Below are 121350 nucleotides of genomic sequence, written 5' to 3'. Positions count from 1 at the left end.
AGACGAGTGAAATGGGAGGAAAGATCCTTCAAGGTATCTGAGAGTGAAGCCAGGGAGTGTGTGTGTGTGTGTGTGTGTGTGTGTGTCGGTGATACGTCACCCATTTTTGTCCTGTGCTGCGAGGGAGATAAACAGCCCAGAGGGAGAGGGTCATCACTTCCAAACACACACACACACACACACACTGCTTCATGTATGACATATTTCCATCCAACATTTGTTTTGTTGTTGTTGTTGTTGTTGTTGTTGTTGCAGAGAAAAGACTAGCGTTAATCACTTCAGACAGCACCGATTAACAATGCAAAGCCCACCTGGAGCACAGGGACACTGGAGACCCACGGGGGGGGGGGCAGCATGAAAACTGCATGACTTGCCTGCAGACTGCTTTCTCAGTAACCTCTGTCTCTTCTCCCTTTTCTTGTTCTTTAATCTCACTTCACTCTGTCAGTTTAATCTCCTCGCCCTACTGGCATTGCCTTGATGCTTCTGCAACATGACTCGACGCGATTTTTGTTTCATTTCCTTCACCCTTCTGGTTTCTTCTCCCGTCTCTCGTCTAACTCCTCTGGGCTTGAGCGAGCCCTTTCTCCAATGCTACACAAACTCACCAACACATGACCAGCTGGATGAGTGGTGGATGACTTTGGTGCCTAAGTAAGTGTTCGAGATGGAGAAAACAAGCAAAGTGCATCGCTGAGTCATTGTGAACGAATGCAAAAAATGTGTTTTACGTTTTCTTCTTCTTCTTCTTTACAGCGAAAAGCACAAACATATAGAATAGTGTGGAAGAAAAGAGTGCTCCTCCTTAAATGTGCCTGTGAAACAGGGGTGCAGCTGATTGTAGAGTTGCAGAACTGATTTTGATTATGGTCTCATGGGCGGCACGATGGTGCAGCGGGAGCGCCGTTACCTCACCGCAAGAAGGTCGCCGGTTCAATTCCTTTCTGTGTGGATTTTGTATGTTTTTTTCCAGGTTGTCCGGCTTCCTCTCACCTCCAAAAACATGCCTCTTAGGTGAATTGGTCACACCAAATGGTCCACATGTGGAGCGTGGATGGATGGATGGATGGATTACAACCGTTGATCTACTAATCTAGTCACAACAGTTACCAGTTTGCAAGCCGACAGAGAAGCGTAAACAATTGTCTTAAAGTAATAGATAAATGGTTGAAAGAACTGCAGTTCTGTAAAAACAAATCAACTTTAAAAATATATGTAAGCTTTATGATAATAGTGATAAATACCATCTGGTTTAAAATCAATGATAACTAAACGGGAACTCAGTAGAGCGTCTACCGGCGCCACAGCCCTTTAAATAAATGAAAACCGAATATAAATTCAATTAAATTCTGTTACACGAAGCGAATATATATATATATATATATCATGGATCAATGTCTTCATCCTCATCAACTCTGAATTCAGCTATTCGCTGTTTGAGCAGCGGTTCTACTACCAGGCTTCGCTCATATTTCTGAAACTCTTTCTTTGATGGGACAAACTCCCAGATGCAACGGCCTCTTTCTCGCAATGCGCCCCACCTCCCTGATGAATTTCATTCTAATCCCTGTGGCAATTCAAGAAAGTGGGGGAAAAAAAAGAAGAAATCCTGTCTCCAACCTTTCATTTGGATCCACTCCTATTTTAAATGGCTTCTTTCCTCTTGGATTTCCCAAACCCTTTTACTAAGTCTCGTGAAATGTCTACTTGTAGTTTTTGAACAAACAAGTACACAGCTTTGAAAGACATGACCTCACTGGCAGAGATGACTTTAATCACTCCCAGCAGGACCTCTGTGGCAGATTGTGTGTATGAAGGGGAGGTATAGGTCACCTGAAAGGCCCGTAATATGTCAAAACGCTGGTCTGTGCATCAAAGACGCACACACACGCTTCAACAAACCAAACCATCTGTCTGTCGCTCACAACCAACAAGCCAACAGAAGACAAACAACTTCTCTGACGTGAGAGCTGATGGACACATTCCCCCCCCGACGCGGCGGCGGCGCACTGACAGACTCATCACAGCTAAATGTCACGCATGATGTCAGACACTGTCCTCAGGACCGAGACACAATGAATAAACCCCGAAGGCTTCTCCTTCCTCCTTCGCTTCTCTTTCCCCTCATCTTTTCATTTCATCCTCTTTGTGTCTCTTCTTTTTTCACAGGGCTCTCTTGTGCTGCTGCTGCTGCTCTCTCCCTCTCACCAGGCGTGCCTTTGAATGCTGCGTAGGTCACGGACTGCAGGTTTGGCATTTGAAGGCGATTTTTGCTCATATAAAAGAGCGAGGTCTGAACAAAGGCAGCTGTAAGAGGCAGAGCCAGACGTCCCGAACGCTGCAAGAGGAGAAACAGATGAGCAGGGGAGTGAGACAGAGAGAGAGAATAAAGGATGGGTGCGTGGATGTGATTTCAGAAATGGCTTCTTCTCAGAGCGATTAGGCTTTGAAGCCGTGCACTTCACCGTCTGTCTGTCTGTCTGCCTTGCTCTCTCGTCTCTATTCTTCTTGCAGGTAGAGCGAGAGATTCCCACACGTCTATGCATCACATAAAAAGGGCTCTGCACAATGACGTTTGCCCCGCGCTTTGCTGTGGAACACGCAGCGCCACTTCCATAACATTACACGACAGCGGCGAGGCACCTGTACACAGACACGCTGTACTGCAACACACACACACACACACATACACACACACACCTTCAGCATGAATGTCTCTGGCAGCAAACACAAACAAAAGGGTTCCTTTTTGACTCCCAAACTCTGCGTGAAATTAAATAAAAAAAATAAAAAAAAAGGAAAAAGGCTCCTGGTGGCACATTCGTTATCTCAGGTGAGACGGTGCCATCCTTTCCCATCTCTCAGGTGTTTTGTCTTACAGCCGCTCTATCTCCCCAGCCACACCATTCCGCCACGCTCACAGACAGAACACTCTTAAACACCCTCCGTGACAACGCTTACCTTTGTCTTTCTTCTGCACACACGCTCGCTCCAGAACGTGCACCTGGGTCAGCCAAACAGAGGAAGCCAAGCTGCGGCAGCGGAGCGAGAGAGAGAGAGAGAGAGAGAGCAAACGGGGGAGACGAGGAGCAGATACAGAGGAGACACGAACGTATGAGAGGATGTATCAGTGTGAAAATTGGATGATGAGATGGGAGGAAGGAAGGAAGGAGGGGCTGGGGGGCTCTCAGCTGGTTTGAATATGACGCAGAGGCGGCAGCCAGAGCTACTTCTCTTCTCTCCATCCTCATCCCTTCATACCCACCGAGGAGACGGGGCACTGTATCCATGGCAACGGCAGAGCAGCGGTAGGTATCTGTTGGGAAGTCTATGAGGCACAGCATCTGTCTCTCTCACGCAGATCAGAGGACTTACATCTCGCCACATATGGACAGTAAAAAGCCTCTGATACGAGGAGACTGCGCAGGTGATATGGACGAGTCATGCTAAGCGGACTGTCGTTGCCAAATGTGTGTGGAAAGTTCATTCAAAAAGCACATCTCCATTTCACGGGAGATGTGGACTTACCAAACAGTTCGTTGTGTCATTTCAGAGAGGTGCTGATTGAAGGAAGAGCCTCCTTCGTTTCCCCCCCCCCCCCAGCTATATCTACAGACTCGACCGGAAAACAAAATGTTATCTTTACTTTCAGGGAAAATCATGCAACACAAGTTTTCGTTTTCATTCAGCGTTATATGTAACGTAAAAGTGTTCCGAGCAGCGGAGACATTTCTGAACAGCGTTCCCTGGAATCTAAATTGAGAATTACAAGATAGTAGAACGGCTCAAGGGAAAAAAATAAAAACTCAAGTCAGACTGACTCAGTTTCTCCACTGACTCCCCCGTTCATACCAGAAAACACATTCTGTATCAGTGCAAATGTCTGTGCAGAACATGCCATTTCTGTAATGTGACTTGCGTTTGCAACATTGGTGTGTGTGTGTGTGTGTGTGTGAGTGTGCATGTAGGTTCTCAATCATCCAGGTCGAGGTAAATCACGAAGAGCAAAAAAAAACAAAGAATCAGCTGGACTTGTTCAAGTTTCGCCTCTCGTCCAAGAGTCCAGATAGCTGTTCTCCTGTTGGAGCAGAAAAGAGTCCGTTCATTGACGAGCTGGACATTACTGTCCTTTGTCCAGGCCTCAGCCAGTGAAGACAGATGGTTGGACAGAGAAAAACCATCCCTGAACCCCCCCTAGCCACAACTGGGTGCGGCTCAACAAAACAGTTCACCTGAGGGTGGGGGGGACAACGACCCTTGACCTTATGTGATGCGAATGTCTCCTATTGTCCTGGTGGTTTCTGTCCTTTGTTTAGTATCTGGACCCGACCAGTTTCTCAGAACTGAAGAAGCCTTCTTGGACGAGAGGGCAAAACGTCTTCGACCAAACTCAACCAAGTCCAGTTGATGCTGCGGTTTTTGCTCGTCGTGATTGGTGTGTAGCTGGACACACACAAAAATGAGTCTCTATGCGGGATTTCACATGGATTTCTTCTGTGCAACTCTCCCAAAATGTGGACTGTTTATAAAATGTTAACACAATAGACAAACAGAGACGCACAAAAACAGTGATAATCATGAAATTCCATCACTGGTTTCGTGTAACAATGTGAGGGAGAAATATAAAAGACGGACAAACCCCATTCTAAAAGACGCATTTCCTCCATTAAATAGATAGATGTGGTAAAAGGGAAGCACGACTCCATAAATGCTTTTTCCATTACAGGAACAGCATGCCTATCACCCTGCCCCGAGGAGCCAGCCATTCTTGCTTGCGTTCACACTCATTGAAAAAAACAAGCAATTATTAGACTCAAAGTGCGGAAGCAGATCTTCGGTTGGAAAGCAGATTGGAAAATGCCAAGAGTTTAGGCCACGGGCAAATATTGACTTTAGAGTTTCCTAAACTCTTCCCGGTTCTTTAATCCCCTTCGTAGGGGCGTAATCAACGAAGAGAATGTTGGTAAAGTTTAGACAATTCAAGTTACAAGTTGGTGAGGAAAATCAGCGCTGAGGTTCGGCCATGATCCTTGTGGGTGTCCCAGGGTCCGAACAAAGGAATGTCTTCTTGTCACCCCCTTTTAACGCATCCGTCTCAGCCCGTCCCCTGAATGTGGGGCTTTGCCCGTAGCCAATCTGAAATCACTGTCGATCAATCGATGTGTTGTCTCTGATGAGACTCGATGTGATCAGTATAGTAACTAAATGTTGTGCCATCCTATTGTTCTGTCAGCATGTAATTATGTTGTGGGATTCCATCTAATATGGAAATTCCCTACAACTTCTTTGAGGTGATCCGGAGATTGTTTTTTTTACATATTAGCTCCCCTCCAGTGTTTTCAGCTCCCTGGTTGAACTGCTTTTGTTTGGGAAACGAACTAACCATGTCTTCGTTCTATGCTGCCCTTTCTGCCATTCATTGTCACCGCGTGCGTCTAAAGTCAATAAAAGTTCGCTTTGCGCCACATATAGTGATTTTATATTCCTCACTGTTAGCTTTCCTTCTATTTAGACCTCTGAAAATGTGAATGTTTTGTGTAATGGCGAAGGGTGAGATCTATTCAGCGTGTTTGTACTGGTGAGTTTGGTTAATAAAGTTTTTCCTGGTCTTCCTCGCGCAGCAGAAATAAAACATCCAACCCGAACTGAGAAAAGCGTCAACGTGGTCACGCAACCTTTGACCCCCCCCCCTGGCGTCATTTTACCGGGAATGTTGTACCACGTGTCCCCCGCGCGCCCCGCGTGCACTTTTCTTTTCGAAACTCGCCGGCCAGAGGAGGAAATGAGAAAAGATGGCGGCGCGGTGGGCGGCAGGCGACGAGACTTTAACTGCGTGTAATATGGAGTACTTCTACATGGACACGCTGGACGAGGCAAGGAACGCGTTCTCTACCGCGGCCCCCGACGCGCCCCGCCGTTAACCGGCTCCGCGGCGTGTTTCCTGAAGCGGACATGTTTGTGTGTGCCGAGCGTGGAAAAGTGACACGTGGATGCAGCCGGAGCGACACTAGCCGAACTTTGGGCGACAGTTCCCGGTCGCTGCTGCTGCCATTCCAGCCAGACGCGTCTCTGGCGTCGTTATTGATTAATGCTAATCAACTGGTTTGTCGCGCGCTGCTGTTTCTGGTTCATTGTTTTAACGGGGTGTTTATGCTAGCTTGGTTAGCTTGGGCTGGCGGACGAGGCGTTTTCTCTCCCTGTGATTAATTAAAACTGACCGGGTGAAGTGACAGTTGCGTGATCAGTTGGTCCGTCAGCTTGACGCGCGGTCCAGCCTGGTCATTCACGCAAACGCTTTCTAATGGAAGCCCACCGGTGGGTTGTACGTGCTACAGGCTACAAGCACCCGGTGTACGTTTCATTCAGGGATTCGTGCCCACGTGGTACCACGCACGAGCGCGCTGGTCAGCTAAGCGTTATCTCGGTGGTTCAGATCGGATTAAATCAACCCGACTGTCTTTTTATAGGCTCCGCGCCGGGTCGGGGAAGGTATTGTGTCGTCAGCGATGCCTTTTCTTTTATTTGGGAATAAAGTTGGACACGCCTGTGACGATGATTCACAAGCACGCTGCGGGAGTGTCCGTTCACTCACGCGCGCGTGCATGAGCGATCCACGTGTCGTCGCGGTCTCACTCGCGCGCCGACGCAGTTCGTTCAAAATCGCTACCTGCAGGTAGTAAATCGAAAATGTCAGCTGAGCCTGATCGAAGCCGCTGCTCGTTTGTTGTAGTGCAACACGTGGGCTCTGTGCCCCCTCCCTTTGAAGGGGGGGGGGGGGGGGGATTAAATATGTCTACCCACTGAAACGCGTGGGGGCTGTAGGCGTGCACTGCCTCTTTATTAACATGAAGTGTGTTTTGTAAATGAGCAACAGTCAGTGTTCCCGTTAAAAACCTTTTCATGGGAAAAAATTACAAGAATTGTTGATAAACCTAAAAGATAGATGAACATACGACCCCCCCCCCACACACACACACACACACACACACACACACATATGTGAGGGGGGGGTCATGCTGCCTTATGAGTTTCTGTTACCCAAGCCTCTTTATACAGCAGATATTAGAATTTTACTTAAAATTCTTTGTTATTTTTAGTCATGTTGTTTTGGAGAACTTCTGCAGATACAAATAAATCCTGGCTTTGCTTTGAAGAGGGGAAATGCGATGTCGGCAGAACGCTGGCGCTGTAATGGAGCTGCAGCCTAATAGTTTATAAAGGATGCTAATGCCATGGAGCAAATTTGAACATCACGTTTCAGCCTTTCCAGCCGTACTGATTTAATGTCGGGTGCAGCGATGATTTACTTATGCATGAATCAGCTGTCTTTTATTGAGGGGGGGGGAATCTGACATGTGTTTTCCATTCGCTAGCCGACCGCGCTGAGCTCTCGGGGAACTCTGGATGCCCTGCATAACACGTTGGACCCCTCCATCCTTTCTCTCTTTGAGGATTCACCAACAATAGAGGTAAAGTAAAGACGCGGGGTGGATTTGAGTATTGTAGGAACCAAAGAAAGATCCACGACGCGTTCGCTTCGTGCTTGTAGTTCACCTGAGGGCCTGCTGTGTTTTAGACTAAAGCGATGGACGAGGAGAGCGAGGCCACGCTGCTGTCTGCCTTGACGGAGATCCTCGACAACGTGGACGATGAGAACCTGTCTCCGTTTGACACGCTGCCTGACTCTGACCTGCTGTCGGCTCACAAGGGCAGGGAACACTCTCCGGTTAGTGCGCCTGCCGCCACGGATGATTCCAGAAACACGTCCCGGTGTGCCTTGTGGGTTTGGTGTGGAGAGAGTGAAGGGGGGGGGGGGACTGGTGACCGGTGACCTCTGGTGCTCTAGGCGTACGTGTTGCCCATTGTGGTAAAGCACTAAAATGTCTTAATGGAGTTACGCTTCTATTTTATTTTATTTTCTATCTCCAGCTCAGGCGGCTGCTGTGTCTGTCCCGTTCACCTCCAGACAAAGACGCTCTCTGCAGACCATCGAGGGGAAAGGTAGCTTTTCCCGCTCCTAAGTCGCGGCTACGGACGGACTGACTTGTGGATTCATCTGGTGTTTGTCTTCCCGCCTTTCGACTCAGAGCCTGCCAAGGATACAAGCCGACTGTCTCCAGCGGAGTGATGGGGAGGAAGAGGATGGATCCCTTACGCTGAGCCCAGTGGGGCAGGACTCACCCTCTCACTACAGCCCGCTTGACTGGGGAGGCCTGAGCCTCCCGCTTCCCGTCACCTTTGAGCAAGAGGACGAAGCTTCAGTTAGCCTGGGGGACTTGGTCAGGCAAATGCATCCATATTGTTTGACATTTTCTGTTGAGAGCGAGGAAGGGGAGCAGCTGTTGCCCGAAGGAGGCATCTTATTGGAAGTTGTGGACCAGGGGGAGAATGGAGAGCCCATCCTGGCAATCCCCAACGTGGGTCTCCCAGTCTGTTTGCCACATAAAGAGCATGAGGCAGACAACGAGGAGGAGGAGGAGGGTGAGGCGGCGTCTGACACTTCTGAGCATGTAGTTGTTGACGATGTGGCCGTCGGTGACGCCCCGGTGAAAGCCGCCGCGCACGTCACACCAGACCTACGTCTGGATATGAAAACTGAGACGATCACTAAAAGGCCAAAGGAGAGGAGCTCGTCCCGGAGGAAAAAGAAAAAGAGAGGCAAAAAGAAGCGCCGGCCCGTACCTGTGGAACCAAGGGTCCTTAGGAGTGGGAAAGTAATGAACGCAACAGAGGAATCTCCCAAAACGTCGCGTAAAAGCTCCTCCCATAAAGAGAAAAGCCTCCCGAAGGTGCCTGTTGTCTCAGCCCCATCCTCCTCGTCAAAACCCAATGAAGAAAGCCCACGGCAAAATGAAGAAGACACCTCAACGCTACTGCCGACAGCAAATGTGGGAGTTTCCGCAGCTGCGCCACGAGAAGAAGCTTCGTTAAATGCTAACGCTGAGGAGAGTCGCCCGAGTTACTCTCACCCAGCGGCGCGGCCCCGAGAGCCTGACGAAGAGCCGAAACGGCCACCGCCAGCCCCTGAGAAGCCGGAAGGCTCGTCGGCAGCTCCCTCTGCTGTCCCGCCCCCGGCGTCATCCGACAGCCCAGCAGCCGCTCCCGGTCCCGGGACACCCCCGGTGAGCGAGGTCCCTGCTGCCTCGGAGCCAAAGGCCAAGTCACTCAGTCTCGCTGAATACCGGCGTCTCAGACAGCAGAAGAAGCCCCCGCTGGCGAAACATCAAGAGAACCTCAACACCTCCAAGTGGCCCCGCCTCCCCGAGCTTCCCAAAGAGCTTCTCCCCATCCCCGACCTTCCTGCCCCGAGCGCCAAGGATCCTCGATGCGCCAGCTCTCGAGCAGTGAAGAATGTAGTGGACGAGGTGAAGCCCGCCTGGCAGCCGTGCGGACCGTGTGCCCCCCCCACTCCTGAGGCATTGTTGGTACCCCCGGCTTACATGGTTTCTTCGTCCAACAGAGCTTCAGCTGCACCTCTGGCTCCAAAACCACAGCCAACGCCCGAACCCGCAAGATCTCCCCCATCACCAAAGCCTTCGTCTCCTGCCTCTAATAGGGAGACGTCTAGAGATGGCAGAATTCCCCAGTCTCAGGCCGGGTCTCCTCAGGCCGTAGGAGTCGCTCAAACCGACCCTGACACCACTACATTGGCAGTGAAGTCCGCCCCTGCTCCCAGAAAGATCACCGTTGTTTTCCAGAAGGTGCCTGAGGTCCGCGCTCCTACCTCGATGAATAAACCCATCCATTCTGATTGCAAGTCTAGAATAATCGCAGCCAAAGCAGCCGGTGCGACGCAACCCGCAGCCTCCTGGTGCCTAAAGGCAGAGCCTGTTGTAACGACAGGAAAACCCCAAAAGACGAGGAGCCCCGCACAGAAGCTGGTTGAGGCCTTCACCAGTGAGATCGGTGAGCTCAAGCTCGAATAGTTGGATATTGAATGTGGTAGCGTTTGTGCGTAAAACGTGTGTCTATATATATATAAACAAATGATTTGATTTGATTTGAATCCTGCTGATCTTTTGTCTCACTTTACTGTGTGGTCTTGAATCCAAGTATTTATATCTTCAGCCTTTATGTTATATGAATGTCTAAGAGTTGGACCTTTTATATATGCGTAGTCAAATACTAGATGCGTTCTTTTTATTTGTGTGTGTGTGTAGGTATTGAAGCTGCTGACATGACCAGCTTATTGGAGCAGTTTGAGGAAACCCAAGGTAACCCTCGCCGGATTCTGCCTGAAGTCTGTCTGAAGTCTGTCTGTTTAGAGTTTGACGACGTCACACGCCGGTAACGCTCGACTGTTGTAGACGGTTATCAGCTGGAACTGGAAAACGTCTTCAATCAATCATAAGCGAGTCCAGTTGGTTCTTTTTTCTTCTTGAGTTATCGGTTAGGTTCTGGTGGGTAGAATAACCGTAGCGAGTGTCTCAGTGATTACAATAAATACACTTGTGTATCGGCGAAGGGTTTATTGTTTAATGGTCGAGCGCACCAAAGGTCATAGTTCGTAGTTCTGGAGAACTGAACTATGGTACAAGGTTTTCAGGTGAGAGATAAAAGCTGATCTTATCCTCCTCAAATTGTGCTAAATGTTTAAATACAGCAACGTTTTCTCATTCTCTGCCCCCCCCCCCCCCCCTCATCCTTTATTAGCTGGTTTCTGTGGGGCCGGTGAGGCTGCTCTGCTTTTTGCCCTTTTCTGCTCTACCGCTGGAATTTTACCGCGTCGGCAGATCCGTTTCTCTCACCTTGTCTTTGTTTGGGGGTTAGGGAGCTAGCTAACCCGTAACAAGTGGCTGAACGGCGTAGCCGCTATTGCTCATGGCGTTGGGTTTCCTGCTAAACCGTTTGAATACTCCCGTGTAATAAAACAAACTGCACACACGGTGCTGTGTTTGCACCAGAGACCCCCCCCCCCCCCCCCGTGTCTTTCATTTGTGGGGTTGCGTTTATCACTGTGCCGACGCACTAATTCTCTTGTTCCTTCTCTCATCAGCCAAAGAGGAGCGAAGTACCCTGGAGTTCTCTGGTAGAGCTGCAGCTGTAGGAAGCTCGAGGTGAGTTTACCCGACAGCCTCCAAGCTGCTCTGTGTGTGTGTGTGTGTGTGTGTGTGTGTGTGTACGCTTGACGCACGCACGCTGCTTTTGCTTGGCGGCCATGCTCTAAAGACGGCTGCGAACACCGAGACTATTTCCCAGTAATATAGCGACCCTTCTTTTGCAGTGTTGCCCTGGTCCCAGAGAAAACGTTAGTGGAACGTGTGAGAGCCAACGATCTGTCAAGCGCTACAGGTAATTCAGCGGTTTTACTTAGACTGGTCTCGAAAAATTAAAACCTAAAATTGTGTTGTGATTTCGATGCACGCTTGTCCCCAGCGCTAACTCCTCCAGGGACTCCTCCCCATCAGATGTGGAAACCCGTGGCCCTGCCGCGGAAGAGCAAGGCTTCCGAGCCCTCGAGGTCGAGCCCTGCTAAAGTTATCCAGATAGAGGCCCGGCCCCTTCCCGCTGCCAGGTCCCGCAGCAAACCCACGTCTGCATCCGTCTCCCCTGAAGTGGCGACGATGGACCATGATTATTGCCTCCCCAGCAGAGCTGCTGGAGAGCCAGGCACCCGCTGGAATGTCAAACCGCAACCCTTGATCACTATTAAAGCCATCAAGACCAGCCCAAGCACCGCTCGGACGCCCCCCGCCCCCCGGGTGTTTGTCCAGTCTGCAAATACTGTTGTGAAAGCGGAAAGCTCGGAGTTTTCACTTTCTGATGAGGTGCGGAAAAGTTCTGTTCTGGAGACTCCTGATGCTTCACCTTCCTGGCAGGGAGGTGATGCCAGCATTAAAGGAAGCCCCAAGGAAGGGGCTTCTGGAAGGACTAACCGGCAACATGCTGCCTCTCGCACTCCCAGCCCCGCCTCGAGTCCCAAAGAGAGGACTCGAGGCCAGTCTAGAAAAAGATCCCGTTGTTCTCCCAGCTCCACGTCAAGCGGTTCAGAGTCGGACTCCCATTCCTCTAGGTCTCGATCGAGGTCAGGCTCTCCATCTAAGAAAAGGTTCGGTTCCCGTTCACGGTGTCTTCAGTTCATTCACATTTCATGTCTTTAAATTTCCATTCTGACGGCGTTTCCTTCTGTTCTCCTCCACAGGTATCGTCCGCGTCATTCTCATAGCTCCAGTTCTTCATCCCGTTCTTCGTCCTGTTCCTCCTCCGGGTCCCGCTCCCCTCCCAGGAGGAGGAGGAGGAGGGGGTACGCCTATACTCCCTCTCGTTCGGGTTCTTGGAGTCGCTCCAGGTCCCGGTCCCGGTCTGGATCGCCTCAGAAAGAATCGAGGTCAAGTCGAAGCAGAAGATTGTACAGGTTAGACTTCTCGTCTGCTTTTGTTTTATGGCTACACATTTTCCAGTTGGGGGGGGCAAAAAAGGTTTAAGAGCTCTCATCTTCCACAGACCCTCATTTGGACCCAGCTACGCTCACAATGCGAAGGCGCAAGTGGAAAAGAAGATAAACAAATGCAAAGAGAGAGCCATCGTAAGGCTGGTTTTTCTGTCTACACTGAGAGCAAAATTGCGTAAATATTTTGTGACTGAAGAAGGTGACTGCGTTGTCCTCTCAGGAGGAACGCCGGGTGGTTTATGTCGGCCGGATTCGGGGAACAATGACCCAAAATGAGCTGAGAGAGCGCTTCTCTTTGTTCGGAGACATTGAGGACTGCACTCTGCACTTTAGAGACCACGGGTGAGTACAGCAGCCGCCGGTGTCCGTGTCATTGTTTCGCTTCCTCTACAATAGGATTGCACTGTCTTTGAACCCTGTTGGTCTTTTTTGTGACCTCTTTGGCCAAGCTACAGTGCTAAAGTGAGTTCAGGCTTGCTCATAACTGGGGCCTCCTGGTAAACACACCCAGGTTGCTCTTTTAAAATCAAGCTACAAACAAACTACTGCACCTGTCGTGATCTTCACCAGAGGTTGATGACATGGAAGTTGAGACTTGCTTTGGTTGTCTGTTGCAGAGACAACTACGGGTTTGTGACTTATTACAACATCGACGATGCCTTCAACGCCATCAAGAACGGAGGCAAGCTGCGCAGATCTGACGAGTTGCCGTTTGATATCTGTTTTGGCGGAAGAAGACAGTTTTGCCGGACCAGCTACGCTGACCTGGGTATGCATTTATGTTTTGTTTTTATGATGTTCTTTGAGCCCCTTCTATCTGGTCTGATTTTTAAGAATGTTTTTTTGAAGTCTGCCTAATGCCATTCTTGAAAATGATTTCACAATTCAGCATGTACCTGTTATCACTGGGCTTTTTGATCCAGTGTTGATCTTTGTCTCCATTTCTTTTCAGATTCTATTTTAGAGTACGATCCATTGCCTGCAAACGGCAAGTTTCATGCACTAGACTTTGACACTTTACTGAAGCAGGCCAAGCAGAGTCTGAAGAGGTAACGAGAAGCCTGCAGAGGAGAAGCAGCTCACACTTACCTCAGAGCCAACAGGCTCTTTACCCGCAACGCCGTCTTTACATTTGAGTTTTTTCATCGCTTTTTCTTTTCTTTTTTCTTGTGTTTTTTTTTTTTTTGTTTCAGCAAGGTAACACCTTCTATTGAAGAGAAGATTTATAATGAAATTATGAGTAAAAGGGAAAAAAAATGGAATAAGTAAAACATCTTAAAAACTATTTAATTGTAAAATTAAATTGTATGGGGAGAAACTTTTTAAAGTGGAACAGCTTCAATCAAACGAACTCTAATCATTGGGAGATGTTGTAATAATGCAGTGTAATACAAACCTAAATAAAAAAACTTGAAAATGGTTTTGTTCATTCCACTTTACAACTCTGCTTTCGCTTCTCACTGTTTCATTGGTGCTTCTTTGAAAACAAGGACCTACTGTCCCACAAGTGAACTCGTAATGCAGTCTGTCCTTCCATCTGCTTAATTTATATGCTGTAAAATTAATCTTTCGTTATGGGCGACACATCAAGCAGATGCAACTGGGTCGTTTAGATTTTTGGTATTTTGGAAGAAAAATTTGGAACTTGATGTACTTTTGAGTATGGGGTGATTGACGCTGTCTTCATAAAGTTGAGTACGCAACTACATACTGGAGTGGGGCCTTTTGTGTTTCAGAAATGTTGGCAATCTATTATTTGCTTTTACCTTTCCATGGCAGCAACTTAAAATAAACTAATATCCTTTATTTGGAGAGTTTACAAGGAATAATTTAAAATATGTATAAATTGTTTACATGAAGAAGAGCACTGCGTCATATGGTAGGGGCCGTTTGTTTCTGTTTTCCTTGAAAACATTTAAACATGTTGACGTCGCTTCAATGGGAATGTCTCGCGTGAACATGCACTCGAATAAAACCAAATAATCTGATACAGAATGCACCACCAGGATTTAGTTAATACATCCCTTTGTGAACTTATTGTCTTTGTTAGTTCTATAAGATCATTCAACACTAGCAGCCTACTATTTCCGGTCACAGGGTTCATAGGTTCAGATCACAAACGTGACGTCACCAGCGCCCTCCCCCCTGCCTTTTATTGGCGCTCGGCTGCATTCCTAATAGGTCCTGGACTTTCAAGATGTTAGGAAGCTGTCGAGATAGCACTTATATTAACCAATACGTTCATTGATAACAATAATTCCTCATCAATTTACTATTATTTTAACATTATTTCCACAAATGCAAATGAAATAATTTGGTTTCATCAATCGTCTTGACCGATTTTCAGGTTCCCCTGTTGGACTTTTGCATTGCTCGTTGTGACTTTCTTATCTCTTTTACATGCTGACATCTTTGCGGTGTTTTGTCACGCAGAACTGGTTCTGACTGGTTTAATCTGGTCCTATGAGCATGCGCAGTTGGTATAAACAGGAAGAACTACGAAAACCCACGGCATATCTGCCATAAAGAGAAGAAAACGATCGAACGAAAAGCAGGCGAATGTCATACATGTTTAAGCAACAGACGTTTCCCTGCATCGGTTTGTATATCCGCGTTAGCGTTTATAAATGAGGCCAACGCCATAGCCGTAAGCTAACGCAAGAAATACATCGACGACTTGGCGAATTCTATGATAAATTGGATTTGCAATTATCCCGATACTGTTTTGCGTTGCACCAAAAATAACATCTAGCGATGGTTCAGAAGGACAAGCCGCTGGAGAGTCCTCCGGCGGGCGGCGAGCAGAGCCTCGTCCCGGTCTCCGGAGAGGCTTGCGTCGAGGCTCTTGGCCCGGTGGAGTCCGGGATCGCAGTCGAAGCGACCGGGCATAGGAAATTCATAAGTGGAGTTGTCGAAGGTAAAGTTGAGATAATAAAGGCTCGTTTAAATCGAAAACATTCAGATATGTCGTTTCAGCAAAAGCTGGGAGAGAATATTAATAAACTGTCAATAGGCTGGTGGGCGTTCTGATGGAGAATATTATCTGTAAACTAGGTTTAGTAAAACATCTTTGATTTGATTATTGATTGTTCATTTACTTTTGGTGTGATGTACAGACTAAAAACTTATTTTGCAATTTTATTTTATGACGTCTGCACTTTGGGCCAATTTGCTAGTCAATGAAGGCTAGCAGCTACACAGGAAACAATGCACTGATCAGTTCTGCAGACTCTGCAAAGGTGGGAGAAACTGTCTGTGTTGTTTGTCACTGCAGGCTTCTATGGTCGCCCGTGGACAATGGAGCAGAGGAAGGAGTTGTTCAGGAGGTATGATGGACTTTGATTAGCAGTTAAGCTGAACGTTAATGCACGAGGAGAACTACAAATACATGAAGATGCTTTGACCTGACACTTCTATTTCACAGGCAACAGAAATGGGGACTGAATACGTATCTCTATGCACCCAAAGACGATTGCAAGCACAGGATGTTCTGGAGAGAGCTGTACTCTGTGGAAGAAGCAGGTGGGATATACAAACGAGATATTTGATGTATTTCTGTCAGTAAACGACTAACGCCTGCTTTTCAAAAGAAGAGACTCCGCAGATCAGTTGTAAACAAGGATAATGTGGAATGTAGCGTGTTCGTACATTTTATGAGTGACCCCCCCCTCATCTACCTCTAGAGCAACTGATGACTTTAATCGGTGCTGCAAAGGAGCATGGGATAGAGTTCATCTATGCCATTTCACCTGGACTCGACATTACCTTCTCCAATCAGAAAGAAGTTGCTGCACTTAAGCGGAAACTTGATCAGGTATTTTAACCGATTGCGTCGCATTTGTTTGATGTGTAGGTTTCTCACAGTCCGTTTTTCTGCTCCTGCACCTCAGGTTACTCACTTCGGCTGCAAGTCCTTTGCCTTACTTTTTGACGATATCGACCACAACATGTGTCCTGCTGACAAGGAGGTGTTCAGCTCGTTTGCACATGCGCAGGTCTCCATTACCAATGAGATTTACCAGTATTTGGGAGAACCTGAAACCTTCCTCTTCTGTCCCACAGGTAGATAAATGTTCTACTTGAATCACTTGCATGTGTGTTACACAGTTGTGTAATTTAACTATTCACACTTTTGCTTCATTTCCTTGATTTAACATTCAGAGTACTGCGGAACATTCTGCTACCCGAACGTCCCTCAGTCTCCCTATCTGCATACAGTAGGAGAGAAGCTCCTGCCTGACATTGACGTACTATGGACGGGTGAGTCTAAAGTCCATTCTGTCCTTTTAATAAATGTTAAGGCATTGCTGGAATGGACGTGGCAAGAGCTGTTGTCTAGAGCTATTGTAATATATTTACATCTCAAAATGGTTATGCTAAAAATGTCTTTGTGGCGGGGGATTAATTATTTTGCAGGGCCCAAGGTGGTGTCCAAAGATATCACCGTTGAGTCTATCGAGGAGGTGTCGAGGATCGTAAAGAGGGCGCCCGTGATCTGGGATAACATTCATGCTAATGACTATGACCAGAAGAGGCTTTTCTTGGGTCCATACAAAGGCCGCTCAACGGAGCTCATCCCAAGACTGAAAGGAGTCCTCACCAACCCCAACTGCGAGTTTGAGTCCAATTTCGTAGCCATCCACACTCTGGCCACCTGGTACAAGTCTAACATGAACGGGGTGCGCAAGGATGTGGTGATGAGTAAGTGTGATCCAAACATTTTACTAATATATCATTTTTCTTTTATGCCTGTCGTCAGTGTAAATGTTTTATCGTCGCGTTTGTTTCCCTTTTATCAGCGGACGGAGAGGACAGCACAGTGTCCATCCAGATAAAGTTAGAGAATGAAGGGAGTGATGAAGAGCTGGAGACGGACATGCTCTACAGCCCACAGCTTGCTCTGAAGCTGGCTCTCACGGAGTGGCTGGGGGAGTTTTGTGTTCCTCTTCAATACAACAGTAAGAACCGTCTGATTTGGGCTCGTCTCCATGCTAGTTGTACTTCAAACGGCGGCACGTAGAACTGCACTGAAGCTCGACTCTTGTTTCAGACCGACAGGTGCCTCAGAGCGGTGCCAAAGGCGCATCCGTAGTCGACGTGACGTCCGTGGCTGCCCCTTCTCTTTGCTCTTCCACAACAGTCACCACAGTGTTCCAGCAACCGATCATGTCTCCAGCCATGCCGCCTCTCTGTCTGGATCCGCTCTCGCACCCCATGGTGAAGAGACCCCAAGAAGAGGATGAGGTGAGGTCCGGTGTCGCTATCAGCCGACATAGGAGTGCTTGAAGGAGTACCTTTTGTGGGTTTTGGAAATTAAGTGTGGGGGGTTTTTTTAATTTGAGAGAGGAAAAAGCGTAAATTCTACAAAATAGTTTCACACTGAAACTCCACAGGTGGAGGTCGAGAAAAAATATCCGGATGAGGAGCCGATGGAAATGGTGGTTGAAAAGATGGTGGATGAGCCTGAAGCAGAAGCCGACACGGAGGAGAAGCACATTGTTCCTATATTGGCCGACAAAATGGCAGAAGACCTAAAACCCATGGACACAGACAAAGAGAGTCTCGCAGAGTCCAAGTCCCCCGAAGAATCGATCCAGGAGGACTCGGGCAGTGACATCGCTCCTATGCAGACGGATGATCAGCCCAAACAGGTGTCTGAAACATTTGGCAGTTTATTACTTCCTCTTTTTATACGCATGTTCAAATAACATCAGAAAGTAAAAACATTCTATCAGTCATGTTTCTGCTGTTTTTTTTTGTCCCCAGGATGTTTTTGTGCCTGGGCCCAATGAGAAGCCTCTGTTCATTGCAGAGCCCCTGACTCTTGAGGACCTGAGCTTGCTTGCAGAGCTCTTCTATCTGCCTTACGAACATGGAAACAAGGGGGTGCAGATGTTGAGGGAGTTCAACTGGCTACGAGCTAACAGCAGCGTCGTCAGTGTCAACTGCAAGAGAACAGAAACTGAAAAGGCGAGTTCATCCATTGGCCTAAAGCACGGGAGTCGAAAAGGAGGGCGGCACGTTAATTCCTGGCGGAAGCCAGTTCATTATTAACCCGACGTGCTCTGTCGGGGACAGATGTTGAAAACAAAATGGTGGCTGTGTGCTACCCAGGTTGTCCATTAGGTGGTGCAGTTATGCTGAGGAGGTGCTTGCTTATACTGCAGGCCATTGTGTATCAAGTTTGTCCCAACAGTCTTTCCCTTCTGTCCAATCGCCATGGTGCCTGCAGGTAGCGGAGTGGCAGTCGAGGGCGGAGACGTTTGAGGAGATGTGCTGCTCGGTCATCCAGATGTTTACGCGGCTGTCCAATTCGGCCAACCGCACCATCCTATATGATCTCTACCCTTACATCTGGGACATCAAGAGCATCGTTTCTATGGTCAAGTCTTTTGTCCAGTGGCTAGGTATGTGTGAGTGGATCCATAGCAGGGGGATACGGCGCAGCGTAGCAGCAGTAGGAGAGTCTGTTAGTCCCGAGTCATTCTGAGGCACCTTGTTACTCCATTCAGCCAATCACCTTTAAACTGAATCGAGTAAAGCACATTATAAACAGACTATTTGGCTGAATGGATGTCCTTGTAGTCCAGTGCTAAGTAGTTTAATGAAATAGTACCAAACATGGGTGTCTGACTAGCACAGATCAGGCCAGAGGAATGATGATTCTAATAATTGCTCTTGTTTCATACGTGTTGAATTGATTTTTGAATCTGACTGAATGCTGTTTGCACTGCTAGCGTCCTGCGTGTTTACGCCCATCATTAGCACCTCCATCTTGGTGATATCTGAACTGGTCCCAGCAGGGTTACTGCTGCTTGCTGTGTCTCCAGTAACATCCCTGCTGCATTCCCTCACAGACTCCCTTTTGCTTCCATCGCTTTGAAAAGGGGAGGGGGGGGTCCCCTTTTCTCCTTCTCCATGCCCACAGCGCGCGCGCACGCGAGCTTGGACAGCAAGATGCCCGACTGACTGCAGAAAGCCATTCTGGTGCATAAACCCGTTTAGACCAGCTTGTCTACGCTTTGTGTCGTTGCCTCACAAAGTCATTTGCTCTGTCTGTATCATTGTATCCGCTGGTGTACAGTGATGCAGTCTGAGTTAAAGTCTGCCTCCTGATAACACCTCCATTTTTTTATGGAGTGTTCTCTTCAAGTAGCCTGAAGCACCAGCATGGCTTGTCGGTTCCCCCCCCCCCCCCCGAGTAACCCGGTTTCATTTGCAGGTTTCTGTCCTGTCTGGCTATGTGGTAAAGCTGAGGATTCTAGCCCACAATACACAGCAGGCAGCATACCCACACTGGCAAAGCCACTCCCAAAATCCACATTACTGCTTTAAGACACCAGGAAATGATCGGAATTATTAAAGCAACATTGAGGAAATCAAGTGCTCCGCAGTTTTCTTAATAACTTCTGTGTTGGCCTGAGAAGGCCTTTAAATCAGTCCCAGTGCAGAGATTTCTCCCTTCATAGACGCTGTGCAGCCGGCACACAGTCACACCCTCCCTGGGTATTGTACTGAGAACACTTATTAATAACTATTTCTACTGTTTTCTCCCTTCACTGTGTACAGATGGAAGAATCCTCAGTACAAGTTTCTACTGCTATTGGATCGACAGCGGCCGATGTATGCGCAGTGCTGCCGTTGTCTTTTTCTCTTGTTCATGTTTCAAAGCAACCATGTTTAAAAATAAAAAAAATAAAAAGAATTCACAAAATGCATTTTTAAATCGAAAGATTTGCTCTCGAGGAAAAGAGACGCCCCTCCAGACGAAGTCACATTTTGCGCTGCGATGTAGATGGAATCCTAAATGTTAACTCCTAAATTTCTCTTTGGCAGCATCTCTAACGTGTTTTTTGTTTCTTTCAGTAGGGCCTATAGAAAATGGCTCAGACCCAGCCTGATGCACCTCCTCAAAGGAATTTACACTTGACTTGAAATTTAGTCATGGGGCATTCTATGCATCCTCCTCATAGAGTAGTTGCTTTCCTATGCACACTGTTACCATGCAAGAGCAAAGGTTGCATGTTTTGTTTTTTTGCATGTGTGGTCAAGTGCAGACTGACAATTCAGGTGCAAGTGGGTGGTGGGGGGGGTCATTTTGTCAGCTTTGCAGTTTTTCCATTTGGGTGAGCGAGTTGAGAGTTCCTCCCGCGGGTGCATCGGCATGCGGTGCTGTGTCGGTTCATCAGAAGGAGTCGTAGGCTTTGTATGTAGAAAGGGTATTATTAGGTATCCGCTCTGCACGCTGCATTCGTCTGGTCACATGACAAGGCTTCTAGTCGACCTCGGTTAGACTGCGTTAGAAGCAATGCTGCGATATGCAGGCTCCATGTGTTAGATGCCCTGCGATGTACTTCATCTGTGGCTGTCGATAGTAACAGGAGATGGGCTTTAAAGGCAGGAAATGATCTTACTACTTCGCTTCACCCTCCTGGTTTGATGACCCTTGCTCCCCAGTCATGTGACGAGGCAGATCAAATGAGAATGTGACTTCAGACGGGAGGCAAAGACGAGTGTGGGGTAACGGCAGCTGAAGCTTACCTTCGTAGTCCACAGACGGTAGTTTCGGTTCTGATCAGTCTAATCTTTCTGACGTCAGTTAATTAAACTGCACTTAAGTCCGTTCTCTCGCTAGATGTTCAGAGAGCATCTGTTCCACGGCATGAACGAACTTACTTCAGAACTGCGCGTCATGTTATGTGGACCACTTTAAGATTAATAAAATAAAAAAATAATTATTTATGTTTGATTATTGGACCTGATTTGCAAATATGTAAGCTTTAGTTGCTCAATCCCCATTTTATCATTATGTCAAGTATTGATCTATTCCAAATTGTGTCCTTTTTTTTTTTTGTTTTAATGGCTTATTATTATTTTTATATATGGATTATGCCAATTGATACATATGACACCCCCACCCATCTCCCCACTCGCTTCATCTGTGTCAGAGAGCCCCCCCCCCATCTTCTGGTAACAATGTCCACTTGGCTCTGCTCCTAACAGGGTGTCGTAGTCAGTCCTCAGCACAATTCCTTAGAGGAGACCAAGAGCCCTGGGCCTTTAGGGGAGGTCTAGCAGGAGAGTTCCAGGTATCTAATGCACTGAATCTACAGCAATCAAATGGGGGGGAAAAGAGTGTTGTCAGCAAAAAAGACAATGGAAATATGTGTGTAGTTATGAAAAGGCTTTGGTCTGTCGAAGGTGAGCTGATTGTCATGGGTAAGGCTGCAGAATATCTGGGTTCTATCCCCTTTGCATTGTTACTTTTTGGGCTATTGCGAGTCTGCAAGAGGGACAGTGGATGACTATCCTTACGAAGCTTTACAGCCATCCTTTGGCATGGCACTTTCTATTGATTCATTTTAATTTCTTTCAGCAACTGCCCAAGGAGATGCTGCTTGTCCCTAGCGCACGCGAGCATTGCTAGGCTTTATTTTCATGACGTATCATTTCTTTTCAGGAAAGCACAGCGCACAAATTACCAATCGGCACTTGCAAGCGTATATGTCTAAGCATTGCCGCGCCCGCGAGAAAGCAAGCATGTTTGCAATGGGAAAACTCCATGATCAAACACAACTGTCCAGCCAAAAAGACTAAGACTTAGGATGCCGACTGATGTTGAACGACTCGGTTAAACCACATTTAATTTGCCGTGTTGTTTTTTTTCCTGGAGTTCTCTCTTGTCTTACTTCGCCAGCATCATTATTTTTCTCAACAGGAGGGCCCTGCGCAGCGAAATATGGCAATGTCTAACAAAAAAGGGAAAGGAGCATCTCCTTCAGCCAGTCCAACCTTAGTCAGACCAAAATGCCAAACTTGTTTTATTATAACTGAAGCGCAAATGTGGTTGTTGTGCTGTTCCTTTAGCGATGATGAAAACCAATGTGATGTTTGCTGTCGCTGGCCACTCGGATCAATAAGGAATATCAGTTTATTACCTACAATAGTCTTATTAACAATTATTTGTGTAAAAAAAAAAAAAAAAAAAAGGTATAATTCCAAAGCACTTTGTGCTCTCAGATGTTTTCTTGTGTTTTGACAGTGGCTCAGTGGCAGCAAATGTACAGTGAGTTACAGCCAGAGCAGCGTCTCCTGGTTTCAGTGAAAAACTAACCAACTTCCTTTGATGCCAACAGAGATTGTTGCCAATAGATGGGGCAAACGATCTTTTCTACCAGCCACCACCTTCATTGCCAACCTCCAAACTCTATTCCATAAGGCCTTACTTTCCCAAAGATGAGGTGAGAGCTTCATTGTCTCTATACCAGTTTTATCCCTGCATAGAAACAATGACTAAGCATTATTAATACTACACGGTGAAAGCCAGTTTGCAGTCCTAGTTGAGCAGTGAATGCTCATATGCCTCAGTGCTTTGCTGAGACGCTCTGTACTTCAACAAATACAAGTACTGAATATCAATGGCTCTTCAGATTATGTACAGTGGAACCTCGGTTCAGGAATTCAATCCGTTCTTTGATCAACCGAAACAATGTTTCCCATTTAAATGATTGTAAATCCGGTTAATCAGTTCTCTCAGCCCCAGAAACACTTGCTTCAAAGCTTTTTTTTATGGGTTTATGTGTGGCAAAAATGTAGAAAGGAATTAAAAATGATAGAAAAACACAGTACCGGTACATTAATACTCAAATGAAACGTAGTAATTGTACAATTTACCGTGGTTGTTGAAAGTGTGTGGTGGAGGAGAGGAGGAGGAAGACTACCCGCTTTCTCAGCCACTAGGCCAGTAGCAATTCTAACTTGATTGGGAGCCATGATGAGGGTAAATGTAACGACAACAAAAGTACAAAGAAGAGGGCACCGCGATGAACGCTGCGTAACAAGCCTAGCTGACGAGTTCGATGACGCCAAGCCGAGTTGGACTCTGTTCTTGCATCGTGTTTGTGAAACGAGGTGTTTACCAACCAAGGTTCCACTGTAATTCAGACATCCCTTAAGGACATTGTCGTTCTCGTGTGGCCTTTCTGGCATTAGCGTAGACTTTATCCTGTTTTTCGAGGTTATCGTAATTGGTTGCTTTACTTTCGGTGCTGTAACTCGTCCACTGCAATAAGAACGGTTTTCTATTTGTAGGCTGCGGTTTATAAAATCTGTAAAGAAATGTACTGTGAAGGGCTGGAGGACGTTCCTTCCTCTGACGAGGATCCCGACCTCATTGGAGACAGGTAACGCAAGAAGACGCATTTATTTTTGCTTCCAGTCGCCCCAAACTAAAGGGGGTGAAAATTCATCTGTCCGTCGGTCTTTTCTTTCCACTCGCAGGTTGGTAGGAGGCCTCCTGTCTCTGAGCTCGGAGTATGGCTTTGTGCTAGAGGATGATGAAGGAATCTGTGGGTATGCTCTTGCTACTGTGGATGTTAAGCCTTTCCTGAACAAATGCAACTTGAGCTGGATTCCATTTATGCAGGAGAAGTACAACAAGCCCGACTGTGAGAAGGACCTCACAGAGGCAGAGGTGGGAAGCGAGTCCGTCTCTCTTCATATCGGTCTGTACACTTGTGAATTTAACGTCACGCCGCTTTCCTCCTTTTAGAAGATGATGCTGAGTTTCCATGAAGAAGAGGAGGGTCTTCCAGACTCTTTCCTCTCCAATTTCCCCTCTCTCATTAAAGTCGACATTCATGCCAAGGTGACTGACCCTAGCGTGGCCAAAAGCATGATGGGATGTCTCCTGTCTTCTCTCAAAGCCAATGGTAGGTGGGAGCCTTGCTTGGTTTCATCGGCATTGTGAAATGCAGCTTCTTATGCTAATTAAAAAGGGAACAATTTGTCTTATTCATGTTGGTAAGAGGGTGTTGGGTGAATTTCACCTGAAAAGAAGCGGTAAATCGGCACGTGGTTGTAGTTCTTAAGTTGAAAACAAACAAACGTTCATTCATTTTATCTTTATTTAATATGAAAATGAGACCAACCCAGTTCTGGGTTGAATTTTGAAGAGAATTGAATTTGTCCCGATCAAAATGCATTGAGCATGGGTTAAATGGTGTTACCATGAAATGTTCTATCCTTGCGTAGCTCCGTTTATCATGTCAGGGGTAACAAGTGGATCTTGTCATGTAGGCCAAGCTTCAAAACTGAGCTGTTTCAAGGCCCCGAGGAGAACTTGAAACAGCCCATCAGCATTGAAGTGGCTGTTTTCCATACCGATCGCCGTGAAGGTCACTGGGCGGGATTTTGGTGTTGACCTCAGCTGCATGTTTTTGTCTTTCACTTCAAGGGTCGCTTGGTGCTTTCTGTAAGGTTCGACAGATCGATAAGAGGATGCTGGACTTCTATGGTAAGCTGGGATGTTTCGAAGTGGCCAAAATGGAGGGCTTTCCCAAAGATGTCATCATTATGGGACGCAGCTTATGAAGAAATGCCCTGCTTACAACAACAGGCAAAGAAGGAAGTGTGGCTTGAATGTGTCTGCTACCTTTCTGAGGGAACACTTCCATCATGATTTCTCCTGCATTACTGTGTGGGCTCGCCCTGAAAACCATTTTTTGTTGGATTAGTGTACAGAAGCACAGCAGTAGCGCGCAGACTCCAGTGCTGCCCTTAGACTTCACGGCTCGGTTGCTCTGCAGTCTGATTTGAGCCAACATGGAAGAATGGCGCTCTCCTGGGGTCTCGCTGCTCCTATACCTCTACGAGGCCGGAAGGAATTACTCCAAAAGCCTTTTTCTAATTTAATCCAGTAGCCATTACACGGATATTGACTGCTTGCCCCAAACGCACAACGTCCGCGTCTTAAATGGAGTCAGACCCGTGAAATGAAAGCGGTGTGTATCTCTGGGAGCGCCGCTACCTGCTTTCTTTGCTTTAACGTTGATGAATAACACAGCTGTTAGCATAAATAGGACAGCGTTCAGGATGTGAGGTGCTATTTCCAGTTGCTCCTCTGTAGGTTTGAAGAAAAATATGCCTTTTTAAATGACGTGTGTCTCTGTAGAAAGTCATTTGAAGCTTTGAGGCTGTACTCGTGGAAATGGTGTTAATGAAACCCAGTAAAGGAAAAGTATTTTAGATTACTGAAGCAGGTGGGTTTCAGGATTGTAGGTGAAATTGCATCAGATATTTAAAAAATGATAGAAAAGCTTTGTTTGCGAGTTTAAAATTGTTGGCCATTTTCTTTTCAACAGCTTCTTGTACCCCCTTTTTCCCCTTTCATGAATCGATGTTTTGCTAATTTTCCTTTTAAGATGTATTGCTTCAATTATTGTCCTCCTTCAGATTCTACAGCTAGGTTAGGCTCATTCGTGTTCAAATTCCAGAAATACAGCCAAACAGTTGCAGTCCACATGTAATTCAAGGTCCCAGCCCCGAGCACGGGGGGGAGAATCTGTCTGCCAGCCAGAGAACATTAAGTACCGGTAAGTCTTTTTATGTAATGCAAAATCTGAGATTTGTCTTGTTTACTTTAAAAGACAATTATTAAAATAAATCATCTTAAAGGTGTAGAAGAATCAACCCTCCTGTCCTAAAGCTGCTTAGATTGTTCCTAACTCCTTACTAATTCCTAAACAGATGTGTAATCTGGGATACTTTCAAGAGGCTGTGCTGGAAACATTTTTTGCTTAACATTGGTAACAGAGAAACTGAGTTTACATCTCTCAGCTTGCATCCTTCCCTTCAGCGTTGCTTCCTATCGAATAAATGGTTTCCCAGTTGAGCCTTTGTGAGTGTTGTTAGTGTGGCAGAAGTTGTTAAATCCTTTCAATAGTTACTCACGCATTATTGAACTGAAGATGTGAGGGGTCTTGGTGAAGAACTTCCAAGGCCTTTTCCCATCTCTCCATTGAATATTTTATATTCTGACACAATTCCTCCTTGTTTTGTACTTCTTCTGTTCACTTAAGAAGCACTTGGGCTGTACATTGTGTTTGTTGGTTGTGTGAGGAGCATCAGTTGCTCTCCAGCCAGATGTTTTGATATTGTGTACATTCATAATGCACCTGAGGTGTCTTGGAATCATTAGTGGGACCTCATGTCATGATAAATAGATGAAGAAGCATGCCGTTCACCTGTATGATTGCAAAAACTGTAGTGGAAGAATGGCATGTTACTGTTATCATTTTCTATCTCTTTGTGGATACTGGCTAGTTCTCCTTATTTCTTTCAAGGAAATATAATCCTGGCCGTTGTCCAATGTTCTGTCCAATACAGTCAACTTCAGTGGCTCCATTTCAGCTACCTGTGACAGAAATTAGGCTCCGCCTGCAAGCGAGTGCTCTAGTGGGCTTTTAGATGATCTGAGTCCAGGGCCAGAACGGTGACAATTTACCATGTAAAGTTTGTATGTAAGATACACATTATGATGAATTAATAAACCATTATACATTCATTTTGTTTCTTCGTGTTTCTCTGATGAATTAAAAATGTTTGTTTTAAAAATTGTTCAATGTATGGAGGCGCTTTATTCCTTAAATCTGCAAACATGCCACATGTCGCACCACAATTACATGGACACTGCTTCTTTACACCCGACATGAAAAAATATTTCAAAATGAAATTTTACAAGGCTCAAAAATATAATTTCTCTTTACATTTCAACTTTATGCTTCAAAGCAAAATTTTAATGAACTCGATCATCTGAAAAAGAACGGTAACCCATAGGCGTCAAACCTAGCTAATTCTGATAATGATAATATGAGGTGACATTCATGTGTTTGTTTGAGATTGACACTCAGTCATTAGTTTCAAGTTCATGTCACAAAAGCAAATCCAAGCAGAGTGAGTGTCAAATGATTTACTCATTTTATTTCTGGCTTTTAATACTACACGATTTATAAATATTGTTTATTTACCTCTATGTGGTATACTGTTATATGATGCTCTGTCTCATTTCATATCATTAATTTAAATTAGTCCGTGCCTGAATTTAAGTTCAGCCTGAGAAAGACACTGTTTTCACATGTAATGTTAGTGATAATTTGTTAAATAAAGTTTGCTTAAAAAACGACTCCCAACTAAATAACTTGTTCCCAAAATTGTAATAAAAATGTATAATGAATTAAGACAGCACAATTTATATTATTGTTACTTTTCGGATTGTCTAGTTTTAATTAATTCGTCATTAGGTTTGTTAAATTGTACTTGAATACGTCTTTAATTGTCTGGCGAGAAAAAAAAAACTGAAATAGCGGCGCGTAGTGATGACGTACCCCCGCGCAAATTAGCTGCGACGCTGTTGTTATTTTCTTTTTTGTGTCGCGGACGGTTCATTTGTAAAGCTAAAGAGTTCTTTTGTCAGAATGTCTGTCCAGGAAGATGAAACGTCAGACGCGGGACTATCTGGTCAAACGAAGCTGGAGAGCTTCCTCTTCTGTAAGGATCATTTAAACCGTTTATCGGCCCCGCTCCGGCACACGTGGGTCGCAGCTTTAGCGTTCGACCATTGAAGAACATGTGCAAATATTTCTAAAAAAAAAATCCTCTGCCTTTATTCCAGCTAACATAGGACCCTTACATTTATTTATTTCTGTTTTTTACTCTCCAGCTTGTGAGCTTTCATCCAAAGTACCGTTCTACACTTTCCAAGCAGATGAAGAGGAGGACCTGGAGCATTTCCTCGAACTCAGAACGGTGTGTACTCCACAAATACAACAGATGTTACACAAAGTCGTGTAGTGTTTGCACGAATTCAACAAATGATGCTATCCAGCCTCAACGAGAAGCGTTTCTAATGCCCTGCAGAGACCCTTTGTTGATACGCAGAGGATTCTGGTTTTAGTCTTCAGTTCTGGATTACTCTGGATTTCTGCATGCTGCAAACTCGGCCCTCAAAGCCCGCTGCAGGTGTTCAAAAGTTCTGTGGATTATTGAGATGGTTCTTTTCCTACTGGAATGGAACCCTAATTTTAATTGTAATTGTTTTTACGACATCGGTTTATAGCCGTGCGCTCTGAGGGACTGCAGTTGGTAAAAGTTGAATGCGATAAAATAATTTTGTTTATTTCACATTTTGTGCAATTATCAAACACAATAGGGGATTGAATAACTTTTTTTCCCCCAACTGTAAATGGAAAGTACGTAAATCTCTGCTTCTGTAGGTTTGCCTGGGAGAGGGTGCGAAGGAGGAGAGTAACGTGGTGGAGGTAACGGCGATGAACCATCAGGGGAAGACCGTTTCAGTGCCCGTCGCCAACCTCCACATCAGCTGCCTGCCCATGGTAGCGTGTTTCTGTCTCACCGCTCGCTGCTCACTGTAAGGCTGCTGTCTCAGACATTACTCTCTTCTCTTCAGGTGAGTCTGGGGGAGTTTGAGTTAAAAGCCCCCGTGTCCATCAGGCTGAAGGTCGGGACAGGCCCAGTTACTGTCAGCGGGTTACACCTCATAGGTAACGCTTCCAGTTCTCCACTTTACAAAACCTCTGTGCGATTATGGAAATGCTCTCTGAAGCACTTTAACTTAACTAAATAACCGTCTTTGCAGCAGATGCACAGAATTAATCACATTTTTAAATCTTACATTCTCTCAGACGTATCGTGTCTTTTTTCTGTTTGTGAAATCTTGCTCTGTTTTTGCTCAATTCTGGGGACCAGCTATAATTTGTCTTCTAACTATTTCCAAAAAATATTTTGACAGATGGTTGGGGTGGGGGGTTCTCTTCTGACTGCCTCAATTTGGGTTTTCCATTTCTGACGTTTTCTCAGATAAATTCTTAAATGAGGAAATGATTAACTGATGCATAATAATAGTATAAACTGAGACCCAGTCAGAGAAAAATGGGGCTTCTGAAATTCCATTCAGTCTCTCGATTTTGACGGAATTGAAAAGTTAAACGTACTGATGAGCAAAAAACAAAATATGATACGAGACCTTTGGCACTTTTGACCAAAGTTTTAAAAGTAAAGCATGGTGATCAGGATTGGAGGCCTCGGCGTGCTCTGAGTGTGTGCAGCTGAATATCATTAGCTCAGAGGGCAGATTTAAAAGCTTTAACCTTTATAGCCTTCCTAACTCAACAGACAGCAAAACTGGGATTCAATCTGAGGCGGCAATTGAACCATTTCCTTTGGTCTTGTGCAGCCTCACAGGTGGAAGAGTCGGACTTGTCTGAGGAGGAGGAGGACGAAGAGGATGAGGAGGAGGAGATTGTCCCGATTAAACCGGCAAAGAAGAAACGGAAGGAGTAGGCGGGGGGGTGGGGGTTATGAAGGCCTCCTCATTTGCTGATTTGTATTCAGAACTGCCTCAGCTTTTTGTACCAGATGAACACGTTTGATAAACATATTTTCCCCTCCACATGGTCGACTGAATACTTTGTGTGGCGGCAGGAGGAATGAAACCGACAGACGCTTTCTGTTTGTCCCTTGTGTCAGCAGTGTGTTCATCCATGGGGGGGGGCGGGGGGGGGCTGTCTTTGCTACTAAATGCTACCCAGTGTTTTAGAGATGCTGTTACAGCTGTTGCATTTATTTTCATTTAATTCAGGAATCATTTGAAGAGTTTCTTGTCAAAGTAGAAATGGTGTCTGTGTGAGAAGAAAGAATTGGCTTTATGTTTAATGGCTGAAAGGTGACAGAAGATGGATTGAAGGCGAATGTGGTCGGTTCAAGTTACAGTCTGTCAGCTACGAATAAACACGAGTCTCGTCTGCAGTGTTCTGGAACCGTCCTAACAGATTACAGAACTGGTTCTCCTGCAGGCTCAAGGTGACGAGAGTTCGTATCCCTTCCTTCTCTGAGTGACGACGGGAGCCATTGGTAAAGCCTGGTGGGACGGGGGGGGTCTGAAATATTTAATTTAATGTGGACTAAACATAAAATACGTGGAAGTTTCACAGTTTTAATTTAATTATGGGACTTTTCCATAATATTCTTTTTTTTGGGATGCACCTGTACATGGTGGGTTCTCTCCATCCATTCTGAATCCCGAGACCTACCGGTATAAGGAATTATTGTGGCGGAGACACAGAGTTAAGGAGGGAGACGGGAGAATTGATCTTGGTGGAGGCGCTACTGCAACTACAGAAGTTAAATGTGCTCATGTCTTTAGTTTTACTTGGCATGATTGATTACTTAAGCCCAACCTTGTTGTTGGGTTAGTAACTATCAGTTTTATGTGGCCAGCGGGAGACAGGAAGTGAAATTAATAATTTCCCTTCAAAATGTTTGATATAAAGCTGTGAAAAGGAATGAATAAATCAAATCGCCTGTGTTCTTAGTGAATGTTCGTAGGTTACATCTCGACAAAGCGCCGGCTCACCGGCTGATCTGACTGCAAGCTGTGTTATTATCCATAATATATACCAAAGAACACCACCCCCCTCCCCCCCCCAGAATGTCATGGTCCCTTCATGTCTGGAGTTTTTTTTGTGATTTTCATATCCATAGAGACTAACAGTAATTCTGTCATTCTAGGAACAGAAAACCAGACCAGCATCACGTGAAACGTTTATTTTAACATGATAGTTTTCATCTTATAGTAGGACACTGTTTTCATGTTAATTGGTAACAATAATAACCTGTCTTGTTGTCAGGGGAACGCGTTCACCTTTAGTGACACTTATTGTTTCAACATGAAAAATGTCATATTTAATTTATATCTTTTTTTTTTTTTGCACAAAATATGAAACAAGACAACATAATGTGTAAACTCTAACTTTATAATCATTTCGTTTTCACATTATGATTTGATACTGATCTCGTTTTCCTTTTCAGGCAGGGCAGCAAATATTCAACATGAACTTTAGACATGACTGAAAATCCCCTTCGTGGCTGAGAGGCGAACGCAGCAGAGCTGTAAGAGTATCAAGGTTTCATTAAATACAAATACTCTGAGATCAATGCTGGAAAATGTGTGTGTGAACGTAACGGAGACACAAACGGCAGTTGCACAACAGCTGATGGTTCTCCATGCAATGAAAACACACACACGAGGGCACACACTACAGGTTTATATCCTGCTGCAGGCTGGGGTGTGTTGCACATATAAGCTCCACCTGTCACAACAGAGTGCAACTGTCTACTACATCACCCTTTGCTCTACATGCAACCCCACGGAGCCACACACACACACACACACACACTGCCTGATTGTGCTCCGGCACCTGAGCACACATTCACTCATACAACAGGATTTGACTCGCACCATGTCTACACACAAAGAACTACAAACCAAACACACACACACACACACAAAGCTACGCACCTTTATTCCAGCTTCGTGTTTGCTGCCAGGTGATAAAGGGTCGCTGTTCGGCTGCATAAATATTCTTTTTGCTCCAGGAATCTTCTAAAAACACGAATTTGTTTGAAACTTTTCAAGCTGAAGTTAAAATCTTCATTTCAGTGTAGCAGTATTGAGTTGTTACAGTTTAGAATGATACAGTTGATGTTAATGGGCAGCTAGAAATGAAATTATTTATATGGAATAAAGTGAGGTTATGGCTCAATTCAGAATATCTATCATATGTTTTATTAATAACACACACAGACGGAACGGTGCTCAAGGGGAATGCTAATGGTCTCTCTCTCTCTCACACACACAGCGTAGCTAAACCTCATCTCCTCCTACTCTCGTGTATTCCCTGGTAAACGGAGCCCAGCTCTGCAGAAATGACATCGGATAGTTCCGGATTCACAATCGAATTTGTATAGAGGGAAAAAAAAGAGAGCAAAATCTCAGCGAGGGCAGAACTTATTATAACCCATGAATAAGTGATGAATAAGTGATGCCCCGCCCGGGCGCTGCATCCACCATCCGCTCGTCCGGCTCCCTCTATTGCGCCGCCTCACTTGGGGGGGGGGGGGGGGGGGGTCGAGTGATGAAAGAGCGTGAGCGACAGATAAGTGGATGACTATGGATGTCCCAGCCCTCATTAAAACTGTGCGCTTATATCCCCCTCCTCCGCATCCGTTCTCAGCGAGTGATACCCCGGGACAGGAAGAGAGAGGGAGGTGAAGGGCAAGGGGGGGGGGGGGTGCGGCTCATCAGTTATTCCTGTTCCCTGACCTAACCTGACAGCGAGCTCCAATAATGAGACAAAGAGGGATGAGACGGCGATGTTGGCCTAGACCAGGATGTTGACAAGGACGTGAGCTGTGCTAAATTAGCGGATAATGGGCCTGTTGTGGCCCAGGTCAGTTTCCAAACCCCCCCCCCCCCCCCCCTCCCTCCATGTTCCTCTGAAAACAGGAGATCTCAAACACGGGATCATTCAGAGTTCCATTCTTCTTTGCTGCACTGAAACAAAATAAGCCTTTTTCTTTAACAGGAAGCTCACCGTGTTTACGGTAGTGCAGCGATCTCGTGCATCCCATTACAAAACGCCTGACGCGTCACCGGGTTTAAGCGGACGCCATAAACAAAAGGTTGAAAAGAGACCGCTGCAGTGGAATCTGCAATCCTTAAAATGCATCAAACACAAACAAAATGGGGAAATTAATGCGTTTAGTCAAACGTTCTGATTTCGGTTCATTCATAATTATATATATATATATATATTCACACACACAAAAAAAAAAATGAAAAGAAACCTGGCAAGCATTTGTAGTCCAGTGTGTTTCTAAAACCACGTGGATTTTGGAGTGCATGGAGAGGCTACCTGCATCCAAGAGCTAAGAGCTTGCACTGAACGTAGGCACTGAAGTCTCCGGAGTCCCACGCCGGGGGGGGCAATAAAGGAGTCGCTGCTTCTTTAGTTTACAGATTGGATGGATTTAAAACTACATTATTCGTGTCAGCACTGAAACAGAAAATAAATAAACGAAGAAGCATGCGTTGTGTCAAGTTAGAGCGTCCCTACTGGAAGTGTAATCGCGGCAGCACATTTCACAGGGGGGGGGGGGGGGTGACACTGACCACAGCTCTCCGCAACTAAATGGAAAGGACTGAGAGGCAAATCAGGATGTCTTGCAGCAGAAAGCCTTCCTGCCATTGGCTGCTTATTTGGTCCCGTAGTGTTTGGTGGAAGACTGGCCATACAGCCCGTAGAAGTCGGGGTGCCTGGCTGTCTGTGAGGCTTCCATCAGCCCCCGCATGGGGAAGTGCTGCAATGGCTGGCTGGCAGGCAGCGGGGCGTGCGAGGGAAACTCCTGAGCTGTCATGGAGGGGAAGGAGTCCGATGCCGAGTACAGGGGCCGGGCGCGGGCGGCAGGGGCCCGGGAGCAGCAGCAGTTATTCACAGTGCACATCAGTACTTTCCTCCCTTCATACATGACTTGTTGCGAGGCATCTCCACTGGGGAAGTAGGAGGGAGGGAAAATAATCCCCGAGTGGTGGCTAGGGGCGGACCCGACACCCACCATGCGATCCAGGAGTCTGCTGTGGTCGGAGCCAGCATGGCGGTTCTGGGAGAGGCCCCCAGAGGGATACGTGGCTGAGGCCCGATGGCTCTGGTCAGCCGGGCAGGGCTTTTTGCTGTCGTAGTGCGGCGGCGGAGGATCCAGGCGGGTGGAGTTTGCTTTGCTACTTTCCAGGAAGGCCGTGCCGTATTTCCTCTTCTGCAGGCCTGCGCCGTTCCCCGCGTTTGAGACCGCGGCGCCGCTGTGAGACTGGACAAGCTCAAGAACGGGCGCCACGCTTAACGGTTCTGAGAAGGGCAGACGGCAAAGGAGAGAAAGCTAATCGATCTTTCTAATCCTTCTACATCTCAGATATCACGATTTCTCAAAAAGGACTTATTTCGCTGGATCTTTGGCGAGCGATTTTAAATTTTCTCCTACCCTCCATCAGTTTCCGCAGGTTCTTTTCTCTCGCCGAGAGATCAGACAGAAACAGCTGGGAGTTGAGCTGGCCCACTCTGAGGGGGGGGGTGGCGCTCATCAGGTGGGAGTTAGACCTGAAAAAGACACACAAACTAAATGGCGCCTTTGTTTGACGTGCATTCTGCACTTTAATAATGGGAAGAGACGTGAGAAGTGCAGTCGATTGTTCTTTCTGATCCGAGTTCAGGTGGTGCCGGTTACTTTTGCAGCGCTCTACTTTTGTAAAGAAACACAATCAAATTGAGGTAAAAAAAAAAAATGAGGAGAATATTGGAATAGGGAATATTGTGTCCGTCAGCAGCACGAGGGCCATTGCAGAACGAAGGTGCACGAAAGCCTCGCTTGGTTAGTGCGAGGGCATTTACAGCATCTCAGAACCACGTGGAAGTCAAACCATCGCGACCTCTAACAGTTTAAAGTCGCAGTTGCTGCCTTGCAGCTTGCGACGCAAACATTTAGCAGCAAAGCGGAACGTCTGAACAGATAACGCAGGAACGTACCTGTCCATCAGCAGCCGGTAAGGCTTCGTGTTCTGCAAAACAAAAAAAAGGGAAGTTACTGTGCATTCGCCCGCCATTAAAGCCCTGCCAGTTACCGTGGGGAACAAAAGACGTCCGTCAACGTCGCCGGAAAAGCCGACCTTTGATTCTGTGAAAGTGAACACGTCAAATCATTTCCCCGCCTTTCAGCGTTCCGTGCGTGTTCTATAAGCGTGGACTTTCACCTTCATGAAGTTGATGCTGCTGGATCTCTGGAAGAACATCTGCCCCGAGCTCAGGAGCTTCCCCACTTCCTGGCGCTTCTCGTTGAGCTTCAAAGCCTGCTGGGAGTTCTCTCTCACGTATACGGTGAAGGTGTTCTCCAGCATCTTCGCCGTTTCCGCTTGGCTCGCGTCCAGCAGCGTGTGCATCCTCTGATACTGGGCTCGCACGCGGTCCTTCAGGTCGGACACCGCGTCCTGGGGGGGGGGGCAAGGTTGATAAAAAGACACATGTGGGCGTGTCGGTCTCTCAGTGCTCTCTGGCACCGTCCCTGCTGGAGCCGTGCGCTACAGCGTTCAGCTCGGCGTCCCGTACCTTCACCAGCGTCTTGTCGGACTTCAGCTTGGTGAGGTGCCCGTCGATGTTCTGAACACGACCTTCCAGCCCGTTCTGCTGCCTCATCAGCATGGCCTGCAGAGAAACGACATGCGAGGGATGGATTAGGCAGATCATCTCCTGCAGCAAGAAAAGGACGATCGGACTAGAACGGCGCTCAGAGAAGGCACAATAAATAAATGAATAACCCGGTCCAGTCGTTCCTTCATTCATCTTCTGGACCGCTTAGTCCGTCACCGGGTCGCAGGTCCCGCCCCTCGACTGCTGGGATGGGCTCGAGCACGACCCGCGGACCCGGTAACCTGGTAGTTAAACATTCCTGGATCCACACAGTGATTCGGATCATCATCAAAAGGTTCTAAATTGTTCTTGGTATCTTTACACACCCACCGTGAAAAGTAAAAGTGAATCAGAGTTCATGCGTGTTTTTTTTGAATCGGTAAATGGAGTTTTTAATGTTTAAAATATCATATTTTTTCCTGACCTCATTCTGGATCAGATCCAGAAGACATTTTGCATGATAGTGAATATCGGACCCCTTTATTACTGGGATTTTTGGTGAGTGAATTGAAGACATGACGTTTTGAAAAAGTGTCCATTAAAAATAAATTGGGAAGTCTGGATTATTTTTTGCATCCTAATCTCTCGCAAAATCGAATGGGATCTAAATTAAAACAAGATCCATCTTCAGATCCCCCCCCCCCCCCCCCCATCAAGATCCATCCAGCAGTTTTCCATAATGCTGCCTGATAAATGCTGTAATGTAAATGTTCTGTTGTGACGCAGCAAACGTGGAAGTCTCTGGTCATAAAGACAACTTCGTTCACTAACTGGATACAGTGGATGCCGTACGCTTAGCCATTAGGGGACAGAAGCAAATGCAAACACAACTGCGCAAATACCTCGGTTTTAAAGGGGGGGCAGGGCAACATCCAGGGAAGTCTGTCGTTGGGACGGGCCTCCCTCCTCTGCAGGCTGAATAAAGCGTGTAAAAACCTGAGGAGAGCAGGAACGAAGCCCTTCTCTGCTTAGTGCAGGCCCTGCGAATCAAACCGGCGTCGCCGGCCGACAGCCGACCAGGAACAGGGGAAGGCAGGTACTTTTTAATGAACTCTTTCTGCATGGGAGTAAGTGGAAGCCCGCTGTCATGGCAACTAAGCCTTGTGTATGTATTTGTATGTGGAAGCTAATGTGTATGTGAGGGAGCAGAACGCAGGGGTGTCTCACCCAGCCCTCTCTGCCTTCTCATTCTGCCCCATGCATTGCTTCTATTGTTAGCGTGGGCCTCTGTGCCGGTGACGGATTGTCATGTGTGTGTGTGTGTGTGTGCATAACGCCCTCCTCATGGTTGTGCACAGGAGAACGACGACGGTGAAAAGTGCTGCGGGGGCTCTGCTGGCTAATGCCAAGGAGGGACAGCAACGAAGCAGCGCAGAGCAGGTTCGGAACAAAACGGGGGGGGGGGGGGCAGCAACAGGCCTCTCATGGAGTCTAACGTACAGGCCGGCCACGAGGACTAGAAGCAAAAAGATTGTTTTGTTTGTTTGTTTGTTTACGCTCTGATAATATTTCTGTCTTCTCCACTTTATGCGTCACAATTAGAGAACACTCTGGACTACTGATGGGTGGGGAAACAGCAGAATAAATGGAAGCAGCTAAAGCAACATAAACAACCACGACCATGACACGCTATCGCCACATCAGACTTCGGAAGGCACAAACAAACCATCCCATAATTACACGTCCAGCTCACTGCAACTAATATTCAGATTCATGGTGTCATTATTAGATGTTTTCCATTCTCCTTTTAGCTCTATTTTGGTCTCCGCCATCTCCTCAAATCAATCAAACGGGTCTATAATTCAGCAAAATGACCGCCGGGTGGGGGGATGCGTGAAACCATCACCTCACAATCCCACAACGTGAAGACGCACAAAGGTTACCGGTACGGCGGCGGCCAGTCGTTCACTATTCAGGGTGTGTCCTGGTGCGAGGTCGCTCACACACAGCCGGGGAGGGGGGGGGGGGGGGGGGGGCACTAAAGAGACACTAAAATAAGAAAGAGTAACGTGACAGGAGCAAATTACGTGAACGTCTGTTTGTACTGAAGCCATAAAAAGTACTCAAATAAGTTGGATTTCTGATGGCGTTATTCTTATTTTTGCCCGGAGCAGTAAACGCCGTCTCCATCACAGACTCAGTCTCGCTGAGTCTGTGATGGTGCTGCTTGCATCGGGTGCTCTGCTCGCGTCGGCATGGCGATTGCGGACGCGTTAAGGCAGCTGTGTTTGCGTGAGCCAGATACATGTTGGATGAAGGGCTGGCGGTTTTTGTCACGTCAGCGAGGAGCTCGTCAGACGCCAATGACCCGGAATCATTTCATTTTCTGAAAACAAATGAAAACAATAATGTCATTTCTGAAAGAAAAGTTGAACCCCTTGCTAGTTGAGATTGTACTTGAGTGTATTTTGCTACTTTGATCATACTGTGATTACCCACTAACCAACCGCAGCGCTTGCGTCACACGGTTTTTGGTGCAACGTGCTCTCTTTCATGAACGACCACGGCGGACGGCGGCTCGGTGGGACCCTCACGCCTCCCACCAACAGGAACCAACACCGATTAGAACTGCTTTACGGGATGCGCTCAGAAAGCTTCTGCTCAACAACGGGCTTCCTCATTTTTTTTGGTTTGTGCCATGTTTCCTCCAGTTTCCTCCTCGTCTTGTTGTGCGCTCGAAATAGCACGAGGGGACAGGAAGGGGCCGCCGACTTTCTGATCTCACTGCGGCGGCCTGAAAGCCTACCTCTATCAAGATTACACCCGCCAACGATCACTTTCTCCGCCGCCCTATTTAGGCCTCCAGACAACACGCGGGTCTGCCAGGAAGCTCATGTTTAAATGACGAGCCCGAGGCTCAATGAACAGAGCGTCTTTCACAATCGACCGACAGACTCTTCCCCACGTCTGATGTCAGCGGACGGCCCCTCGGCATTCTCGGGAACTGACTCACTCCAGCCTAGAAACGAGAAAATGCAAAAGGCCGAGCTTCTCTGAACACCGATTTCCTGCACGAGGCCGCACTGAGCAAACCAAGGCGAGGTTGTGTGTGTGTGTGTGTGTGTGTGTGTGTGTGTGTCAGAGATGAGAACGCTGGTTTTCCCAATTCTATTGATCCTAAATCCAAAGAACTCACAGCGCCGCCGAGGAGAGCGACATTTCAGCAAAGAAGAGAAGCCACTCTGGCTAAAAATGACTTCGGGAACTGACGTAGAAAACCAGAAGCCTAATTTCTGCCACTTCTTTAACGGGAGTCGTCACTTCAGCGGCGACTGCAGGCCCGAGTTCATCTGAGAGGAGCAACGACCTCTGGCTCCATTTACTCCGTGATGCAAGGAGAGAAAGGCAAGTGGGGGGGGGGGCTGAAAGGGATGAACAGACATCTTTTGTCCCAGTAATTGCACCAACCCAGAGCTACAGTTTGGAGCTGTAAGTTTCCCCAAGTGGAATAACTGCAACGTGGAAGATGCTCTGATTGGCGCCGCGTCCCCCTCACAGAAGAGGCTTGTGGGTCGCTGCTTTTTGCACGTTGCTTCTTAAATTAGACTTGTGAAAAGACGAGAGAGAACTGAAACGCAGTCCAGGATTACGAGGTACGACTCGACGCCGCGGCGGCCTCAGAGGAGCCGCCCGCATTCCTACGTGCATCTTAAGGGCGAAATCCTTAATCGCCCGCTGTCGGGATGATTAACACGCGTTCTGCGGGATCGATTTCCCTCCCGTCTTGCCGTCTTTTGTCTCCTCAAACATTTCACTTGCATCACTTTCCAATTCCTGAGGATTTACTAAAAAGCAAGCTTGGCAAAAGCAAGCTTCAAAAACCACCAAAAATCGACTTCACAGAGCCTTCAGTGCGTTTCCTCGGCTCCAATCTTTAGGCAGATCATGCTAGGCTAACACGAACACGCCACGTATGGATCCCCCCCCCCACACACACACAGTTCCTTATCGCAGCACTAACGCGAGGGTACTGGGCAAACGATGTGCAGGCGTGGCGGCGCGGAAAGGGCCTCTCGATTCCGGCTAAAAGCAGCATTCGGCGTGAATCCGCGTGCCGCTTTCACCTGTTCAGGAGCGGCCAATGGAAGCAAACGACTGGAAAGACGCATCTACCTGCATTTGTATGCGTTTGGTGTCCACATCGCAGACCGTGTGTCTTTGGTTGGTGCAGTGCGAGATGCAGCAGAACGGACACAGGGCCACCTGCTCTTCCTCACAGTGCAGCAGCCTGTACTCCTCGTGACTGGGGCAGGTCCAGGCGCTCAGCTCCTCAGTGTCAACCAGCAGGTGTCCCGGGGCGGCGCACGGCTGCTGGAGGTGCGTCTGGGTGTGAGTTTGGCAGCAGGGCTCCTTGCAGCGCAGGCAGACTTTCCACACGGGCAGCGGCGGGCCTCGTCTGCAGAGGACACAGTGCAGCACGGCAGGGAGCTTTTCAGTGTTCAGGGCGTTAAAGCGCTTCACTATGTTGGCAAGTTTAAAGTTCTTGTCCAGCGCGGGCTTCTGGTCGTAGTCGCGGTTGCATTCGGGACAGCGGACGGCGGCGCCGTCTTTGGCCCAAGCCTCCGTGATGCAACTCTTACAGAAGTTGTGCTTGCACGGCAGCTGGACGGGCTCCTCGAAGACATTCAGGCAAATGGGACACAGGAGCTCTTCTTCAAAGCTGTTTTTCCAGCTCGCATCCATGACTCCGGGTGGATTCCAGAAGGACGTGTGACTAGAAGAAGCCAAACTGACAATTATTTTCCATTCCATTCATTTAAAAAAATTTTTTTTTTTAATGTAGTGGATTGCTGGCCGATTATTTAAATTCACAAAAAAAAAAAGTTGGTTCACAGCGTGCAGTTTCAGCGTAAACGCCACATTGTGCAAAATGCAGCATTTTACATCAGTTTCATGTCAGCTAATGTAGCATTACATGCTACATTTTTTTGTTGCAATGTGCCACGAATGGTTTCACGTAGCTTTTTTATTTATTTTTTTTTACTTTAGGGTTATTATTTGTCAAATGCAACTATGATTGGCGGCCCTCTTATTTTAAAAGCTTCAAACAGGTTTCAGAATTATTGTTTCCAAAGGGAACATTTTAAAGTCGTCTGGTGTAAAGTTGGGCCTTTGTCACACGCTACAGAAAGTATCTCGCCACAAATGACACGAGGAAGGGCGAATAAGAATTGACCCCTGACCCTGACAGGATATTTCTTCTCCGAAACATATATCAACAAATATTTTTTACGTCATACTTTACAGACAGGTGCATCACAACAAAATTATAGACTAGGATAGGCTAAAAACAAGCACCGCTTTTGCCTAGTCCTTTCTTTGGTTGTAATATATATTTTTTTTTGTTTAACTTGTATTAATTGTCTTAATCTGACAACCAAAATAAACAAATCAATCAAATAAACGAATCAATCAATCAACAGGAAGTCATGCATCTTGCTATTTTGGAAAATGTAAGGATGTTTTTCTCAGGTATACAAATAAAGCCTTCCCTTTTAAAAAGCGTTTTGATCTGATTTCTTTTTTTTGTACAGTACTGTACTTATTATTGTTTGCTTCCCCTTTTTATTGATTTTATCATGTTATTCTTATAATTTTATGTTTTGCTCTTTCTTGTTTTGTGTGTGTGTGCACTTTGAGACTATAAAGCGCATTATAAATAAAATATATTATTATTATCTAACATAGCAGCAGAGAGAATTAACAGCTGACGGAGCTTCACAGCGACGGACTGACGTCACATTGGATTTAAAAATAGGTAAGTAGCGAAAATGACGCACAGAACACCGCAAAACTTGGGAGAACAAGAGCAGAAACTTTTGCCATCGCAATAATAATAATAATATTGACACCCGGCGACGGTATAAAACGCGTTTCCCTGGGTTCGCGCCCCGGCTCCGGCTCAGAGCGCAACTTGCCACCGGTTCCAGTCATTTTATTAAAACGCGAAGTCACTCCGGTCTATAAAGCGGCGCCGCGGCCGGACGACGCGTCTCAGGCGCGTTCTCGCTGAAGATAAGTAACGTTACCAACTACTCATTATCCATGTCGTCGACTGTCTCTCCGGTCGTAGAGCTTTCTCATCCAGCCCCGGAGATCCAGCTCCTCCGGTTCGAGCACCGCGAAGCGACCGGTCAGCGCCGGGAACCGATCAGGGTTCAGCAGGGTTCGATTCCTCGTCCACTCTTTGATCGACACTTGAAGTGACAGATTGCAGCGATTCGGTTGGGACTCGGGAGGGGGGGGGGTCAGGCTCGGTGCGTTCACACCGACTGGCCCCCTCCGATAATGTGAACCGTCACACAGCAGATAAAGAGACGGGGAGGAGCGAGAGGAGAGACGGAGGCTGCGGCCACAGCGACCTCTGCTGGCGAGACGGTGAATGAACGGGAACCGGGCTGTCCTGCGTCCCACCGGAGAGCCTTCCTGACCGGGATAGAGGCCATCAGACGGGCTTTATAGAGCAGGTACTTATAAATATATTAGGATAAACAGCAGCAGAAACACATTGTTATATTTTCAAATAATTATATTTGAGAAAAATTAAATACTGAGGTCTCATTTGATATAGTGAGCAATGGATTTTTGGGCCAACTATGTTCTGAGCAAGGGATTTGAACCAAAGTCCATGAACATTTTTGATTAAATGTACAACTTTATATTGTTTCGATCATAAAGAGAAGCGCGCGAGTATCAATAATACACACTAGTTTATTACCATAGAGAATGTCAGCTAGAAGCTGACAACCACTCTGATCAGTGCAGCATTGAAACATGTTTAATCCCTATCGTTAGACTGATGAAGGGGCAGCCAGAGAATGGGAGGTGGGTCTGATGTAGCGAAAGACAGGCTGAAACCAGAACGGCGCTGCTGCTGCCAGGCACACCTTCACGAGTTTGTGTGGATACATGAAATTAAACAATCCAGTGTGACTCAATTACCCTTATGGCGTAAACAAAACACAAAAAACTGGAAGAGCTGTACCTTTTAAACGTTAATGAAAAGCAAATCAGAACTCTGAAAGAAATCCCTGCAATAAACAGCCCTTTAAGAGTCATGCTGAAGAAAGTTCCTCTGGAGACGTTTTGCAGCTTTGTTTGCGTAAATATCTACTCTTTAATGCACTTGGGATTATAATCAGACAATTCAGTCAGTAAGATAAAGAAAATACCAAATGACCAATACCTAAACTTTACATTTGTCAAAAAAACAAGACAAGACGCCGTTACGTCGTGTAACTGCAGACTTTTTTAAGGAGACATGGCAGCAAAAGCATTTTTTTCTGCTTTAGTGTTCGACCGGAATCAGAAAACGGTGAGAACGTCGTTTCAGACTCGTCTTCTCATTCGCGGGGCTGCAGGCAGCATTCGGAGTCGGAGACTCTGGTCCTTCTCAACCCAAGGCACTGAGGCGTGTCCCTCCAGCTTGCATAAGCAGGTCCTCGTCATATTTAACAGACAGACGTGAAAAAAGAAATAAAAAAAGCATACAGGAGTCGCTTTGCGGTGTAGGAAGCGAAATGATGGCTTGAACGTGCAGCTCCTGTGAGCTTCCTTTGAAAACAGCTGCCTCTGATCATTCAGGACAAATACATGGAAAGTAGTTTCTAATCACGTTTCAGTCTGTCGATTGTTCTGAAGCACGAAACGGGAGAAAGACGGCACTGTTGGCCGTACAATGACAACTGTAATAACGACTGCAAACACACACAAAAAAAAATGCCCAGCATTTTTAAAGACCATACACACCAACTGAAAGAAAACACTGATTTAAAGTGTTCAACATGACTTTCGTCTGTCCTTTCTAAGGTCAATGGAATAAATAGAACCGTTTGAAGAACAGCCAGGCAGCTATCTGAGAGACCATCACGCACCTCATCACAGGATGTGCGTTTTGCTTTCTTCATGCAGGTTAAACATCTGGAAACGCCGGTTCCAACGTTACATTTGACACTAAAAATAACGAGAGCATCAGAGAAATGTTGTAAACAGTCAGGCTAGTCAGAGAACGCAGGAACAGAATAAAACGCTGAGCTAATCTCCGAGGGTCGAAGGCTGTCCACTGAGAAGGAAACGCCGGCTCGCTCTGCGTGTCCTGGAGGTCTCCTGTTCACGATCAGTGGGTGTTGATATCTTCTAATGAGTCCGTGTCTCGGGGTCATTGTAGCGGATTGTCAAACACAGCGTCTGGTAGTACGGAGATCTTCAGCTTCTTCTCTGGCCAGCTGTACTCCTTTGGCATTTTTGTCTACGCAAAGAGAAAAGAAAAAAAGGCTTGAAACACTCCGGCCGTAAAAAAAACAACCACGCTGAGATACCAGGATTTCACTCGCCTCCTCACGGGTGTTAAGTTCCTGTAGATCTCCAAGCATCTGCTCCACAAACTCTTCAGTCAACAATATCTATGCAAGGAGAGCAAAATGTCAAGGGAATGCATTAAACAGGAAGTTAAAGTGCCACGAAGAAATGCGTGGTGGCTCTACCGGTACCTGAAGCCAGGGGCCATGGGCGGCGAACGGATGGTCCTCAGTAGCAAAGGCTCCTTCCACGCCTGTAGAAACAAACGTAATGGCCGTGTCTCCGTTGATACTTTTGTACGTGAAATGTCTCCCGTGGAGCAAACGGCCTCTGCAAAATAGAAAGAAAAATGCATTCAGTAAAAGTAAGAAGCTTTGCAGGAATGAGGAGTTATACAGGAACGATCCGGGTCACGAGCAAGATCGGCTCCGAGTCAGAACGGACGCAAGTCGGCCGAGTTACAAAACGGCGATGCAGGATACAGTCAATTTAAAGAAGCGTTGCTGCTGCAATGATAGCTAGCTACTAAGTGTAGCGCTGGGATGCTAGCTAGCTACTAAGTGTAGCGCTGGGATGCTGCGCTGCCGTATCGTGTGCTGCACACCGGGTATCTCCCTCTGCTATGCGTAGCTACCAGGCATATAAACATTCATGATGTATGAATCGGCATCTTAAAAAAAAGGGGTTTAAGTGTAACTGATGAGCTTTTTTTGTAATTACATAAGAACTTGTTTTGAGAAAAAAAAGAAAAGAAAAAGGAAACGTGACATCACCATATATATATACACATACGCTCGCACACACAGTGTATATCTGTACCGGTACAGTTTGTTTTTTTTGGAATTGAGGGTGATTGATATCATATATATATCAATCACCCTCAATTTAAAAAAAATAATATCCACACACACACTGTACCTCTAAAATAACAGGTATAATTTGGTGATCAATAGTTAGTAGAAGCCATATTTGATGTTATAAAACCACATGCTGGTATCATATAACTGGGATGCTCTAATTCTTCACTGCTGGCTATTCTGGTCTTTTCCATCGTGTGTATTGATCACAACAAGCGGGTTTGTGCTCCTCTCCTGTCTGTGGCATGAAGCATTCATTCATGGTTCCATGTCTGCTAAAACACATTCCAAAAAAAGCGCATTATCCAAATCAAGGCCAAATAATATATATATATATATATATATATATATATAATCTCATCAATTTATTTAATTAAGGCTTTAATCCATTCTGTTGTTCCGTTACTGCCATTTTTATTTATTTTAATATTTGACATTCCTTACGTCTGTGTTGGCTGACAGAAGCAACTGAATTTAAGGTCACCAACAAACGCAGCTTGAATTCCCCTTCTGACGAGGCTTCCCGCTGACGGACATTCCTTCGCTTAAGTAGAGTCACCACGGGAGCGCTGCTGACTTCAGGGACGCAGTTACGATGACAAAGGTTTACCGACTGCACCAAGTTAGTCAAGTTGCAACACACTTTGCACAAAATATGCAGAATACTTAAGAGACCCAGGAACACACGAGGGTCACATTTATGTTACTTACAAATACAACTTTAGAAATGAGCACAAAGCCTCTATTAGAATAACGTCACGGTGAAACCTTATCTCATCAGGTCTGGTGTTATTCTGCCTACAAAGCCCGTGTATGAACACATTTATTTCTCGGCCCATTTCAAAGGATCAATAAAACAGTCTGATGCAGTACCGCAGGCAGAGGGGCAGCAGGGTGCCCGACTCTTGGTTGAATTTCAAATGGACGCTCTCCAGTTGTCTCGTTCGGACCAGCTCGTGTGGAACAATGGCAGCTGAACTCTCGCTTTCTAAACTGTCTTTCCGACTCCTGAGTGAAAAGAAGAAATGAAATAAAAAATCTGGACTGATGTAGGTCACCAATGACAGAATAAAAGCACAAACAGCTAATGATTATTGACTGTGCAGACAAATTTCAAACCTCCTTTTGGCAAAAGCAGATAGGAAGCCAAAAAATAGCAAACGAGAAAGTAACAGGCCGCCAACGTAATGCTGGCAACGGTGAAACAATCCCGTTGACATTCTAAATGTCACTTATGCTGCGAGTCAGTGTGGAGGAAACTATCCTGGGGCAACACACTGTGTGTGTGAGCGGGAGGGACACTCACTGAGGCCTCTCGAGGCTTTGTCTCTGGCTGGTGATGGGCGGTAGCGCCGCTTTGCTGCTAAACTCCAGCCCCTTTCTCAGCGTCTCCCTGATCTGCTCTGTGTCTGTCAACGCGGGAAAAGATCAGCATAAATTTAGCCCACAGTACCGAGAGAATGAAACCAGACCCCCCCCCCCCTAGTCCCGATTAGGTATTCTTGATCTTAATTAGAAGACACGCTACTCTCAACCTTTATCAGAGAGCCTCCGTGGTTGCGATCCAATGCAGATGGAGCGGCTGTCCTCCTCGTCCTCTGGCGGCCGGCTCAGATCGTCCCACACGCACTTGGCGCTAACCCCACTCAGGTTAGAGCCTTCCGTCTCGATACCCTGGTCCACTCTCTCCTGCTTAGATGAGCAAAACGAATATACGCAATCATTAACACTAGCTCATACAAAATACAGTCTTTTACAATGAGCTGAGAGTGCGAACTTTAATAAAACCTTACTTGTAGGAGCGGATCAATGTCAAAAATGGTCTCCCCTCTCCTCATGTCCGTGATTAGCCAGGGGCCGCCAGCTCTGTGCAGGACAATCGTCGGCATTGGTCCCAGGCAGCATTAAAATCAAGCTAAACTGCTGTACTCACACTCTCACTCCGCGCATCAGCTCCAGGATGCCTTGCCCGTTCCACTGCTGGGCCGCCTGCAGCTCCTCTGTACATACGCCCACAATCTACGGGAGGCAGCGCTGAGCATCAAACGCCGTGGTCTAACAGCTACCGGCTCTCCACGCACCCCTTACCCACTTATAGCTTTCAGAAAGAATAGGTGAGAGTATACACATTCCTTGGCACCGCAGAGCTACCAATAAAAAGATTTGATTATACTTTATATAAGACTTAGGCCACAGATTTAAATTTTAACTTAATCTATGCTAATTTAGTGCCAGCTTTTGTGATAACGGTGTGTGTTATATTGCAGGTCTGTTGTCGTAATCTCTTCCAACATGAGGTGAATGTTTTATTCAATCGGCTTCTTGTTTGCTTTAATTTTGTGGGTAAAAAGAACCAAAAAGGTAACTTAACCGCGATAATACCACCTATTGGAGCTCACCTGTAGAAAGCCCACTGTACCAAAAGGGGTCTGAATTGGTTGCATCTGAGGGTCTTCTGTGAGCAGCATGTGCTGAATACGAGATTCGCTGTTGTCAAGTGGACTGTGCCACGACACATGGTCGCCGCTGCAAAACGTGTTTTCTGTACAAGAGAGAGAAAAAACAGAGACTTTAATTTTCAAAGCCGTGCAAAATACGCTGTTTGAAGTCGTCTGGTTGGAAGCGCTGTTCATATATTATCGTCTGCTCAGAGCATGGGAACAACTACCGGTGTGGAGCAGGCCTGCTTTGCTAGTTTTCATTAGCTCACCTCACAGAACTACTGAGGGAAAATAACAAGATTATTCACGGATGAGCAGGAGAGAGAGAGAGAGAGAGATTCAGGTCCCAAATGCGTCAAGGAAAACATTTTTTCCATCAGAGAAATGTGTTTGCTTGGGATGTAAAATGCTCCCGGTACAGATAACTGGGAAAAGCGAGGGAGAAGATGGCCAGGAATCAACATTCATTTATCTCGTGAGTCCAGCCCACCCAAGAGCAAATTGACCCCAGCTGGATAGCAGAGAAGGGATGGGAGCGTAAAAAGAACGCTTTGCTAGGTTATCGGTAAACAGCTCCGTTTTAAATCTGTGGTTTCACGTAACTACTACAATAACTAAAATAATGAAAGCATTCAACTCTTTTCAAAGTAAACTATCATGCTAATACCCAATATGTACTGTTTTTGTGCAATTAGAATACAGTTTATATGCAATTAGTCGTTGCATGGTAAAAGATACGATTCAAATTTAAAGTCAACAGTTTGTTTATAACTGAAGACTTTCAGAAAATAAAGCAGTTAAAACTGATTTACGGTATAAAGAAAATGTAAAATAATCTACACTGAATGATTTAGGCATCGAGGTTTTTCAGTGCGTAAATTAAGCAGATCACGAGCTGCTGTGTGCTCTCACCAGATTGGAAAACATAGCGAGCCAGGCCTTGCATGAGCTCCGCCGGCCAGGTTGGCGGTGCCGTTTCGCCCACCTCTCTTTTAAGTCTGAAGGTGAGCTCAAAGCCAAACCCGCTCGGTCCGTCTGCCCCTGTGAATCTGAGAGAGACACGATGTCGTTTTTACCCTTTTATTATGCAAGAGGGCTATGAAAATCACAATGCTAGTAATTTTAGGCAACATATCGTGGTGGATCCAGTGCCATGTCAATTAGGAGGAGGGACACACTTAAAGCGCTCCTGACATAAAGAAAAAATATGTATTTAACAATATTAAATTGAGGTAATTTTCCACAATGGGGAAATGAGCAAACTCCAAAATGAGACCGATAAACCTCAAAGTTCAACATCTATTGCCTGAAAAGTGATGAATCTCCTTCAGGTCCCCCAGAGAAACTACAAACCAGGTTGTTTCGTTATCTACTTACTCATGAACCCTATTATCTCCATAGAGGTCGCTCAGTCCGAAGCTGACGTAGTGCCAATGCTCCTGGACATCCTGAGATGGGCATCCCGTGCTCCGGTACATACTGATGTAATCTAAAGGGTCTGGTCCCCCTAACCTGTGAGAAACATTCAAGATTCAAGATTCAAGATACTTTATTATCATTATGCGAACATAATAAAATCGTGAGAAGGCCCACGGCTTAAGGCACACATCATAATCAAATCAAAAACTAAATTCTTTCTCTTAAAGAAACAATATATATATACACAACATTATACACAATATATATATACAACCATTTAGAGCTTTACTCTTTAGCACCCCAATGAAAAGACAACAAAGACAGGCTTTAATAACAGTCTAATAAAAAGTTTCATCGCTTATAGAATTTCACAAAACATTAGCGGAACCGAAGTTACAGTATGGATACTAATTGTAGCTAGCTTAGCCGTTTGCTTCGGTCTCGGCATGAACTTGTCCCAAATTAAAATATATGTCAACCCCGCACCAACAGGACAAGACACCTACCAATATTTTACAATAGCTGTAACTTGAAGCGGGTTAGCTTGTTCCGGGTAGAGTCGCCTGCATTCCCCGTAGATAGCCTGCAGTCCCGGAGGAAACAGCGGCACCAGCCCGTGGGCTTGAGCACCGCTAGCAGGCCGCACCTCGTCCATGTCAAAGGCCTACAAAGGTTAACCCACAAAACAACCGCTATGTGGGTACGTTCAGCTCGGATCAACAAAAACAACACTAATCCAAAATAATAAAGATCTCAAATTGGCATCGATAACCAAAAAAAGAAAGGTTTCCTCCCGAATAGTTACGTTAGCCTCAACAGGGTTTAGCCTGTTGCTCGCGCTCGACAAAAAACTATCTATCCATTGATTGGGTGGTGACTGTGACGTAATAGACTTACTGGCAAATGGGGTGATTTGATTTTAGGTTGTTTGGCTTCATACTTTATTATGATTGGCTGACACATTGCCAACCAAAGAGCAGGGTCAAATGTTTGCGTAAGCAGAGAATACGGTACAGTAACAAATACTTTATTAACGAGAGCATAATTAATGCCAAAGACTGGGCAATCTTACGGACAGTGGGTATTCATCCTTTTACTGTAAACTGTTTTAGAAAAATATAGGAACTATATCATAATCTTGTTGTTTAGAGCATATACAGCAAAACACCATCATCAGTTTGTGGCAGTTTGATGGAACTACATCTGAAATCTGTTCTTTCTCTTGATTGTGAAATGTGTGACATAAATATTGCAATATTATAAAGCTACACTAAATATTATGATATGCAAGAACATCAGGCGGAAAATTATTCACTTTGATTCACTTTATTGGCAATATGTACACAATACTGAACAACAGCGATCAATAGTTTATAGTGCATTTTACTCACAGTATTCTTATATAGAAATTAGCAAAAATAACCCACACAGACACGCACACACACACACACACACACACACATATGTATACTAATGCACATATAACACTTCAATTTGTCGTAAATCTGAGACATGCTAGAATAAATAGAAACCAGACAATTATTAATGTGTTCTGATGGTGCAGATTTCCACGCTGTGGTGCAGAGCAGAGAGGCAAACCAGTACCATACCAAAAGAACTGAGCCCATAGATGACACCTGAAGATGCCACCATCTATGGAATTCAGTTCTCATAGTAAAGAACTTTACTTTAGGTCCTCAAGAGCCTCTTGGTGCTTGAATGGCTAAATTATTGGATATAACTCACATAAAGTGTGTGATTTCATTAATACCAGGGAAACATGATATAAGACACATTGAGCAACGTGGTGGGATGGCATCATTCACAACATTCTCAGGAAAAGCACTAGACTAGAGCAACGGAACGAGTGCATCAACCCTTAGTTCATTAGAGAATTGAGCAAAGGTTCATAACAATGGCAATTACACTTTATCTTAAACAGCGATGCGTCATGGCTTTTATTCACATTAAACAGACGTGAAACTTACCTTTTCAAATCTATATTTTTGAGAATTTAATAATAAAAACAGACAGAGTAATAAAAACAAAGTGGAATACAAACCTCTAGAATGGAGTTATGATTGAATGGATGCAACTTTGTGGTGAGATTCTTGGAAATGCTTCATAACCACTGGAACTAAAGCCTGTCTACCAGGCTGATGCAAGCACCGAGTCAGATTATGATGATATTCTGTTGGTCAAGGGATGAGATGACTAATCAGTTATGGCCGACCACTCCCTGGAAAAGACCTTTGGGACAATATGATTACAGACAAACCTTACGTTGATGTATCCTTGAACCCTCTAACGTAAGTTTGTCATTAACCAACCTGTGTTGTATTACAGGAAATCTTCCCTCATTAAAAAAAAAAAAAAACCCCTACAGATTCAAGATCTCGATTCTTTATTGACAGTGGCAACAGAGTGAAATAGTTGCTCGGTGTTATCACAATCGCTGTGGTTTATTTGGTATGAGTACACATTCTTTTAGCATACATGCAATAAAGTACAATGAACTCTCTGAGGAAGGCCACACCTGAACACGCTCAGGAAACTCCTATCTTTCCGGCAGTTTGGCTGGGAAACAACCAGTTCTGCAGCCTATTACTAGACAAGAAATATTTGCTGGGGTATTAAAACATTCGTAAAAAAAAAAAACTTGGGCTCCGTCAAACAATTCAAATAAAAGGCAGATTGATGAACAAGACACATCCTTCCTCTGCTGGTGCGCAGAATACGTGAAAGCCCAACGTAGGAACGCCACTGCGCGTTGAATGCTTGAAGCTCATGTGGGCACAGATGGCAAATTTACACAGAGCTCAATATTTGTATTTTTTTTTATTTGACCATAAACCTGCCAGTTTTCTACATGGATACTTACCCCAGACATTTCTCATGTTCCAGATCTTGGGGAAATCAGAAGTGTATCTCCTCGTGAAATCCCCCCCCTGCCAGGATGGTGCTCTCATAGAGTAGAACTTCAGACACGCTTGAGCTGTTCCATCTCAGAAAAAATAAAAAGTTGAATCATTCTTTCCAAGCAGAATGAAAATACAGTCGAACCAGGCTCCAACGAATCGCCTGGGCGTTCTGCTCTCTCCTATTTCCTACACGTTCCAAGGAAAGATGAAACTAACTGCCTGACATTCAGGGCAAAGAAGCTTAAATACCACCACCTTTCACATCACATCAGTCCCTCTCCCTCCTCTCTGGTTCTCATACACTCCCTCTCTCCGGTAAGCATGACAGTCACTTCCCAGTAAGAAGGAAACAGTGGGAGTGAAGAGCACGCCCCTTCACAGTGAATCAACACATGATAGTTTCTGAGGAAAACCATATGACTCGCCCAGCCCCCTGTTACCATCAAGTGAGCGAGGTTAAGACTGTGTCTGCCGGAGGAACCAGGAATTCCCCTCGCAGAACACCAACAGCTGTTAAAATCAGAGCCACGATGAAGCCTCCACACACAAGCCGGACATATAAGCAAACAGAAACCATGCGTGGGTGTCCCATAAAAGCACCAGACAGGAAATAGTGTTCAATACAAGATCTTTAAATAATAAGTGAATGGAAATTCTGTCCACACACTGCTAATCTTTTTAAGCTGGTGACACCATAAGATATCTTTCATCTCTGCTGAATATTATTTCTCAGCAGGCAAGCGGATACGACTTGCGTCATGGGCGTGCTAGTATGAGATTGATCGGTGAGAATATTTGCCTAGCTGGGTTTAGTTCGAGGAAGGTCTGATAGGAGAGGGTTCAATGAAAGCTGCCTTTATGGTTGTGTTTGCTCTCTGGACATTAACAAACACAATGCGGATGTAATAATGTGTTCAGCTGGATGAACGTAGCCGCAGTGGGTCAGCAGGTTATACGTTGTTTTTTTTTTTAAAGCCTGGGGACTGTTATTCCCAGTTTCATTGTACAGCTTGTGTAAAAAGCCTCAGATTTCCTCATTCTCCTTATTCAACTCATGTACGGGAAACTAGTCTATGCACCATGAATACAACTGTCATATATTATTCTTACAGATTTCCGTGATGTAGACAAAAAGGGGAATCCACACATGCTTTGGACAAATTACAGCACGTTCCCCTTATTGTACTTGGATCTGAACCCACTTCCTGCATGCAAATGAGTATTACATGTCATGACTTCCTGATTTTGCAATGGAGCACACCAAGATTACTTAAGTGAAGGTTAAAAAAAAAAAAAGAAAAGAAGAAAACCCCACAATCACAAGGAGCCATTACTAGAAGAAGAGTTACAGAGACTCCATAGAATCCCACTGATGTGCAGTGACTGTCGACTCCACTTTCAAGCTCCATCCTTGGACTGGTGGGATAAGTTGCAATTGACATTATGTGTTGGACTTTCGAAACAAGCACGGCTTTCATGCTGCTGTTTGAACACTGGGGAAAACACTCACAAAGGTCACTGAGCCCATTTCCTTTCTTCCCTCCCCATGAATCTACAGACCTCTCACAGCCCATTGAAACTGCACTTCACTTTCTGGCAGACATATTCAGATTTCTATATAGGAAGTGGTAGAAGGTGCAGGCAACCAAAAAGCAACTGAGACGGTATCTTTTATTTCAGCTCTTCTTTACTGTGCCAAGCTTCTCAATTCAAATAAAAATGATCATCTCATTTAACTGTGTAGGCATCACAGTGATTTTATAAATGAGTGAAAGAGACCTCGACAATTATTACAGACACAAACTTCACATTTAATTCAGGACTGCTTTTATTTAGCCATATTTGGTTGTTTTAAAACGTAGCACCACGACATGTCTCTGGAGTCCTTCTTGCCCATCCCACAAATGATCCAAAGAGAAAACCCCCCTCTGCTCCACAAATGTCTCAAACAGGTACAGTCCCCCGCCCACACCAAAGTAGTGGGATTTGGTGGCGAGGTAGACGAGCCCATCTGGTGCCAGCAGCATGTGGAGCGCCTCGTGTAAGGCGTGGTAGTGCGCGGTGTTGTAGATGGTCTCAGAGGTGAATATGATGTCATACCGGGTCAGCGGGTCGTCCTTCTGAACCAAACCAAGATATGTTCTCCAGTCACCAGAGAAGAAGCGACACTTGGCAAGCAATGGCTGCTGGGACGGGTCCATGGCTCTCTTCTTTGGTGGTGGGTTGCCATCTTTCACGTCATCCTTCTCTTTTACCTTAATTTTACCTCCACCTTTTCTGTTCCCTTCTTCATCATCGTCGCTCTCTTCTTCTTCTTCATCCTCTTGGAAGTTGACCATTACATTTGGCACTGTGAGCTGCTCAATAACTGTACTATTATAATCTTGGAAGTGGACCTGCTTGGCGCCCCTCTTCAGAGCCAGAATCCCCAACAGGCCCGCCCCACAGCCCAAATCCAAAACTGCCTTCCCCCCAAAGGTCTCTCCTTCTTTCTCAATCAGCTCCAGAAGGTCGTAAGTGCACTCCCACACCTTCAGCCCACCCTCGTACACACCAGCGACCAGATCAGACCTCCGGGCTGCAGTGTGGGACAGAATATTCTCCCTGTCCTCTCTCTCAAAGGCTGTCTTTTCAAAAACGGTCTCATTGAGAAAGTAAAGAGGAGGAAGACAACCTATAGTAAGAGTCTCGGTGACGGCATCCATGAGGTACACCTGCGAGTCGGACAGTTGAAGGTGCTCTTTAGCCTCTTTCACCGGCTCTGCTGGTTTGGCGTCACCCTCAATCTGAAAAATAGAAAAGCAGCATGCATGTTAATGGAACAGATGCATTCTCCCGGCTTAACGTGTAAAAGATGACATCAAGGGAGTAGCTTTATGGTTCTGTATATTCTCATATGTGTTTAATATGGAATGTCTGGGTGATAAAATGCAATTCTTCAGATCAGATAGTCCAAACATGCCAGGGTCATTCTGCATCATCTGTAGGAGGACAGATTTAGGGGAACGAGCCTCCCAGAGAGACTGTAAGTTCTAAGCAGAGTTTAGACTCTTGGTTCTTCCATGACTGGGCTTCCTCTTGGACTGAACGAAACCCTCTGCAGAGTTTATGATTCATTTCATTCTTGTCTGTTGAATAAACCTTGTGATTTGCTGAAATCTGACGTCTTTGTCTTGTACCGTTTCTGGAATAAACGAACACGCTGACTGAAAATAACTTTTTTAAAAGGCTGAATTAAATCCTTACTGCTGAGGTCCCCCTTTATAGCACATGTTGCTAGCTAACGTTACTCACAGTGTTAGCAGAACTGTCTTTGTTTTTGATTTGTAATCCATTTTCTTCCACACTGAGTGGATTTTTTGTTTGTGCTGGGACATCGAAGTTAAAACAAAACGACATCGTGGCTGAAAACAGCGCAAACAGGCAGCAAAAAAAATTTAATAGCGAAATTCCCAACAGGGCCCAACCCATAAGCCCGATACGACGAAGACTTGTTTGCTTACGTCATTACGCAGCGCCGCTCAGGCTATGAGACGCAAACCCCCGAGTACCATCCATTTTATTAATAATGTAAACAGTAAAGTTGCAAGCAAAGTGAGATTTTATTAAAGGCATACAAAACTGGAATATTGGCACTGAAATACATAATATTTATGGACAAAACCAGTCACAATTGAGATGAAATCGGTTCCTGACTCAAACTACCATGATACCTTTCGCCATTATTGTGGCGCGTGCGCACTAGGTCTAAGAGCAGGTTTAGGTTCTGTGAACTATCACAAGGAGGTCCGCAATCCTGCTCTTCCCGTTACCAAGCGACATTAATCCAATTTTTACCTTCTTTTTAAAAAAAAATGTTGACCGGAAGAGAGATTTCAGTGGCTTTCGGCCCTCGTAGAACAGTGAGTATCACCAAAATGTATCGGAAATGCTATCAAATATCAGGATGTAGCACGCATCGATAGGTTTTGTTTTTAGTATGAAAACATTGAATGGTTACAAACAAAAGGGATTTGCAGAGGCTCTCCAAACCGTTGTGTGCCATATAGACGAAATAGTCAAAGGTTCCGGTTTTTGTGAGACGTAATTTTATTTAATTTGCCGTATTATTGTCTTTGAACCTCCTGACATTGCATGATTGGAGTTGAATACTACTGCATTACAGTGATGTCAGTTTACTGTCGCACCTGTGGTAACAGTTAATCCTCCTCCCAGTGTACACCCTTACAGGAATGCTGCACAGCAAGGTTTGATTTACCAGCATGCAAATATATATGGGAAAAGTCACCAGACTTATTTGTTTGTTTTTTTAAAATTGTGGCCAAAGTCTAATTTGGCGAGTTGTATTTAAAAAAAACCCCCAGATGGCTAGCTTTTTTCAGCTTGTGTAAATTTGACATAACTTTATTAGAACTACGGTATAGCAATTAGTCTTTCAACAGAAGATTTAGTGTAACATATGCTGAGAATCTGCTGTTTGTTGTAATAAATCAATAAAATGTGTGACCTGTAAGCATTTGAGGTGCTTTGAGGAGATCATTGCTGTAATTTCTGAAAGTAGAATGTTTCCTTCTTCTTTGCTAATGCAGGATTTCAGCTGCTCAAGTGTTTGGGGGTCTCCTTTGTCATGTTTTACATTTCATAATGTGCTACATACACGTTTTCAGTGGGTGCCCAGTTGGGTCTGCAGGAAGGCCGGTTTATTCCCCGAACTCATTTGAATGAATGAATTTTATTTTGGTTTACTTTTCAATGACGCAAAGACAAAGGACAATATTTCAAAGGCAGATGCTTACTTGGAACTTAACCCTTTTCTTACAATAACGTCCCCCAAAAGTTCTCAGCGTTATGTCCGTAGACTATACATTATTATAACAATCAAATTCTTCAGGAAGTTACTCAATATCTACATATATATCCATACATCCTGGGAGCTCCTTGGGACCCCCCCCCCCCCCCCCCCCCAGAGGAGTTGGTGGAAGTGGCTTGGGAGAGGACTGTCTGGGCTTCCCCGCTCTAAGCTCTTCCCCGGCGACCCAGATCCGGATAAGCGGTTGGAAACGAGAAGACAAAGGAGTTTATGCTGCTATTTTTCTACACAGCCTCTCAACTTTTTTGGAACTGGATATGTATTTATTTATTTATTTGTAGGTCTTTTTGATGTAGTCAAATGCAGTAAACATAGCTAAAGATGTCCAGTGCAAATATAGAGTTTATATTTGGTTGGTAATTTGTGAAACTTGTTTATAGCAATGAGAATACAGTGGATAATTAAGATAATTAAGGTAAAATATATGTGCATGCAATAAAAATGAATGCACTTTAAGTTATTGATTTCTATAACTGATCGTGCGTATCTTCTTGGAAGGTGTAGCTCATCACAGATGCAGGATGCCGCCGTGTCTCAGCCCATTGCTCCAGCTGCTGCGCTGCTGTGTGCGTTTGTGGACCTGCACCAGGAGAGGAAGGAGCAGACTGCCTCTGTGGACGAGGAAGCTGTGGGCTTACATGAGGCTGCTGGTGCAATCCCTTTACTTTAACGCCCTCACGGACTCCAATGTGGTTTTCGATTCAATCTTTGAACCTGTATTCTTTACAGTGGAATATGTCACGCGCAGCTGTGGAAGGGTGAGTATCGGTTCTTCGTGTGCTGTAATGAGCTGAAAGATTCAAAAATTCACTTCCCTTGTTTTTGTCTGGCAGGTGTTTGTGGGTTTTTTGGTGGCAATGATCAGCTCCATCATGGTGATAGCCTATGCTGTTATACTGCCTATTACCCTGTATGCTTACCCCCCCGGCTGGATGGCTTGGCATTTTTGTTTTGGAAATTGGGTCATCATGATGATCACGTTCCATTATTATAAGGCTGCCAAGACGTCCCCTGGATTCCTCCCTTCTGTAAGATCAGCGCTAGACTTTTCTGGAGAACCGGAAATGGCACATGTTGAAAGGAATAATCTTACATTTAGTTCTGTAATGTAAAATGTCCTCTCTCCATCAGGAAAAATATGACAGTCCATTTGTGGCAGTCTGTAAAAAGTGCATCATGCCCAAGCCAGCGAGAACCCACCACTGTGGCATCTGTAACAGGCGAGTTCGTGTTGCTTTTCCTCTGCTCTGATGACTGCGTTGCTCTCCTTGTATTCAGTACTTCACTGACTATGTAATTAGGATCAACCAGATTTTATTACCTTTGAAGAAGGAGAAGAAGATGCTGTCAGGCTGAATTTCAAACTCAGTCACGCAGAATATTCTGTCTTTCCGTTGCAGGTGCATTCTGAAAATGGACCATCATTGTCGTATCCTTGCTGGAGGCATCATTTCAAATTTGTCCTATGAATAAGACTTACTATACTTGTGACTATTATGGGATGCGTCTTTTCCTTAAGGTCAGCACGTCAGCCTGGCTGAATAACTGTGTGGGACACTTTAACCACCGTTACTTCTTCTCTTTCTGCCTTTGCGCGACCTTGGGCTGTGCTTACTGCACCATCAGTGGGAGGAACCTTTTCATGGATGCGTACTACGCCGTTGAGGTGAGACGTCCAGACTCCAGACGCCACGCTGCCTCCCCCTCTGGTGGCGGTTGTCCCTTGAAGGCTTGTCCGTTTTCTGGTGTCTTTTCCAGTGGGCTGAACGGTTCCTGACTGACACTTGCCTTTTACTGTCTTTTGTACTTTGGGTTTGCGGGCTGTTCCTTTAGCACTTTAAGCATTTGGACATGGACAAGCCAGGTGAACCAGTAACAGGGATGGGAGTTCTTATTGGGATTCTGCCCTCAGGCCAAGTACCGCTTCAAAACACACACGATGACATGATTAAGCCTACATGTTTTTATCATGTTATTCATGTCATTTGTACTATTTTTAGACCAGCTATCAGACGCCTGCACTGCCGTACACCTTCAAGGACAAGTTCAGGCACAAGTGCATCATTTACATGTGGGTGCTTACCAGGTGAGAAATGGATTTCAGGATGCTTCTTGTTGTATCTCGGACCACATTGACTACCGGTAATTCCATGCAGGTTAGCATGTAGCACATCCAGACTAGGAAAGCATGTATAAATATATCTACTCAATCTGTTTGATTTTTGTGCATGTTGTTGTGGCCATTGTGTAACGGTGTAATTATATTCCGAGGAGCGTTTTTGGGAGTAAATGTAATCTTCCTATTATTATTTGTGAATTAAGATCAGCGAGCACGTCCATGCTCAGCTAGCTACCAAAGCAAACAGATCAAACTGGGCCTTATTCAAATTGAGCAGTGCATCCACATTAAATGCTTTTTTATGTCAGACAGGTGTTGACAGCATCATCAAACCAGACAGAAATAAATTCAAACTTGATATGAGCGTATCAGGAATCCGTTAGAAAACCCTGATCCTGGTTAGCTGGCTGTCGATAGCGATGCATCAAGGAATGTCTCCTTCTCTTTTGCATGCGTGCATTAACCAAACACGCTTTGCCCCCTTTAGCACGATTGCAGTGGTTCTGGGCGCGCTGACTTTTTGGCACGCTGTCCTCATATCCAAAGGAGAGACGAGCATAGAAAGGCACCTGAACAAAAAAGAGGCAAAGCGAATGGCAAAACAAGGGAAGGTCAGTTTTCATTTCAAACGCTGAGTTAGCGTTGGGAACAGTGATTCCAATAAGTTAGAATCTTTTAATTGTTTAGTTTTTCTAATCGGATCGCTCTCTGGCAGGTGTACAGAAACCCTCACAACTATGGTCGACTGAATAACTGGAAGGTCTTCCTTGGGGTAGAGAAAAGAAGGTGCGTCTCAAAATGTGTGTCATGGTATGCGACCTTGTATTTCTTGTAACCCCTGTTTTGCTTTGTTGTCTCTGTCTAGTCACTGGGTGACACGAGTTCTCCTCCCATCTGGACACAGCCCACACGCCGACGGCTTGACGTGGGACATCTTCCCTCTTAAAAAGGACTCACTACCTGTATGACAGACGCTGCTTAGCCGTACATGCAACATAGTTGTTGGAAACTTTGCTGTGTCTAACCTGCTCTGGTTGTTTGACGTGGATCCACACCTGATGCTTCAACGAACGGGGTCTCTGGAACCTCCAAAGTGTTCCAGCGGCGATCTTCCTTTCATCCTTTGGTTGTTTGTATTTTGTAAGGGTTCTATTCTGGGTTCTTGCTTGACGGAACTAATAATGTGTGTTGACTGCTGTTATTGGACTGCCCGTCATTCATGACAAAGGTTTTGTAGTTGTTCCTCCCAGCATCTTCGTGTGTACGTCCCGCGGTCCAATCGTATCATTCGAACTTTTTTGTTTGTTTGTTTTTTAACAGAAACTGAAGTAGTAATATTAGACGTTATTTATCTCAATTTGGTGACTGTTAAATGAATAATCTTTATAAATTAGCTTGTTACAAAAGCTTTGGTGGCAGCGAGTGTTGAGTTATTAATCAATCCATCAACAGTCCGAAGCAGCATTTTGGGTGTCGACTGTTAAGCGTTAAATACTTGAAGCTCTGGTGAGCTGATGAGTTGTCACAGTTATTGCCAATGGAACAGGTTGTACAACAGACAGAAGAGATAACAGACGTAGCCTGCCCTCTTTCACCTCGCCACACACACACGCACACACACAGACGGTATGCAGGTGGAATAAATTAGAACACTGGAAAATTTTCTTTTTTTGTTGATATTTTAGAAGTTGAAATCTATTCATATTCTTCACTCGATACATGTAAACAAAAATGTTTCAAGCACTTTGTGAATGACTGTATTTTGATAAATGCAGCCTGCAGGTGAAGAAATTAAGAACTAGAAAAGCACTCAGAGAGAGACCTCCACCCAACAGCTCATTCCCCTCCTAATTGGATTTACACCTTCCGCATGGTGATCTGGATCATCATCAAACGGTTCTAAATCGTTCTTGGTATCTTTATACACCAACCATGAAAAGTGAAAGTTAAAGGTTAAAATGTCATATTTTTTCCTAATGTCGTTCTGGTTCTGTTCCAGATGAAATTCGGTGGGGAGATAGAGACCCCCTCCCTAAACAACTGTGTCAAATTCCATAAACATCGGTCAATAATCAACCGAGATATTGAGGAACGCATTTTGAAGCTCCACTGACTGTAATGCAACCAAACATTTCAAACTGCTCCAGAATCCAGAATCTCTTCTGGATCAGCACCATTAATTTAATCAACTGTTCCCGGTAAGACTCCCAACATTTTCTGAATTTAAATATATTAAACGTCACGTTTTATCGCGATAGCTCCAAATGCGTTCTTCTCTGCAAACAGAATGGTCGAGTATTTCCTGTCTGCCGCTCTTATTTTGAAAAGCAGTGACAGGATAGACTATTAATCTGAACTGCGCATGCTTGGAAACTGTTGGGGGGTGGGGGGGGGGGGATTTATTTCTGAATCGCTGTAAGCGGCTGCAGCTCCATCCATCATGGTTTAAGCAGTTATTAAGTCCGTTTTGCGGGTGTGATTTGACTGGAGGCTCTGCGGGACCGGACCGGGTCCACCAGCCCCCCCACCCCCACCCCCAGTCCTGCACACGCACCAGCTGCTGGATCACCGCGTCCGGGATCTAGTGACAAGTTCACTTTGATGTCCGATCTTATGTGGAGAGCAAACTGCAGACGAATGCATCATTTTGCCGACTGGATTTCAGGTAGGTAAATGCAGAAACACGGACATACCTCTGAGCGATGAATCACACAGATGGTGACGTTATTATTATTATTATTATTATTATTATTATTATTATTATTATTATTATCATTATCATTATCATTATTATTATCATTATCATTATTATTATCATTATCATTATCATTATTATATTTGTGTATGTGAATGGGAAAAACAAGTGCAGCGACGGACAGGCGGTTTAGACGCGCGTCCCCGTCAGCTGCCAGTACACGTGACGTAAACATCGCAGCCTGTCTGAACTCTCGGGAACATGGAGTGCTGAGCCCCCCCCCAATGCTTTTAACAAGGCATTTCATTTAGCGTCATCACACATTATCGCATTTTGCACTTTAACATGTTCCAAATGTGATTTTTTGTAGTTCTTGTGTGTGGCTTGTAGGCACAGCGATGGGAGGCTGTGTGGGGAGGAGGAGCGGGATGGATGGACAAGGGAGCGGCCGAATCTCGACAAGAAGCAAGAAACGTGGAGGTGAGAAGAACCTACAAACTCGATTTATATTTATTTTATCTGTCTGCAGTATGTTTCTCCCGACGGCGAGTATAAAGAGATACACAAACATGATCGTACGGATGAAGCCTTCATAGTTTGTCTCTTTATGACGTCACACAGACACATTTGACAGGAATCTCTGCTCATCTTCTGCAACAGTCTGAGAGCGTCTCAGCCATGACGGCTGGGGCATGTGTCTAATCTGTTCTGAGGACCTGCCCTGACCGGACGGCGTTACTGGATACACACCAGTCAGCCTTTTCTGCACACGCATTATGGTGTTAAGCTCAGCGAGCGCGTTCATATCGCGGTTTGACCTACTTTGTGCTCGATTTACCATCATGTCAACTTGCTGCAAAAATTAAAAACCCATTTGCTCACAGTGTCGGATCATGTGCCTCGTGAGGCAGACACGAAATGTCATGTTGCACGAGAGTCTCAGTGCTTCATCTTTTCTGAGAAGCAAACATGAACGGGAAATACAGCATTCATGACGAAGCCTCTGATGGACAGTTCTCGTTTGTTTGATTTGTCTTTGGGTGCTTCTATCCTGTCTTTAAATAAAGCTGACTGGATTAAGTGTCTTGAGTAAAGATGTTACCTGCAGGCTGGGACACTCGGATGACCGTCCGCCTAAACGGATCGTCCTTCCACGGAATGATCCTGTGGTATATTTTCGTGGTTGTTTAATCGCCTGATATAAGTAGAGCGAGCATTGTCACTTTTAATTTAGGGGAGAAGTGTCGGGAAGGCCTGGATTAGATGGCTAGACTTTCCGATGTTGCAGCGAAGCGGGTTGGACAAAGCAGCGGCGTCCTCCTTTCCAAGGACGGAGACTTGCGCCTAATAGATGCCGACTTTAAACCGACTCCCGGCAAACCTCTGGGAACAAAACGGCTATGGGAGTACCAACCTCCAGGGAACGCAGTTACCGTCACGCTCCCGACTCACCCTTCGAGGTGTTGCCGAAGGGTGAGCTCTGAACTCAGATCTTTGTGTGGATCCACAGAAGTCGTTTCTTTGTGCTTGTGCTGCATTGTCATCATTTTGAGGCATTTCTCTCTCCATTCGGCGTTTCTAATTTTTCTTGTGCATTTCTGGAACAGCGTAAAATGAAATGGAAGACGTAACAAGTACTGAGATGTAAAATGGATCTAAACTTGGCCCATGACAACAACAAAAAAAACACATGAGAATGAGGTCATGAGAATGTTGACAGCAGTTTCAGGAATATTTTAGCTTAAAAAAAAATCCCTAAATTGATGACTGACAGTATTTGAATTTGCCAAGCTCACATTCCTAGTGCAGATTTAATCTTATCACTAGCATGGAATGAAGTGTGTATCATGCTTTGATCCGTGACCTTAATTGAACCCTCTGAACTCCCAAGCCTTGTCCTCCGTTCACCTCCAGGTTCCTTGTCTGTCATTGTACCCGATCAGGCTATTCGGCTGTTGCGGTTGCTCGTCTGGATTCCAGACAAACAACCTGGAACAACCGCATGTTTGTTCGTCTGGCACGTTAATAGCAACTTCAACTTTACAGTCTGTCCACGTTAACTAACCCGAGTGTGAAAGGTAAGAACAGAACATTGAAGAATAGCGTGAACAGTGCAATAGCTCAGAAAACAAACAAACTCTATATTCCTCCATTTTAGGACATTTGTCAAATCTAAGTAGTAAAACGTGCTCTTCAGACTGAATATGTTATTTAAACGTGCAGGTGAGACGCATGTTAAAGTGACGCCTGAAGTGAGGTCATCATCTCATCTTTCAATCGCGTTTATCCTAATTATGGTGGCCGACATTGTAAATGGAATATTATTGAAATCGGGTTAAACCAGATTGACGCTGGTTCTTTTTTTTTATGAAACATAACATCAGATGTCAAACAGAAGATTAGAGCGTCTGCATCCAGTCACTGTTCTTTATTTGTAGATGCTTTGAGACTCTCGCTGTGTTTTTTGCCGGCTTCCATCGGTGAGTTTGTCGCTCCAACCAATGCCTTATTATGGGATAGGGGCCGATAAATCCTATTATGTGGAACCTGAATACTGCCTATAATCCCCTGGTGTGTGTGTGTGTGTGAGTGTGTGTCTGCGTGCACGTACTGGAATAATCCACAACACTATAAATAATCACTTTGACTCTCTGCGACTCAAATGGACCGTGTTTGCGTGCTGGATCGGTGGACGACTGCCACGTACGACGGTGTGGACGGCGTAGCGTCACTCAGGCTATGAGCTGTTAGAGTAGCTGCGTGCTGAATAGCAATGAGCTGTCTTTCTGTAAAGCAGATGAAATCATGCTGAATGTCTCAGGAGGTTTTCACATTTTCTTTTGTTTCAGCCGGATGCTGAAGCTCCTCTAGTGGAGGTCGTAAGATGAGCCTTTTTTTTTCTTTCTCTCCCCTCTTTGGTGTTTACATGATCAGGTGTACGTCAAACAATTGTCGATGTGTAGCATCTAATCTTCCATGGATGTCCTCTCTTTATTTTTAAAATATTGGGTTAGGGTTACGTTTGATCTGCTCATAAAATGATTTTCAGTGATGATGAGCTAAGACGTGTTCGTTTACGGTAGATTTATATTTATTAAAACTTTAACAAATACATTTTTTGCTCAATTAACAGAAATATATTAATAACACATCTCCCTATTTAATGTTTTATGATTTTTTTAGTCATGGTAAAGAGCTAAATCATTTTCCAGCAGCTGTAACTTCTCAGAGCTTCACTACCCGATAAGTGCTTTTAAGTTAATTTATTATGTAACTCTCTGCACCTTTTAAAACCTGAGTTTTTTAATTTTATTAAAAAAGTATAGCCCAGAAGCTATTATATTGCTCTGTAGCCATTGGTTTCATGATGAGCTCATCCTTAGGTCAGATTGAACACATCCTTCTTTCCTCTCTCAGGTCGCAATGAGCCTCTCAAGAAGGAGCGTCCGAAGTGGAAGAGCGAGTACCCGATGACGGAGGGCCAGCTGAGGAGCAAAAGGGACGAGTTTTGGGATACGGCTCCGGCTTTTGATGGACGGAAAGAGATCTGGGATGCTCTCAGGGCAGCAGCCCTGGCTGCAGAGTGCAATGACCAGGGGCTAGCGCAGGCTATCGTGGATGGGGCATGCATCACTCTGCCACACGGTATGAAAACACTCGCAGCGTCCAGCACAAATGCACAACCCGCTGAAATAATCCTCGGCATGTTGAAGGTCGGTTTGCCGGATCCCGTGCATGAGCTGGCCAGAGATTACTGCTTAATAGTTACGTAATAGCCGCAGTGCTGCGTGACAGCGGTGAATGGATTTATGCTCAGACAGCAATGCCAGAGTAGGAAACCTTCATGGCTGGAGCTTTCTGAACCGTTTTTATTGGCTCCTTGGGTTTTAAATCCATTGCTATTACTAGTAGAATTATTTTTTGGGGGGGGGGGGAGAGCTTCTGTTTATCTGGTTCCTTTCCCTTTCTCTGCAGGATCTCTCACAGAGAGTTACGATGAACTGGGAAACCGCTACCAGCTCCCGGCTTACACCTTAGCCCCGCCTACCAACCTCATCACTGAAACATCCGGCGAGAGCAAAGCGTCTGAATCCACACAAAAACAAGCTCAACCCTCTCCGTGCAGGCGAGAGTTCCAGCTGCGGGTGCGACTGTCTACAGGTAATGAGCACACAGTGTGATCTAGCTCCACGTTGGTTAACATCTCTTTCTCTGTGTGGGTGGCGTCTCATCCAGAGTGGCGGCTGATGTTTAATTCATAGCCTCTCAGCATCTCGCCGTTTAGAAATCTGCGTCAGCTCCCATCTATGCTCTTTTGAACCTCTCAGGAAAGGATGTGCGTCTGACAGCCAGCATGGCGGACGCCGTCTCTGCGCTCAAGAAGCAGCTGGAGGAACTGGAAGGAATCGACGCGAGCCGCCAGAGGTGGTTCTTCTCCGGGAAGCTCCTGACTGACAAGACTCGCTTGCAAGACGCCAAGATCCAGACGGATTTCGTTGTCCAAGTGATTGTCAACATGAACGCTCCAGTCCAGCTCCAGAGGGACGTGGAATGAAGGAATTTGCTAGAAAGAGTGCTGCAGAGGACTTTTGTGACATTTTTTTAATATATATAAGATGTTATTGCTTTTATATGGCTCCTTTTTGTATTTTTGTTTTTCCTTTTTGTCAAATAATTTAAGAATATTGAGAAGCACTGAAACACTTTAGATGAGAGGTATTCCTGATATGCACGTCCCAGCGTCCGCCTGTCTGTCTGTTCGTGTGGACATCTGCTCACGGCTCTGTTGTTTACATGGCCCCTCCCTTCTCATTGTCTGTCTCTCGTGTCTTTTCATTGACTGAATGATTTTGACCTTGGGATCTTTTTCTTCTTTTGTTTCTGGTCATATTTGAGAGGTCGGGTAGGAGATGTTCGCTGTAAATATATCGGTTCCCATATTTAACTATGTGCACACTTGATTTTCAACTCTCCATTGCATAGTCCATAATAAGGACACAGAATGTGAAGAAGGCTTCTTTCTAGCAGGTGATGATTGCATCTGTTTTTTGTTTGTTTTTATTATTTCATCACTCCGAACTGTACTTGAATAACTTAATAAATATTGAAAATACAAACTCATTCTCTGCTGATGATCTTTGTGTGTGTGTGTGTTTGGGGAGGGGGGGCAGATATTTGTGCTTGCAGAATATATATATTTCTTTTTGGCAGAAAAATTACTGATTTCACAATTTCATCATATTCATCGTTTGAAAATAAAACGAAGTAAAATAAAAAATAGCTTGAGCAACACTGTCACCCAGTGTTCACAGGCAGAATCTCTCCAGTGCAGCATTACTCAGCAGATTTTACTAACCTATATTTTAAGATACTTTGTATCAACGGTTCAACAGTTCTTCTTGTTTCAAATAAAACACACATATATATATATATATTATTTTCTAATTTACCATTGCAATGATTATATTAGATCTGTTGCCTGAGCAATTATTCAGTCCATTCACTGGACAAACTGATAGAACACATGTTCGGTTCAAACTTCAAACATTGTGTTTCTTCTTTTATTTTAAATGCATCAATGTCGAATGGCGCCCTCTACTGGTAAAAATAACGTCGCGACAGATCTCCCCGTGACGTCATATGAGGCGCGACGTCTATCTGGGCTAGGACCAGAGCGACAGTCACCAGCCTAAACGTGAATATATTCACGCCGTAAAATGGTCAAATCGGGGAAACTTCGGTCTGGCAGCGGCTCGAAGCTCAAACGGTGGAAGAAAGGACACAGCAGCGACTCCAACCCGCAGACGAGTCGTCATCGGCAGGCTGCTAAGAGCCGCTTCTTCAGCCGACCCACCGGTACGAGCTTAGCACACGTGCTGCGCCTGTGGCTAGCGGCTAGCCGTTTAGCTAGTAATGTGTTTTCCGGCTAAATGTATATAAATATAAATATGTCAGCGCATAATACAACTTTCAATCGTCCTGTCCTTTGCCTCTGCTAAGCTGACGCGAATCGTCACGTTTTAACGGCCATTATTTATTGATCAATTCCATCCGTCTCTAAAACAAACAGGCTGATAAGAAGAAGCGCAACGTTTCACTTTATGTGCGACGACTCCGGGGATAAAGCGCGGACTCCCGCAAATTCAAGCTTATACTTAGACCTCTGTTTGGAGACTACAAAAGTAATCAATTACTTCATCACATGCACGCTACTTGTTTTCCAACCCATTGTCAAATAGTGACTGGTTACGTATAGACCTCGTCAAGTAAAGTTTAATTTAAAAATAGTTCGGCTCTCGTTGAATATTTGGTTTTATCGGCAAAAGAAAATACCATTTATCAGTTTCATGCAACAACCAAGTCCAAAAGGAGTTTGATTCCTCCACGCACCATGAACATCTTCAATCCTCCTTAAAGCTGGAAGACTCCCAGCCGTAGGCATTAAATCAGTCTGATTGAATGGAACCGTAATCCCCGTAGGAAAGAGCGATCTGACAGTCGATGCTCTGAAGCTGCACAATGACCTGCAAGCGGGACCGCTGCAGATCGGCGCCGGTCGTAGAGACGACCTCATGGAGGAAGAGCGGCACGAGGCGTTGTCGGAGAAGACCTCGGGAACGTTCCTCAGCGGCCTGTCGGACTGCTCCAATCTGACGTTCAGGAAGGTTCAGGGCTACTGGGAGTCCAACTCGGCCGCCCACAAAGAGGTGAGCGCGACCCGGATGTTACCCGATGCGTTGACGACGACGACGCAAATAAAGAGCAAATCTTGAGAAGATATTTGAGACTATAAAGTATGAATAACTGTCATTTCAAGATGCTGTTTTCCACCCCTCTCTCTCTCTGCCTGTCAGGTCTGTGCCGTGTTGGCAGCCGTTACCGAGGTGATCCGAGGCCGAGGGGGGAAGGAGACTGAGACGGAGTACTTTGCTGCTTTGGTGGGTGCAGCCTTTATTATTATTATGTTGGCACTGAACACTCGGTTTGTGCTCTGGAGCGTCTCGCTGGAGGTTTATTTTGCTAAATGTACTAAAATATTCATTCCTGTATGTTCGCCGAGACCTTACCGTTTATCTTGTCGGCGTGCTGTATGGTGTCTGTGTGTGTTTCGTAGATGACCACTCTGGAGGTCGTGGATTCAGCAGAGTCGCAGGCTGCCGTGGCGTACCTCCTCAACCTCGTCATGAAACGGTTGGACCTATTTTTATATATAAAACGATTTGGTTCTGACTGAAGCCGTTCTTCACCTGATTGGGATCCTTTGGTTCCTCAGGGTTCCTGCTCCGGTGCTCATGTCTAAGTTCTCAGACACCACCAAAGCTCTGATGGACGTCATGTCCCAACAGGCCACGGCTGAGGCCGCCTCGGCTCTCAGATGGGTGCGTGGATTTATTCCTCATCTGTTTTTTGTTTTTTAGCAAATATTTGAACTCCTCTTGCCTTCCTAGATCCTTTCCTGCTTGGCCACTTTGCTGAGGAAACAGGATGCATCCATCTGGACGTACCCGTCGACTCTTCAGGCTTACCACGGCCTCCTCAGCTTCACTGTGCACAGCAAGCCTAAAGTCAGAACCACTTAAATCCAGAATTGAATGCGATCCTTGCATTTCTACACCTTTCGCGCCATTTATTTCTGTTGCATTCTTACCTCTCAGGTCCGTAAAGCGGCTCAGCAAGGCGTTTGCTCCATTCTGAGAGGCAGCGACTTCCTTTTTAAAGACGATGCCCCGGCCCACCACCCCGCTGCTGCAACCACGGCCAAGTTCTGCATCAAGGAGATGGAGCAGGCCGGAGGTGAGGCCACATTCAAAGCGCAAACCATTATTGTTGTTCCTCATAACGGTTTATTAGCTTACCTGTGGCTAATTGTCTATTCTTTTCCCTCAGGCAGCAAGGAGGACACCACCACCCTTCATGTGTTGGGCCTCCTGAAGGAGCTGATGGGGACGTTTCCTCTGGGAGCCGTCAAGTCGTGCTGTGAGACTCTGCTGCGAGTGATGACACTCGGCCATGTGGTGAGAATGCCGACGCCTTCGCAGCCCCCCCCCCCCCCCCCCCGCCTCGGCTCATCTACGCAGACGCAGTGTGTAAAAGTGGCTGCCATGTTTCTGGCTGCAGCTCGTCACGGCGAGCGCCATGCAGGCCTTCCACCGGCTGTTCAGCAGCAAGCCGAAGGCGGCGACCCTGTCGCCGGAACTCAACGCGCAGATCATCACGGTGAGAGAATACGGCGGCGCAAACGGGGGGTGGGTGGGGGGGGGGGGGGGGGGGGGGGGGGTGTCATTTTGCAAAATGCGAGTGCTGATGGGCGGTTTCTCATCCGCAGGCGCTTTACGACTACCTGCCCAGCGAGAAGGACCTGCAGCCCCTGCTGGCGTGGCTCGCCGTCATGGAGAAAGCACACGTTCACATGGCGAGGTAGCGAATCGTCGTCGTCACGTCGTCCGACTGTTTGTTTGTCTGATTTAACAAGCGTCCCGTCTCTGCGTAGCTCGCAGTGTTCGCTGACTTTGGGCCACCTCCCTCGCCTCGTCTCCGCTGCCATGTCCTGCCTGCTGTCTCCTCACGCTCAGGTGGCCTCCGCGGCCGCCAGCACGCTAAAGGTAAAGGCATTGCCTTAGAGATTAGGATGTGGCTGTTTGCCAGGCTGTGGATGGTTTCAGAATTGCAGCTGAATCTTGTTTCTTTTCGCGTGTTGCCCGTTTCAGACGCTGCTGACTGAATGCGTTTCCCCACACATGGAGGGACTCGGAACGATCACGGCCAAATCCTCCTCGGGGAATCCCTCCCACATCTGCAAGATGTTCCGGTAGGTTCCCTCGGCTGGTCTCGATCTTTCTTTTTTAACCTTTCCCTTTTGTAGAGGCTCATTGCGATCGCTGTTTGCTCGTGTTCCAGTGTTGTAGAAGAAGGGCTGTCCTATCGCTTCCACGCCTCCTGGCCGTTCGTGCTTCAGATTCTGGGCTGCTTCTACCGAGTTGCAGGGAAGCAAGCTCACCCCGTCATGACCAAGGTAGGTCCCCCCCCCCCGAGGGTTCGCCGAGCTGTGAGCGAGGAGGGAGGGGGACGGGACGCTTGTCTGATTGTTTGTGTCTTGCGCGGGACAGTCCCTGCAGTCTCTGGCGGACCTGCGCTCCACTCCTCGTTTCCCCTTCAGTGGTGAGCTGGACCTGGCTGTAGGAGGAGCTGTAGAAAGCATGGGGCCCGAAGTGGTGCTGGGCGCCGTGCCGCTCAACATCACCGGACACGAGTAAGCACACACACACACACACACACACACGCACGCTGAGTTCTATTTGTAAATGTAGTCATTTAATATGCAGGTTTTTTTAAATCCCCATCCCTGAAGGTGTTTGAAGCTCATTTTAAATATGATGCCATATTTTTATTTGCATAGTTTAATTTACCGACTCAAACCATCGGTGTCTTGCGTCCTCCTGGGTGTCACGCCCCCCCCATCCCCTTTCTGGAACTCCTTGTTTAACCGACTCCGTTGCTGCTTCTTTAACGTCAGGGACGACTTGGAGTTCCCACGGAGCTGGTTGGTCCCAGTCATCCGGGACCACGTCAAGAACACTCGGCTCGGGTTCTTCACTTCTTACTTCCTCCCCCTGGCCTCGACGCTCAAGCAGAGAGGTACAGCTGCCGCCCCCGCTTAAGCAGAGCTTTGACCTAAACGAATATTGACCGTTGGATTCTTGTGTTCTAGCGGAGCAGTTGGAAGAAGCAGGGCAGAAACTGGAGGCCAAAGTCTACCAGACATTACAGCTTCAGGTAGCGACGCCGGCTTTCTGTTGTGCGTTCAGAGCGAGGAGCTTCTGGGACTCGGTCAGTGATAATTGTACATGCTTGCAGATTTGGACCATGCTCCCAGGCTTCTGCACATGCCCCGTGGACCTGTTGTCGTCCTTCAAAGGCGTCGCCCGCACGCTTGGCATGGCTATTAACGAGCGTCCAGACCTGAGACTCGCAGTGTGCCAGGCCCTACGCACCGTCATCACCAAGGGCTGCTCCAGTGGTAGGGAGGAGGCGTCAGGGTCAGGGAGGAGTCATGATTCAAGCTTCGTCCATGACCCTCGCTGTGTCTTTTCCTTTTTATTTGACTGCAGCGGAGGAAAAGGCCGAATTGGGTCGTTTCTCCAAGAACTTCCTGCCCATCTTTTTCAACGTGTACAGCCTGCAGCCCCCAGCGGGAGAGTCCAGCGCCTACAGGATGGCTATCCTGGACACCATAAAGGTCTACTTAACGGTCACCGAAACGGAGGTGAGGGACGATCGCGGGAGGAAGCGTTGCCAGTGCATCAAAAAAAGAAAAACGTTTTGTCCTTCACATGAAGTTGATGGCCTTTTTTAAAATATTTTTGTCGTGGTTTCGCATCGATGAAATCGATCATCTCCAGATGGTCCACACTTTGCTGCATAAAGCCGTAGAAAGACTGGGCAGCACAGACGTCAATGAGTTCACACGGTAAGACGCGAATATGAACCCGTTTCTATGCTCCTGTCTGAGTAGATGAAGCATCCCTGCCGTCTCTTTCTCCGTCTCAGCCTCTCAATGATGGACCTCGTGGTGGCTCTGGCTCCCTCAGTAGACGCGGCCACCATGACGAAAACCTTCGAGCTGATTAGGCCCTATTTGGAGGTTAGGCTGTGTTTAATGTTACACGGTTACACAAGTAGAAGCAATAGAATCACACATTGTGTGTAACGTTTTGAAGGCCAAGGAGCCCGGCATGCAGAAGAAGGCCTACCGTGTGCTGGAGGAGATGTGCGGAGGAGAGAGAGACGAGTGCCGAGCGTTTGTGGTGTCGAACCTGGCGACGCTCAAAGTCGTCCTGCTGGAGACTCTGAAAAATGCTTCGTCGCCTGCGAAGAGGGTGAGAGCGCCGCGCAGCGAGGAGTAACCGGTCGAGGCCAGAGTGCGGCCCGGACTGCAGTAACGTCTGATCCTATTCCTTCCTCTCAGCCGAGACTGAAGTGCTTGATCCACATTGTGAAAAGGCTCAACGAAGAGCACAGAGACTTTATCGCCGCTCTCCTGCCAGAGGTACAAATGCTGGCGAACGCACAAAGGCGGGAAGCGCCGACGGTCATCATCATCATCATCATCATCATCATCGTCATCATCATCATCTCACTGCGTTCATCTCTCAACAGGTGATCATTTGCACGAAGGAGGTGTCTGTCGGCGCCCGCAAGAACGCCTACAACCTGCTGGTGGAAATAGGAAATGCATTCGTCCGCTTCTGTGGGAACTCGAAAGGTACCGCACCTCTGCTGTGTGTGTGTGTGTGTGTGTGTGGGGGGGGGGGGGGGGGGGCAGCTTTGATTATAATGGGTCGACGTTCTGACCGTCCGTCTGTGATCCAGGCGCCATGGAGCAGTACCTGGTGTTGGTCTATGCCGGACTCACGGGCTCCGTCACCATGATCACCTGCACAGTGCTGGCGCTGACTCGGCTGCTGTTTGAGTACAAAGGTGGGGGCGGGGGGCGGGGGGGGGCCTCTGACCCGCACAGCTCTGGTTCTGCGTTTCTGAATCCTCATCCATCGGGCTCGCTCCTGTGCCGTCTCTTTCCCAGACGCCATCGAGGTGACCACCAGGGAGCAGCTGCTGCACAATGTCTGCCTCTTGCTGTCGTCCCGCACCAGAGAGATCGTCAAAGCTGCGCTGGGCTTCATCAAAGTGATCCTCTTCATCATGGACCCGAAGACTCTGGCGTCGCACGCCGCGGTCATGGTAGGCGCCAATCGCGGAAGATATGAACCCGCTCTGAGAAGACGGATTTCATCGTTTAATACAGCGTGAACTCTGACCTCCGTTTTAGATGCAGGGCATCGGGAGCATCACGGACGATGCGAGGAGGCACTTGAGGACAAAACTGAAGAACATCTTCACGAAGTTCATCAGAAAGCTTGGGTGGGTTTGGCTGTTTGGAATATGCTGTGTACTGGAAGCAAATGTTGCCGCTGTCGTTTTCCCGTAGCTCAGCGGTGTGCGTTTCTGTGTCTGACTTCCTGCGGCATACCCAGGTTTGAGCTGGTGAAGAGCATGCTGCCTGCAGAACACCACAAGGTGCTCGCTAACATCCGCAAGGCCGAGGCTCAGAGCAAGAGACGGAAACAGGCTGCAGAGCAGCAGGACGACTCTGAGAGTGAAGAGGAGGCGCCTAAGGCTAAGAGCCAAAGGTAGTCGGCTTTGTGGGTACCTCGGGTCCTTCGTCACAGCCCAGCCGCCTTAAAGTCCTTCTGTCCTCTTCCCGTTTAGTATTGAGGACATCCTTGCAGAGTCCGACAGCGATCTGTCTGAGGATGAAGGGAAGGCTGGGAATGCTCGGAAGAAGAGCGGGAAACCACAGAAAGGCCGTGCCTGGCTCAAAGAAGGAGGGGGAGACGACCCGCTGAACTTCCTGGATCCCAAGGTTTCCCAGAGAGTACTCGGTACGATGGTTCCTGAGAGGATGCAAACCAAAAAAAGGTTTATTATTTTATGAACATGTTTTTTTTTTTGTGTCTCTCAGCCACCAACCCAACAATGAAGAAGAGCGGCAAGGTTGGGCATGGCTTCAAGGTGACGTCAGACGGACGGCTGATTATCAGAGAGGATGAAGAGGAGGATGCGAAAGACAAAGGTTAGACGGACTCCTGTGGACAAATGTCTCGTCCGATGTCTGAGCAGGCCGTGAGAATAACCCGACGACTCTCCCCGTAGATGGGGGAGAGATGAAAGATATCCTGGAAGAGGCTGGAGTCAAGAGTGTAAGTACAGCAATGGCCTCGTTTCCACCAAGCAGTCCAGCAAAGCCGCTCTGACGCACGTATTGATTATGTTTTAGGTCATGAAGCAAGTCGTTTTATATATTTCTGTTGCTGCTTGTTCCGGCGTTTTAATGACGCCACCGTTGGTGGCGATATGCACTCTTCTTTTGATATCAAGTAATTGATGCTTTTCATTTATGAGCCACATTTAAAAAAAACATTCTCTTCAGAAAAAGATTCAGAAAAGGAGGTTCCGAGATGACAACTTTGGTGAGGACATGGATCTCGAACCCCAGCTGAAATATAAAGGTGAGCCAGGCGCCAAACGTCCTCCGGGATCTGTTCATCGGCCTGCGTTCAAAGCTTTAGTCACAGGCTGAAGCTGAGCTCTTGTTAGGACTGTGTGTGCCATGTCGATGACGAGTGTGAACTAAGAAGCACGTTTCCTTTCTCAGCCGGCGGCTCCGGAATCCACAGACCTCTGGCAGGAAAGGGAGAAAGCGGGGCAGAGTACAAGTCGAAGGTGCGTCCGAATACCTCCAGAAACACACTGTCAGTGTCTTCGGTTGTAAATCCTAAATTGGACTGTCTTTTAATTTATTCCCACTTCTCTCAGAAAGGAAAAGGGGACGTGAAGAAAAAGGGAAGGGTGGATCCTTACGCTTACATCCCTCTGAGGAAGGCCCAGCTCAACCGCAGGAAGCGTGCCAAACTCCAGGGCCAGTTCAAGGGCATGGTGAGAGGAGCCCAGAAGGGGGCGCTGTCTGGAAGGAAAATGCAGAAGAGAAAGGGGAAAGCCTGAACAAGGGCTTGTGTCGGATACACAATGGACTTGAAACGTGTTGTGTGTGTGTGTGTGTGTGTGTGTGTGTGTGAACATACTGGAATACAAACGTGTGTTTCAGATAGACTGAACGTTTTCAAGTCTTTTGGAAGCTCTACGAATGCTTCCTCTCCCAGTCACCAGTATGTGTGTGTGTCGGATGTAGCCTTGGTGGATACCCACTCACAAAAAGGAACATCTGCTATCGGCCTGTTGTGTATTGATCACCCTTTTGGTAAACTTTGGTAAATATTTGTGTGAACTGTCTGGAAGTGTCGATGAATTTGACTTGTTTGAGAAGAGAGATGTAATATTTGGTCACTTCACATGGCGGAGTCCTGATACTCCGAATTAAAAGATCATATATTCATAAATATAAAATGTACTGTAATCATTTATAATGGCACATTTAGGAACATGTAAAAACTGTTTTTTTCTTTTTAAAGATCATCTCAATCTGTTGGTGAACTCGTGTGGCTGTGCGCCTTCATTACAGCTGTTGAAGAGAAACGGCGGATGTTTATTGTACAGGATATTAACGTAATAAGCCCAATAAAACGCTTTTCATTCGGAAGGGTCTAAACTCACTTTCTGGCCACACGACCCGTACTAACATGGTGAAAATGGTTTTGGGTTGGATTTTAAGATGCAGAAAGAAGCGAGAGCAGCAATGTCGAAGAAAAACAAAATCCAAAAGCTATTTCATTTTCTAAAATGTAGTGCTAATCTCTCAGACTTTGTATATAAATGTCATTGGTTGATTAGTTTTCTTGCAGCAGCAGTATACCGGTAATTAGTTTAATTGTAGAATGTAAGCACAAAATGTTTCCTCCTACATTATCCAATTAACTAATAAACATGTCCTTGGCCTCTGATGCGTTTGCAAGCTGATTCACAATCTGTGCAACATTAAAATAACTTCTTTTTTTAAACACATTCAATAAGCAAAAAAGGAATCAGCGCTAGAGAGCTCATAAAAACATTTTATTTATTGAAGACTGATCCAAAAGGGTCGTTAATAAAGAAATGCAAGGCAGACGGTCATTTCGGTCAGTAAATGCAGTATACAGGAGAACCCTGGTGGTCCAACTTTTCAAAGCCATCTCACTTAGAGGTGCTAATGAGACCATAAATATATTGGATCGCTTCCTTTAATGTCTGTTCCCTCAAAGATTAGAAAAGCAAATTCTCCAGATAAAAAAAAAACAGATTGAGATTTATTATAATAAATAAAATATGGAGAAACTGCCCTGCAGTTGCAATAACATCGCTGTAATTCTACACTAAATACTACGTATGATATTAAAAAAAAAGTTGAATGTGTCATATCGGTCCGATTTGTAGCATTCTAAGATTGTAAAAACCAACACCAAAGCCCACATAACATCTTCCTCTATACTCGTATACTCACTCTAGATTATCACCTACCATTACTCTAACGGAAAAGGAGACATTCTAACGTTCTACAACCTTTATAAAATTCTTTCATTCACCATACGCAAATACAGGCTTTATCAACTACACGCTTTCCTCTCTGTGTTTTTATAAACACGTTCTTTTATGAAACTCAGTAGCAGATTCTGATATCAGTTAAATATTTTTTTTGCTGCCCAGCAACAAAGCAGTGAGCTTCAGATCGGAGCTCCTGCCTTCTAAGATTTGACACCTTAAGGGTGAGTGGAGGACGTAGGCCTTTTTTTTAATTGGAGGCCCACTTTTAATCCTCAGAGTGAAGGTGGGGCTCGAGATGGTGGGGGTCCCCGAAGCCCAGGGGGTGCGCGAGTTGGGGGTGGACCTGGGGGCAGTTGGACCGCTGAAGGGGGTGCGCGAGAGGGTGGCGTGGTGCGGGGCCCTCGAGATGGAGGCTTTGTACGGGGGACAGAGTTGGAGACCAGAGGTCGCTGTTTGACCGGTGGGGGAGAAGGGGGAGGAGGTGAGGGCTGGTGATACGTGTGAGCAGGAGCCCGGTTGTCTGGGGTGGACTCCCCTTCTTTGACCCGTTGGAAACTAATACAGCGACCCTGCATGAAACAGAGAGACAGACGAAGGGTAAGTCACACGGCGTCATCTTTTCAACACAGAATACAGATTAAAACCGCGTCTTTGTGTGAAAGTCAATGAGCCTTTAGGAGCCACCGGCCCAGAGCGGTTTGTGTGAGTCTCTGCCCAGCTCTGCTGACAGAGGCGTGACTGTCTGAGGGCCCCCGAGGGCCCACAGAGTCTCTTCTGTCTTCTGTCCAACACCTGCACTACAATAGCAGTGATGCTAGGAAAGACAGGCATGGACAAAGTTATCATGCAAACACACACATGCATCTGCAGCCCCTCCCCCCCTCCTCACTTCAGCCTCCCTCATGTCCTTGACTTGTTTGAAATGTAAAGGGGATTTCAATATCTCCAGAATACTTTGCAGAGGCTCCTTAGTGTTTATCATAATTTACAAGTCTGGGAGAATGGAGCGCTTCTCTTATTGTTCTCATTGATGGCTTTTTGCGCTGCGTTCTCTTGTATAGCATCCTTTCTGCACAAACGCACACTCCCCTGTCTCGCTCAGACAGTGTGTGAAGGATGAGGAGTAGGTCTCTGTGTCACAGACCCTTGGTGGTCTGATTATAACACCTTATTAAACAGAGAGGCCCTAAAGTCACACAGGGGCCGTAAGAGAAGCAGCAGAGTAGTGACTGAGAGGGGCCATTGTGTGTTTGCGGCTGTGTGTAATCGATTGGTGGGGGTGTGTGTGTGTGTGTGACTGCTTTGGTCTTGTCGCTGTGACCGTGGTGAAAGGGGCAGTTTGTGAGCAGGAGAGCAGCAGCACAACGCCAGAGAGAGCATATGGACACAATGAGAACACAAGCTCATGAATATGAGTGCGTTTGTGAGAGTAAGCAGGCCTCCGTCCGAACATATGCCCTGAATGAAGCGGCGGCCTCATGAATAACAGACGCAGGGAGAGAAAGGCCTGCAGGAGAGCACGGAGAAGCTTCAGACTGGCACTGAACAGGGCCGGGGGGGGGGGGGGGGGGAGGGAAGAGACAAATTAGAGCTTTCATTTACATGTTTAAATCAAGGTCGTTAGGTCAAGTGCTGAGAGAGGTCAGCGCTGTCTCTCTCGGGATGGTCCATCTCTCTGTTTGCTCCTCGACTATGTTTGTGTCACAGGAGAGAGTCCAGACTCTGACCTGAAAGGATCTGCCTGTTGCCTCGCATTGGCAATAAGCACTGCATGATCGCTACACGCCACCAGGCGGGTGCAGATGCACCCCTTGGGTACGAGAACGCCTAATGAAGACCTCTCTGTGACCGGTATCCATGAGCACCAGTAATCCTGTTAGCTGATCTAATATTAAAACCTCATTTTAAAGAGCAAAGAGATTCAGAACCTCATTTTAAAACCACATGCATAGCTTTATACCTTAAAAAATTTTTTTTGAGTTGAACTAATCCTTTAAGTAAAGCAACAGCGAACCCGAGACTGACGAGGATGAAGAAGGGGAGTAGCCCCCTGCGCTCATTTGTACTGCCAGTATGTGCAGACGGGGAGGGAGGGGGGGCATGGTGGCCGCCCTCTGGTCTGGTCTGTGCCGTGTGCCGAGGCCATCAGTGCCATCAGCTCTGGGGACAAAAGAAGGGAATCTCTTCTGTCACAATATTGCTCGTGGCCTTTCAACTGCCCATCTGTTTGTGTGACGCTCACTCGGGAGAGCTGACACACGTTACAGTGACACGCACGTATGCATGCACGCACAGCAGGGAGAGATCGGACGCAAACAGGAAGCGTGGCAGGAACTGGCAGCCCGTGACGGCCGTTTGCAGGGGCAGTGAAGTAGGAGTAATGTGGGGAGAAAGCCGGATGGGGCTCCTTGTTAACAATCTGCATTGGTGGAATCTGATCTGTGCTAGTTAACGCTGCACTTTTCTTTTTTTCCCAGCATTGCTGGGCATAATTTCCTGCTGATTTTTTGCTCAGCTCCGTTTTCTTGAGTTCAGATCGATCCATGCCCAGATTTTTAAAGAAAACATGAGAAGTCATTGTTGTCTTTCATGTCCTGATCTGTGACATGACATCTGTGCTCCTTGCATTTTCTGCACTTAATGGCTCGTGAAGGGATTTGGTAGGGGTCATTGTTGAGCGGCTCTCAGTTACACAGAAAGTGACTGACAAAGACTCAAAACACGTCTGTCCGGCTGACAGAGAGCAACTGTTCCGCTTAGGGGGGGTGGGGGGTATGGAAAGAAGGGATAAAACCCCCCCAATGATGACCAGATTTATAGACTCCAAATACAGCAGACACACTGTTACGTCAATCGAAACACAAAGATGAATCACTCCATTCAATGCAGAAATCAATACATTTCACAGGCCTCAGTCGCGAAAGGGCGACAATGAAACCATTCACGCAGCGGAGCAGATGTTTCACCATGACAACTGGCATGATGATGAAAACATGCCTTTGGGGTAATGGGATGTACACATGGGATCAAGGATAGATAACAGGAGCCACTCTGCTCTTCATTCCATCTTACACTCATGTATATAACTGATTTTATGCAGAGCAACCAATCCAAAAAAAAACGTCCGACACAGGTGGATCTTACTAGAATCCTCACGCGAGAGTAGAGAGCTAAGTTGGAGCGTGCGACTTATAAAGGTGACAGAAATCAAGTCATCTTCTGTGAGTCGCACGCTGTTCACCCGCTCTTAAACAATGGCGGCCTTGACTGAGAGGCCGCTGTCAGTGGTCCATTGACTCGTTGTACACGGACTGAGCTGCTATGTTGAAGCTGCACATGCTGCTCCATGACATGTGTGGTCTTTATGCGATGTGACAGACAGTAAAGCTGCGTGCAAAAGCTCCACATGGAGAACACAGACGTCTTCTGTTCCAGCCGCTTAGCATCTCTTAGACGGAGCAATCCCAAATAATGAGACAATGGACACCACTAAATCAGAGTTTTGCATGGCTGTGCCTGTTTGTGTTTCATCTGACATGAGGTGGGGATTAAAAGACAGCAGTGAGGGGGGTGGGGGGGGTTCACCTGGTCTCCAGGGTGGGGTCTCATCAGAGAAACCTGGTTGTAACCCCTCCTGAAGAGAGCCCACAGAGCATCGAGCTTCCCCTAAGGACACAGAAAGAAAACACTGAATCCATAAATCCTATTTGAGATTAGGCCTCCGTTCAGGTAGAAGACTCACCTTGATCGGGGTGTACCACCTCCTTTGCTGTGGGTGGCGGCGGGAGGGCTTTCGAGGCTTGGGCTCGTACGGTTCAAATTCCTGCTCTGGCATCTTCACAACGGCATTTTTTGGTTTGTCCAGCTTGGCCCCTTCCTCAGTGGACCCTTTCTCCCCCCATCGCACCTACGGAATCACGATTAAAACATACATGCTTTGGATTTGGATAAATGTGCGATGTGTGTAAACAAAAGCACCTCCATGCGCTTAATGCCTCCCACTCCTCTTCCTCCGTAATAGGATGCGTCCACCGTAGGCCATCTCTTCTTCGGCATGCCATCATCATCGTCTGAATCCTTAAAGTGAGAGCCAGTTATATAGAAACGTGTTTTCATGCACGGTGTTCAGATTAGGATGGAGGAGGAAACAAGACTTACTGGTTCTGGGGGAGGAGGTGGTGGAGGTTCTTTTATCACCTGATGATGTAAAAAAAAAAAAAATTAAACTGTTGGAAATGCTAAAAATAATAAACAGATGAGTTGAAGTCCTGATGTCTGGCATTCAACCTCACCACAGTGCAGCAGAGGGGCCAGAACCACCACATCAGCAGCAGAGCCAGCAGCAGGAACACCACCAGCAACGATATGAGCACAATGGTGCCGTCAAACTAGAAGCCAACACAGAATCACTGGAATGAGGTTCAGTGGACACAAAAAAAAAACAAGCTGAGACAAAGGTGAAAATACCCAGTGGAAGTACTCACAGCCTCCTCTGATGACAGAGACAACAGAGGAGACCCCAGAGAGGAAGGAGAGAGGAAAACTAACAGAATGGAGAATAATAAGAAGGCTGAAAGGACGTTTAGTCAAAAAGGGCCGAGGGAAACGTCTTCAGGAGTTCGTGCGATGCAACACGTACAGGATGCACTTACACATTCAGTGGTAGTGATGTGAACGGAGCTGGTGATGTAGGAGAGGCCCTCGTTCATGCTCACCTGCAGGTAGATCACCCTGCAGAAACATGAGCTCCCTTAAAAGCCTGCGTGCACACATTCATCTAGATCCACGCCACAGTTAGCAGTCAAATGCCCCCCCCCCCCCCCCCCCGCCCAACCACTTTATCTGTATTGTAATGACACATTATTTTGAGGTCAGGAGGTTCTCCACCTCCAGACAGTTAAATGACTTCCTGCATGTCCTCTAGCATCCAGCGCTAATATCTGTGTAATAGCTACAGGAAAGCTACACTGATAAGACAGGCTGGGGGGGGGGGGGACATTTAGTAACAGCAGTGCTGATTGGAGAAAAGGAATCAATGTGAATATTTAGTCGGTAGGTTATTCATGAAACTGTTGAAAATAAACACAACAACAAAAACACAAACGTGCAGACATCTGGACTGCAGTTATGAGCTCTGAGGAGAACGGCGCCTGACTTTATGTGTCGTTTCTATGGTTTGGGGGCAGAAACAAGGGGGGGGGGGGGGGGGGCATTGAGGTTTGGGTTTAAATTTGAGAAAGGGGTGACAAGGGGAGGAGGTCACTGCCTGGTGGGAGAGAGGAGAAGAAACAGAGAGTTGGGGGATGGTAGGAGGAGGGTCTATCCTGTTCTACATCCCTTTAGCACCGTTCCTCCCCATCTTTACTCCCCAATCACTGACTCTGCCCCCCCCCCCGCTCCAAATCCCACCCGCTGTAGCTCCTCTTATATCTCCTGCTGACACGTCGGAGCTGGGAATCGGTAGTGCAGGTGCTCCTCATCTTTTCTTCAAGTGCTCCTTTTGGCCTAACCTTCCCAATAAGCAGCCCTCCTTTCAGGCAGGAAGGGGGCATGATGCTATCAGCCCCTCTCTGACAGCGAGATCTCAGGCCCTATCAATCATCAATCTGCCCACTATATATGTCTCTGCCCCTTGTGTGTGTGTGTGTGAGGGGGGGGGGGGGGGGGGGGGCTGCATCCGGAAGGTTGCCAGTCAACATCGATTTGTGTTGACAGCAGCGTCAATGACTTCATCCTATGTGATAAGGCTCGCGTTGAGCAGGAGGCGAGTGAAGGTCTCAAGACCCAGGCATCGGTTCACCTATGATGTGATTTGACAAGTAAGGGTTGATTTTTGTAGGGTTTCAGCTTAAGATAAGTTCCATTGTGAGTAGGTTTGATCTGTCCAATAGCAGGACCGATTGAGAAATGAGCTGTTTTCAGTAGTAATCATTGATCTGTCCACTTCCTGGTGTGTGGTATGGTTCTTGTTTCCTTCCTACATGAAGAAAATGTAAAACAACAACAACAACTTCTAATATATTTTAACTACTGAATTTGTCTTTCAGTATTATCCAACATCTCTGTTAAAACCAGTTACACTCTGTGGTGATGGACGTGTTCCATTTTCAGTGGCTCTGTTCTGTTCTGCTGAGGAAGGCCTTGAGCCAAGACAGAGGCGAAAGCTTCAGAATAAAAGCATGCCCGCTGTAGTGAAGGCTGTGCTGTCAAGACGTCAGCAGTGCTCCTCGGATGGTGTTTTATTTAGATCATATTTAAAGGTCGTATTTTTGGACTTTTGCTTGACAAATGGTTAAAATTAAACATCTACGTTCATGCACACATCAGTATTTTGTATCAGTGTTTGGCACACAAGAGATCACAAAATAGAATTACACATAATCTGCACACTATAGTGTTGCAGCTCAGAGCTCATTGGCCAGCTGTTCAGCCATTCACAGCTGACTTCCTCTTTAGTAGCGGGCAGGACATTAGTCAGTGCTGACTCTAATAGGCTCCTCTCAGATGGAACGACGCCTCCTTCAGGCAACCTTACAGTGTGTTACGATGCTCCTTGCTCTGCCTCGGTCTCAGGAGGTGCATCCAAAACAGCAGACTCACGGACTGGATATGTTGCTGGATTTAAAATGTAAAAACAAAACATATTTCCCTCCCATCACTGAGCAGAACTCCCCCCCACTGAGGTGGTACTTTGCACTGGTGGAAAAAGTCAAGATCAAATCACTCTAAAAACAAATCTAAGTGACAGCAACAAGACAGATGATGGCTGGGAGGTGTCTGAGGCCGCAGGCTGGAGTGTATAATTATGTACAGGACTACAGGCAGAGGGGATGGGAAGGCTTCTTGGTCTCGGGCCTCTCCGAGTTAAGCCTATAGCTTCCCTCTCTCTGTTCCGGATGAAGCTTCTGCAGTGAATCCCTGGGAGCAAAGCTGGAAGTCCCTCAGAGGAAACTTTACACTCATCTATCGGGTCCAATCTCATTTTTGCTTTCCAAAAGTGTCAAACAACGATTGGGATACATCACCCACCACCAAATACACAAACACACGGGCAGTTGCGATGGTCTTCTCCAGCAGGCTCTCATTAAGTCGTGTTCCTGGGCTCTACTCCTGTTGTCTCCTTGCGATTGGTGTCTGGCTTCGTTAGCGGTGACAAACACTGATTGATCACAGACACTCGATGACTTTGTCCCTAATTTGTTCAAGGACAGCAGTCTTTTGTGTCCGAAGCAAACTTGTGCGCAGCTGGTAAATAAATATCTGGGCTCAGAGTGTCGCAGCCGAATTAGAGAACGTTTGACGTTTGAGAGCTAAACGCGAGCTTACCTCCCAACCTCCTCGATGACAGGAGCAGGACAGAGCAGGAAGGTATCTTCTATTCCAGCTGGTCGCTCATCTGCACCAAGAAAATGGAAATCATACCTTAAACACATTTTATGTGAAAGGCCCAGATGAATCAGTGACGCGTTTCACTTTAACATTATTTAAACCATTTGGTTTTTGACTCCTTCTGTAATGCGCTTATTAAAGATCTTTGACTTTGTCTACAAACATGAAAGGCTAATTGCACGCTCCATAAAAGATTGCACATCAGTGGAATTGTGTGTTTTATGACCTTTTATTATAATAACCCCCTCACCTGTGCAATAATCATGTCTTCATTCAGCATCCTGATCTCTTACACCTACCACGTTATTGATTGAATTTGAGGGGAATAGGCATTTTCCGTGCACAGTTTTAAATAGTTCATTTCAAGTCATGAATGATGGAATAAAAAAAAGTGGTTTTATATTTTTGTCGATTTTATTAATCTTAACTAAACATGTGCTGATCTTTCCTTTTCTTCTGATACTTACCCACAGAGTGTGTATCATTCAGTTTGAAGCTGCAGAGGACCTGGTCAATGTTTCTGGCATGGAGAAATCCATTGCCTCTCACCACCACTTGGAAATCCTCTGTGCAAAAGCAAAAGAACATCCAATAAAGCTCATAGTATCTGATGTATAAAGAAAGATAAAGAGAGAAAAATTTGGCCTCCTATTGAAGTAGAAGAAAATATGGTGCATCATTATGCTGAGTCCTAATCATGCATGCCTCATTACCTCTCATTTACATTTGTAACTTGTGCCATCATAATCTCCAATAGCGTTAATGCTAAAAGGCTGCTATGCACAAGTATGTGCTGTGGAGAGAGTAGAGGTGAATGTATGTGCATGTGTTTATGTTGTGTGTGTGTGTCTTTGACCTTTAGTTCCCCCCAGGCGCTGTTAAAGCACGCTGACACTGTCTTGCCAGCATATGCTGGAGTGTGGCTGCTACCCAGCATATGTTAGCAAGTGGGGGGAAAAAGCACTTGCTTGAAAACATGCCTGCAGGGCTGACAGCAGCACGGCACTGTGCAGTCGGTCCGACCTTACCTATGGCACCATTAGCACGTGCATGTGATGCATGTGTCCGGAATGTACACATACGCACGTGCTCTTTTCATACATGTGAAAAGCTTTCGTGCTTTTCGTGTCTTCAGGATGTGCGTGCGTGAATCTGTGCAGGCATGTGCATATGCGTGTGTGTGTGTGTGTGTGTGTGTGTGTGTGTGGTATCTGAATGTGCCACGAGGCTTCCTCTAGCCTTATTCTGACTTATAGAAGTGAGCGTTTGCAACACCTTTAACATTTAAAGCGTTAGCGTGAAGATCACTGGATAAAAGCATGACTGGGTGAGGCTCCAATATGTGATAGTATTTCCTTAAAGGTCAGATATGCTGCTAGAAACTGCCCATAAATACGGATAAACAGAGCTGAGAGGAGAAATCACATTTACAGATGGTGTAAAAATGTGGATTTGCCGCTGGAGCGTCTAGGATGTTGTTTATTTGATCCTATATATGATATAGGTATATGATACTGTAGTACAAGTTATCAAACACATTACATCTTATTTATTATGAACAATTCAGTTCCTGGGTTTATTTCCAAAGCAGTTCTCTGAAACCGCGCACAGCCTTATCCGCTGTCTCCATGTGTGCATGCTCACTTACAGATGTTCGATGTTTTGCAGTTTGTCAGAGCTGCTCATGTCATTTCCTAAGCTGGACTCTAACATGTGTTTACCTAACCCTAACCCACACAAGCACAAAAATGCACATGCCACATGTCTTCCCCTTCCTGCCTTAAGTTTACTTTAAACACAACCGCAGCGATTAGAGCAACACATCACAACGATAATGTTAAGTAACATTATATTGTCTTTTTCACATGAACTGGTGTTTTGTGTGGTCACAGTCTCAACAATGCAACTTAATTAGAGGTTTTATCCATAAAAGGTTGCTGATGCCCCATTGTCTCCTCCCTTTCACACAAAGCTACCGTCAAGCTGCCCCAGCTGCAGCTATGACATGTGCTCACATGCAGAAGCACAAGTCAGCATGTAAACGGTAAATGGCAGATCTTATCCCAGGGTCAGCTGTTTCACACTGATTATTATCTTTATGTTTCAAAAAAATGGCAAAAGAAATGTACAATTTATCTATTTGCTTCATCCTTCCAGTAAATAAGATAAAATTCACTGTATTTTAAATACATGCAATGGTTGAACATTAGCTCTTGTGTCATCTTTCAAATTGTTTTAAACCAAATTGCTTGCAAAAATAAACATTTAATGAACACATTGCATCTTGTTGATGTTCATTGATGGCTTATCAATCTGATGATCATCTACACACTGAAACGTGATGGGCTGAAAGGTCAGCGCTGGCAGACACATGCTGGGCAGGGACTGGTGGTGTCCCGCTGTCATGTCCAACACATATGCTGCTGTCCCCTCCGCCGCTGTCCGCCTGCCTCCGCAGCCGCATGTCCAGTTACATCTGCACCTGAGCGCTTGACGAGGATTTCATGATTGTGTGGCTGTGCGACTATAGCGCATGTGCCATGTATGTGCACCGCAAATGGGGCACGGTTTGTCTGAACGGTGGGTCCTCAATCACTTTAGTGCAACGGGACAGTGAAGGGCAGGGAGGGGCAATGGAGGATGGGATGTCGGGGAGGAAAGGGTCAGGCGTTAATGAAAGCAGCAATCTTTGCTGTCATGTTGGATCTAAGGCCCAAATCTCATTGTCCGGTGTGTGTGTGTGTGTGCGTGTGTGTGTGTGTGTAATCTGTGCTGTCATGTCACATAGTGTGGCTCAACGTTCACTGTCCAGTCTCATGGCCTGTTTGCAGGCAGCACAGTCTGATCACTTCACATCAATGTGAGGGACGTGTGTGTGCATGTGCTTGGTGACTGTGTGTGTGTGTGTGTGTGTGTGCTTTTGTAAAGCATGTAAGGTATGTGATTACATGCAGGCAGAAAGACAGACTGTCACAACACCAATGCAATATGTCATTCTAATATATGTAAATATTTCAGGGTGGATAAATGCAGGCTGATCGTTATATTAGAATCTTGTCGACACGCTTTCGGTTCAATATAAAAGACGACTCTTGTGACAAGCACTTGATAATAACATAATCTCACATTACACTCCACGAGGACGCATTGGGTGAGAGTTTTAAGAGTCAATGGGACAATTTAAATGAAAAAGATGCCAGCATTTGATGCCTTAAATACGAGCTCTTATACATCATCTTATAATGATTCATTAATTAGACCACAATCAAGTTTGTGTGGGGCCCTGGTTTCCTAGTTCACTGAACATTAGGCGGCTCATCAATCGAATAACAAATGAGGCTGTTGGAGGATATTTAGGTGCATGCGAGCAGACACACCAAAAGTCTGGCAACAGACCAGAGACATTATCACATGGGAACTAGTGTGACATTATTCTGCCCCATTTTTGTCCTTTCAAAAGCAACATTTCCATTCCTCTCCTCACACCAGATCCTCTCCCCTCCGTCATATCCCATAACGGATCTAGACCTAATCTACATTGGTTGTCATGGTAGCTGCGGATGCCTTCTCTTAAGTGAGTCCTAATAAGGTCATGTCAAACCTCATCCATCCTGTCGGCAGCACACAAAGCCTCTCTCTCCGATTGTCTTATTTACTGAAGTTGTCCGGATGCACAAGAGCAGGACAACGAAGGAGAACGGAGGAGGAGAACGGCAAACTAGGCCAGGAGCAGCCATGCTTAAGGGTTCAAGGTTAATTCCTCTGACCAACCCCCCCCCCCCCCTGCCCCCTTCAGCACACATGCTGCGTTGGAGCAGCTATGCTAATTTCCCCTGTCCGTGAATGACAATACGCTCTGTCACTGTGCAGTCATAAGCGTTCATGCGATTAGTCAATGCCACGTTTCCCTCCAGAGGCTTAAGATGGCTGTCATCTGACACAAATGTACATCTGACCTCCCAACGTCTTAACAATCAGCTGCTAATAACTCTTACCTCCTGCACACACACTGGATGGCTCCGCCGCTAGAATCTCAATGCACGACTTCTTGATGATCTAAGAGATTAAGCAAGAAGAGGACCATAAAATGACCATTTAGGAACATAATGCAATTTTGTATGTCACTCTGTGTGTGTATGAGTACATGTGTGAGTATAAATGTGGTTTCTGTGTGATACCGAGTCAATGATTCCCCTGAGGGCTTGGAAGCCTCCCCATACAGGAAACACATGTTCCACAGTGTCTGCAATAGTTGCAAGCTGAAAACAAACAAACATATTGATGCTGAAAAAAATATGATTGCTTTTATATTTGTATCTTTACTGATATTATTGGTTGAAGCCTACCTGGGTTTGGTTGAATTCTTTGACCCCTACACAATAAACAATTGCGCCCATAGACCTGGCTCTTTGTGCCTACAAGAAAAGGAAAAAGTAAAACGCAATAATGTGGGACCCGGGTAGATTTAGGGTGCCAAAGACATGCAACACGAAACGCAGCCTGCTTCAATCCACACATCAGCGCTGAACATAATTATAGGGCCAGCGGAAAGGTGGGCCAATGTTTAGTTTCGCCTTGGTTTTGTGCCCTCAGATAACGAAGGCATGTTACTGGAAGTGAACTATAAAAGCATAAATCTTTTATGTACTGTGAAACAATTAGTGGAAGACCAAATCGTAGCAGAAAAAAATCAAAGTAAATCAACTCTTTTGTTTGGCCTCCCTCAAACCTACCTCTCGCTGGGCTGTGTCAAACTGCCACTCATTCAGTTCTCCGTCAGTCAGAGCGATGATGACGCTGGCGGTCCCTGCGGAAACAAACAACGAGCATGTCCTCTGAAACAGCGCAGTAAATGTAGCCTCGTGTATAATTAGTGCATTAGAGGGAAGTTACCATGCTTCTCTTGATATATCTGCGCATTAGCCTGCAATTATGAAGAAGGTATTGATTTAGACGTGAACAAATTCAAACAGCAATTTACAACATTGTAACAGCCTGCACTGAATTTGTAGTCATGAAACATAGAATCTGTGTGTGTGTGTGTGTGTGTGTGTGGCCTGGCGAGGCTCAGTACAGCGTTATGCTATAGAACAAATGTCATTTCAGGTATTGGTGATCTTTTGATTGTAGATCAACAAAAAAAACTTTTTACACCTGATTTGACAAAAAAAAAAAAGGAAATGAAAAGTCATTCATGATTTCAACTGCTCCTTTAATGGTCTAATTATTCCTGGTTCCAGACTCAGGTAACAGTTCCAAGATTTAAATCTTTCAACAAAAAGTGTTTTAACAATGCATTGATTCCACAGCCTTCATCTTTACCATCTCCAGGCCCAAGTTCATGCACGTGTCTCCTCCAGGAATAACCCTTTTCAGAGCCCATAAGCCATCAGTGATTGCCTCCCTGTAAGATAAACAGACAAACAGCCTGAAAAAATACCCTGGAAGAAATGTTAGGGGAAGAAAGAGAGAGAGAGAGCGGTAGAAGTAGAGAGTAGAGCAGGAGTGGGCAATCTTTTTGACTCGCGGGCCACAATGGGTTCTAAACTTTGACAGAGGGCCGGGCCAGGAACCGATGGATGGAGTGTCTGTGTGAACTAATACAAATGACATGTAAAAGCTAGTACATGAAAGGATTTGGATGAATGAGGTTTCATTATAATAAAATTTTATTTAATTATATAATTTGGGCAGGTTCGGCGGGCCGGATTGAAAAGCCCAACGGGCCCCCAGGCCTTAGTTTGCCCATGTCTGGAGTAGACTCAACTATTATTCAAGGTTATCCCTCTGTCATCCTCTGTGCTGAATGCATTGCTTTGTATTGGTAGGTTGCCTAAAGGAAGATGAGATTTGTGAGCAATTAAATATTCTCTCTTTAAAAAAAAGGGCGGTTTGTAAGACCAAAGAGAAGCACAAGAGAAGACATGTCCAGCAGTAGCGGTGTACTGTAGTGCCAAGCGGCTCCTACCTGTTCTCAGTCAGTTTCATGATGATGTTTCCTCGCGTAGAGAAGACGATGAAGGACATTCGCAGCATCGGACTGCAAACACACACGCATTTACATTCACATGCACCACAAAAATAATAATTAATCCACATTCACCAATGATTTTCGTCTTTTTTTTTACCTGATGAACTTCTCTGCCAGCTGCTCCACAAAGGAGTAAATCTCTATCCAGTGATACTTCACACTTCCAGATCTGAAAACAATGAAGCTCCAGCTTTAAAGGTGCAGTCAGCATAGTTTCGTCAGAGTACATGCAGGATCAATGAGAAGCTTCGCCAGCTTTCCTACAATAAATACATGAAAACGCTGCTTGTAGAAAACTGCAGCAGGTATTACCTCCGGCGAGGCGGGGTGGAGGTTATGTGATTGTCTGCGTCTGTCTGTCTGTCTGTTAGCAAGATAACGCTAAACATTCTGGACGGATCTGGATGAAATGTTCAGAAAATGTTGGACATAATGCCAGGAACAGGCAATTCAATTTTGGGGACGATCCAGAAGAGAACCTAGATTATGGATCACTTTGAACTTTTCTCAGATTGCCATGAAAGACATTTGCGTCTCCAGGATGAAGCTTGTGAATTTAGTGAAATGTCTCAACTATTGGACTTTGATGATGTGAAGAGATGCCTCCAGCCGCTCATGACATTCCTTTACTTCGGACACTAACCTGTCAGCAGTGAGACGCTGGTTACCCTGGCGACATGCTGCTGTGTCCATGACACTCTCCTTAATGAAGCCCAGTCCCATGGGGCTGCTAATGGGGGAGGCTAATTGTTGCTGGGCCAGCGGGTTGAGATTAGACGGGGACAGATGTAGCAGTCTGCCTCTAGCAGCAACCATGCAGCAGGCAGCTGGCCTGCGTGTCCGTGTGCTTGTGTGATCTGTGTTTATTTATGTGTGTGTGCATGCATGTGAACAGATGGTCCCAGTCAGCAGGTCTAACAACAGCAAGCCTAACAACAGGCTGGGGGTGTGTGTGTGTGTGTGTGTGTGTGTGTGACATGAACAGTAGACGGAGACAGGAGTAACACTCAGCAGGGGGCAAATGTGAGTGTCTGTAGAGGGATGCAATGTCAAACAGTTGTGTGTTTGTGTGTCTGCAGTGCACGGTGGCGTCAGAGGGACAGAGGGAAAGGATAAATAAATCAGCTGGATGCGCCTTCGTGCCTCGCATTTTACCCACTTATTCTTTACCTCGGAAGTGAAGGAAGTGATCCGCGAGGCAAGAAACAAGATCAATATCTGAACATTTTTAGTTAGCTGACACACACACCTACACACACACACTTATGGACGATTTAGTGTAATCTCCATGCTTTTTCATTTGCATAATATCAGGCTCGGATCTCCTTACATCTGCAACTACTTGGATCAGTCAAAAAGGGACACTGTTCAGACCCAGCCATAGAACATAACACATATTATTCCATTTGTGGGTAACCAGATAGAGAGGGAGCCTGGTATTTCGTCTGGGTCAAACATGGAGTATAGGAATGCGGAGGAGCGCTGATAGCGCTTTAGGTTTTAGAATGTTCATTCTCTCCTCAGCAGGCCTCAAAAGCTTCTGGAATGCCAAGCCAATGCAAAGCATGTGAGCGAGACAAAAAGTGCAAGATCAGCGTAGACATGTAATTACAGGATAGTATCAGTAAAGCAGTAGATTAGGTTAACTGTGTGGTATTTAACATCAGAAAAACATCCAACAAGGCAGTGTCATCTTGGGGAAAAGAGCAGAGGCTTCCCGAAGGCTTGCTGCAGCATGTAGGTCCAGACAGACAGACATCGGCCTGGCCGGGTGTGACGTGCCACACTCCCCAGGCTCCTCCTAAACTTTCTGAAGCAAAGGGTAAAGGCTGACAGTGATCATGTTGACGACAAGCTCAGACAATTTAGTTGAAATCACCGGATGAGATTATGGTTTGGATGACAGTTTAGATTTTATTGTCTCTATTACTTTGCTGTACTTTACTAATGTACCTCTTGTAAAGCGACTTTGAGCATCTAGAAAAGCGTTATATAAATACAATGTATTATTATCATTTCTAAAGATGTTGTAATTAGCACTATTATATCTGTTATCAACACAATTTATGTTGATATATAATGTATTAAATCCAGATTCAGATATGTCCTCTTTTGTTGACATTCTTGTTGATGACAGAATATAGGCCTAAATATCAGGATGCAATGGTTTTACACAGTTAAGAAGCCAAATATTGCTGTAAGACACTAGCTTCCTGCAGAACAACAACCGAGAAAGGCCTCCTCGGGGTCAATCCACCCAGGAGATGGGAGTGCATCTCCGGATCATCAGGCCACATCGCACCGCTGTGCAGCAGCTGCAGCTGCGCCCGCAGGCGTGACGTCATCAGCCTGAAACTCTATCCATCCTGTTCGCCCCGCCCACATCCCGTGTGGGTAAAGCTCATTCTCTCTGAGCCTCTCGATTTAATTATAACGAGAAGAAAAGAGATTTAAAACAACAACAACAACAACAAAAGTCTGAATCTCGACTTCTACTCGTTTAATTCTGTTTACTGAAGAAAAGACACAAAGAATGAAAGTCGGACACGAGTCTGTTTCCACTTCAACCGGATTCCCTTAGAACGGATCTCACGGGACATAAACGCGCCGATAAAGACTTTTAAAGGTCCAGGCTGAAACGTTCAGGCGACTTTTCTTTTAACACATGCAGCGCAGGAACGCGGAGCGGGGGGGGGGGGATCTGACTGATGCGCCCCGCATTGCTCAACCACTGGGCGGGTTGCGCGGTAAGGCGCAGCGATGAGAAAGTAACAAAGCCATAAATAATCATATCGGACACTCACTTGTCCAGGACAAAGTAGAGGTCGAATGCGCCCTGACAGGACCTTTCCTCCTCCTCCTCCTCCTCCTCCTCCTCCCTCTGTAGCTCCCCTTTCACCGAGACGCAGAGGAAAAGTCCCAGCAAAGCCAAGGCGAGGAGCGGCGTGCGCGTCCTCGCCATCTTTCCCGGTTTCTGTTCGCAACTCCAAACTCCCGTGACTCTGAAACGGCGTCACATTGTCGATCAGGATCTTTCTGGATCGACCCCTGCGTGAATATCCGAGCGGGATGTTATTGCTGCTGTACGTTCTGCCTAAATGGGAGGCTTGCTGAGTTTGAGTCCGGTTCTCCAAGTGTTCTCTTTCAGGATGGGGGGGTGGGGGGGGTGGGGGGGGGTGGGGGGGCAGGATGGAGGAGAGGAGCGACACCCGAGGAAAGATATGAAACTCCAGTCAGACAAAAATAAAAAAAAACTAGTGAGGAATGAAGGATTATAAAAAAAACCGCACTATTATTAAAATAATTAAGAGTAACTCCAACAAATTATTTTTTATATGTATGAGTTTTTTCAGTCATGACTTTTGTGCTGTCAGTAACTCATCATATTTAGCAATCTCATCCCAATTATAGGTCTGCATGGCTGCAAATCTCCAACACAACGTGACGTCATAAGACACTGTAAAAGGAGGAATTATTCATTAATTTAAAATAAAAATGAATGTTTGTGTCTGCATGTTGGAGCGCGCACCAGGACTCTCCTTCATCGGTCCATCTTTGTCTTATAAGTTGGACTCGATGACCGCTGGAACATTTAAACCTAATCCGTGATGCAGAATAATCCATTAAATGCTTATTAGACTGAAACATTTAGTCGATGCATAATGCATTCGCCCGCTGGCTAACGGAGACACGCACCCTGCATCACATCATGCACGAGTTTCCCTTTGTCCAGCACGCAAGCGTGGACAGCTTTTATTTTTAGGATCCATGATGTTAACCCACGTTCTGGCTCCCAAAACGTGACCAAACTGTCCCAGAACTCCCTGCGGCGTATAAATAATAATCGGAACGTCTGTTCGGATTAGTATTCTGATATATTAAAACATGCATCAAAACACTGTAGCATCATTCTGGGGATTTGATCTGCTTCAAACCCAAACGCGCATCTTCCGGTCGGAAATTGTGCCAATGAAAGCATCATCATCATCATCATCATCATCATCATCATCATATCTTCTTCAACGATTCTGATCTGTTAACCATGCAGACAAGGGGAATTGAGCAGGGGTCTAAATTTGAGACGCGTGTGCGCGTGTGCGAGCGCGCACGCGTTTACATCAATGCGCCACGCTCCAGTGCGCTCCTCGAAGAGGATAAGTGGGAGTGGGAGATGAGAGGGACGACAGAACGGAGGAAGAGTTAGACGTGGAAGTAACTCTTCATCAGGAATCGGAAGGGCATCGTTACGGAGGTCCGCCGCGCCGGCTGCAGATCGCTGCCCCACGGCGCGCACGTCAGTGTCCAGCGGGTGAGTCCACGCACGGTCCATGCATGCAGTGCGTGTTCATGGCAATAATTCTGGCAGACAGTTCTATTGCAGCAGCTGCGTCGAATGGAAAAGGTAAAAGCCTGAAGACGACAAAAGGAGAAACCGACTGAAAAACCGAGACAAAGGATGTTAGAAATAATTTACCTCGACAACGGCTGCGCCTTTTTTTGTTTTTTGTTTTTTGTTTTACACTGGGACGGATATTTTTACAGAAATAATAATAAATGCAGTGAAATACTTTTTCCAGTCATGCTGAGTTCAGAGAAACCGAATCCAAATCGGTTGGCGGGACTTCAGACCACTAAATCTTATATTTGAGTTCGAATATTTGTCTCTCTATTTTCGAAACTAAACATACTTTATTTTGAATGCAATTCACTTGTTCTATAGATTTCAATCCGATACGAGCTGAAGCGTAACCTCGTGATTTTTCCATTATTATATTTAAATGATTCTGAAGCTGCGCTGTTTACATTTATGAAATAATAATCAACCTTCTATTTTTGTCCAGTTGAACGATGGACCAAACATTCCTGCCTCGGTCGATCTGGATCGGAGACAGCAAATTCCTGCAGCATCCAGCGGATATCTTCACCAGCTTGGTCGTGACGCGCCGCATCCCTGCCGGCACCTGCTTTGGTCCGTGTGCGCTCCAAAACGCTTTCTACGACACGATCGCCTTCATAGCGCAGAAATCCTGCGACAAAAGAGCTAAAAGCCACGTGTTCAGGGTGAGTGGGGCAATAATCTCATATGTTTAGTACAACTCCAGCCTTAGTGAATTCATCAGCATATAAATATATTTGTCCATTAAAAAAATATATATATAATTCCCAATTTTGATGTGGGCCTATACCATAATATTTATATTTTATGTCGATATGTATTCCAAAGCTATCGGCATGTGTTACATATAATTGTCGTCAAGGAATATTATTAAAACGGTTAAAACCCACGCTATATAATTTGCATTTGAATAATTTATAGTAATTTCAAGATTGAAATCATTAAAATAAAATGAATTGCGCGACAATTTGGAGAAATTGAGGTAAAAATGATTCCTGTCAACAGGTGGACCCCGAAGCCATGCGCGATTGCGCATTGGTGCTGTCCTGGCTGCGCCTTGTGCAGGCTGCGCGCAACGGAGAGGAGCAGAACACGGAGGCGTTCCTCAAAGCGGGCCAGCTGTATGTGCGAACTGTCAGGGATGTCGGGGAGGAAGAAGAGCTGCTGGTGTGGTACGATCCGGAACTGTCTCACCTTCTGGGCTTCACATGCACGAGCAGAGGATCAAGCGAGGGTGAGTCAAAGACACGGGCATGTAAGGAAAGACTATAACAAACCTAAAACAGGTGGAATCCTCACATCCATCCGGACGCGAATCATAGGATTCCCCCTTTTTCTTATAGAGTTTAAATGCGGCAGCTGCAACGAGCCATTCAAGAACGAGTATCCCTTCCTGGCTCACTGCAGATTCACGTGTCCCCAAGTGAGGAGCGTCCCCTGGAGCCGCGAGGTTTACGATCACAAGCCGGTGGAGGTCAAGAGGCAACGCCGAGTCACAGATTTCCACAACATCGCCCGAGATTTGGAACACAAGAAATCTGGCAGCAGCGACGAGGCGGAGGTCTCCTCCAAAAGACGGAAAAGCGAGGACATGTTGTGTCCCAAAGGCCGGAAAACGGTTCTGCTGGAAAAAACGAACATGTCAAATTATGACAACATTACGCAGCTGAGTGTGAGCTGCGACGCGGCATCGGGAGACGCGTCTCCATCCGGAGGGAAACTAAAAGCTGAGAAGATAAAGCCGGCTGATCTGGGACGTAAGAATGAGGATCTTGCTGAAGCAAGGGAAGCCAAAGGTGCTTTTACGCATGACAGAGAGCTGGACGTAGTCCCGCGCTCTGGTGCGCGCTCCAGTGCATTTTCTCTGGTCCCGTCCAACAGTCGCGGCGAGCAGAAAAGCGCCTTCTGTAAACCGAGTAAAATCATTTCTGCGCACGACCCCCACGCGCACTTCAGCACCGTGCCATCGAACCCTTGTAACCGCCTGGAAGAGATGGCTGACGGATTTACCTCCAGGACTGTCATGGGATACAGCAATCTGATGAGTGGCGACTTACCGGCCGTACCGTCCCCGGTGGCGCAAAACCATGCTTTCCATTACGCACCGGAGCACTGGTCCTGCAGGAGCGCTGGCGCGCAGCTGCAGACCGCGTCCTCTTTCACCATCCTCCCCCCGACTTTCACTTGTTTCGGCGTGTCAGTGCAGAACTGGTGCGCCAAATGCAACCTGTCCTTCCGAATGACCTCTGACCTGGTTTTCCACATGCGCTCTCACCACAAGAAGGAATTCGCGGCGGAGTCGCAGGTGAGGAGGAGAAGGGAAGAGAAGCTCACCTGCCCGATTTGTCACGAGTACTTTCGAGAACGGCACCACCTGTCCAGACACATGACCTCTCACAACTAAGACAAGGAAACAAAAACATGATTTATTTCCTTAATAACGTGTAACTGTGAATGTATCGGTATATAGCTGATGAAAATAGCGTCACGGGCCATCTCAAGTCGTCCACTAGATGGCGACAGAGGCGCGTGTAAGCTGATGCTGCGGCCTGTGTGTGGGGTTGATGGATGTTTTGTGCCTTATTATGGAACTCAGGAGGGGAAGGAAGATCTTGAGGATCTCGAGGGGACAGCACATGATTGTCACATATGTCGAGAGAGAATTATCCTCATTTATCCGTTTCTCTCTCTCCTCCGCTTTGTAAAAGGGATGTGGGTTTAAGTGTGTTTGCACATTCGTCCTGAAATCAAGAATGACGACGATGAAACAGACGTGTTGAGTGTTTTCTTCCACCAGCACATTGGTTCTGATCAGAGATTGTATTTCATCTGTACTACCAGGAATCAGAACAACAACAACAACAACCATTCTGTGAATAATAAAATGTAAATTAACATATTTTTTCTCACTCTGTTATCATACATTATATATTATAAACAACATGGTCTATTTTTTGAGATTGCTGTTCTGTATTAAATATCTGTTAATTTAGGCTAAATAATCTGTTCAGTCTTCTTTTGAATATTTTTTTTATTTTTTATGAAGTCATGTTAACTGGAAATTATCCCGCAAATGATAAACAAACATAAAACCTAAAAAAAGATCTGGATCTACGTGAAAAAATCCAGAGACTGTTTCTTAGGCCAAATGCTGCCTCTCCTAAACTGTCATCAAAATCTTCTCAGATGCTTTTGAGCAACCTGCTTAAAAGGCACGTCTAGTCTTTTTAAGTTTTAATGTAACACCAACGCTTTTCGATTTGCGTTGGCGTTACATTAAAATGTAAAAAGACCAGACGTGCCTTGGTCCTTTTTCTACTTTTAGCCATTTTCTGATTTGCCCATCCTTGGTTTCCTGAAGAGCACCTGGCATTACATCTACATGATCCAGTGAGCACCTCCGGCTATTCCTCTCTACTAAAAATAGGGTTTCACAAGACTTTTAACAAGCTGAACAATCAGAGATTGCAGACCCTCGCCTCCAAGTGCCCTATCTCGCAATGTTAAAGAATTCTTTAAAAAATTCTAGAATCTGGATCCAGATCCGGATCAACGCCATTCACGAGGAGGACCGAGCCACGGACAGAACCTTGCTTGTGTAAAAATTTCAAGTCGATTGGGTTACTAGTTTTTGAGTTATGCGCATGGACAGACAAACAGACAAACAGACAAACAGACCCAATGGCAATACCCTCGCCTCCCCTTCGGCGAGGGTAATAAGCCCAAGTTCGAGTCATTTGATTTTGAACCGATACCGAGTTCCGATCCGAGTGAAAAACGGATCCAGGATGTTGAGCACATAAACTCCACACAATTTATTTTTACTGGCATATTGTAAGACAAACATTTTTATACATTGGCATACCTGTTTTTCTGTTGAGATCTTTTTCACCTATCATTGAGATTGATGTTTAAGAAAAAGCTGAAATAATAATGACAAAAACCTTAATGGTTACCATTTATCTACAAACTTAGACATTTAAACCCACAGCTTTGACTTTGTGAATTTATGTTTCGCCATCGGTGCTACATCCCATTCTGGGTAGGCTAGTGACAGATGGACATAAATAGCCGGCCGTGTTTCAGGTAAATGAGGCGGGAAGTTCATGGGAAAGTCAGGCCGAGTCCCTCTTCAGTTGCGCTCACATAAGCAGGGAGGCAACTCCACCTCCACTGCAGCTTTGTTTAAACTTTTATTTAAGAAATATACGAACCGCTTATTAATTTGGAACATCAAATTAATGAGACCTTCAGATGGAGTCTTCAAGTATATCTCTCCTTGATGTTTTTGCTGTTTTTCCTGCAATCAAAACTTCACAGAAAAGAAAAGCTGCACCTTAAAAAATGTCAGAAAAAGGAAATACACTGCAACACATTTATGGTTTTTAATTGAGTTGAAAACTTTCATTTATTTTAAGTAACTTGCATCCAGACTGAAATTCATTTCCCCTAAAAAGTTAAAAAATGTACCTGGAAACCATAAAAGTTTTTTCTTTTTTTTACTTTCTAAAAGAAAAATCAGAGTTTAAAAAAAACATCCCAAGTGCCCTACACGATGAAAGCGGTGATTAAAAAACACAAAAGCTCTGTCTTAATGAAAATAACTATTAGCTCCCCGAGCTTAGTAACCGTGTAAGCAAAGAGCCCAGAGACAGAAAATCCTCTGTTGTCTAATAGTGACTGCATAGCGGTCCTTCTATTGAACAGTCATCATGTGGAAAATCAAATATTGGTCTTGGTTTCCCACTCGGCTCATTTCATTTTGGCGTTTAGGCATTGGGCTCTGAACATGAGCCTAGACTACTGTGGTTTTCTCGACTGGAGCTGACCGTTGTAAGTACTCTCCTGTGACTGTGATTGTGGTTGACATGGGGTTCACTTTGTAACAGCAGCCTGTGGGTCTCGACCGTAAAAGGGATCAGTCAGGAAATGAGGGAAAAACACGAACCTGGATGTGTTCATTACAATTGGGCCTTACTTTAAGCTAAATCATCTATTCATGTAAACGTGCTTTATAATAACCCTACATACAGGTAGGGGCAGCACGGTGGTGCAGTGGTCGGCGATGTTGCCTCACAGTAAGAAGGGCACAGGTTCGAATTCAACTTGGGGCTTTTCTGTGAGGAGCTTGCATGTTCTCCCCCGTGTCTGCGTGGGTTCTCTCCGGGTTCTCCGGCTTCCTCCCACCACCAAAAACATGCAGCTTAGGCGAATGGGTGAGACTGAATTGCCCGTAGGTGTGAATAATTGTTTGTCTCTGTGTGGCTCTGCGATGAACTGGTGGCTTGTCCAGGGTGTACCTCGCCTCTCGCCTGTTGATAGGCTCCAGCATGACCCGGTAACGGACAAAGCGGTTCAGAAGATGGGTGAATGAATGAATGAATATACAGTCATCATTAGAATGGAAGTCAAACATCTCTATCTATCTTTTTTTTTAAACTGATGAACCTAAAATATTTACTACATTTCAGAACAAAACCTTTCCGGCTTGTAAATGATGTCTCATAGACAAATAGAATAATTTGATTTTAGAGGTGAAAGCATTTTAATACTGTCGTGTTTCGTGCACAGATCAAGTCAAAAATCTTTTAGCGCTCTTCTCAGCTGGAGTTAAAGAGTATGAGGATTAAAGCTTCTCTTCCTTCGTCCCGATAGATTTCTAGATGCCGCTGCCTTTGAGACGTCACTGTCCGGCAAACTTCCGAGCAGTCTGTGGTTGCAAACAGATGTGTGGTAGACTTTGCCAACTTTTTCATTCGCAAGGCAAAACCAGCACAAATGAATGGGTTGCTGGAGGGTCCCGCTGACATTTCACTACACTTTGACACACATGAGTCACCTTCCTCTAAAGTGGTTGAGATCTTCTGTCTATGCTCATCCATCTACAAAAGAAAAATACTTCCTGCACTTTTGAAGGTGGGGGGGGGGGGGCATAAAAAGAGGAAGTGTGCCATGTTTTGAAGTTCAAGTGGCTGACGCCCCTAATAGGTGCGTGCCTATTTCCTCCCTCGACCATTAACCCACGGCAACTGCATCAGTCCCATTATTTAGTCAACAACAGACGTCTGAGCCTTTGGTGTGGCCTAATAATGGGTTCAAGGGGCTTTAGGAGAATGTTGGCTATCTCTGAGTGGAACCTTCCTGCCTTTGTAAGCTATTTTATACCAGTCATGCCCTTCTAGGCTTGTTTTGACTCAAGAATGAATGCAGTAAGAATAAAAAAAAGTTTATGAAACAAAAAATATTCCAGAAAAAGCATTAGATTAAATTACTTTTTTTATTCTAACATATAGATAATAATTTAAACAATACACATGTACAAAAGAACATCACATCTAAAACACAGTAATACATAACCTAGTAACATTACAAATTATTTTAACCAAGTTTCACATTCAAAATAGAAAAACATATGTCTTCTCAAAGTGTTATGAGGGGCGCACAGCAATCCCATATAAACTCTGTGATCCGTTGGATATACCCTTTTAAGATACTCTCTCTGTCTTGTGAAGTAATTAGTGTTGCATGTGTGTTATGGCCAATGTGGGGTATGATTAGCATAAAAATAAGAGCAGCGTGTAAAGGTCGAGCAATAAGTGTATGTGACGGTTCGAGCTGCCTGATATCATGTTGAAAGTCTTTTATTTACAGCCTTTGTGTCCAAGGAAAACACGAACCCAAACTTGATGTGAGCAGTTTACAAAAAAAAGAGCTAGTTCTACAATAAAACAACGTCAACTTCCCTCAAATGCTCCTGTCCATGAAATCTGCAAAGTCCAAACACAGAATCAGAACAACTGGGCTTCTTGGGCACATGGAGACCTGGCCTTTTATGTATGGCTCTGTTCCTCTTGCCAAGGAAGAAGGCCAGACAATCTGTTTCTTCACATCAGAAGAGATTGAGGAGATTTCCAATAGTCCTCCAGGAATAATAACGGCCAAAGTAACTTTGTGTCTCAGTATCATGAACGGACTTTTCAAAGACAGGTATGTTCCGTCTCCATGAATTCTGCTGTTGCCTCTGCTGTCATCTGACCCACTGCCCTCCCTCCCTATCTGCAGGAACAGGACTGGACCGACATATTGGGGTAAACCTTGAGCACTGGGTTTTTGGATTCATCCTGGTAAAGTACAGCCAGGGAGTTCATCTTGTCTGGGACGCAGCATGGCTCAGGAATGCCGGGGATGATCCCAACGGCTCTGACTATGCTCTGGATGGTGGCGTGGTTGGATGGCCTCGCCACCTGCAAGCATTTGAATGGAGGAGATTCAGACAAAGGAGAACATTAGTACAAAAGGAAAAAAGAACAACACTTTGTAATGACTCCACACAACTTGCACATGAGAGGATGTTAGTGTAGTTTTAAAGGGATTATAGTCCCACCCACCTTAGACATAGGAAATCTACATGTGCCGGCGCAGTAGTACGCATCAAAGGCCTTGGGTTCTATGACCCACTCGCTCCAGCCAATGTCTGCAAAATCCACCCTGAGGTTCCTCCGGGAGCATCCTCGGTGCTGGTTGTGGACCCACTGCCTCCTCCTGGCTCTACGCATGGTTTGCTCATCAAAACTCAGAACATGCGCTTGAGAGTTCATCGTCTCCTTGTGCTTGCTTTCATTCCTTCGCTCATGCTCATGTCTTTCGCTGATACTCTGCATGCGACTGTCTTTGGGTTTTTTGATGACAGATGAGTCATCAGGTTTGAGCCCTTGGAACATTCCCCCTGCTTCTTTGAGAACCTGAACTTCTTCTCTCATGTATACATCTCTATGCGGATCCCCACTGTCTTTCTCTTGGCTCTTCCTTTTCTTGTCCTTCTTTCCTTCTTTAAGCTTGGGTTTGAGTGCTAGGTACCATGTACTCTCCCAGAGATCATCCTTTCTGTACCCATCAGGCCTGTAGTCCACCTCAGGCAGCTCATTGTTCTGGATGCGGTCAGACAGTGCATTCGTTTCCCTTCTCACGCGTCCTTTCAACTCTGGTGAGGAGTTGGCTCTGCGAAGGAGTTGAGAGGACTGGGAGGAAGATGGGAGCTCTCCTCCCTTGTTGAATGGGTCGTATCTTTGAAGGCTAGCCGCCACACTGTTGGGCTCCATCAAGGCTTGGTCATTAGCATATAGCAACAGGTAGGGCAGGTTGCCAGTAGACACCACCTGCTCTGCTTTCCTCTGGTTCAGGTGCCCTATGTCCACCTCCACTGACACCAGGAGATGACCCTTTTTCTGTGCCTCCTTTATGACCTGGGTCACATCTTTCATCTGCCACACCCCCCTCCGGTGGGGGTGGAAGGTCACATTGCCTAGAAATGACCCCATTGACCCCGACCTGACCTCAGACCCAGAGGAGACAGATCGAAGGACCAGGCTGACTGACGGAGGAGGGTGGATGGCCGAGGAACGACAGGGTGGGCTTTTGAAGCGCTTACAGAACCAGGGCTTCTGATGAGGGCGTTGATCAAGCAGGAAATGGAACGCTGCAGAGAGGATAACCTCTGAGTCCTGAAGGCTTGTCAGGTTCAGTCGGTACTCTGTCCTGTGGTCGGAAGAACCTACAAAGAGAACCAATCAGTCATTGTCAGGGGAGTCAGGTGGGCAAGCTGTCACTGTAATCTTTGTGAAAGCAAAGATCTGTTACTGACTGCCAACATTTTTTTGGATTTTTATTGGAAAAATAAATATGATTCTGAGTGGAAATGTGACAATCTGTATAATAAAAAGTATAAACACTAGGAAGGCAAAAGAGTTTGGGGGGGGGGGGGGAATCCTGGCCTATCAAATTACACCAAAAGTGCACGCATTTAAGAAGCGTGTTAAGAGGTTTGGCTCTAAAAACCTCTCCTTGTTCTGTGTTACATGACGGAGCTGTCTTTTGCAGAAGGTGCCCTTATGAAGACCCAGACTCGGGGTGTCTGGCTGACTGGCGGGGGGGGGGGGGGGGGGGGGCATAGAGCTACATATTCATGATGAACATTAACTTTAACAGCAGCGTTATTGTTCATTGTATAAGAGTTAAGCGGAAGTATAGGGACCGACTCAAGAGATATACATTACCTCGGATTCAGCCTGCATATGGAAATGCTTACCCCCAGTTTCTGTTAAAGCTTCCCCTTAAGCCTCATTCAGCCCCTACGCTGTCTGCCCCGGAGATCAAGACATAATCAACTGCTTTCACAGATCTCATATTGTTGAGAATACTCTCTTACGTCTCTCCTTGGATTGCACACACCCTCTGCAGTAAAGAATATACACGTGTTATGATCTAAGAACTATAAATAGACTAGTATACTTGTCTATGAGCTGTGTTTATTAAGAATAAACTGCATCAGAGAGAGGAACGGCTGTGCGTCAAGCCCCCCTTGACTCCAGTCACACATATCCGGGATCAGCGGTAGATAAACAACAACAACAACAACAACAACAACCCCACTCCAGTGACCGGAAACAAGACCGCAAGGGCTTTTTTGAAATGCTCCTCTTAGACAGGATGTTTGACTGTACTTGTACTGTAATACATGCTACTGTGTGACTGTACTTATACTCTAACATTCTATCTGATAAATATATTCATCATCATCATTCATCACCATTCACTGTCGCTTTCCACCTTCTAAGCAGCGCTTGCAGCGAATCGCGTGCATTCTTGCGCGTATTACGCATCCGTCTGCGGCGATTGATCACACGCCGCGCGGAAGGGGCATAGCTGCCCCCCCCCCCCCCCCCGCAAACACAGTGGGCTCGCAACATCCCAGAAACATTTACATACATTCTCAGACTGTTCCAAAACAATCCAAAAACTATTTTAGAGTGTCTGGCCGAGCCATTCAGCCGCGATGAGCGCCTGGACTTTTAATAGCCATCCACGGAGCGGATCAGCGGAGCTTTCTGACCTCCTTTTTAAGTCGGATTAGTTGCGCACTAATGGTTTGCAAGGCTATTATTTTTATTTATTTATATACATTTCAGTGAAACCTTTATTCTTGCCGAGTGATTTCCAAGAGGCGGTACACTTATCGATTGCGCACGGCATTGACATGATTATTATTATTGCGTTCACGCACCTTGATTGGCTCTGAAACTCCTGACAGTGTTCCCCTCTCTGGGTCGGTTCTCCCTGCTGTATTTCTCGTACAATCTGAACATGTGCTGGGAGACCACGTCCCGATCCCGGTCATCTGGGAGGGATTCCGGTGAGGACCGAAGGAAACGACTGTCCTTTGCAGCCGCGGCGCTTCTCTTCATGGTCCGAAGTGATGCAGCGACCAGGAAACAGTTCAGCATCAACAGGAACAGGTGCCACGAAACCAGCTTGGGAGATGCCATGTCAGGACTGGAAAATAAAATAAAAATCAAGTTCCAAGAGGCAAGCGGTGGAAAAAGAAAGTTGAGTCTGAAACAATCCGATGATTGAAAGACAAACAGAAATAATCCAGCCCATAAAAGGGCTTAAATGTGCGTAAATGTCCCCCCCCCCCCGTCCTCTCACGCAGGCGTCTATGCCAGAGTGGGACGTGAATGTTGGATGGCTTAGTCCGGGCAACAGTTGGAGCTGCTACTTTTACACTCGCGTCTGTGTGACCGCCAGAGGCTGGGGGGGAGGGGGGGGCGACGTCTCCTCCCGCCAGCCAACGAGGTCTCTGCAGCGCCAGACGTGGAGGTCACGATGCTGCTGCTGCTGCTGTTGTTGTTGTTGTTGTTGTTGTTGTTGTTGTGGTTGTTCCTCGTCCTGTTTTCCAGCGGTGGAGTAATACCATTGATCCAGCAGCGTCACAGTGTTTCAAAGCAGCGCTCATTGCAGTGTTGTTTTCTTGATGGGCCAGTAACTCTATCCTACAATTTCCATCTCCACGATATTTCCATGTGTAACTGCTTCTGACATGCTCTCAGTCACACATAATTAGCACAGAAACACACAATAATAGGCTGAGCAACCACCCAGGGACTATTGTTAGAGATCCACTGTATGTACAGTGAGCTGTGTGTGTGTGTGTGTGTGTGTGTGTGTGTGTGTGTGTGTGTGTGTGTGTGTGTGTGCGTGTGTGAGGGGGGGTTTGTGGCGGTGAGGTGAAGCTCACTATTATTTTAACATGATGTGATCTGATCTTCAGTGTGTGTGAGTATGGAATATTATATGTGTGTATATACAGATAAATTATTGTGCGTGTGTTTCTCTGTACCGACAATGCTTGTTTTGTGGAAGTATTGGTCTCCAACAGAGCGACTGAAACTGGCTGGGCCTCTCTCTCTCTCTCTCTCTCTCTCTCTCTCTGTCTCTCTCTCTCTGGCCCCCAAGGGCCCCACAGGATACTCCTTTTTACTGTGTGGCACGGCAGTGACAGGTCTTAAATCTGGACTGTTTTTGAGATGTGTTGGAAAGCAAATGTGTGTGTGTGTGTGTGTGTGAGAGATAGAGAGAGAGAGAGCATATGTGAGGGAGTGATTTGGAAATTCTCTATGTTTTTGTCATATCATGGAAGTACTCTTTCCTCTGCTGATAATAATTTTGAGTACAATACTTTGGCTGGATCCAGTGAGAGTTTATAGAGGCATTTAAGAATTTACAATTCTCTGTTATAAAATACAGAAACACACTTGTTTCAGTCAGAGAAATAATGATAGCTGTCCAACAGTGAACCTTTGTTCTTTGTCATTAACAGCTGTAAACCTTCCTCCTCCGACATGGCGGCGTCTCGTTTGCTGTTTTCCGAGGCTGAACACGGAGACCTTTTCATTTCACACAGATTGAATAGCTTGAGTCATGACTTATCAAGTTAATACTGAAACATCTCCAAAAGTCGAACAGCCCCAAGATACGCTTTAGCCAGGGAAGTGAGGAAAAGTCAAAGTGATATCTGAGACAGGGCACGAGGGCCACAATAAATATCCCTGCGGAGGAGACGGCCCAATGCAAGTTCAAACAGGGATGACAACATGAAACGACTTTGACCTTTAACCCTGAATATGTAGGGCTGGGCGAGATTAATGTTGGGCATTATCTATACTAAAGCCCCTATCTCCATTATGAAGGACACCAGCATCGCTCCGACCGGATCAAATAAGAGAAAAGAAACCAGCAGGATGGAAAGACCGTTGGAAATGGTTCTCCAAAAGATCTCAACCAGGAGCATAATCTAGGACTAGGGTTATAAATACGTCACCTCAGCACAACTTTACTACTTTTGTTTGAGGTTTGGATGTGGGCCACAGCTCATAGGGCACAATAGCTGCGTTTTGCTGTTGGATCTTCAAAGACACATGTGGAAGCAGTCAGGATCACACTGAGATCAGAATCCCACTCATTTTGATTCGATAAATTCAGCCACATCAGATGCATCGCAGGCAATCTCCGGCCAAGTGTGGGCACGCAACAGCGTGGTCTCGAGAATCCAAAATCATATTAAAGACCTAACTGAAACTGCAAACCACCATGAAGCGCAGCGTCTCTGCTGCAAAGCTGATATCGACATGAAACAAAAATAAAATGACCAGATGGATGCCATCTGCATTGTTCCATGTCTGATGCATGAATACATGCAACTGGCTCAGGACTTGTTGGAGGGAATATTGCATCATCGTGTGGCTTTAATAGTTGATTTAAAACCAGATTGTGTGAGATGCGAGTTGTCGTGCAGGACTCATATCTGCAGCAGCTCTGAGCTGTGAAACTCGCTGCGTCCGGCTTCTTCGACTGTTATAGTGCCTCGCTGTGTTAGCATGGAGGTCCCTTCACGGGGCCCATCCAAACCAAACAGCAGTTACTTGTGCGTGTTTGTGTGTGGTACAAGGTGGGTTCTGGAAATGTTCCTAGTTTCACACCTTTGCGAGGTATGGGTGAGACCTTCTGGTTTCAGAGCAGTGGGGGGGGGGCTGATAGATTGCCTGTGTGTGGGCACAGGAGTCTTTTTTTTGAATCGACATTGGACCAGTCATCCTGGAGCCGTGACTAATGCTGTCATAGATTGTCCAGAAAGAGCCGTGATGCACACGGAGAGGAATAACCGGCGATGAATAGTGGGTAGCTTGAGCCAAACTTGTGTTGTGTATCCTCTAGGATGTTTACTGTTGCCATGAATTTCCTGTGTAGCGCAGGAATATGTTACGGGTGGATAAACAACCGGTTCACACGCTAACATAGAGGTCACTTTGGATTGTGGGGACTTAAGTGCAAAGTACCAATATTGTTTTAAAATCTGTTTTAAGATTTTAGATTTTTGCAGATGCAAACTTGGGTGGGTTTGTTAAAAAATTATGAAATGGATAACAAGCAAAAATATTTGTTAGCATAATTCCATTCTCATATAGTTACAATAAATGTAAAATGAAAACATTGCTGATCTTAGCCTGAAGATTAAATTCGAGGGGAAGCAGCTGCCTGTACTAAAAAAAACAATCTGCCTCCCAGCACCTCAAAGTTTTATTAACGACTGCGTTACATCCCACTTATTTAATCTATAAGAAAAACACTCAGATATCTGAGAAACCGCAAATCACTGTCAGGACCGAGAAATACTCCACATAGGACAGTATGAAAGCCAGGGTTTATGTTTTTATTCTAAGCCTCACATCTAACAGACATGTAAGAGAGTGATGCTAGTTTTCAATTCTAAATCTAGGAAAGCTTGAAAATGGGAATTTCTTCAGCTCATGTTGAATTTAATGTCTGTATTTGTGTTTGTCTAAGCTCTTAGAACATAAATCTCTCAGTTACAAAACCTCACAGCTTTAAGAATTCTGCACAATCCTTAATATAATGAAGATGAAAGGACGTTTGTGGAGCTCATTGCACTGAAAATTCAACAGCAGCATCGTTCTTCATCATCATCTCTTTCTCTGCAAATTCCCCTTGACATGCAATTCCACTTTTCAATAAAAGCAAAACTGTTTGTAAGGATAGCTAAGACTAGTGAGAAAACGTGTTGTTTATTGTTTAAACTAATTATTTAATGCATAAATGTCCTGCAGCACAGAAGTGCTGTAAAACATGGACTACCTATGAAATTGATGTTTATTGGCCAGAATCAGACAGCGTGACCTAACAAGGAGACACAGGTTGCGAGGTTGTGAAAGCGCAGGAATGAATGTCATCCTCTCTGCCTGGAAGGAAGGTGTGTGACTGAGAGAAAGAGCAGGATTGTGTTTTTGTGTGTGTGACTATGGAGACTTTAGTTATGTTAGGGGGTGTAACTCTGTGACCCAATCACATGGTTAATAAAACATTCATAGAAGCAAAGGAATGTTATGGTTTTTGTGTGCATGTGCAGGCAAACATGCGTGTGTGTGTGTGTGTGTGTGTGAATGTGCATGCATGTATGTGTGAGACAGGGCGACTCTGTGTGTGCTCGCGTCTGTGATGTTGGGCCTCCTGCAGTGACCCCAAGGAGTGCGCCATTCTGTCTGCAAACAAAGGGCCGGCTGTTCCCCCCTACTTCAACCGTGGACTGCTCCAACACCGCCGACCATTTGCCGCCAAGCTAACCAAATATTGCTCTTCCTGCTCCAAATTTGTTTCAATAAATAGTTTTGTATTTTGGGGTTTTCATTCTCCTCCGGCTCGCTGCCTTTGATGGAAGACCCTTGAACAACTCGGGTGGCCGCGTAATCTCGGAAGGCAAGCTTTGAAATGAGATTTAAAACCGAGGGACAGAAGCTGACTTCTCACACTTTCCCCTGATGTGACATCCATATGGAAGAAAACATCCCGTAGTTCGACCGGACTTTTATCTCACTGTCTCATGAACTTGCAGCCGATTCAGAGGAATCCTGCTTTACTTCTGTCTCCGCAGCCCGTGGCGAGGTATAGAGACACGCATTGTACTTGAGATCTCACTGACTGACTCTGAGTGAGGCTCAAAAACACTTGACAGGAGAGCTGATGATGATGATGATGAAGAAATATAAATGGAATGTGCCTTTACAACATTTGCAGGAGTGATGTCTTTCCCTGACATACAGGCTTGATTATTTATTGTGGATTACATTCATGTCATGTTTCTGCAGGCTAATTGTCATGACAACTTTAACGGCCTCCGTGAACGCTTTCTTTCTTTCTTTCTTTCTTCTCGAACCATAAATGTCAGTTGCTACTTATCCATTCATACAATACAGTCTCCAGTGGGACGTATTTTGACACTCTGCTGTACTCAAACACTGAGGTGACTGTGCAGCGTTAACTGGGAATGCAGAATATTCTAGCGAGAGTGTGACCTGAGCTGTGGCTGGTGGCGTTGTGTTTACTCTGACGCCCATGATATTCATTACAGGCTGCGCTGTGTGCTGCTACTTCCTGAACATGTCCCATAGGCCCGTGACCTTCACCTCCACAAGGCTGCCCTAAAACCCCATTGGGCTGGAGCCAGGATGGAGGAAATTGCACTGGGAGATTGATTGGTTAAATCCCTTAATGATTCGTATTTCACAATGGGACCTGAACGACTGTGCCTTCGGTAGTTGAAGGTGTCAGAGAAATATGTGAATGTTTTGGCCTTTTTGACGGACTGCACAATTTCCCATGAAATCAGAATTTTATTTGCACTGTGAGGGTTGCAGCAGGATTTATTATACCGACACTAAACCGAGCAGAGGCACTTGGGAATGAGTTTTAAACCATAAACCCAATCAAAGGATTTGTCACTTCCTTCCTGCCTTACGTTTCATTCGATTTCTAAGGGAAGAGCTGATGAAGGGCATCGCCTCAGTGTGATGTGATAATGTTTTGCACACCAGAATATGATAAGCCCGCATGCATTAGTACTGAGATATACTTTGTGCCTTTTTATTGGCTTTGTGCTTCTTGTTCCCTGTTTTCCCAGAGTTCTATCTGAAAGCAGATACATGATGGGAATATGATGGCAGGGTCTTTTCATAGCTTGATAGATCTGTCAGATTGACCCGTTCCCTAACTTCCTTCCATCATTTAGTGAAGTATCTTGTGGGTTTTCTCTGATTAAGTTGCCCTCCTTTCAAAGTAAAAGCTACGGTATATATTTTCCATTATCGGGAGTTTCAGGCCTCTGTCCTGTCCCTTTTTATTTTGAGTTCTATATGAGTGTGACCATTTGCTCCAGTGATGTCATGTTGGCAGGGAAAGAACGACCCTGCAGTGATAAGCGTCCACTTAGTTACAGTCAGGGAAGTAGAGACAGAGAAGAAACATGTTGTTATATTACCAAGTCATTTTGAATCAGCTTCATATTTCATTATTCTGGCAATCGCTAACAAAAGAGCAAACCTTTTATGGCTCTAATGGGATCTACCGTCCCTGGTGGCATTACAGGCAGGTCAGCATATAGAATAAACACACAGGATAAGAGAATGAGGCCCAAGTGTATTGAAAACCCAAAGTAAGGTCAAGGCAAGAGCAGCGGTGGCCAGGAATGCAGATTCAAAGAATATCAGTGAAGAGCCTTTGTTGATGACTTCCCGGCTTAGAACAACGTGAACCTGCAGGTTTCACAGCATTATCACTTCTATTCTGGCACCAGACCACAAATGTTAAATCAACCCAGGGAACAGCACATGGACACATTAGAAAGAACACCTAAATGTTTTAGAGAAAGGGAGTGTTGTGTTCCTGCAAAGAGCACGACTGAAATAAGGCATTTCCATAATAAACTGCAGACCGTAAGGAGATGAGGCTTTACTGGAGCGGCTACGTGAAGCTGTTCCTCTCCTCTCCAGATAAAGCTGGAGATGGAGAAGACGAATCAATTAATTATTTCACATCAATTCTTTTTCCCTTTGTTGATTCTTTCATAGTTTCTTGATACAGGCATTGCGAAATCCTTTTCAAGTGTACAGTTACACCGTCCACACGGTGATCCGGATCATCACCAAAAGGTGATACACCAACAAAAAAGTAAAAGTGAATCGGAGTTGATATGTATTCTTAACAGGTTTTTGAATCCATAAATGGGGTTTAATGTTAAAATAAATCTTTTCTTGACCCCTTTCTGGATCAGATCCGGAAGACATTTTGCATGATAGTGAATACCAGACCTCTTTATGACTTGTGATTTTTGGTGAGTGAATTGAATCCATATTATACAAGATATGATTTCTTTTGAAAAAGACTCCATTATAAACAAATGGGAAAATCCAGATTTTTTTGTTGTATCCGGATCGCTTTCACAATTTAATGGGATCTAAGTTAAAACAAGGCCCGTCTTCTGATTGCGTTTCATCAAGAGCCGTCCAATGAACAACGTCCAATGAACAACGTCAAATGTCACGTTGCCTTCAAATTCACGGGCTGATGAAGCCTACGCTGCTTAATGATTCAAGGCCTCAGCCTGCCTTATCGTAGCCCTTTGCATATAAAATACAAACAATATTTACGAATGGTTTCGGATGTTGCAGACATAAGCTGTTAACATTCAGCCGCCGTGTAAACTGAGACCTCAGTCCCGGTTCAGAGTCGTTCTAATTCGCAAGGTATTTCTCTGAAATGAATGGGCTTCCCCTCCTCACAGTGGGAGCAGCAGGGAAGCGGTGTCAGATGTTACAGCGTGTGTGCTTATGATGAATGTGTGCATGTCCGGATGTGTCTGTGTGTGTGTGTGTGTGTGTGTGTGTGCGCGCGCTTGTGTTGCACTCGTGACTGCTCCCAAGGCCGCAGACATGGACCATGAGGTCTTCACATTATGCCTGTTGTTAAAACTCTCAATCCATCACAGGCAGACTTCACAATCCTCCCATTTAACTTTAAAGCATCCGAACCATGGGAGTCAAAGCAAAAGTCTCTGTGACCTTGAAGCTGTGCTGAATAAATGCTTAGGCCTCAACGCTCACACACAAATGCACGCCGTTCCTCTCGTACTCCCCTCTAAGCAATGCACCTCAGACATACGCTAGAGGAAACTGATAGATTTGAATAGGAGACGTCTGATGTCATGCTTGGCAGCCGAATGAGCCTGAAGTTAGAACAATAGTCTGTGAAAATAGTCATTAGGTTACACTAATGGAATAGCAAGTAAGTTAATTTATTGGAAGTAAAACACTGTAAATCTGTACGTCTTCGGGATCTGGCGTATAACTTTATGTAGGAGTTTTGCCCCTGGAAAAATCATTAAACCGCAATCGAGTCTGAGCCGAATGAGTGTAAGCAGTAGCTATGATCTCACAACACGTCCTTTTAATAGAGCTGTGGGCCCACATTAGGAAGATGAAGCTGTAAGGGGAGCACAGATTGGGTCATGACAGTGTCAGGGGTGTGACATGCGGCACACACCAGAGCATGTCTGCTAACACCCAGACGTCTGCTGTGCCACACAGAGCCGATTGTTCCACAGTAATGGACCCTTCCATTCCCGATCCAGCCTTTCTCGGGTCCATCCTGTGTCTGGAGAGGACTCCCTGCTCCTGGGGGTGACTAATGCTGAATGACAGGCAGACGCTGATCAAAGCTACTCCCCTGTCACCGTTTGGACGGGTCAGTAAAGAGATGATAAGTGGCAAGACAAGAGCAGTATGCTCAGTAGGGACCTGGGCCAAATATAAAGAATCTGACAGCATGGCTGGACTCTATTAGCTTCATCACAGACAATACACACTCAGCAGTCGACCTCCGTCGTTGCCAAATTATCTCATCTCTGAGAGTCCTGTGGTCGAGATCCGCAGCACACTGTAGCTCTGGAGCCATTGATGTTTTTGTTTTGCTGATATTCAGAAGAACCGTGACATTAGTATTTATTATACCTGCCACGCCAAAAGAATTTCATCCAACCACACGCTGGTAAGATATCCATTATGCATGCTATTAAAAACCTCACATTCACCTGGAAAAGTCCGTTCTCAGATTCCCATGGACGCTATTGTGTTAGTTTGATGTGCCTCGGAGGCTGCAGGTGTGAACGCTGTTTCGCGTAACATGAAACACGATGTGGAAATCGTTGCCAGTCACGTGAATATGAGCTTTTTGCATTTGTGTCTGTGCCCAGATATGGACATCTTGCAGGTGAAAGCTAACTTCTGGACAACACATGATGAAAACTCACCCTTTAAAATGAGTTTATATTTGTACTATATAAAGTAAAGGGCAACATTTTAAGGTACTGTACGCCCAGGGAGCAGAGATTTCTCCCTTGTTACCCATTGTGGCTGGAGCCAAGAATAACAGTTTGCTCAGCCTGAGCTGCTACCTTATACCGCTCCACTATTCCCCATCAGTACATTTGGTAAAAAGTGGAATGTTATAAAAAGAAACATACATTGAGTTTTCTTTTCCACACAGGAGACGTAGTGCCAGCTTTGTTTTTGATCCCTTGGGTCAGTATGTTTCTGGTCAAATCCCCTCTAAGGTTGTCTGTTTAAAAAAAGATTACGAGGGGCTCGTGAAATTTCTTAGCTGCATGAATTGGAAAAGAAACCTTTCATGCAATCAGTGGGACACATGAGGAGGAGATCGCTCTGGGGGGAGTTATGAACTTAATAAAAAGGTTTTTATCTTGATTTGACACCGCTTTGATGCCTTGCCTGTTGTTTCCACTACAAGGGTTGAGGCATAGGAAGTGCTTTGTGACCTCCATGATCTGCGCCTCGAGGCAGCCTTTACACTGAGCAGCACCCAGTGTTGGAACCTGGCGGCATTAATTGCTCGTATGAGCTCTGTGCTCAGAGAGCCCTTGATGTGATGGATGAATGAAGGGCACAGAGAGGTACTCTGGGCCCTATTGTGTTTCTTTTCAGTCGCCACATTGCCAGAACAAACCGGGACCGGCAAAGATAAACAGCAGAAAGGCCAATGAGTCACCAGAAGCTACATGCAGCTGGTTAAGCTGTGGAGGGACTCAAATCATTCAACAGACCGATACGTATTTTGTCCTTATGGGCTGAATGCAGGATTTAACATTTAACTTTTCTCAAAGCAATCAAATTTGGTGCCGTTGGGGGTCAATGTGGTGCAAACTGGGAATAAGACACCATTCATTGCCTTGCATGTGTGAAGCTGTGGCTGAAAACGTCCCCAGCCTGCTCCTCTTCTTCGTAACGCACAAAAGGTAAAAAAGAATTCCAATATTCTGCTTTACATCTGTCATCATATCTCAATGTTTGAGAGTTGTTTATGTAATTAATTCCTCGCTTTAAAGAGCCGGAGAAATACTCCTCGCACGCATTTGATCTGGAGAACATCAAATGAGTTCCCACGAATCCTGAAATGCAAATCATATCCACGGAGGATTGCCGTGGTGCCTCGAGGTCTGAGCGCAGTTTTGATGGGGCGAAATTCAAAAGAATAATCATGGTTACGAGAATGAAAACTGAAACCACAGCAAAGCAGGATTCCCTGTGAAGCGCTTCCGTATGGGGCCATGATTTCATTGTTAAGTCGTTGCAGAATGAGTTATGAATTCACATTGGTTCTGTTATTAGCCACCCAAATCCATGTCATGAAGGGACCCTCTGGCTGTTTCAGAGAAATGGTTAGAGAAGTTCAAAAGTGTCTTGTTAATTCCCAAGCATCATCGACCACAATAAAAGACAGTTGCCGTGGCCTCAGGCTCTGGCGTCTGCTTCAATAGCAGAATGGGGGCTGATCAACCGGGCACCGAAATGTGTTCAGTGACATTTGTTCTGCTTGACTCCAAATATCTGTCTGGTTACGAAATATGCATTTACAAAGATAAGACATAAAGTGGGAAATAATAATCTCACTATTTCATCTCAGATAGCTTTGGTTTTATTTTTTCAGCTGTTGAGTTATCAGCCACGTCAGCGATGTCTGCTAAAAACTACTCTTTTCTTTCCCATTGCACTCCAAAAAAAAAACATGATCTCATACAAAAACCATTGATAGCACGTCAAAGACCAATGTAACCAGACTGCTTGGGACTGTAGATTTAGAAGGGCATACTGCTGTTGAATAGTTCAGATTTTTTATTAATGTGTGCGCCGAAACTGAAAGCCCATTCATCTCCCTCCAGCTGTTGTGGAGGAAAATATCTCACAGATGTCTAAAAAACAAATTCAGTTATGATTATGAGCTTCATTATTCACAACAGGACTAATTTCTTTTCCTGCAGCCAAGAAGACCATAATCAACGCCCAGTGGACCCCCCCCATTTGAAGGCAGCGACTGGATGACACTGAAGAGCTACATGAGAATCCAACAATGATTCCTGTTGCAACCTATTCCCATTTCAATAACAACAACAAGCCACCTTGTCATGATTGTCCTTTGGCTACACTATGAGCCTTTAATCATAATTGCAGTAAAAATTTATTCTCTCTTAATCTCCACATCTATGATCCTTCCATCTTCTGTAGCTCTTATCGTTTGCAGGGTTTCAAAGGGACTGGAGCCTATCCCAGCTGACATTAGGTAAGAGGCATAGTACACCCTGTGAGTAAAACTGACACAATGATCTTTTATATACTTCCCTCCTATTGTTGTACAAATAGAGTTTTATTTTTTATATATATATATAGAGGAACTTTCAGGATTGGATTTGAGAATATACTAATATTTCATGAATACAGATCTGAGGTGGGTAGAATTAATTTAACATTTCTTCACATATCCATCCATTCATCCATATCTTTTTTATTTATAACAAATTTGGTTCAATCAAATATACGCTAGTTCAAGGATTTGGATGTTTTCAGCCTTTCAGATAAAAACAGCATCCAGTCCACCTTCATGAGGTGAATTAGTACAACATAAGAGCTAATGACATCATGAGTCAGCAGAACACTGACTGCTGAGTCATTAACAGTTCAAAAAGAAAGACGTGCACATTGTTTTGATCCCGGAAATAATTTTTAACCTCATTTACAGTTAAAGATATCTAATTAATGTTCAAGAGAGAAAAATCCTATACAAATAATAACATGAAATTTAAAGAATGTATTTATATCGTGTCAGAGTTATTTTGAGAGAGCTCAGGATGATGATATGCTCTGTTATTGATAAGCTTTTCTGCATTTTGCATTCCTTCCTTCTTTGAACGGATTGGTTAGTGTCTCCCACATAATATGCATAGATCATGTTTAAATGAAAATGTCGACATGGTACTTTATGCCAATGGAGAGGAGCCACTGGGGTCTCCTTGGCTTTTTGGCTCCTACCTTATCTATGACTCATCTGCGACTATTTAAAACATTTATTTTTCTGTAGATTATCCCAGAAAATGGAGTGATTAGTCTCGAAAAATTGTGAATGACGACCAGAGGAGGTTGATACATCATGGCTGATGCATTGTTAGAGCATTTGTGTTGTAGTGCAGCAGATGCAGAAAGGATCTGGTGTGTTTGCATTCAAATCTTGAGCATCAGAAGATCTAACATTCATTTCTGAGGGGACTCCAAATTCCAGGGCTCACTACTGTCGGCTTGAGAGAAGGCCAACCTAGATAAGGAATGAATCAGTCGATCTGTTCGTTCAAACACATGCGACTTCTACTTGCAGAGACGCACTATTTCTGGCTGCATTATCATCTCAGCGCTCAGCTCTCAGCCTCAGCGGTGCTACTACTGTAAATAATCGTGGGTATGTGTGATGAGATTGAGATCCAGAGTGTGTTTATTCTGGAATCTGGCTTCCTCATGAAGCCCTGAGAAAGGAAATTGACTTTTTTTGGACTGCGGGGCTGCAAGGATGAATCATCCTTTAGGACTTATACTGGACCGGAGGATGATGCTCGACAAGCTCCTGTCGTTTTCCTACTTCATAGAAAGCAGCTGAGTGATCTGCAAAGGATGTCTTTAAAAAAACAACAAGAATCTTTGTCCTGCAGTTTTGTCCACTCGCATCTTTCATGCGAGTTCTACTCTTCTTCTTGAGAACTTGTGTCTTCTGGATGAAAACCTTCACGGTGGGCATCTCCATGTGAGTTCCCATGGGAATGGTTGATCTGCCGAGTCCACTGCTCCAGAAAGGTTCTGTGGTTCAACCGCTTTATTTTGTGGCTTGCGAGGCCCTCACATGATGTGACCCATGCTTAATTTGGATTCCTGAAACCCTAAAACCAGCACTTTTTTTCTCTTACTTTGCGTTTTATCTACCTTTTTTCTTCTGTGAAGCTGCTACCGAGTGAAAGCGCTTTATCAGACTTGCTTTCCTGCTGGGGAGATAAAACACCTGCGGCGCTGGGTCTAATGAGTCCAGCTTGTTGATTTATTCCATCTTAAGATCCAAGTCCTCTATGTTTCTTTCCAAGTCTGTTTTTAGTCATTTTCTTACTCCCTGGTTCGGTCACTGACACAGTAAGACATTTTTTGGAGATCAGATATTTTTCTGTCCCTCTAAAACTCACATACACACTTAAATTGGACACTCTCGCTGGCCGGCAGCCGCAAACTGTGTAAGAAGAGGTCTTTGTGATTGAGGGCGACCTGCTGGGCATGGTCTAAACACACCCACCGTGCTTCAGGGGAGAGGAGCTGGGAAAGGAGAGGCCTGAGAGAACACAGAGGCCTCAGAACAGCAGCCAGTGACCCAGCCCGCTACTAACACTTTACATTATTCCTCTGGCACCATTACAATACATAAGAGAGGGAAAGATCCCAGTCATAGGCTTGGCTATTCCAAAGCAGGACTTAATGTAAGAAATACGCGTTATAAATGCTTAAAAAGGAAGTTTCTTTATCTTTACCGTGAAGGGAAGGAGAGGAAGAAAGGGCAGTTTGAAGCACCTTCACGTCTCAAAGTAAAGCTAAACACACCCAGCGTTGGTTCCAAATGTGCAACCGGATTTCAAAAAGAGTTCAAAGATAAAAGCGCGCATAACATGTCAGAGGAGAAAGAATACTAAACTCCCTGCAGGAGGAGGCAGAGCAAAGAAAAGCTTGTCAGTTGCCTTGAGTGTGTGTGTGTGTGTGTTCTGAGACAGCAGAAGATTGATTATGCTATCCTCTTTGGGGGTGTCGTGGTGTCATTGTAACAGTATGAAATCATAAAGGTGTGTAGATTTGACCAGGGAGATAATAGCTGTCAGATATTGAATCACGCCAAAGGGTCTGAAACCACCTCTTCTTCTTTCTTCTTCTAAGATTAGACATATTCTTTGAACATTTACAACCAGCTGCATTTAATTTAAGCAGTAATTGAATCTATTAAGTCATTAACAAACATGGATTTTAATGCTGTTGTTTGCTTTCTATTAACACAAAAAGGAGATTGTGTCGTGGTTTTTCCATGTCCATGTGGATGATGCAGTAAAACACAAGATTGATCCAATTTAGCCGAACATTTTCCCATGGAATCAACATGTATGTGTTTTTCTAAAGATCCCATTGCTTGCAATCATTGCACAACCTCAAACATGGTACAGCCCTCCTGCTTGCCAACCTCACTCGTTTCATGACATGCTCAGCACTCGATGCACCAGTTCAACCTTAAGGCTGATGTGCTTCCATTGCAAAATGATTGTTAGTTTCATTTCATGGAGAAAAGCCTGCAAGCTAGTTCAGGCGAACAATTTGAGCTGCACTGCTTGCGCACGCTATTCTGAAACGCCTGCCCTTTCATCCCTTCCACCGCCCCAGCAGCCACCTGCAGGCTCCGGGTTCAAGACGATCACGCCCCAACGCCTCTGACTGCAGGGAGCGAGACAAACCTAGACATCAAACCCAAACTACGACATGTTTCGCTGCTGTGATAATAAATATTATAAACGTATGAGTTGTCTGACTGAAATGTGTTTGAGTCAATATGAATGAGTGAAACTGGAAAACAGTGATTTGCTGCAGTGGTGGGAGGCCAGTTGCCCCTTTCCTATTTCCTGGCGCCTCGTTCAAACCACACCCATCTTCAAACTTGGTTTTTAATCTCAATTACGCACCTGTGAAGTGTCCTGACTCCATCTGGAATGGTTATGCCGTTATGACTTTCTGACATATGCATCAAAATCACAGGTGAGAAAAATGCCGTATACCTACCCATGACATCAACCGCCAAATGATCCATTATATTCCATGACACAATTCCATCCTGCCAGCCGAGATCAGCCAGCGTTGCTCTCTGGACGTGTGAAATTATGGAAACTATTAGTGGCGAGACATTGCACTTCAACTCCAATATGTGTTCGGCCCAGAATTCGTCCATTATGAGCAGCGAGTGCCAATTGTTCTGTTTATCTAAAATCCCATGTTCAAAATGGAAACTGCCAAAATGCAACCCCTCATTGTTTGCTACGCTGCAGGGTCAGAGGCAGTTGTGTTCCAGTAACTCTGCTGGTTTCCATGCACTTTTTACGGCCAACCTTTTTTTCTTTTTTTTTTGCCGTGATGTGAAATAAATTAGCAAAGGTTCCTTCCCCCCGCCCCTTCTCATTAAACATGCTTTCTCATTTAAGTTTCCAGCGTCTGCTCTCTCTGGGGTCTTTACCTGGTAAACAGCAGAAACATCAAAATCAGTGGAAAATTTGCCTCATGTTGTTGGGGAGCGCTGGTCCCCATTGCAAAGGAATAAAAGCATTACAACAACGTGAGCTGGAGACCACAAGCTGGACAACAACAATGGAACGAGGAGTAAAACGTGGGTCTAATGAGAGGGAAGAAGGGTTGTGGTGCATTAGAGAGGCCTTATGAAGTATTCAGTGATTCACTGCTGGAGAAGATGAGCTGACAGAATCACACTCAGGTGTCTGGGGGGGCGTTTCAGTGAAGATGAATATGCAGCTATTTGATGTCTTAATAACACAAACAAATTCTAACCATGTGCCGACTTCCTGCATGCTTTTGTCTGCAGCTTAAATGAGCAGGCCTCCCTCTCTGTCTGCATGCAAGGCTGTCACAGCCTATTAGCACGTCTGAGCTCAAGTACAGATGAAGGAAAAGGATGCAGAAAGCACTGATGAAGAGTTTGCTCATGAAAACCCCATCTGAATGGGGCTTTGTAGTTTTTTACGCCACTTAAAATAAATGATTTTGTTCTCTATCATTTTTATAGCAGCCTACACAAGTACAATTTTTTTTTTTTATTTATTAAACATGGTATTAATGCTCTGTAATGTTCTCAATTTGTCTTGGCTCCAGACTGAATTCTGGCAACATTTACCAGGTATACTCTGAAGGTTGGTTCAAGCAATGTGATACCAGAAAAATGGGAAACTGGAGTAAAGTGAATAAAAGCCCCTTTGTGTGATTTACAGCCCCTGTCACAGTAATAGTTGCACGCAAATGGTTAATTTCAGGGGTCTGATTGATGCACTCCCATAATAATCTCCACGTCACATGCAGTGAGGTTCACTAATTGTTAAATAGACTGAAATATGGGTTTGTACTTCAGCGGTAGCACGACAGACTTTTGACCCAGAACCATCTGTTAAATTTAGCACACAAAAAAAGTATGACTTTCCTCAGACTGCAGGCGTTAAATGATTTATTATGGTTTTATGTGTCCAAACGTGTGAATGTGCAAGAATTTGATGTCAAATTGAACATATTTAACAGCCCCTGCTTCTTCTGTAACAATTAAAGGTCGAGCCTAAAGCGGTGATAAAGGAAACATGACTGGTCATGTATGTTTTATGAAGAGGAAGAGGATGAATTTATCAAAGTGTTTTGGCTGTCAGCTCCAGCGTCCTTGATATGTGTGGGAAAATGTCAGAAAGTTGGGCCAAGGTCACCCTCACGCAGCCACGCTCACACCCACATGAAAACAGCATCACGATACTCACAGCTTTTGACATACAAAGTGATTAATGATCATCTGTGTATTTATAGGTTTGATAAATGATCCTTTAATTATCAATGCTTGTCATTGTTCTTGCATATTTTCACCTCAATGGAAATTTGCATTTCTAATGCCTCATGCTGGAATGAAGATGTTTAGCTGTCAACAAACCCAGCGGGGATCGGGGGAAGCTGTTGTTTTCTGCTGCTTGTGGTTTCATTACACAGCAGCAGCAAAAAAATAAAAAAAGTACAAAGTCAGTCTCCTGTTCAGATAAATAAATCCATAAACAGCTATAAAGTAAACATGTTGTCTATCTCTATTCAAACACCCCACTAGACATATACACAGCCAGAATGTCTTCCATGCACGCACAGTCATGATGCAAACTACGGAAGTACACAAACACAACAATAGCAACTGGTGTCTCCAGATCTGCACACATCTCTATCTTCACCAGTCTCTGGCACGGTCCTGCTGCCCTTTCCTTGTTCTCGAAACAATGTTGTTCCATCCTCATATAGAATGCCTCTGATGGGCCTCTTTGACATGCATTGTTTGTGCAAGAGAATATAGACCCCCAGCGCCGGGCCCTGGCCCTCATCTGAAATCCAACCACAGGCAGGGTTGCTGTGACTAACGCCTCATAGACGCCCCCCCCCCCCCTTTCTGTGTGTGTCTCTGTCACAGAAACAGAGAAAGTGTGACTAATGCTTACAGAATGGTATTTATACATTAGGGGTCCATTAGTAGTTTAGGCTCCTGGGTGGAGCAGCAGGGAAGCAGACAAGCCCAAGCCATTGTCGCGGCCCCCGTCACCCCGATCACAGCCAGCCGCTGCTGTTCCTGCAGCAAACACAGCCAACTGGTGAAGAGGAAGCTGCGAGATGATCGGGCTACTTATCAGCCCCCCCCCCCCCCGCCCCAAAAATGGTTCTTGTGAATGGATGCACTTCTCATCTATCCATAACCTGCCGAAACTTTGCTGATATTGTTTTATTCTTGTGGT

General features: G+C 45.5%; 12 protein-coding genes and 1 non-coding gene across 14 annotated transcripts; 8 read left to right on the top strand and 5 right to left on the bottom strand.

Annotated features, from left to right (window-relative positions):
- Positions 1-5792: 5792 nt before the first annotated feature.
- On the top strand, positions 5793-13797 carry pprc1 (PPARG related coactivator 1). Its single transcript, XM_068741401.1, has 14 exons — positions 5793-5873; positions 7374-7469; positions 7577-7726; positions 7930-8001; positions 8088-9906; positions 10161-10214; positions 10997-11057; positions 11225-11292; positions 11377-12049; positions 12143-12355; positions 12445-12526; positions 12612-12733; positions 13009-13160; positions 13344-13797. The coding sequence occupies exons 1-14, from the start codon at positions 5793-5795 to the stop codon at positions 13442-13444; spliced, it is 3744 nt and encodes a 1247-aa protein (XP_068597502.1). The 3' UTR covers positions 13445-13797.
- On the top strand, positions 12790-12930 carry LOC137897500 (small nucleolar RNA SNORA50). Its single transcript, XR_011105588.1, has one exon. It is a non-coding gene; the product is annotated as a small nucleolar RNA SNORA50 (small nucleolar RNA).
- Positions 13798-15145: 1348 nt separating the features above from the next.
- Positions 15146-24763, top strand: oga (O-GlcNAcase). The gene is made up of 18 exons (XM_068741234.1): positions 15146-15308; positions 15666-15717; positions 15816-15913; positions 16075-16205; positions 16282-16453; positions 16553-16651; positions 16808-17092; positions 17191-17349; positions 17442-17635; positions 17791-18042; positions 18158-18365; positions 18628-18798; positions 21395-21480; positions 22528-22632; positions 23483-23574; positions 23672-23864; positions 23943-24102; positions 24627-24763. The coding sequence occupies exons 1-18, from the start codon at positions 15146-15148 to the stop codon at positions 24761-24763; spliced, it is 2757 nt and encodes a 918-aa protein (XP_068597335.1).
- A 2804-nt stretch (positions 24764-27567) lies between these two features.
- npm3 (nucleophosmin/nucleoplasmin, 3) lies at positions 27568-29619 on the top strand. The gene is made up of 5 exons (XM_068741465.1): positions 27568-27718; positions 27891-27976; positions 28444-28563; positions 28638-28731; positions 29424-29619. The coding sequence occupies exons 1-5, from the start codon at positions 27646-27648 to the stop codon at positions 29528-29530; spliced, it is 480 nt and encodes a 159-aa protein (XP_068597566.1). The 5' UTR covers positions 27568-27645; the 3' UTR covers positions 29531-29619.
- A 2870-nt stretch (positions 29620-32489) lies between these two features.
- Positions 32490-41446, bottom strand: trim8a (tripartite motif containing 8a). The gene is made up of 7 exons (XM_068740905.1): positions 41292-41446; positions 39376-39976; positions 35182-35277; positions 34830-35063; positions 34606-34637; positions 34064-34179; positions 32490-33930 (listed from the first exon to the last, which is right to left on the bottom strand). Exons 1-7 carry the CDS (start codon positions 41300-41302, stop codon positions 33284-33286), a joined length of 1737 nt encoding a protein of 578 aa, XP_068597006.1. The 5' UTR covers positions 41303-41446; the 3' UTR covers positions 32490-33283.
- A 606-nt stretch (positions 41447-42052) lies between these two features.
- On the bottom strand, positions 42053-48932 carry sufu (suppressor of fused homolog (Drosophila)). Its single transcript, XM_068740906.1, has 12 exons — positions 48784-48932; positions 48236-48370; positions 47771-47907; positions 46817-46959; positions 46351-46436; positions 46211-46283; positions 45953-46109; positions 45724-45826; positions 45291-45425; positions 43752-43890; positions 43596-43664; positions 42053-43510 (listed from the first exon to the last, which is right to left on the bottom strand). Exons 1-12 carry the CDS (start codon positions 48930-48932, stop codon positions 43421-43423), a joined length of 1416 nt encoding a protein of 471 aa, XP_068597007.1. The 3' UTR covers positions 42053-43420.
- Positions 48933-52864: 3932 nt separating this feature from the next.
- Positions 52865-54677, bottom strand: mettl18 (methyltransferase 18, RPL3 N3-histidine). The gene is made up of 2 exons (XM_068741472.1): positions 54493-54677; positions 52865-53984 (listed from the first exon to the last, which is right to left on the bottom strand). Exons 1-2 carry the CDS (start codon positions 54667-54669, stop codon positions 53031-53033), a joined length of 1131 nt encoding a protein of 376 aa, XP_068597573.1. The 5' UTR covers positions 54670-54677; the 3' UTR covers positions 52865-53030.
- Positions 54678-55059: 382 nt separating this feature from the next.
- On the top strand, positions 55060-59790 carry zdhhc16a (zinc finger DHHC-type palmitoyltransferase 16a). The gene is made up of 11 exons (XM_068741221.1): positions 55060-55100; positions 56567-56826; positions 56902-57096; positions 57200-57288; positions 57469-57497; positions 57601-57734; positions 57902-57985; positions 58069-58154; positions 58675-58798; positions 58903-58973; positions 59053-59790. Exons 2-11 carry the CDS (start codon positions 56590-56592, stop codon positions 59153-59155), a joined length of 1152 nt encoding a protein of 383 aa, XP_068597322.1. The 5' UTR covers positions 55060-55100; positions 56567-56589; the 3' UTR covers positions 59156-59790.
- A 936-nt stretch (positions 59791-60726) lies between these two features.
- ubtd1a (ubiquitin domain containing 1a) lies at positions 60727-66003 on the top strand. Of its 2 annotated transcripts, none has more exons than XM_068741278.1 (5): positions 60727-60852; positions 61273-61362; positions 64300-64527; positions 64858-65043; positions 65211-66003. In XM_068741278.1, the coding sequence occupies exons 1-5, from the start codon at positions 60789-60791 to the stop codon at positions 65435-65437; spliced, it is 795 nt and encodes a 264-aa protein (XP_068597379.1). In that variant the 5' UTR covers positions 60727-60788; the 3' UTR covers positions 65438-66003. The 2 variants fall into 2 exon arrangements, with proteins under 2 accessions (XP_068597379.1, XP_068597380.1); XM_068741279.1 differs by having other exon boundaries at positions 60752-60852; positions 61253-61362.
- Positions 66004-66599: 596 nt separating this feature from the next.
- On the top strand, positions 66600-75274 carry rrp12 (ribosomal RNA processing 12 homolog). The gene is made up of 33 exons (XM_068741158.1): positions 66600-66738; positions 67363-67589; positions 67737-67820; positions 67997-68073; positions 68156-68261; positions 68331-68447; positions 68538-68676; positions 68770-68897; positions 69001-69099; positions 69209-69300; positions 69374-69485; positions 69591-69691; positions 69781-69895; positions 69990-70132; positions 70397-70518; positions 70592-70656; positions 70738-70900; positions 70992-71146; positions 71283-71350; positions 71431-71524; positions 71601-71759; positions 71849-71929; positions 72040-72145; positions 72253-72360; positions 72464-72621; positions 72710-72801; positions 72915-73070; positions 73150-73322; positions 73403-73513; positions 73594-73640; positions 73871-73949; positions 74096-74163; positions 74257-75274. Exons 1-33 carry the CDS (start codon positions 66600-66602, stop codon positions 74440-74442), a joined length of 3870 nt encoding a protein of 1289 aa, XP_068597259.1. The 3' UTR covers positions 74443-75274.
- Positions 75275-76187: 913 nt separating this feature from the next.
- On the bottom strand, positions 76188-92297 carry antxr1d (ANTXR cell adhesion molecule 1d). The gene is made up of 18 exons (XM_068741015.1): positions 92140-92297; positions 89433-89504; positions 89273-89344; positions 88627-88708; positions 88198-88228; positions 88038-88111; positions 87651-87719; positions 87483-87563; positions 87300-87360; positions 83772-83870; positions 83242-83311; positions 80568-80646; positions 80208-80303; positions 80074-80112; positions 79894-79992; positions 79658-79822; positions 79501-79581; positions 76188-76484 (listed from the first exon to the last, which is right to left on the bottom strand). The coding sequence occupies exons 1-18, from the start codon at positions 92295-92297 to the stop codon at positions 76188-76190; spliced, it is 1725 nt and encodes a 574-aa protein (XP_068597116.1).
- Positions 92298-94183: 1886 nt separating this feature from the next.
- On the top strand, positions 94184-96135 carry znf488 (zinc finger protein 488). The gene is made up of 3 exons (XM_068741757.1): positions 94184-94396; positions 94737-94965; positions 95075-96135. Exons 1-3 carry the CDS (start codon positions 94184-94186, stop codon positions 96133-96135), a joined length of 1503 nt encoding a protein of 500 aa, XP_068597858.1.
- A 4648-nt stretch (positions 96136-100783) lies between these two features.
- Positions 100784-104053, bottom strand: gdf10a (growth differentiation factor 10a). Its single transcript, XM_068741392.1, has 4 exons — positions 103792-104053; positions 101524-102282; positions 101120-101340; positions 100784-100975 (listed from the first exon to the last, which is right to left on the bottom strand). The coding sequence occupies exons 1-4, from the start codon at positions 104051-104053 to the stop codon at positions 100784-100786; spliced, it is 1434 nt and encodes a 477-aa protein (XP_068597493.1).
- Between the last annotated feature and the right edge of the window lie 17297 nt (positions 104054-121350).

The sequence above is a fragment of the Brachionichthys hirsutus genome, chromosome 7 (genome assembly GCF_040956055.1).
Source record: "Brachionichthys hirsutus isolate HB-005 chromosome 7, CSIRO-AGI_Bhir_v1, whole genome shotgun sequence".
Classification (NCBI taxonomy): domain Eukaryota; kingdom Metazoa; phylum Chordata; class Actinopteri; order Lophiiformes; family Brachionichthyidae; genus Brachionichthys; species Brachionichthys hirsutus.
Note: the sequence above shows the minus strand (reverse complement) of the source record. Positions and strands in the feature narration are given on the sequence as shown.

What these genes read in the sequence shown, in the direction of transcription:
- pprc1 (XM_068741401.1), top strand. Translation starts at nt 5,793, where the DNA reads ATGGCGGCGCGGTGGGCGGCAGGCGACGAGACTTTAACTGCGTGTAAT. An exon ending in ACATGGACACGCTGGACGAG is followed by an intron (nt 5,874 to 7,373) that starts GCAAGGAACGCG and finishes TCCATTCGCTAG; the next exon opens with CCGACCGCGCTGAGCTCTCG. An exon ending in CTGCACTTTAGAGACCACGG is followed by an intron (nt 12,734 to 13,008) that starts GTGAGTACAGCA and finishes TGTCTGTTGCAG; the next exon opens with AGACAACTACGGGTTTGTGA.
- oga (XM_068741234.1), top strand. Translation starts at nt 15,146, where the DNA reads ATGGTTCAGAAGGACAAGCCGCTGGAGAGTCCTCCGGCGGGCGGCGAG. An exon ending in GTCTAGCAGGAGAGTTCCAG is followed by an intron (nt 21,481 to 22,527) that starts GTATCTAATGCA and finishes TGATGCCAACAG; the next exon opens with AGATTGTTGCCAATAGATGG. An exon ending in GTCTTCTCTCAAAGCCAATG is followed by an intron (nt 24,103 to 24,626) that starts GTAGGTGGGAGC and finishes TTTCACTTCAAG; the next exon opens with GGTCGCTTGGTGCTTTCTGT.
- npm3 (XM_068741465.1), top strand. Translation starts at nt 27,646, where the DNA reads ATGTCTGTCCAGGAAGATGAAACGTCAGACGCGGGACTATCTGGTCAA. An exon ending in GCTGGAGAGCTTCCTCTTCT is followed by an intron (nt 27,719 to 27,890) that starts GTAAGGATCATT and finishes TTTACTCTCCAG; the next exon opens with CTTGTGAGCTTTCATCCAAA. An exon ending in CAGCGGGTTACACCTCATAG is followed by an intron (nt 28,732 to 29,423) that starts GTAACGCTTCCA and finishes GGTCTTGTGCAG; the next exon opens with CCTCACAGGTGGAAGAGTCG.
- trim8a (XM_068740905.1), bottom strand. An exon ending in GCAGCATCAACTTCATGAAG is followed by an intron (nt 34,638 to 34,829) that starts GTGAAAGTCCAC and finishes TTTGTTTTGCAG; the next exon opens with AACACGAAGCCTTACCGGCT. An exon ending in TACCGGCTGCTGATGGACAG is followed by an intron (nt 34,180 to 34,605) that starts GTACGTTCCTGC and finishes TGTCTTTTTCAG; the next exon opens with GTCTAACTCCCACCTGATGA.
- sufu (XM_068740906.1), bottom strand. Translation starts at nt 48,932, where the DNA reads ATGGACGAGGTGCGGCCTGCTAGCGGTGCTCAAGCCCACGGGCTGGTG. An exon ending in CTGCTGCCCCTCTGCCTGCG is followed by an intron (nt 43,891 to 45,290) that starts GTACTGCATCAG and finishes TCTATTTTGCAG; the next exon opens with AGGCCGTTTGCTCCACGGGA. An exon ending in CCCATGGCCCCTGGCTTCAG is followed by an intron (nt 43,665 to 43,751) that starts GTACCGGTAGAG and finishes CTCCTTGCATAG; the next exon opens with ATATTGTTGACTGAAGAGTT.
- mettl18 (XM_068741472.1), bottom strand. Translation starts at nt 54,669, where the DNA reads ATGGGTTGGGCCCTGTTGGGAATTTCGCTATTAAATTTTTTTTGCTGC. An exon ending in AAGACAGTTCTGCTAACACT is followed by an intron (nt 53,985 to 54,492) that starts GTGAGTAACGTT and finishes TCTATTTTTCAG; the next exon opens with ATTGAGGGTGACGCCAAACC.
- zdhhc16a (XM_068741221.1), top strand. Translation starts at nt 56,590, where the DNA reads ATGCCGCCGTGTCTCAGCCCATTGCTCCAGCTGCTGCGCTGCTGTGTG. An exon ending in CACTGTGGCATCTGTAACAG is followed by an intron (nt 57,289 to 57,468) that starts GCGAGTTCGTGT and finishes TTTCCGTTGCAG; the next exon opens with GTGCATTCTGAAAATGGACC. An exon ending in GAAAATGGACCATCATTGTC is followed by an intron (nt 57,498 to 57,600) that starts GTATCCTTGCTG and finishes TCAGCACGTCAG; the next exon opens with CCTGGCTGAATAACTGTGTG.
- ubtd1a (XM_068741278.1), top strand. Translation starts at nt 60,789, where the DNA reads ATGTCCGATCTTATGTGGAGAGCAAACTGCAGACGAATGCATCATTTT. An exon ending in AAGAAGCAAGAAACGTGGAG is followed by an intron (nt 61,363 to 64,299) that starts GTGAGAAGAACC and finishes TTCCTCTCTCAG; the next exon opens with GTCGCAATGAGCCTCTCAAG. An exon ending in GCGGGTGCGACTGTCTACAG is followed by an intron (nt 65,044 to 65,210) that starts GTAATGAGCACA and finishes TGAACCTCTCAG; the next exon opens with GAAAGGATGTGCGTCTGACA.
- rrp12 (XM_068741158.1), top strand. Translation starts at nt 66,600, where the DNA reads ATGGTCAAATCGGGGAAACTTCGGTCTGGCAGCGGCTCGAAGCTCAAA. An exon ending in CTCACCCCGTCATGACCAAG is followed by an intron (nt 69,896 to 69,989) that starts GTAGGTCCCCCC and finishes TGCGCGGGACAG; the next exon opens with TCCCTGCAGTCTCTGGCGGA. An exon ending in ACCAGACATTACAGCTTCAG is followed by an intron (nt 70,657 to 70,737) that starts GTAGCGACGCCG and finishes ACATGCTTGCAG; the next exon opens with ATTTGGACCATGCTCCCAGG.
- antxr1d (XM_068741015.1), bottom strand. Translation starts at nt 92,297, where the DNA reads ATGGCGAGGACGCGCACGCCGCTCCTCGCCTTGGCTTTGCTGGGACTT. An exon ending in ATGAAACTGACTGAGAACAG is followed by an intron (nt 88,709 to 89,272) that starts GTAGGAGCCGCT and finishes TTTATCTTACAG; the next exon opens with GGAGGCAATCACTGATGGCT. An exon ending in GGTGGTACACCCCGATCAAG is followed by an intron (nt 79,582 to 79,657) that starts GTGAGTCTTCTA and finishes CTGTGTCCTTAG; the next exon opens with GGGAAGCTCGATGCTCTGTG.
- znf488 (XM_068741757.1), top strand. Translation starts at nt 94,184, where the DNA reads ATGGACCAAACATTCCTGCCTCGGTCGATCTGGATCGGAGACAGCAAA. An exon ending in CTAAAAGCCACGTGTTCAGG is followed by an intron (nt 94,397 to 94,736) that starts GTGAGTGGGGCA and finishes TCCTGTCAACAG; the next exon opens with GTGGACCCCGAAGCCATGCG. An exon ending in GAGCAGAGGATCAAGCGAGG is followed by an intron (nt 94,966 to 95,074) that starts GTGAGTCAAAGA and finishes TTTTTCTTATAG; the next exon opens with AGTTTAAATGCGGCAGCTGC.
- gdf10a (XM_068741392.1), bottom strand. Translation starts at nt 104,053, where the DNA reads ATGGCATCTCCCAAGCTGGTTTCGTGGCACCTGTTCCTGTTGATGCTG. An exon ending in GAGTTTCAGAGCCAATCAAG is followed by an intron (nt 102,283 to 103,791) that starts GTGCGTGAACGC and finishes TTCTCTTTGTAG; the next exon opens with GTTCTTCCGACCACAGGACA. An exon ending in GTAGATTTCCTATGTCTAAG is followed by an intron (nt 100,976 to 101,119) that starts GTGGGTGGGACT and finishes AAATGCTTGCAG; the next exon opens with GTGGCGAGGCCATCCAACCA.